Source organism: Bufo bufo, chromosome 1 (assembly GCF_905171765.1).
Source record: "Bufo bufo chromosome 1, aBufBuf1.1, whole genome shotgun sequence".
Taxonomy (NCBI): domain Eukaryota; kingdom Metazoa; phylum Chordata; class Amphibia; order Anura; family Bufonidae; genus Bufo; species Bufo bufo.
The window spans coordinates 764,124,003-764,228,048 of NC_053389.1; the positions used below are offsets into that span (position 1 = coordinate 764,124,003).

General features: G+C 44.8%; 2 protein-coding genes across 9 annotated transcripts; both read left to right on the forward strand.

Moving 5' to 3' along the window:
- The first annotated feature begins 17,210 nt into the window (after nucleotides 1-17,210).
- Nucleotides 17,211-22,686, forward strand: LOC120986232 (volume-regulated anion channel subunit LRRC8D-like). 3 transcript variants are annotated; one of them, XM_040414684.1, is made up of 2 exons: nucleotides 17,211-17,461; nucleotides 19,935-22,686. In XM_040414684.1, exon 2 carries the CDS (start codon nucleotides 19,937-19,939, stop codon nucleotides 22,283-22,285), a length of 2,349 nt encoding a protein of 782 aa, XP_040270618.1. In that variant the 5' UTR covers nucleotides 17,211-17,461; nucleotides 19,935-19,936; the 3' UTR covers nucleotides 22,286-22,686. The 3 variants fall into 3 exon arrangements, with proteins under 3 accessions (XP_040270618.1, XP_040270616.1, XP_040270617.1); XM_040414682.1 differs by having other exon boundaries at nucleotides 17,211-17,427; XM_040414683.1 differs by lacking the exon at nucleotides 17,211-17,461 and adding an exon at nucleotides 17,483-17,567.
- Nucleotides 22,687-36,072: 13,386 nt separating this feature from the next.
- Nucleotides 36,073-99,537, forward strand: MAP2K7 (mitogen-activated protein kinase kinase 7). Of its 6 annotated transcripts, none has more exons than XM_040414685.1 (19): nucleotides 36,073-36,254; nucleotides 42,720-42,767; nucleotides 43,298-43,436; nucleotides 46,041-46,107; nucleotides 47,694-47,807; nucleotides 49,606-49,725; nucleotides 50,982-51,089; nucleotides 51,180-51,359; nucleotides 53,237-53,317; nucleotides 53,411-53,553; nucleotides 53,703-53,748; nucleotides 80,613-80,694; nucleotides 87,318-87,457; nucleotides 92,300-92,425; nucleotides 95,844-96,149; nucleotides 98,434-98,572; nucleotides 98,639-98,671; nucleotides 99,228-99,338; nucleotides 99,427-99,537. In XM_040414685.1, the coding sequence occupies exons 1-19, from the start codon at nucleotides 36,137-36,139 to the stop codon at nucleotides 99,456-99,458; spliced, it is 2,133 nt and encodes a 710-aa protein (XP_040270619.1). In that variant the 5' UTR covers nucleotides 36,073-36,136; the 3' UTR covers nucleotides 99,459-99,537. The 6 variants fall into 6 exon arrangements, with proteins under 6 accessions (XP_040270619.1, XP_040270620.1, XP_040270622.1 ...); XM_040414687.1 differs by lacking the exon at nucleotides 42,720-42,767 and adding an exon at nucleotides 42,934-43,101 and having other exon boundaries at nucleotides 36,127-36,254; XM_040414686.1 differs by lacking the exon at nucleotides 42,720-42,767.
- Nucleotides 99,538-104,046: the final 4,509 nt, after the last annotated feature.

Genomic DNA, 104,046 nt, shown 5'->3' on the forward strand with positions numbered 1-104,046 from the left:
ATTTTACATATACCCATGCTGGGTGAGAGAAATATCTCGGCAAAAGACTACTTTTCCCATTTTTATTTTTTTTATACAAAGTTGGCATTTGACCAAGATATTTATCTCACCCAGCATGAGTATATGTAAAATGACACCCCAAAACACATTGCCCAACTTCTCCTGAGTACGGCGATACCAGATGTGTGACACTTTTTTGCAGCCTAGATGCGCAAAGGGGCCCAAATTCCTTTTAGAAGGGCATTTTTTGACATTTGGATCCCAGACTTCTTCTCACGCTTTAGGGCCCCTAAAATTCCAGGGCAGTATAAATACCCCACATGTGACCCCATTTTGGAAAGAAGACACCCCAAGATATTCAATGAGGGGCATGGCGAGTTCATAGAATTATTTTTTTTTTTGGCACAAGTTAGCGGAAATTGATTTATTATTATTATTTTTTTTTTTCTCACAAAGTCTCCCTTTCCGCTAACTTGGGACAAAAATGTAAATCTTTCATGGACTCGATATGCCCCTCACGGAATACCTTGGGGTGTCTTCTTTCCGAAATGGGGTCACATGTGGGGTATTTATACTGCCCTGGCATTTTAGGGGCCCTAAAGCGTGAGAAGAAGTCTGGAATATAAATGTCTAAAAAATTTTACGCATTTGGATTCCGTGAGGGGTATGGTGAGTTCATGTGAGATTTTATTTTTTGACACAAGTTAGTGGAATATGAGACTTTGTAAGAAAAAAAAAAAATAATTTCCGCTAACTTGGGCCAAAATTTTTTCTGAATGAAGCCTGACGGGGGTGATCAGGGAGTGTATATGGGGTGATCACCCCCCTGTTACTGATCACCCCTCTGTCATTGATCACCCCCCTGAAAGGCTCCATTCAGACGTCCATATGTTTTTTACGGATCCACAGATACATGGATCGGATCCGCAAAACACATACGGACGTCTGAATGGAGCCTTACAGGGGGGTGATCAATGACAGGCGGGTGATCAGGGAGTCTATATGGGATGATCAGGGGTTAATAAGGGGTTAATAAGTGACGGGGGGGGGGGGGGGGGGTGTAGTGTAGTGGTGTTTGGTGCTACTTATTACTGAGCTGCCTGTGTCCTCTGGTGGTCGATCCAAGCAAAAGGGACCACCAGAGGACCAGGTAGCAGGTATATTAGACGCTGTTATCAAAACAGCGTCTAATATACCTGTTAGGGGTTAAAAAAAATCGCATCTCCAGCCTGCCAGCGAACAATCGCCGCTGGCAGGCTGAAGATCCACTCGCTTACCTTCCGATCCTGTGAACGCGCGCGCCTGTGTGCGCGCGTTCACAGGAAATCTCGGCTCACGTGAGATGACGCCAATCGGCGTTAGTGTGTCTTGGGAGCGCCGCAGCAATGACGCCTTTCGGCGTTAGCGTGGCGGCAGGTGGTTAAGGGGTGTAGTTTCCAAAATGTGGTCACTTTTTGAGGGTTTTCACTGCAGGGGTACGTCAGGGTCTCTCAAAATGGTGCCTAAAAACCATTCTAGCAAAATCTGCCTCCAAAATCCATATGGCGCTCCTTTCCTTCTGACCACTGCCACGTGCCCATAGGGCGGTTTCCGCCACATATGGGATATTTTTGTAAACTGCGTTGCAAGAAAAAATAGATTGACATAAAAAAATCTACAAAAAAAGTGAAATTTGGAAATTTCACCTCCATTTTTCTTTAATTCTTGTAGAACACCTTAAAGGTTAAAAAAGTTTGTAACATCAGTTTTGAATAATTTGATGGGTGTAGTTTATAAAATGGGGTCATTTATGGGGGGGTTCCATTAAGTTGAGGCTCATTTGTCCCTCAAAATCACTTTATAACTGAATTGGTGCTTAAAAACTGGTTTTGGAAATTTTGGCTTCTAAGCATTCTAACGTCCTAAAAAAAAATTAAATGACATTTACAAAATGATGCCAACATAAAGCAGACATATGGGGAATGTTGATTGATAACCATTTTATGAGGAATTACTATCTGTTTTAAAAGTAGAAAAATGTAGAAAATAATCGGCCATTATTGATTCCGCTACCACGGACCACAACGGAATTCGCAATCCATATCGGGATTCTCCGCTAACCGGAAGCCGAACTTTAGACGCCAAACTTAAAACAGAAGTTCGCTCAACACTAGCAACAAGCAAATGGATGAACGAACACAGACACAGGACGGAAATTCTAGATGAAGAAGTCTAAGGTCGCGTTCACTTCTACGGCAGCAGATCCAGCAGGCTGTTCAGGCAGAGAGCAGCCTACTGGATTTCGCCAGATCCAGCAATGTCAGATTCCCATTCACCGTAATGAGGTCCAGAAGTGATCCAGCTGCTTTACAGCATAAAATGCCAGGTTTCCGCTGGACAAAAACCACTGCATGCAACGGTTTTTGGTCCTGCTGACAGCCGGCATTGTGCCGAATCGTGCAGACGGATTAGCTTGCCGTAGATGTGGACCTAAGGCCTCATGCACACAAAGGTATTTTCTTTCCGTGTCCATTCCGTCTTTTCAATGGGTCCGCAAAAAAAACGGAAGTTACTGTGTTCATTCCTTTTCCGTATGTCCGTATTTCTGTTCCGCAAATGTCCGCATTACGGACAAGGGTAGTACTGTTCCATTAGGTTTAGCTGTTCCGTTCCGCAAAATACGGAATGCACACTGACGACGACATCAGTTTTTTTTTTTTTTTTTTCAGACTGCAAAATACATACGGTCGTGTGCATGAGGCCTAAGGCCTCATATACTTTGTGGCTCTGCACTATTGAGCTGCAGGGATAGCATCTCTGCCGTCATATGGTACTATGTATGTAATACCTCCATAATATGAAAAGCAATAGAGCTTGCCCCATTTTTGTGTCCTTTTGTATGACATTTGTTATACGTTGATGGCATATTGGCAGCATATGCCATCAATGTCGGATAGATGGGGGTCTCACCTCTGGGATCCGCTTCTATCTCTGGAACGACACCACTGAAGTGAAGGAGAGCGTACCACATGGCCCCCTCTCCATTTACTGCTATGGGACTCCCGAAAATAGCGACAGCGCTCCGCTATTACAGAGCTTCAATAGAGGTGAATGGAGGATGGCTGCTCTCTCTTCAATTTGGGGCCCGTACCTATCTGACATTGATGGCATATCCTAGAGAAGGCATGCTCAACCTGCGGCCCTCCAGCTGTTGCAAAACTACAACTCCCAGCATGCTCGAACAGCTTACAGCTGTCAGCCTACAGCAGGGCATGGTGGGAGTTGTAGTTTTACAACAGCTGGAGGGCCGCAGGTTGAGCATGCCTGTCAGACCTAGAGATATGCCATCAGTGTCTGAGATGGGAATACCCCTTTAAAAGGAAATGTGTCATCAGAAAATTAGCTATTGTTTAAATCGCGGTTTAATGTTTAACATATTTTAAAAGAATTTTTGATGTTATTTTTAATTTCCCATGTCAATATCTATATTTAAACAAACACCATAAAATCCTGTAGTTTTTGCACTGGCTGCTCCTAATAACAGATGCCACTTCTTGGTTTGTACAGATCACTTTACTGCAGTTACCTGCTTATCTGTCATTCTAATCCTGCCTGTAATTATATCGCCTCTGTGTACAGATAAGACAGGATCCACCATTCACAATAGGTGATATCACATCTTATCTATTCCTTCCTTGCACAATGACCTCTGCGCAGGTTACAGAGCATGCCTAGAAAACTCAGCCATAGAAGTCAATGAGCTTCCCTTTTGTCCCTCGTGTCTATGGCCCATGGGGCTGCCGTAAAGCAATTTTCCCAATGCTTAGTATATTATGTTAAGAACAGCTCGGGCAAGATGGCCGCCCCCATATTCATGTTCAGGAAATAGAATAAAGAAATCTACAATCAGATTAGAAAAAAAGGATGTGTCACTATCTGGTTTTAATTGGAAGATAACATTTTTGGTGACACATTTCCTTTTAAGATTTTGCTAAACTGTAACACTAGACTTTGGCCCAAGTCTAAGGTGTTTGGTTTAAAGGGGTTCTGCAGTTTCTTTAAACTGATGATCTATCCTGTGGATAGATCATCAGCATCTGATTGGCGGGGGTCTGACACCCGGGACCCGCGCCGATCAGCTGTTTGAGAAGGCAGCGGCGCGCCAGGAGCGCCGCAGCCTTCTCACTGTTTACCGCAGGCCCAGTGACGTCACGACTAGTATCAACTGGCCTGGGCGGGGCTAAGCTCTGTTCACTTGAATGGAGCTTAGCCCCGCCCACGCTAGTTGATACTAGTCGTGACATCACTGGGGCTGCGGTAAACAGTGAGAAGGCTGCGGCGCTCCTGGCGCGCCGCTGCCTTCTCAAACAGCTGATCGGCGGGGGTCCCGGGTGTCAGGACCCCCGCCGGTCAGAGGCTGATGATCTATCCAGAGGATAGATCATCAGTTTAAACAAAGGCTTCATGCACACAGTCGTGTCTGTATATTGGTCAGCAAAAAATGGATATGCAGTATATCTTCTGTGTGCCTTCTGTATTTTTCTCACTCCATCCATAGAAAGAACTATTCTCATCTGCAATACAGACAAGGACATGTTCTATATTTGTGGCCACATGGATCCGTAAAGTAGAAGAGAATCTCAAGTTCACGGTGCAGATATTTTCCGCACAGAAATCCAGATTTTGCAATTTGCTGCATGTCAATTGTTCGTTCAGAATTCAACCTTTGCGATGGAGATGCTGAGATCTGGGGCAAATTGCGTCAAAATCTGCAAGTAACAGGTGGGGATTTTGTGTGGTCGCTTGTACTATTGGTTTATGCAAAGTTGTGTGAAAAGTTAGTGACCATTTAAGAGGAGAATATAGGTGACATGTAGGGAATGACTGCGGGCAGGAGGAGAGCCTGATGCCTCCGGTCCATCATGGTGGAGGATGTGTTCTGATAAGGAGGAACGGTGACTCAGAAACTTGACCACTCTCTACTTCACAGTCATGTCCTCCCCCACCATACAGCAGGACAGCAATATGTATGGGCACTTTTACAATGGTTGATCTGGAGTGAACAATCCTCATTCCTAATCAGTGCCCCATGTTAACCAACCGCCTGTTTTTCAGGTGATCACGTCTTTTATGCAGCATTAAAAATTGTTTGTCGGCAGCACTTCGCCCTGTGTAGGCAGGAATGTGCCACCATCCAATGAAAACTCAATTTGGACTAGTGACTGTATTAGCAGTTGTTCTTCCTCATACGATGAATGCCACTTAACGAGCGCTGGTTGGAATTCTGTATTGTCCATCAGCAATCGTTAAAGAAGCAGTCCTACGAAAAAAAATCTTTTTTTTTTGACCTAATCGAAAAGGTGCATAATGGTGATTTTCTTACCAGTGACTGCATTTGTGAGTTATCCCCTGCCTTCTGATCCTCAGCTGTGTCATGTGACCAGCGCTCTGACTTTCCACATAGCACAGCATCTTATGTGTGGACAGGAGGCCAATTTCTCTATGTATTCCTATGGGAGCCTCAATGTCGGTCTCATAGGAATAAATAGAGAAGTAACTGACTTCCTGTCCTGTGTCAGTTGGAGATCAGAGTGTTGGTCGCACAACACAGCTGAGGATCAGAAGGGAGGTTATAACTCACAAACACGGGCATCGGTAACAAGATTACCTTCACTACAGTTTACATCATGTACCTTTCCAACAGGTCACAGAATAAAACATTTTGTTGAGTGCTTCTTTATCGGACAGAAATGTGAACATTTAAAGGGTTCCTGAGCTCATCAACAATTATTGGCCGGAGATACAGGCACATGGATGACTTATTGGCACGACCATCAAATCTCAATTTTACCGAGGCCTGGTGTAACTGGCTTCACTGTAAGCTCCAGGAAAATGTCCTACAAAGCTTTCACATATCATGGAAGTGCTGCTGTGCAGATACCTGGGTGGACATTTTACTTTGAAACACTGAACATAAAAGATTACAGTACATTTTTGCTGACACTTCAATGGCTCTTGTTCATCTGAATGGCGCTTGCAGTAAGCACTGGTTCACATACAGTATACATATTAGGGCGCTTGCTGTAAGCACTGGTTCACATACAGTATACATATTAAAAATCAAGTATTCTGGACACATTGACGTCTCTGCAAGGGGTCCCTTAAACTACATGTTTTTTGTGACGCCAGTTGCAGTGAAGCAACAAGGGCACTGGCCCCTTTTAGTGATGTAGTAGATGGTACCCTGGTGTAGGAATGCCAGAGTCCCTTCATGTTGGTGCACGTGTCACGCTGCTCCTACATGGTTATGCTGGACTCCAGGCATTGCCTTCCGAAAGCAAAAAAAGGGTAGTTGAATTAGGGGATGAAGAATACATTTGAGTCCAGACCTTGTATATAGTTGAACAGCAGCTTTACTTGAATAAACGTTCTCCAAAACGCTTTACAGGCTTTTTCTTGGTGTCAGCATGAACTGTGGCAGGCAAACTCCTCTCTGCTACGTCTGTTGCTCTCTGGCTCTGCTGTGCTGACAGGATAGCTGTATGACTTAACTTTAGCTGTGTGCTGCAACTTCTCTCTGTAGTCTGACTCTAGATTTGTCCAGGGAAAACTTCTCCTGGCTTCAGAGGCTCCAAGCTGTGGCCTCCACATCTAGCAGAGCTGAAGGTGCTCTAGCTGGCCTAAACAAGGCACATCCAACAGGGACGTGCACCTGCTGCACTCCTAACCCCTCGTAGGGGGTAAGCTGAACTGACTCCTAACTAGAACTCCACCCTCCCTGCAGCAAGTGGGACATGCCCACCACGCCACAGAGGGGGGGTGTTAGAATGGAAGGAAAAGCTCCATTCTCTGTGAGATAGCTCTGCCGTGTTTGCTTCCACATGCTGGTGAACCAGGCATATTACAATTGAACAGTTATATAACAAGATTATGAATGCACATTGTACAGGACCTGTGAATAAATACATAAATGACATGACACTAGCCCATTAGAGATAGTAGCAGAGTGCAGAAGTGGTAATGCACCTCTGGGGGTCATTAGCATACGGGAGACACAGGAAGATGAGAACAGCACTACACTGGCTTTCCTTACCTTCCCTGGTCTTCCGGCCTCACTCTGTGTCCTGACACGTACAGTGTCAGGACGCAGTGCACGTAAACGCGTGACGCTGTGCGCTGTGCGCTGTCAGGTCACAGTACAGCGCGGCAAAAAGAAGACCAGGGAGGGTAAGTGAATCTGCCGAGTGGTAGCACCATCCGGAGCTGGAGAGGTAAGTTTATTTATACGTCTGATTGGATGCTGGAGGGTCTGATAGTGGCTGATTTGAGGCTGGCGGGTCTATTGGTCTGATCTGAGGCTGGGGAGGGTCTGATGTGGGTCTGATCTGAGGCTGGGGGTCTGATGGAGATCTGATCTGAAGCTGGGGTATGATGGGGGTCTGATATGAGGCTGGGGAGTCTGGTGAGGGTCTGATCTGATGCTGGGGAGGGTCTAATGAGGGTCTGATCTGAGGCTGGGGAGGGTATGATCTGAGGCTGGGGGGTCTGATGGAGGCTGGGAGGTCTGATAGGAGGTTGATTTAAGGCTGATGGAGGTGCAGATCTGAGGCTGAGAAAGGGACAAAGGTAGGGACAATTGCGAAGGAAGACGAACGGACAGTGGCAGGGAGAGTGAAAGCTGGGTGAACCCCTCTCTGGGCCCCTCTGGGTGAAGCTTGGCGGACATTAATACCAAATAAAGAACTAAATACATAACATTCTGAACTTTAAATATTAGCCAGCTATGTGTGGTCAAAATGGCGCCGGGACTATATGTAATATATAGCGCAGGCACCATTTCGTGCTGTAAAAATACTGCGCTCTAGATTTATTTTTATTTTTTATTTTTTTTGAACCGTAATTTCTGTAACTTACTAAGTCAATTGTTAGACCAAATATAGCAGTCAAATTTTTACGTTGAGAATTTTGTATGGCCTGCAAACGATGTTACAAATATGTAAATGGACCTCGGCAGCAAAAAGGTTCCCCACCCCTGATGTAGGACATCTACCTGGTGACTGCTGGAGACCATTCTCTTCTTTCATAGTCTCCAGGTCCGTACTCGGTGAGAAGAGGACCAAAGTAGTGCATGCCCTGAGTTTATCCAAGGGTCCATGGAGGAAAAACGGAGGCACCATTGACTTCTAACATACAGATGTTAGCTCTAATCCATGTGCTTCCCCCCAAAACAACCCCATTTAGATGAATAGAACTGATCTGCAGTCGCAAAAATCTCTGCAGCAAATCTGCGGCATGTGAATTTACCCCAAGGCCGATACCTGGCGTTATAACTTCGGTATCATGGTCTTGTGGTTCTACTGGATCCATGACTGCTATAGGCAGCCCTATAGGAGTTACTATGCATTTAACTGCCACCAATAGTGACTCTGTGGTTTATATAAATTAAAGGGATCTGCAGAGCACCAAAGGTCTTGTGTGTATGTGTGGCAGGGATATTAGGGAGGGCACAGACACGCCTCTGTAATTGGGGAAAAGTGGCGTCTGTAATTACGGCCTTGGCTAAATGAGTCACGAATCAGTCACATTTACAATCTAAAAGGGAGAGGTCACAGACTGGTGACCGGCATGAGTAGAGTGACATCTAGTGGTGACAACTGTGAACTGCAGACATGAAAACAGGTTTGTGCATAATTAGTAGCAACCCATGCTGGGATTTTCTCAATCTATATAATTAACATGTTGCTATATTTTTCTGTTATCCTTGAGCATGTCGTTGGGCTGCTGTGCTCACTGATATGCCTGTTTGGACAGATTTCCATAACCCAAATCTCAGATTCAGAAGAGTACTGATTAAAATTGGAATTTCTCTTTAACAGTTTACATGTATATGGAATTTACCGATGTAGCAGGGCTGACTTTGTCAGTTAACGCTTTAGGCTTGCATCTGTTACAATAGTTCAGTATACAGTGCCTTGCAAATGTATTCAAACCCCCCTCCCCCTTCCCCCTTGACTTTTTTCGTGTTTTGTTACATTACAGCCTTAAGTTCAATGTTTTGTTAATATGAATTTTATGTGCTGGATCAGAACACAATAGTCTAAGTTGGTGAAGTGAAATGGGAAAAATATATAAATAAAACTATTGTTTAGAAAACAGAAAATTGGCATATAAAAAAACTCTGATGCAACCAATTACCTTCAGAAGTCATTAGTGAAATGATGTCCGCCTGTGTGCAATCTAAGTGTCACATGATCTGTCATTACATATACACACCTTTTTTGAAAGGCTCCAGAAGCTGCAACACCTAAGAAAGAGGCATCACTAACCAAACACTGCCATGAAGACCAAGGAACTCTCCAAACAAGCAAGGGACAATGTTGTTGAGAAGTACAAGTCAGGGTTAGTTTATAAAAAAAAATATCCAAATCTTAGATTTGATGGTGCTCCTGGGGATCATCAATCATAACCAAATGAAAAGAACATGGCACAACAGCAAACCTGCCAAGAGACTGGCACCCACCAAAACTCTCGGACCGGGCAAGGAGGGCATTAATCAGAGAGGCAGCACAGAGGCCTAAGGTAACCCTGGAGGAGCTGCAGAGTGCCACAGCAGAGACTGGAGTATCTGTACATAGGACGACAATAAGGGCTCTTTCACACCTGCGTTCTTGTCTTCCGGCATAGAGTTCCGTCGTCGGGGCTCTATGCCGGAAGAATCCTGATCAGGATTATCCTAATGCATTCTGAATGGAGAGTAATCCGTTCAGGATGCATCAGGATGTCTTCAGTTCCGGTACGGAACGTTTGTTGGCCGGAGAAAATACCGCAGCATGCTGCGCTTTTTGCTCCAGCCAAAAATCCGGAACACTTGCCGCAAGGCCGGATCCGGAATTAATGCCCATTGGAAGGCATTGATCCGGATCCGGCCTTAAGCTAAACGTCGTTTCGGCGCATTGCCGGAGCCGACATTTAGCTTTTTCAGAGTGGTTACCATGGCTGCCGGGACGCTAAAGTCCTGACAGCCATGGTAAGTGTAGTGGGGAGCGGGGGAGCAGTGTACTTACCGTCCGTGCGGCTCCCCGGGCGCTCCAGAGTGACGTCAGGGCGCCCCAAGCGCATGGATCACGTGATCCATGTGATCACGTCATCCATGCGCATGGGGCGCTCTGACGTCATTCTGGAGCGCCCCGGGAGCCGCACGGACTGTAAGTATACCGCTCCCCCGCTCCCCGCTCCTACTATGGCAACCAGGACCTTAATAGCGTCCTGGGTGCCATAGTAACACTGAAAGCATTTGGAAGACGGTTCCGTCTTCAAATGCTTTCAGTACACTTGCGTTTTTCCGGATCCGGCAGGCACCTCCGGCAACGGAAGTGCATGCCGGATCCCAACAACGCAAGTGTGAAAGAGGCCTAAGCCGTACGCTCCATAGAGTTAGGCTTTATGGCAGAGTGGCCGGAAGAAAGCCATTACTATCAGCTAAAAACAAAGTCACGTTGTGAGTTTTGCGAAAAGACGTGTGGGAGACTCCCAAAATGTAGGGAGGAAGGTGCTCTAATCTGATGAGACTAAAATTGAACTTTTCAGCCATCAAAGAAAACATTATGTCTGGCGCAAACCCAACACATCACCCAAAGAACACCATCCCCACAGTGAAACATGGTGGTGGCAGCATCATGCTGTGGGGATGGGACTGGGAGACTGGTCAGAGTTGAGGGAAAGATGGATGGTGCTAAATACAGGGATATTCTTGAGCAGAACTTGCACCACTCTGTGCGTGATTTGAGGCTAGGACGGAGGTTCACCTTCCAGCAGGACAATGACCCCAAACACACGGCTAAAGCAACACTTGGGTGGTTTAAGGGGAAACATGTAAATGTGTTGGAATGGCCTCGTCAAAGCCCAGATCTCAATCCAATAGAAAATCTGTGGTCAGACTTAAAGATTGCTGTTCACAAGAGCAAACCATCCAACTTGAAGGAGCTGGAGCAAATGGGCAAAAATCCCAGTGGTAAGATGTGGCAAGCTCATAGAGACTTATCCATAGCGACTTGGAGCTGTGATTGCCGCAAAAGGTGGCGCTACAAAGTATTGACTTTAGGGGGTGAATAGTTATGCACATTGACGTTTTCTGTTATTTTGTCCTATTTGTTGTTTGCTTCACAATAAAAAAAAATAAAAAAATTATTCAAAGCTGTGGGCATGTTCTGTACATTAAATGATGCAAATTCCAAACAATCCATGTTAATTCCAGGTTGTGAGGCACCAAAATACGGAAAAAGTCAAGGGGGGTGAATACTTTTACAAGGCACTGTATGTTCCTGCAGTCCTGTAGAAAGTCATAGCTGGTCCATGTGATACTATCAGGTGTTGAGCTAAATTACAAAAACAGCTTTCAATATTCAATTTCTTCCCGTGTCCCTCAGCATTTTTAGATGTCATCTCTCATTGCACAAATAATAAATAAAACTTGGTCAAATGAAGACATTGCAGATTTAATTGAATTCTACAGGTAGCTTACGATAAATATATGGACTGGGCATTTGTAATATGGGCCATGGGCACGGCCTTCTACATACAAAGATAAAATACAGTAAAGTAATACACTATGAGTCAACCATCATTTAATAGACAACCATCTTGGCTATCTCATACATAAATTGGACTTACAACCATTTAGCAGATGATTAGTTCTGCAGATTCTTGGCATGTAACTGCATTGTTACTGTTTTTCTCCTGGTGGAGGAACAATCTTTTTCTTCTTGTAGACTACAAATTACAACCTGTTCTCACATCCCCTAATAGCTCAGTGTGTTATTAGGGTACTTTCACACTTGCGGCAGAGGATTCAGGCAGGCAGTTCCGTCGCCGCAACTGCCTGCTGGATCCGGCAATCCGGACGCAATCGTATGGCATCTGGATCCGTCTGACAAATGCATTGAAATACCGGATCGGTCTCTCCGGTGTCATCCAGAAAAACGGATCTGGTATTTATTTATTTTCTTGCATTTTTAAAGGTCTGCGCATGCGCAGACCGGAAATCCGGATCCGTTTTGCCGGAACACTTGGGGCTGGATCCGGCATTAATGCATTTCAATGGAAATGAATGCCGGATCCAGCATTTCGGCAAGTGTTCAGGACTTTTGGCCGGAGAGAAAACTGCAGCATGCTGCGGTATTTTCTCCGGCCAAAAAACGTAAGAGGGACTGAACTGATGCATCCTGAACGGAATGCTCTCCATTCAGAATGCATTAGGATAAAAAATATAAATTTTTTTCCGGTATTGAGCCCCTGTGATGGAACTCAATGCCGGAAAAGAAAGACGCTAGTGTGAAAGTACCCTTAGGTTGATTCCCAAGAAGAAAGTCACTGGTTCAATTCAGCCATGAAGAAGATTTCCCAGGAAAAGAGAAACCGCATCATCCAGCTCATCGATAGCGGTATCTTGGCCAAGAAAATTGCCAAACTGCATCATGTGAGCGCCATGCTAGTTAGAAGAATACGAAATGAAGTCTGTCCATCTATTCCAAAGCCAAGAGGTGGACATCCAGGCAAAATGTCGGAGTCAACAAGTTGGCTCATCACAAGCTCTATCAGTTCTGGCGACAAACACGGCAGTGGAGGTGGCTAGTATGCTTCGTAATAGTGAGATCACAGACATCTATGCAAGTACCGTGCGACGCACATTACACAAGTCTGCAATGGTGGCCGGAAAAAAGGTGACGAAGCCTCGACTTCAATGTCATCGCATGAAGTACCTGCTCGAGTTTGCAAAAAAGTACGAACAGTAGACAGTAGAAGATTGGAAATCGGTGATTTGGAGCGATGAGGTGAAAGTCAACAGACTGGGCTCTGATGGGTGCAAATGGGTCTGGAAGAAACAAGGGAAAAGGGGGCTAACTGCTTGAGAAATTGAAGGAACTGTCACGTGTGGTGGAGGAAGCCTGATGATATGGGGTTGTTTCACAGCCAAAGGCGTTTGATACTTGACCAGGATAGATGGTGGTCCCAATGCTGAGCTATATGTGAGTATCCTACAAGATGAGTTACTTCGTACGCTCGAGCACTATGGGTATAAAAAGGCCGACATACTGTTCCAGCAGGACAATGACCCGAAGCATATGTCGAGATTGGAGAAGAAATTGTTCTATGACAATGAAGTAGAGGTGCTGGATTGGCCCCCATAGTCCACAGACCTCAACCCAATCGAACACTTGTGGGTAGAGTTGAAGAAAAAGCTGCATTCATATCCAAGTTAGTTGACCAGTATTCACCAGTATAACGTGTAGAAGAGACCTGGGAACAGGTTGCAGTTGAGACACGCTTGAATCTGATCGAGAGCATGCCCAGAAGGATTCAGGCAGTGTTAAAAGGCAAAAATGGTGTAGGAAGGCGCAAGGGACCATCGTGGATGGAAGGTATGTGTCACCAAGGTTCCTGGCCTCTGTGAAGTAAGAGCCGGTATTTTATGTGTCAGCAGCAGCTATTGCTAATTGATACCTTGAGAGTTAGCATGGCTGTCATAGCTGATCCCGGACTGTTCTTACTGGGAGTAGTCAAAGTGTTAGGTGGGTAACTACTCCCCATGTTCCAGGCCGCGTTTTGCCAGGCATAAAAACCAGCCAGCACTGCCAGGTGGGTGAATTTACCTCCCTCTGACAGTGGAGCTCAGGAATCTGTGTGTCTGGATGAAGGCTTGCTACCTGTTTGGCGTGAAAACAGGTTGGTGCTGCTATCAGCAAGGACTCTTTGAGGCAGAATTACTGCATGGTGTGAATTAACACCAACACCGCAAGGTGACTTTTTGTTTGAATATGACTGGTTGTTTTGTCACTTGCCTAAAGTGTGAATAAAACACTGAACTGTTTGATCCAAAAAACTTGTTGTTGCCTCTATACTGCGTCCGCTAATCCTGTCTACCAGAGCGAAATCCCACAGTGGATTTACAAAATACTAACAATGTAATAAAAATGTAAATTTTGAATTTTTGGGAGGAAAACCGTAACGATGCAGTTATATGACAAAAATCTGCATAACTAATCATATGCTAAATAGTTGCAAGTTCAATTAATGTATGAGATAGCCAAGATGATTGTCTAAAAAATTATGGTAGTCTCACGTTCGAAGCTGTAGTGGATGGTGAGATATGGAGCCTGAAAGTCAAAAGTTCAAAAAATTATTACCTTTTTGCTCATCAGTGTCAGTGTTCCCCTTATACCTAGAGGTAGGTGCAAGGTTGGTGCAAGTGTGATCTTGTTTATGCCTATATCTTTTGAAATAGGTCTAGGGTTTGCTTAACAGGGAGTAGCGAGTCGCGACACTTAAAAGTGATCTAATCTGCAAACTTTGCCTTCAACCCAGCCCATTTTTGAAAGTTGCATGGGGTGGTACAGGAGGCCGAAAGTTGCTAAAATTTGAGCAAAAAATCACATGTGCCAGCACTTGTACCATTTTAACACCAGAAAACAGGCGTACCACATTTCGTAAATGTCTCCCTATGTATCGTTTATGATACTTGTGTCTTCTTATTTCGCCTTTGAGCCACCTCATGCACCAAAGCCCGGATTAGATAGCACATCTGTCATCTGAGGGACCTTTTGTGAAATGTCTCCTTGCTTTCTACAGACAGGATTGGGTCCTGTTTTTGGTGCAGATGATCTGGCTCTGAAGGTGTCCATACACGTATCAGCTGAAACACCAGATGTATGAGAGTGTCTCCTGTCTCCCTACAGCTTAGGGGAAAGAATGATCGGGTATGCCTAATCGTTTTGTTCTTAGGGGAGGTATGCCACAATACACAAGTGTGTATGAAAACTCAAGAGAAGTCACATCTGTCTTGATACTACTGTCTATAAGTATTATCATTCATGTTCCACATACTGGAAATGGAATTCTGCCCACAAATTTCCTTTGTCTCAAGCACGTTTGTAAATCCAAAAACTGTGATGTTTTGGTCCATAATTAAGGACTTCGTCAGACACGATTGTTGCTGTAAAAGGTGGAATGTGGAGAAATGGCAACAACCATATGAAATGTGAATCCATTGTCTTTCTGCTGCCTTAGGGTCCATTCACACGTCCGTGGTGTATTGTGGATCCGCAATACACCCGGCCGACACCCCCATAGAACTGCCTATTCTTGTCCGCAATCCATTCCTGCCCCATTGAGAATGAATGGGTCCGCACCCATTCCGGATATTGCGGAACAGATGTGGACCCATTCCACGGACGTGTGAATGGACCCTTGTCTTTCCCTCCCTCCCAGTACTAACAGTGTGGCAGGGACACATGGACTCCAAGCTTACAAGCCCACAGCTTCAGGGTAATATTTAACTTGGCACATTCTTTAAACCTCACATTAACTATCTCCTGTCGCTTCTAACATAAAACATTTCCCATATCCACACCTTCCTTACCTACGATACAACCTGAATGCTTGTTGTTCACCCCATAGCCCTCCTTTAAAGCCTTCTATGAAGTAGTCCAGTGCTCCTTCAATTTATGCTCAGCTCTATAAGAAAGCATCGGAAATCCTTATATCAAGTTACTGAACTTTAAAGATACCACCTTAAATGCAACCTGTGTTCCTCACATGACTTTCGTCTGAACCTCTGGATCTTCCCCTGTGCTTCTCCTCTTCCCTTGAATTCCTTACCACTGATCCTTCAAAACTCATTTTTTTGAGATTTTCAAATATCATATAAAAACCTATTCTCATCAAGCAAGCATATACGAAACATTATTTTAGTACAACTTTCAGTATTTTATAAGGAACATGGATCTCAATGGCTTCATCTATAAGATATCTAAGACACTGGATCAGAAAAAATGGCATCTCTAAATGAGGCTGCTCAAGGACTCGACTGGATAGTTTCCAATTATAAGTGTAAATGGTAGCACAATGCACTTCAGATCCCTACAGTGTAAAAATGATGGCTTTGTTGAGCTGAGACGCGTTGTACATTAATTAAAAAATAATACATTTACTTCACTACTTATTCTTATTATTAGAAAATATCCAATGTCTTTGAGCAGCACAATACAGAGATGCCTTCACAGAGTGTCTGTGAAGGTTCTCATTCATCCAGGTTATGGTATATCAGTAGTAATAAGTCAGAGCATACGGACTTATATCATATATGTATGTTTTAGATTTTTTCTTAAAGACTGGCTTTCTTAAAAAGAATGACTTGTACAGAAAAAAATATCCAGCATTAAATACTGGTGACTTGTGCTTCAATCATGATGGTAAGATGTTGATTGCATTTGCATGACTACAGCTATTAGGTGCGATTAAACTGCCTTGGAAGAGGTGTTAGAACATTATTGTAAGTAGAAGACACCAACAGTTGCACACCTACACCTCTATTCAAGCTTAGTTTCTCCAATTCAACAGGACAGTATTTTAGATAAGACATCCTAGGAATCAAAGAGATGTATTCAGGTGTTGGCATCTACTTTGTTTAAAACGTGAAATAACTGTCCTTGGGATATATAACCACTACAAGGGCTTCACAGTGTTGATTGAATTTTCACAAATTTATTTGAAAAAAATAGGTCAGATCCAGAAAGAATCTTACCGAGTGCACCCCATCGGGATTTTTATCCTTTTTTTTTGTATCTCAGGTATCAACAATCAAAAAAAGAGTTTGACTGGGCAGAAGAATAAGAGACCTGGCAATAACCTTACGGTTAAATTTCCTCAGGTCACCCTTGTCAAATAAGTTGACAACCTCTAATAAATGGCAAACTGGTTAAACCCTTTTTTTTTGTCTGCTGAAATATTAAAATTTTCCAGCCCAATAATTATAGTCTTTCAAAATCTTTACGACATGTTCTGGAACTGATCCCTTAGATGGAGGTCAATTATAAGTCAACAAAATGTGAATGAATATGTGCAACTCTATAATAAAAGGAATCCCAGTACAAGCCCTTGAGTTGTTTTCTAGCTGTTTTTTTAGTATATCTCTATACCTGGGTCTGGGAACGCTCCTTGTTAGAGACTGTATTAGTAGCCATCTAGTTTATATTGTTTTTAAAGGAAGATGACCTTTGAATTTCTAAAGTTTGTCCACCATTTGTAGAGAATCTAAAACACTGATAAACTGTAAAGATAATAAATGCAAATCTTTTAAGAACTAGAAAGATGTGTACACAGGTTTTGAAAGCCAAGTTATGCATGACTGACTCATGTTTAAACCAATCAAACATTTGTGTGGGTGAGGCCGACGACTCTCAGATGTAGCTGCAGAGAGGAACGCGTGGAAAGTGGTTGCAGAGTGAAAGTTTCTCCCTGACAAAACTATTAGCCTTGGGAAAGAAGCTGGGGGACAAACTTTTGGATGTTCTAAGGATAAAGGACAGAGTTCACAAGACCTACGTTGAGGCTTGTCCTAGATTGAGAAAGATCTGCTACAGCTTCCTGGTTTAAAAATGCTCGCCCGCAGAGGTAAGGACTGTAATTTCAACAAGACTACAATCAGGTAAGAAAACCTGCAGAGCTGTGAGAGTTCAGCAGGATAAACCTGAAGGCCAATGCTAAACATAGCAGGGGAACCCAAGTGGAAGAAGCCAGGTAGCACTTGACAGGTAAAGGGCATCTTTATGTGGGGGCACAGAAATACATATAGGACTCATTTCTAATGATGCTAATTATTTCATTCTTTGATAAGTTTGGGGTGATACTGTTTCTTCTTGTGGAGACCACCAGTTGGCATAAGGACTCTTATAGGCCAGACAATGCTTCCTGGGAAAAGGGGTTTGTAAATTGGCTTTCATCCATGAAAAGAGATGCCTGTTTAGTACTACCTATTGGAGGCAGCTACTGAGAAACACCAGACCTATGTCCTCTTATTTAGCCAACCAGTACTCTGCTTTGCACTGATGAGGGGCAAGAAGCCCTCTGCAGGTGGCTGTTTCTTGCACTCATGCACACGAACGTATTTTCTGTCCGCGTCTGTTCTGTTTGGTTTTTTTTGCCACTCATTTAAATGTGGACACAAAGTCTGTATGTCCTATCCTTGCCCATCTTGTGGACAAGTACAGGCATTGTTACAATGGATCTACAAAAAAAACAAACGGATGTAACCCGAATTTTTTTTTTGCAGATCCGTGTTTTGCACTCCGCAAAATACATACGGTCATGTGTATGAGCCATGGAGAAGATTCTGATTTGACGTCGTCATTGGCAGGGTAGTTTTCTCCTATAGTTGGCACTAAAGAGTTCTCCTGGATCAGAGCTAATTTAGACAGTCTTTGATATTATAATCTATGACAAAACCATGGACCGAGTGTCTTTACCACATTGAAGTCCATTTAAGATTACTCAAGGATAGGATAGCCCGCCACCTTAATTTCTAATATGCAACCGACCAAAGTCTGCCACCTACATACTACATTGCTGAGAAAAATTGCACTTCCTTGAGAGGTTTTCATATTTTAATGTATATTTAATAAAAGGTATATTTTAAATTAAGGGAGATTAATATGATATTTGTTTGGTGTTTGTCACATTCCTGATGAGTACCTAATATGTGTTGTGGTAAACTACAAATCAATACACTATTGAAAAGATTGTAGCAGCACTTACGGAAGCAAAAGTCCAATTAGTGGTGGTGCCAGCAGTGTTGAGTTCCAGCCTGTAGAAACCCCATTGAATCCAGATAATAGAAGAAGACCGCAGCACTCTGACGTCCTCAATGCAACTGTAGTTTATTCACCAACTGAATGCAGCGTTTCGACTGACGTGGTCTTTCTCAAGCCTTGAGAAAGACCACATGTCAGTCGAAACGCCGCATTCAGTTGGTGAATAAACTACAGTTGCATTGAGGACGTCAGAGTGCTGCGGTCTTCTTCTATTATCTGCAGTGAATTACAAAGTCATCCTAAATGTCTAGACTTTCTGCCTGACATATGCTGTTCTAATGGTGGGCAGTATATTATTTAGGTGGAACGTGGAGAATGAGCATTTAAAGTTTTTGTTGTATAATGGTAATAACCATGGCAGCAGGGAATCACAATCCCTCGGAATTGATGCGGGTCACAGTGGTCAGACCCCCACCAATCAGTTGTCTGTCAGCAGATTTGTATCTATGACACTGGCTGACCTGTTACATGTGCGCTTGGCAGCTGAAGGCATCTGTGTTGGTCCCAATTTCATATGTGCCCGCATTACTGAGAAAAATTATGTTTTAATATATTAAGTTGATTCTCTAGGAGCAATGAGGCCGTTGCCATTACACCTAGAGGCTCTGCTCTCCTCTCCACTTTGACAGGGCCAGACGTGATGATGTTTTCTCTGCCTGGACCTGTCAATCAAAGTGCAGAGGGTGCAGCAGTTGCAGAGAGAGCTGAGCCTCTAAGTGTAACGGCAACGCCCCTGTTGCTCGTAGAGGCTCATTTGCATATATAAAAACATCATTTTTCTCCACATATGAACATGGGACCAACACAATCTGCTGGCAGATGCCCTTTAAGTGATTGTGTGGTAAACAAGTATGTTAAAAGTGGCTCCACAAACGGCATCCGAGCAAAAAACAGAACCGTGTATTGAGTAGCCGGCTGGAACTGACATTTAATGTTGCAGCCATGGTTTACAAATTACACCTGTCCCGCCAATAACAGTTAGTCGTAAAGAGGACCTTTCATGCGTCAAGATTGGACCGCGCTACAGCCAGGGAGAAGGAGACGCCCATTGAGAAACAGGGAAGTCTCCTCCTCCCTGTACCGATGCTATTAATTAGCATACCAGGTGGGAATAGTGAACCGGTGGCACAGCGGGCAAACGGAGTGGCGCCCAGACAAACTAGTAAGTGATATTACATCCCTGCACTATGCCCTACATAACCTGCTAGTTATTTCATAATGTCTGGACCCATGAAAGGTCCTCTTTAACACAAAAAAAAACAACTGACTTTTCATGTTTTTAATATTTTCCTGCTTTTTCCTCAATTTCAGGTATGCTCACAGTAAGCGAGGCTGCATCGCTGGCCGAGACCCAGGCCCATTTCAAGGCTATGAAACCTTGGTGGGATGTTCTCATGGATTATCTACTTATAATTATGCTTATGATATCTTTCTTCTCTGCAACACTCCTCATCACCATGGACAATGTTGTCTGTATGCCAAAGACTTCAAAGCTTAACAAGAACATGTCAAATGACGAAAGTGATGTCGGCATGACTACACAACCTACTCCAACTGTGCCAAGAGACATGGGTCACCTAACTAATTTAGATTACCAGCAATATAGGTATGTGAGTGTCGTTTGTTACCACAAAGTCGTACCTTGGCAGTCCAAATATTTTCCTTATTTGGCCCTTATTAACACTTTGATGCTACTGGTGAGCAGCAATTTCTGGTTCAAGTATCCTAAAACGTCTTCTAAGGTTGAACATTTCCTTTCCATTCTGCGCAAATGTTTTGAATCTCAGTGGACCACTAAAGCACTTGAAGAAACCAGTGACCAGCCACCTCCAGAACATAGCCGTCAAAAGTCCAGCAGCTCGCGCTCCATGGACATCTCCTCCAGGACACCACTGCTAAATGAAGTGCCATTTTCATTTGCACCACTTTCATTACCTGCAATCTTGGACAAAAAGGAGGAACAACAAGCTAAAGCTTTATTTGAAAAGATACGTCATTTCCGAGCTCTTGCTGAGGACTCAGATGTTGTATATAGAGTTTATGTTAGTCAGACCTTTTTTAAAGTGATTAAAGTCGCTATAACCCTTGGGTACTCACTCAGTTTGGTAGGTTCATTTAGCTTCCACCATATTTGTAGACCAGGTATAAAGAATCTCATGGGATATTCCATGTTTACGTGCACACATAACTTGGCCTTCATACTAGAAAAACTTCTGCTGACCTATATTGTGCTTGTTTGCATCTATGCTTTCCTGTCTGCTTATGCACTGTTTTGGTTATTTACTAGTTCACTCAAGGTGTACTCCTTTGACAAAAATAGTGAAGGACCTGGCTTTAGCGATATCCCTGATGTGAAAAATGATTTTGCCTTCATGTTACACATGGTAGACCACTATGACACGTTGTATTCAAGCAGATTTTCGGTGTTTCTCTCAGCTGTAAGCGAAGGGAGGCTCAGAGAGCTAGCACTTAATTCTGAGTGGCCATCAGAAAAGCTGAGACAGATGATCAACAAGGACACCAATGGACGCGTTGAGCTGCAACTGTCAATGATCCCTGTGATACCAAAAGATGTTTATGAATTGCGTGAGATTGAGGTTCTCAAGCTAGAGTTGATCTCATCAGCAAAGGTTGTAGGAGCAGTGTCTCAACTCAAGTCTCTCTCGGAGCTCCACATCAGTCACTGTTCAGTGAAAATGGACCCTGATGCATTCGCTTTCATTCAGGAACGATTACAAGTGCTTCACGTTAGATTCACAGACATGGAAGAACTTCCATCTTGGATGTACTATTTGAAGAATTTAAGTCAGCTGATTCTTTCTGGCAACCTCAATTGCTCCAACAACAAGTCAATTCGTCTACAGTCTCTACGAGGATTGTCTGGCCTTAGGTCACTTTCTCTGATGAGTAATTTTTCTCAATTACCTTCAGCAGTGCTGGATGTGGCCTGGCAGCTGTCAAAATTGAGTATACAGAATGGAGACACTGAGCTCAGGTCTCTGGGTCAGTTGAAACGCATGAACCACTTACTGGTGCTTCAACTTTGCCACTGCAAGCTCTCAAGGATTCCTGGTGCACTTCTTGACTTAACAAGTTTGCAATGTATTGATTTAACATCCAACCGCCTGCAATATGTTGATGAACTAGGAAACCTTCAGCGTCTTCGAAGCCTTAACATTTTAAGATTATCCCACAATGCAATCTGCCGCCTTCCACCATCTATTGAGCTTCTACGGAACTTGGAAGAGCTCTCCATTTCTTACAACAACCTGGAGAATTTGCCAGTTTCTCTTTTTAATCTTGTTAGGTTAAGACACTTAGATATAAGCTATAATCGCATTAGATTTATCCCCCATGAAGTTGGTCACTTAACACGTCTGGAAACACTGGCAATCATATCTAACCAAATTTCTTCTCTACCACGGCAGCTGTTCCGTTGCTCTAGACTCAGGTCCCTCCACGTTAGTTCTAACAAACTTTCCAGTCTGCCTTCTGAGATTGAAAAGCTACCCCTTCTGTCCAGCTTGGACCTTATGGGGAACAACTTGACTGAATTGCCACGGGAGATAGGAAATTGTTTACAGCTGAAGAAAGGAGGGCTTGATGTGGAAGAGCATGTCTTAGGAACACTACCTCCAGAAGTGAGGAAAAAATACTTGTAAATGGACAATACTTTATTTGATGAGACATTCCTCAAGGGTCTTAAAGAGTTTTTGTGGTAATTAAGATTTTAAGCAAGTAGGCGCACCCTGCCCCCAAACAGAATATTCATACTTTGTTCTATGCCGTTCCAGTCCTACGCTCTTTCTCCATCTTCTGGTCTCCACACTGTTTTCTTTTGGCAGTACATGGGCATTGTTACGTGGTGATATGGCCACAAGCAGCACATCACCACTGAAGTCAGTCATTGGAGCTGTTCACGTGACTAAACCCATGGCCAGCCAGATGTAAACAGTGCAGGGACTGAAAGATGGGGACAGTGTGGTGGACCTAGGTAGCATGGAACAGTTTTCTGTTTCAGGGTGCAGGCTGGGGGCACTTGATAAAAAATTATTATTGCTGGAAACCCTCTTTAAAGGGGTTGTCTGCTTTTTACTATTAATGACCTATCCTCAGGATAGGTCATCAATATCAGATCGGCAGGGGTCTGACTCCTGGAACCCCCGCCGATTAGCTGTTTGAAGAGAAGGTAGTGCTCATACGAGCACTGCCTTCTCTGCTGTGTTTACCTGCTCGCCGCAGCAAATACGGCGGTAGGCAGGTGTTATTACAAGTATGGCATCCCCATTTACTTCTATAGGACGACTCTGTCTGTTCAAGTATATAGGAAGGAGCCGTCCCATAGAAGTGAATTGGGATGCCGTACTTGTAAACACAGCAGAGAAGGCAGCGCTCGTATGAGCACTACCTTCTCTTCAAACAGCTGATCGCCGGGTGGGGGGTGGGCGGGAGTTGGATATTGCTGACCTACCCTGAGGATAGGCCATCAATAGTAAAAAGCAGATAGCCCCTTTTAAGCTGAACGTTCATATTGGATAAATGTTAGCCAAATCTGTGTGAGCCATTACTGTATAACCGTAGTTTCTAATTTTGTGCCATGCTCCAATGGATGCCATATTGCAGAGGTATTCTCCCTTATATACAGAGGTCCACATTTACTAATCCTAGAGGCATAACCTTAGACTGGCTGTCTAGACCTGCACCATATTCATCACAGGGGCTCCGGGTGGATGGTAAATGTGGTGCAGGGATAGACAATTTTACCTGACTCTATACCAACTCTCGGTTGGCTTACTCTGAAATGTGGCACAATTTTGGTGCAAAATGCTGCAACTCTGGACACAGTCCTTTCTCATGAAGCCTCTCCATATTTCTGCTAAGCAGGTCTCCTTTCTCGAGAATGAAAGTCAGAAAAAGAGAGTAAGAACCATAGATGAGCCAAATTCCACAACTTTTTTGTCACATTCTAGGCGCATCGACATTAGTAAATCTGCGCCATTGTTTCTAGGGGTGAATATCCCAGTATTATGGTACTGAAGAAAGCGCACAGAGGCCGCACAGCTAGTAAGTCCTACTAGGGAGTCGGAAACTGCCGTCCAGACTCATGAAAATGCGGCTTTGCCAAGTGTAGGGGATCGAACTGTAAAAAGTCTAAGTGACTGTTCAAATCGAGTTTTTGCAGGTAAAATTTGGTGCAAATTCTGGCAACCGAGAGGAAGCCATCTCCCATTGTTCTCAGTGTCCTTTTGTGACCAACTGTAGCCTCCCATTGCAAATAATGGGAAGTCGCTTTTGCATGGCCACCCAGTGGCTTTTTGGTGTGGAATTTGCACCAAATTCAGCCTGATTTTTATTTATTTTTGGTCTGCAACAAAGCTGTGGCGATTTTGCCCCTAAATCCACATGTGTTACACATGGATTTACCACACATTTCACCCCTATACAATGAAGCGGTGAGATTCATAGTCAAAATTCATGACACACATGATGTGATGGCGGATCTGAAAGTCTACAACATGCTCTGATTTCCATGCGCTTTTTTCTGCTACATGTGAAAGTTTTGTACTGTAATCCACAAATCTGCAGCGTTTGAACCCAGTCTGAGCATAGCGGCACCATAATGAAAAAAATTATTGTAGACTTTTCCCCACTTGTGGACCATGCTATATAAACAGGGGTGCACCTAGCCTTTCTGCTACCTGAGGCGCTTGCCCCCCCCCCCCTCTTCCCAATGCCAATTCCTTAAACCTAACCCCTTCCCTTCATGGCCCTTCCGCTGCCCCCCTCTTGCCCCTACCTGGTGCTGCCTGAGGCGATCGCCTCACCTGGCCACATTGGTGGTGCACCCCTGTATATAAAATAGCAATGACCTCTCCAAAGTGTTAGGGACACTTCTGGGTAATTATGCACTTAGGAAGATAACTATCGTATTTCAAATGTGCCATTAACACGGCATTCCTTTACTGCAGAAGCAGTCCTCGAACATTAGTCATCTTTGAAGACTCCTTGTGGACTGAGGCACTGATCTACAGGAAAGCCATGTAGAAACATGTTAGAGGCGTAAGTGGAAAATTGAGACTATAACAATTGAATGCTGACTGTCGCCTCAAACATCTGAGTGTACGTAAAAATTTTGTGGCATGATTTTCGATGTGTTTTTTACTGACCTCTCCTGAGGATAGGTCATCAGTAAAAAGATTCCAGAACCATCATTTTGTTTGACTTACTTATTTGTCATTTTACATTTTACTCTGTTAAATTGCTATTTTCCTAGATGTAAGGTGCTGCTGAATATGTTGGTGCTATATACACTGTACATACAGATTATTACAGTAGTGGAAAATGAAAATAAATAAATATGAAGACCTGGGAAACTTAATGTGATTGAGCGGAGATTGACAAAATGTAAACTGCTAGCGGTGCTTGGTCAATGATGACACAACCAAGGTGGTGCTCCCTTTATATTGGGTTCTGCAGCATGGTACACGTTGAGGCAGGATCACATTAATACTGTTGGTTCCAGGCTCGAACTGGCCCACTGGGGTACAGGTGAATTCCCTAGTGGGCCCCTGAGCAAGGTGGGCCCTTAGTCTCCCACCCCCTGCACAAGTGGCACATAACACAGCAGACTTACTGCACTACATACATATATTCAATGTACAGCACCTCAACCAGCCTATGTTCATAAAAAAAAACTTGATAGATTATTACCCCTTCATAACGCAGCCATTTTTCACCTTAAGGACCAGGCCATTTTTTGCAAATCTGACCAGTGTCACTTTATGTGATGATAACTTTAAAACGCTTTTACTTATCCAAGCCATTCTTATTTATAAAAAAAATAGCAAATTTACCAAAAATTTTGAAAAATTCGCAATTTTCAAAATTTATATTTCTCTGCTTTTAAAACAGATAGTGATACTTCCTAAAATAGTTATTACTTTACATTTCCCATATGTATACTTCATGTTTGGGTCATTTTGTAAATAACAGTTTCATTTTTTGGGATGTTAGAAGGCTTAGAAGTTTAGAAGCAAATTTTTAAATTTTTAAGAAAATTTCCAAAACCCAATTTTTAAGGACCAGTTCATGTCTGAAGTCACTTTGTGAGGCTTACATAATAGACAACACCCAAAAATGACCCCATTTTAGAAACTACACCCCTCAAGGTATTCAAAACTAATGATACAAACTTTGTTAACCCTTTAGGTGGTCCACAAGAATTAAAGGAAAATGGAGTTGAAATTTCAAAATTTCACTTTTTTGGCAGAGTTTGCATTTTAATCTATTTTTTCCTTAACACATCGAGGGTTAACAGCCAAACAAACCTCAATATATATTACCCTGATTCTGCGGTTTACATAAACACCCCATATGTGGTCATAAACTGATGTAGGGGCACACGGTAGGGTGCATTTTTGAAAAGAATAATGTTATTGTGTCTCCATTTTCTAAACGCCATATTTTTTTATTTTTCTGCCGATCGTCTTGTGCAGGGGCTCGTTTTTTGCAGGAAGAGTTGACGTTTTTATTGGTACCATTTTTGGGTACATAGGATTTTGTGATCATTCATTATTACACTTTATGGGGCAAGGTGACCCAAAAAATTGACTGTTTTAGCACAGTTTTTATTTATTTATTTTTACAGCGTTCACCTGATGTCATGTGACATTTTTATAGAGCAGGTCGTTACGGACGTGGCAATACCTAATATGTATACTTTTTCTTACTTATTTAAGTTCTACACAATAATAGCATTTTTGAAATAAAAAAATGATGGTTTAGTGTCTCCATAGTCTGAGAGCCATAGCTTATTTTTTGACCGATTGTCTTAGGTAGGGTCTCATTTTTTGTGGGATAAGGTGACAGTTTCATAGGTACTATTTTGGGGACATATGCCTTTTTGATCGCTTGGTGTTGCAATTTTTGTGATGTAAGGTGACAAAAAATGGCTTTTTTGGCACTTTTATTTATTTTATTTTTTACAGTGTTCACCTGAGGGGTTAGATCATGTGGTATTTTTATAGAGCAGGTTCTTGAAAATACCTAATATGTATACTTTTATTTATTCAAGTTTTACACAATAATAGCATTTTTGGAAAAAAAAACACATGTTTTAGTGTCTCCATAGTCTGAGAGCCATATTTTATTTTATTTTTGGGCGATTGTCTCATGTAGGGGCTCATTTTTTGTGGGATGAGGTGACTGTTTGACTGGTATCATTTTGGGGTACATAAGACTTTTTGGATCACTTTTAATACCTTTTTTTGGGAAGTGAGGTGGGCAAAGTTTCAATTCCATCATAGTTTTTTCTTTTTTCTTTTTTTTTTTATGGCGTTCACCATGCGGGGAAAGTAACATGACCCTTTCATGGATCAGGTCGTTACGGACGCGGTGATATCAAAACATGTGTAGTGCATTTATTTTATTTTTTATTTTTAATCACAGACCCACTTGGTTCTTGAAGATCCAGTGGGTCTGAAGCCTCTATAATACACTGCAGTACACTATATAGTGTACTGTAGTGTATTGTGACTTTACACTTAGCCTGATCAGGCTGCTGCCTTTAGCAGGAGGCTGATCAGGCTTAGCTATACCATGGCAAGCCGGAAGCCTGTGAAGGAGTCCGGTTGCCATGGTAACCATCAGACGCTGCCACAACAGAGCAGTGTCCGATGGGGGAGGGAGGGAGCCCGCTCCCTCTGTGAACCCGTAAAGTATCGGGTGTCTGCAACGGCACAGCAGCCCCCGATGGGAGAGGGAGGGAGCTCCCTCCCTGTTAACACTTTCCATACAGCGGTCCCTATGGAGCACTGTTGTCAGCTGTTTCAAGCAGTGTGTCAGCTGTGTGCTGACACTCTGCTAAACTGCTTGGCCATCCTGAAAATGGGGGAAGTAGGGGGGGGGGGCAGTTGATCGCGCACGGGGAATCGCGCTCCCGCCCGCTTGGCCATCCTGAGGGGGGCACAATAATGAAGGCTGGAGCCTACAGGTGGGGGAGGGGTGTTATTATTTATACATATATACATTTTAGAAGGTTCTGATCCTCAGTCATGGACTGTGGGGATCCGAACCTGTCAGCCGGCATTAGAATCCTCTGATTGGCTAGTCTGTACAGACTAGCCAATCAGAGCGATCGCTGGCCCGGGACCGCCCTCAATTGGTCCTGGGCTGGTTAGCTGAGATCCCTGGCTGTGTGTAACAGCCGGGGTCTCAGCGCTGTCACCATGTCTGCAGACATGGTGACAGTTTAATGCCATGACGTGTATACTTGTCATGGAGCGCCAAATAGCGGTGCTCTATGACGAGTATACACGTCAAATAGCACTAAGGGGTTAAAAAAACTCCCCAGTTTTTAATTATAGACACGATCAGAGCTGAGATGACTTCTAGGTATAGAGGAAAGCTATCAGTGTCCACTTCTCCCCAGGACCTACCTTCTCAAAGTTGCTGCAGGGACCCCCATATTCAATCATCTGGTAGCATCTTGCTTCTGTCTGAGCAGGTAATATTTGAATGTATCCATATGGAGGGCCCCCAAAATAAATTTTACTGGTGGGCCCTAGGCACCCCAGTCCGACACTGGTTTGTCCTGTGTGTCTCCGCACTATGCATGATGGCAGTAGGTGCCCACCAGCCCTCATGTGATCTCTGATACGGCCATCATTAGCACCGAACACTATCCTTTGCCATTGAGCTCTGCATCGAAATTCACAGGAGGGCTGGAGAGCACCTACTGCCACCATGCACCGTGTGGACACACTCAAAACCAACACCAGGTATCATGGTGTGGCTCTCCATTAGCTACCATGGCTGTTCCTGTCTGGTATTCACAAAGGAACATTGACCAGCCTTCGGTATGTCCAGAACATCGTGGAACCAGTCCTACTGCCTTTTTGTTTCAACAAGATAATGCTCGCCCGCACGCTGCCTGCGCTACACAACATGCTCTTCAGGTTCTCCAGAATCACCCCTGGCCAGATCTATTACCAGATCTCTCCCCCATCACGATGGATCTCCCATGCACAGCAGCCAAGAACTACCTTATCTGAACTAGTGGTCCAAGATGAAGGAGCTTGTAATGACCACAGGAGGATATTCAGCATTTGTATGACCATTACCATGCCAGAGTGCTTCTCTCTCCTCATTCTTGGATCTCAGCACTCATGCCCCCATCAATCATGACCTTTGATATGTCTCTATGACATAGCAAAGGCTTTGTGAAAGCTCAGTGACCCTTCAAACTTATCAGAGTAATATGTAGATCTCTGTCATGAGGCACCCTGACGGGACTTTATACTGCCTGCCTTGTTCAGGCAGCACGAACCTGATGACAGGTACCCTTTAAATGATGTATGGCTCTATGTAAATGTTTTTTGTACACACCTTAGAAGCACTTTTTTACTGTATTTTGTATGTGTTTATGTTATTTTATAAAAATCATAAATAACTGTTCTGTAACTCCTCCCTCCTGACTGAGTTTATGGTCATTAGTCCAAAGCTTACGAGAGATTAAATATGGTCTACTGTGTACATGACCCTAGGTGAATGAAACCAGAAGGAAATAAAGAAAGGGTCTATACGTAGGGCAGCACATCATGTCCATAGACACTCCATGTGCCACTGTATGACGTCTTTACAGCAGCAGATTACGGAGATATGTGGTAATGTGGGGTCCCGATTACAGAATCTGGACCCCACATTACCACCATTCTGGCGTACGCAAGGACATTTACAATTTTACCTCCTTATTTGATAACCTCTTAAGTGACTGACTCGTCCTATATAAGAACTTATGCTCGAAAACTTCCTGGAATGACACAGTTCCACTTTCAATCTAATCGAAGTTAATGAGAAGCTGAACACGTGGGACGCTGAAGGAACGGCGATCAAACGAAAAAGCCACATTCAGAGGTTGGAGGTAAGGGAATAAGACAGCTCGATAATAGGTGGGACGCCACCCAGAGCTAATAACTCCCGAATTTCTACGATTCGATAAAGCTTAAGAACTGTGACATAGGAAATAATATGACTCTTTCATATATTCGAATTAAGATTTCATAATTAAATCGAAAAGTCTATCATTGCGTTATAGTATCAAGAATCGACTATTTTACTAACCGAAGAATTGGTGACTATCGAAAATTTCAGAGAATTATCAACAAACTAATTATCGATAACTAATCTTTCTGTGGTGAACTAATCAGAAATTTAGAAAGCACTTATATGCTGTCTGACATATACATTTATACCTCAAGTGACTTTTATCCCATCGTCATTTGTGATGTTTTATCCTTTTGTTATTTAATTTTTGTACAATTTACGTATCTTGTATGACATTTTAAAAAATTTTAACATTTGAGAACTGCAGTAGAAATAATAAAGTAATTTCTTTTGAGCAGTCCTCCAGATATTGAGTGCCATATCTTGATTCATTACAATTTTATTAACTCTTTGGTGTTTTTGGAGTTAACACCTAGATAGTGAGCACCTTTCTATCCTACGGATTGGTAGAGCCACCCCATTTTGTGAAGATTACGGAGATAGTCTCATCTAGAAACAATTCCTCCAGGAAAAAAATACCCTTTACAATATGAAGTTTGATGGAACATTTGTTCTTGGTAAACCTGACAGAAAAAAGAGCTCCTTCTCCATTCAAAGTCTACAGGACTGGTTGAGACTTTAAATCAGTCATGTTGACCTTGAATGAAACAACAGAGCCCATGCATGACTGCCACACCATTCAAACACAGGGCATGGGACCCTCGCTCTCATGATCGGTGAGGTTACCTGAGAATGAACCAACCAGATGCCATTATTCCCCTGTGGCACCCTTTTCTCCCAAGCTTGGTTATGGTTGAGGTACTCTGGTGCCTCCTAGCTAGCCTGTTGGTAAGGTGAGCAGTCAGGGAACCAGACTAAAAGGGAATTGGGAGGGCTGATTGTTGCGAATAATGACCAAAAAAATTCTAGAACACGTACCAGGAGCTTGACATAGCGGAATAGCAGAGCTTGGTAAACAGTACAAGTCCAGAGCCATAAAGCTGTGTGGTCATTAACGCAACAGGTTTTGTGAGCAAAACTGTGGCATTGCCTGCAAAAAAGATCGCATTTGGTGTGTTTTTAAGCCACATGGACCCAACACTACAGGTGTCCTTAACTCTTACAGTGTTAGAACTTCCAAATGATCTTGTGTGATCTACATAAACCCAGTAGGACAATCTTCTGCTTGGTAAAGGCAAATCTTGAAAAATTATAGAAATCTTCCACAATGATAGAAATTTGGCATCTGTAGGACCTGTGGATTTTCAGGATTACCAAACTGGTATGCAACTTCATTGAGTGTTCCTCGGAAGTTCTCTCTTACCTTATCCATCCTCTGAATGCTCAAGGGCAGTATCCATCTCTTGAACCAATTAAATTTGGAAGGGGGTTGCAACTGATTTCTAGGAAAGTCCAAAAATATTTTTCAAACAGATTTTGGGGTACTTTTTTTTTAAAACTAGAAATTATGGCACAATCTAAAACAAACGAACCTTGTGCTCTTCCAGGACGCTGCTGAAAAACAGTAGGAAAGTAAAGAAATCTAGAACAATAGAGGCCTAGAGGCTCATTTGCATATCGTAAAACATAATTTTTTCTCAAGAATGTGGGCACATATGAACATGGGACCAACACAGATACCTTCAGCTGCCAAGCGCACATGTAACAGGTTAGCCAGCTTCATAGGTACAAATCTTCTGACAGATGCCCTTTAACAAACCTTGGAATATGACAAGAAATGACTTTAGGCCATGCAAAAATCGAGCAACCAGTTTTTGTCCAGCTGAAAACTGGCACTTATGCTGGAAAGTGGTAGATCCCCATTGGATCCCATTATAGTCTATGGAGTCCAGCAGTGAATGGCAGTATCCGGCTAGGCTGGATCTGGTGAATACTGGCAGGCTTTTCTCTGCCGGAACAGCCTGCTGGATCAGTTAAATGGAGGTGGGAGGTGTGAACCTACCGTAAGAATCAGTGCTAGAAGCAGCTTCTTCTCACCAGCACTGGTCACATTAGATGAGCATGAGATGGACATGGGATTATAAATCACATAGGGGAACCCAATAGATTAGAACAATAATAAATTAATAAAACACATGGACACAAAATATAAGTGGAATAAATTAGGCCACGGCAAACTTTATTAAAGAATACCTTAACATTTTGTATAATAACCATCAAAAAATTTTAAACCACAGATTAGACCAGCCATAAGCTCGGCCTAAATACCATATCATCTCGTCCACTCGCCATTTCTTGGCGACTGACTTTTCCCCTCCTTATAATAAAGTGACCATGACAAATTAATTAACAAGGGAGGGCGGGGGGGCACAGCTCCTTCAACACGGCTTGGCAGACAGCCCGAAGCCGCTCAACACCGGCTTAATAAACCCCTTGGGCATCACACCCCTGTAACGGACCATTCAGCACACAACTCCGTTCAGACGATATCCTCCTTTCAGATTGACAGGCAGTTACTGCAAGCACCAATTTCCCGAACTGCAAACTACACGAATCCTTCAACTCCCGAACAGGAAACACACGAACACTGGAAACCGCTGAACAGGAAAAGCATACAATCGGCTTACACTCCTGGCAATCAGCATACAATCCAATTCCCTCAATAACGACACTTTAATGGGTTATTTTTCAGCCTTTTATGCAGGTCTCCTAGCAAGGGACACTCCCCCTGGGGCCCTTGTAAAAGACTGTGACAGTTTATATTTTAGCCAATCACATGCATTTACAGTATTGAAACCTTCCCAGCAATTGTACACAAAATCCCCTTCCCTCTGTCTGTAACGCAATCAACAAAATACAATGAGCATTGTCTGAGACGCAATTAACTAACACACTGGCATTGTCTGAGACGCAATTAACTAACACACTGGAATTGTCTGAGACGCAATCAACAAAACACAATTACCAAACGTAATGGGCTAACTTAATCACTCACAGACAGAAAACACACATTTTTCCCCCAAACACAGAAAACACCCCAAAACCCCACATATCCCCATAATGTATACATCCATGGATAGCTCTGATCTGGGTGAACAACATATCCAGAAACCAGATCCGAGCAGGGGTTCCCGAATTCCATGGAAGTCACATTTGGCCAGCCGCAAGCATGGCTTTCCTGCCCAAAACAGTTCCACAGATTTAAGCTGTGCGGCCGGTCTGTCTTCTCCTTCAAAGTTAGTATGGGCCATAATCCTGGGGCAGGAGGCGGGCAAACAGCCCCCTCCAAAACACCGTGGCCACAACCCCATAACCCTGTATCCAATGCTCTAACTGTTGCTGGGTCCCATACACCTTTTAGCCCCAGCAACAATCCTACCATAGGACACTTTCCTGGACCAATCCCCTAATACCTGCCCTAGCCCAGCAACTCAATCTATTTTTAGCCAACCTGGCCACCAATTTTGGCGGGAAATTTCCAGAAAAAAACAGCCATACTCCCTCACTATAATGATTATAATCCCATGTGGATCCCTCCATATGGGATTTTCGGGATCCTAACATTCTGACGGGAATAAAAGAAGAGCAACATAACAAGTATGTAACAGCAGGGGGTGCCATAACAAGTATGTAACAGCAGGGGGTGCCATAACAAGTATGTAACAGCAGGGGGTGCCATAACAAGTATGTAACAGCAGGGGGTGTCATAACAAGTATGTAACAGCAGGGGGTGTCATAACAAGTATGTAACAGCAGGGGGTGCCATAACAAGTATGTAACAGCAGGGGGTGCCATAACAAGTATGTAACAGCAGGGGCTGTCATAACAAGTATGTAACAGCAGGGGGTGCCATAACAAGTATGTAACAGCAGGGGGTGCCATAACAAGTATGTAACAGCAGGGGCTGTCATAACAAGTATGTAACAGCAGGGGGTGCCATAACAAGTATGTAACAGCAGGGGGTGCCATAACAAGTATGTAACAGCAGGGGGTGCCATAACAAGTATGTAACAGCAGGGGGTGCCATAACAAGTATGTAACAGCAGGGGCTGTCATAACAAGTATGTAACAGCAGGGGGTGCCATAACAAGTATGTAACAGCAGGGGGCGTCATAACAAGCAATAATAACATATACATACAGGAGTACCTTTATTAAAGAATTGAAACTAAAAAAAAAATTATGTTAAAGGGGATATCCTGACCACGGCATCTGAATGCTGAAAACACTGAAGCACATGCTTCCGGGTGTGCTTCGGCTCCCCCTGGTGGGGATAACAGAAGCCCTGTCCTCCTGTGTGTGTCCTCCTGCTGCTTAGTAAATTCTGTCCTGTCCTCCAATCCTCAGGACGGTGATACAGTTGAATTATGAGGTGAAGACAGCAGTATTATGTGCTGCACTGTGCTATTTGGTACTACTGAGGCAGTATATTGTGCTGTACTGTGCTATTTGGTACTACTGAGGCAGTATATTGTGCTACACTGTGCTATTTGGTACTGCTGAGGTAGTATTTTGTGCTGCACTGTGCTATTTGGTACTGCTATGGCAGTATATTGTGCTGCACTGTGCTATTTGGTACTGTTGAGGCAGTATATTGTGCTATTTGGTACTGCTGAGGTAGTATTTTGTGCTGCATTGTGCTATTTGATAATGTTAAGGTAGTATTTTATGCTGCACTGTGCTATTTGGTTCTGCTGAGGTAGTATTTTATGCTGCACTGTGCTATTTGGTTCTGCTGAGGTAGTATTTTGTGCTGCACAGGGAAATTTCTTGGTGGGCCGATGCCCAGAGGCTGCCTGAGGTCTCCTCAAGGGCGCTGGCTGGGTACATTATGGTCTTATGCTCTAAGCATTAATGAATGCCCAACTGTCTGTATCCCCATCCTCAGGATGGTGATACAGTCAAATTAGGAGGTGAAGACGGCAGTATTTTTGCTGCACTGTGCTATTTAGTACTGCTAATGCAGTATACTGTGCTGCACTGTAGTATTTGGTACTACTGAGGTAGTATTTTGTGCTGCACTGTGGTATTTGGTTCTGTTGGGGTAGTATTTTGTGCCGTACTGTGCTATTTGGTACTGCAAGGCAGTATACTGTGCTGCACTGTGGTATTTAATACTGCTGAGGCAGTATACTGTGCTGCACTGTGGTATTTGGTTCTGTTGGGGCAGTATACTGTGCTGCACTGTGGTATCTGGTACTTCTAAGGCAGTATATTGAGCTGCACTGTGGCATTTACTAGTGCTAGGGCGGTATACTGTGCTTCCCTGTGGTATTTAGCACTCCTGGGGCAGTATACTGTGCTTCCCTGTGGTATTTAGCACTCCTGGGGCAGTATACTGTGCTTCCCTGTGGTATTTAGCACTCCTGGGGCAGTATACTGTGCTTCCCTGTGGTATTTAGCACTGCTGGGGCAGTATACTGTGCTTCCCTGTGGTATTTAGCACTCCTGGGGCAGTATACTGTGCTTCCCTGTGGTATTTAGCACTGCTGGGGCAGTATACTGTGCTTCCCTGTGGTATTTAGCACTGCTGGGGCAGTATACTGTGCTTCCCTGTGGTATTTAGCACTGCTGGGGCAGTATACTGTGCTTCCCTGTGGTATTTAGCACTGCTGGGGCAGTATACTGTGCTTCCCTGTGGTATTTAGCACTCCTGGGGCAGTATACTGTGCTCCCCTGTGGTATTTAGCACTCCTGGGGCAGTATACTGTGCTTCCCTGTGGTATTTAGCACTCCTGGGGCAGTATACTGTGCTTCCCTGTGGTATTTAGCACTGCTGGGGCAGTATACTGTGCTTCCCTGTGGTATTTAGCACTGCTGGGGCAGTATACTGTGCTTCCCTGTGGTATTTAGCACTGCTGGGGCAGTATACTGTGCTTCCCTGTGGTATTTAGCACTGCTGGGGCAGTATACTGTGCTTCCCTGTGGTATTTAGCACTGCTGGGGCAGTATACTGTGCTTCCCTGTAGTATTTAGCACTCCTGGGGCAGTATACTGTGCTTCCCTGTGGTATTTAGCACTCCTGGGGCAGTATACCCTGTGGTATTTAGCACTCCTGGGGCGGTATATTGTGCTGCACTGCCTATTTGGTACAAGCAGATCAGCAGCAGGCACAGAAATCCATGCCTCTAAACAGTAAAATGTGAAACAAAATTCACTTTCTTTTTTGTTTGTTTTGTTTCATTCATCCTCCAGGAAGAAGTTATTTTATATCCTAAAATACTCAAAGCAAAGCCCACAAGTTACGCATGCGCACCGCTGGCAGCTATTCCTGACAATCTGAGGACCTCGGAAACATGCGCATGCGTACTAGCTTCCTAGCGCGGCATCTCAGGCGCAAACGCGGTAAAAGCCAATTCTCAACGCATGCGCAGCGCCAGCTGTCAGTCATACCCCGGCGATGTCAAGTTGTCGCCTGTCAGTCCGGCCGCGCATGCCTAGTGGAATCTGTCAGTCTTTGCCGCGCATGCGCCTTGGGCTGTTTGTTTATTATTAGTGCGCGGAGGGAAGATGGCGGCGTCCTCCCTAGAACAGAAACTCTCTCGTCTGGAGGCGAAGCTCAAGCAGGAGAACAGAGAAGCGAGAAGGAGGATCGAGCTGGAGATCAGCCCGCAGCGTGCCCGGCCCAGTAAGAGACAAGGGGAGAGGTGGATGCGGAGAATGGAGGCTGGTGGGCCCGAGTGATGGGGGAGGGGTGCAGGGATCTGTCTGCTGATCAGAATGTAGTGGACGGTAGGTGGCTGTGAGGAGCTGGGGGTGGGTGCTCAGGGCTAGGAGGTGACGTTTATAGGGTGTCAGTGTCATGTGATTCTGCTAATCGGTTTTTACTTCGCGGTTGTCGCCGTTGCCATTAATTCTGATAGATGCTTATACCTTGTGTGCGCCGAGACACTGTGACGTATCCGCTGCGAGATTGTGAGTCACGCCAGCACTCGACGCGAAAATGTCATTGAGCACGTCGCCGCCATTAACGGTATAGGGTCTGGCCGTTTTGACGGCTGAGTTGGGCGACAACAAACGCCCCATGAGGTGGTCGGCGGTATTTAGAGGACTTGCTCTTCTAGCGTAGGCTACGGCGCTCGTGTTGGCGGTGTAGTTGACCCGCGGAGTCCCTGCGGTGCCGTTTCCTGCCCGGTGGCCTCCGTTTAGCCACGTGCAGCTTCTTCTAGTGGTCAGGGACTCCGCTTTGTCCTTTGCTGGCATACCGGGGGGGGGGGGGGGGGGGGAGCGAACAGCTCATCGTGGTGCCCACTGTGGGTGACGTACAGCTGGGTTAGATACTTAATGGATGTATCTGCTTGGGGTGTCCTCGGGGTATTGGGGTGAGGGTCTGGGATACGTTGACGGTATGAATGGCCATAGCTCGGACATTGGACTGAGAGATACTACCCGCTGGTTAGAGGCAGAGTTTGTATGGTAAGTATAGCGAAATGTTGTTTTTTGAATTTTTTTATAGTATTTTAAGACACTCCAAAAACTCTAGACGGCCCCTCCACTGTTTCTATTGTCTCGTCACTGGCTTCCCGATAGACAAGCAGCGTCCACATGGAGATCACCGCTTTTAGAAGAAATAGAGAGGAGCAGGTTATTCTGGTCATGATCTGGATCAGTGATGGCGAACCTCCGGCTGTGGTAAAACTACGACCCCCAAGAGGCACACTTGCTTGGCTGTTCTCAGAACTCCATAGAAATAAATGGAGCATGCTGGGAGTGGTAGTTTCACCACAGCTGGAGTGCCGGAGGTTAGCCATCACTGATCTAGAATATATAAAGATGAGGAAGACCTTGACCTGTGGCTGTAGGGCTTTGTTCCTGAAGGACCGCATGGACCGTGGCAGGGACCCATACGTGACGCCAAATGGCATAACGCTGGGGGTGGCATGGCTTCCTGTCCTCTTCAGGAAATTAGTGGAGCTCTCAAGACTATGACGATGAGGATCTGCTGTGTCTACTGAACAGATTTGATTTGGGGATACTCCTAAGGGTGTTATCTAAGTGGCCTCCCTGGTCTTCACCCTTTAACCCCTTATACAGGGATCTGGTCTCCGCTGCAGGGGAACCACCATGTTGCTGCCTCTTGAAATAGTCTCTGTTCAATGATAGTGGAGTAATAAGGGAACAGGCAAAACCATATTCAGGGCCAGGCCGAGATTAGGGCAGTTGAGTTTGTGCGATCTGAAAAAACAGTCCAAGGTCAGGGCAGGCAGCGAAGGGTGAGAATGGAGATAAGGCAGAGGGCAGGGCAGACAGTGAAGGGTGAGAATGGCAGAGGTCAGGGCAGGCAGCGAAGGGTGAGAATGGAGATCAGGCAGAGGTCGGGGCAGGCACCTCAGGGTGAGAATGGAGATCAGGCAGAGGTCAGGGCAGGCAGCGAAGGGTGAGAATGGAGATAAGGCAGAGGGCAGGGCAGACAGTGAAGGGTGAGAATGGCAGAGGTCAGGGCAGGCAGCGAAGGGTGAGAATGGAGATCAGGCAGAGGTCGGGGCAGGCACCTCAGGGTGAGAATGGAGATCAGGCAGAGGTCGGGGCAGGCACCTCAGGTTAAGAATGGAGATCAGGCAGAGGTCGGGGCAGGCAGCTCAGGGTGAGAATGGAGATCAGGCAGAGGTTGGGGCAGGCACCTCAGGGTGAGAATGGAGATCAGGCAGAGGTTGGGGCAGGCACCTCAGGGTGAGAATGGAGATCAGGCAGAGGTCGGGGCAGGCACCTCAGGTTAAGAATGGAGATCAGGCAGAGGTCGGGGCAGGCAGCTCAGGGTGAGAATGGAGATCAGGCAGAGGTTGGGGCAGGCACCTCAGGGTGAGAATGGAGATCAGGCAGAGGTTGGGGCAGGCACCTCAGGGTGAGAATGGAGATAAGGCAGAGGTCGGGGCAGGCACCTCAGGTTGAGAATGGAGATCAGGCAGAGGTCGGGGCAGGCACCTCAGGGTGAGAATGGAGATCAGGCAGAGGTTGGGGCAGGCACCTCAGGGTGAGAATGGAGATAAGGCAGAGGTCGGGGCAGGCACCTCAGGGTGAGAATGGAGATCAGGCAGAGGTTGGGGCAGGCACCTCAGGGTGAGAATGGAGATCAGGCAGAGGTCGGGGCAGGCAGCTCAGGGTGAGAATGGAGATAAGGCAGAGGTCGGGGCAGACAGTGAAGGGTGAGAATGGAGATCAGGCAGAGGTCGGGGCAGGCACCTCAGGGTGAGAATGGAGATCAGGCAGAGGTTGGGGCAGGCACCTCAGGGTGAGAATGGAGATCAGGCAGAGGTTGGGGCAGGCACCTCAGGGTGAGAATGGAGATAAGGCAGAGGTCGGGGCAGGCACCTCAGGTTGAGAATGGAGATCAGGCAGAGGTCGGGGCAGGCACCTCAGGGTGAGAATGGAGATCAGGCAGAGGTTGGGGCAGGCACCTCAGGGTGAGAATGGAGATAAGGCAGAGGTTGGGGCAGGCACCTCAGGGTGAGAATGGAGATCAGGCAGAGGTTGGGGCAGGCACCTCAGGGTGAGAATGGAGATAAGGCAGAGGTCGGGGCAGGCAGCTCAGGGTGAGAATGGAGATAAGGCAGAGGTCGGGGCAGGCACCTCAGGGTGAGAATGGAGATCAGGCAGAGGTTGGGGCAGGCACCTCAGGGTGAGAATGGAGATAAGGCAGAGGTTGGGGCAGGCACCTCAGGGTGAGAATGGAGATAAGGCAGAGGTCGGGGCAGGCACCTCAGGGTGAGAATGGAGATAAGGCAGAGGTCAGGGCAGACAGTGAAGGGTGAGAATGGAGATCAGGCAGAGGTCGGGGCAGGCACCTCAGGGTGAGAATGGAGATCAGGCAGAGGTCAGGGCAGGCAGCTCAGGGTGAGAAAGGCAGAGGTCAGGGCAGGCAGCGAAGGGTGAGAATGGAGATCAGGCAGAGGTCGGGGCAGGCACCTCAGGGTGAGAATGGAGATCAGGCAGAGGTCGGGGCAGGGAGCTCAGGGTGAGAATGGCAGAGGTCAGAGCAGGCAGCTCGGGGTCAAATCCAGGTCAGGTAGAAGTTGGTACACACGCAGACAAATGTGAAACGGCACACCTTTGCAGGACATTAGTGTGCTAGAACCTACTGCTCAGGTATGTTTCCACAAGGGAAGGTGCCATAAGTACCGCTGGGTGGCTAGCCAATGGCAGGGGAAGATTAGGTTGCGCATGCACTGGCTCTTTAAGAGCCGGAGGGAGCAGGCCTCGGCCTGTGTGGCGGTGACTGAGGAGCACTACTCCAGTGGCAGGGGCATGGACCACCACTGTAACAGATTGAATAACTTGGGCACTTCTTGGCGTGTGATGTATCTTCAGCCCTCAGTCTCAGGAGGCAGGTACACTTGGCACAGGGGAGCCTTCTGCTCTCCTCAGCGGTGTGCTCCATCCGACTCTGTATGTACCAGCGATACCTCTGTACATGTGGATTCTGGCAGAGGGTTTACAACTCTCTGCTAATGCAGTTGTAGCCTTTTGGTAAAAATTAGGAACATTAAATGGCTTTCTTGTCTCATAAAGTAGGGCTCCACCCTGTGCTCCTGAAAGGCGGTGTCTTCTTCACAGTCTCTTCGTCGCACAGCGGTGCGGGCACCATTGTCTGGAGAAAGTGTAGACGGGGACACAGTGCTGCACCAGCACTTTTTTTCCGCTTCATTCTCGGGGTCGTTGGGGGTCCCAGAGGTCAGCCCCTTCACTGATCACAAGATAGAGGTGCCATAGAGCATAGGAGCGATCATGGGATGAGTAAGGCAGGATGAGAGTTGTTGTTCTGCTGGCAGGGACCGGTTGAGCGTGTGATGTGGGCAGTGGACACACTTTATAATATCCCATTCTGGACAGTGGGACATCTGGTCGCTGAGGCCATACAAACCACAAGAATGTTTCCTGTGGTTTGTATGGCCCGGGAGAAAAGTTTCGACTATAAGCCCTAGGGTCTCATCATGTGGTACGTTTCCACCCTTAGGGTACATGCCATGTCTTCGGGGGGGTAGATGCTTTGTCCTTATAGACTGCTAAGCCACGGAGGCTGGCCGAGTAACACTGCAGTCGTCCGTACGTCTTCCCTTGTGTCTATACTTGTCTACAGTATTCTTACCTTCTTGGTCTCGGGTCTGGTGACCTCTACTGTGGGGCATTGATCTATGTTCTTCTATGGTGCTAACTTTATAGGCATAAAGGGGTTGTGCAAGAATAGAGGAGTTTCCCTGTTCTTTCTCCTCCAGGCACCCGATCTCCGCTGGTCTCCCTCAAACATCCAGTTTGATATTGCGGCGGTGACGGCTTCCCTTACGTCTTGATAAATGGTCACATGATGCAAGGGGATCTGGTCTTTGCCGCCGCCAGTGGTTGGTTGCAGCAATGGCAAACCGTATGTTGATATTGAGGAAGCTCAACAGAGCGTCGGAGGCCTGGAGGAGAAGGAGCGGAGAACGATCCTTCCTTTACAGGTCCAGCCAAATGGACCCCCCCCATATTCTTTCACAACCTCATTAAGGTAGCCGTACACCTTCAACAGCTATTCTTCTTGACCCCCACTTCCATACACGTGGATGTGTTCTGGATGGGTAGAGTATAGAAAGCCGCTGCCAGACACCCGGTGGTGGCTTATCTCCTGTGAGAACCAAGGGTCAGGCATGTTTAAATCTAACATTTCCGATCCTTCTTTCCTGCAGCGCTTGCTGTTGGAAGGAGCTTGGGCACCCTCATGTACTTTAGATGAGTTCTGCTGATGTTTGGCGTTAGGTCTCATGCCCACGAACGTATTTTCTTTCCGTGTTCGTTCAATTTTTGTTGCGGACCGAATGCGGAACCATTCATTTCAATGGGTCCGCAAAAAAAAAAAAAACGGAAGTTACTCCGTGTGCATTCCTTTTTCGTATGTCCGTTCCGCAAAAATATAGAACATGTTCCTAGTATTGTCCTCATTACGGACAAGGATAGTACTGTTCTATTAGGGGCCAACTGTTCCGTTCCGCAAAATACGGAATGCACACGGACGTCATCTGTATTTTTTGCGGACTTCAAACTACATACGGTCGTGTGCATGAGCCCTTGGTCTGCATTTTTAGCTGTAATTGCCCTGCACCACTGCTGTGTAGACTGCACGCAGGGAAACATTTAGGAGGCCAAAAAGCTCTCAAAAACGCTGCAGCACCTTCACATGGCTGGGCCACCACAGGTCTAATATTGATCACCTATCCTAAGGGTAAGCTATCAGTGTTCACAGGGACCCAAAAGTCACTAGGACAGGGATGGCCAACCTGAGGCTCTCCAGCTGTTGCAAAACTACAACTTCCAGCATCCCGAGACTGCCTACAGCAGGGCATGGTGGGAATTGTAGTTTTACAACAGCTGGAGAGCCACAGGTTGGCCAGCCCTGCACTAGGACCACTTCCTCTGGAGCCCAACACGTGGCCATCTGTGATATCATAGGTGTTATCTAACCAGGTGGATTGTGATAATGAGACCTGAGGATCATGCAGGTTGTGAGACCCCCCCCCCCAGTCACCTACCTTGAGCAAAACTAAATTTTGGGGACTTTCTGCTTCGTCCAGAGAATGATTTTGGTCATCCATCTGGTCGTCTGTCTGGTAGGACATTACTGGATCCAGCATTCAGTTTACTTATGACCAGAGGTAGTGTTCTGACGAAAGCATCCATGGAGAACCTCACAACATTTGTCTGTCACAGGTAGCATTTAGTGGAGTCGGAGGTGACTTGGCCAAGCTTTGCCTAGGTTTACTTGACGCGGTAGACGGGCATCTTGTGCCTTGGTAGGATATGGAGCAGGGTGATGCCTGTGGACAGCTGATGGCGCTCTTGGTCTGTGTGGCATTAGCGGGAGGCTATCCTTCTAGTTGTGTAGCCTGACGATGTGATATTTCATGTGTTCACCTCCTTCATGATCTGTGGGCATTTTCTCGTCATCCAGTCTGTATTCTTATGTTCTTCATTTTCATACGATGTGCCCCATGTATTCACCTCTGTCCATACACCGAACCTACTGTTCTCTGTCCCTTTTCCCCCATTGTCTCCTTTTATCTCCTAGGTTGCTCCGTAGTTTATGTTGATTTTTTATTTTTTTTTTCCCCTATTTTTCCCCCAGTTATTCTCATCACTCTAAGCCCCACGCCCGCTCCATCCCAGAGAGCAGGTACTGGATTGTCCTTCTTAGCTCTTCACTCGCTCCAGGCCCAGCTAACCTGCCCCTTCTCCATACATGTCACTTCTTAACATGCAACCACTGCTTTTATTTTTATTTTTTTTCTGCTTTTTTTTTAAAAACATTTTTTTCCTTGTTTCTCTCCTTGTTCTAACAGTTTTGTATACATTTTAGTCTGTCCCCCATCCCCTCCGCTGCTCAGGCTTGGCATTGCTCTACCACCTGTCTTTGTGCATGGAAGGGGGAATGTTGCATGCACTGTGGACACCGCATGTAGGCTTTGTACGGAGCATGAGCTCAGAAGAACCTAACGACCAGAGACGAGGTGGGGAAGGGTTAAACATAGAGCAAGCATTTAGATTTATACAGGGAACATTGCATGTGGTGTAACAGGACTAATGGGGTACACGGGGGGCCGCACAGAGGTGTAACGGGGACGTTTGCTGTTGCTCAATGCTTATCTCCGTTGGCCAGTCTTTTTCTCTCTTCTACATACCACCTTCTACCACTTTTTTGTGCAGCTTTACAACTTCCTCTAGCCAATGATGGACACACTCGTCCTGACAACCCCACACACCATCACACGTCCTTGCCAGTCCGACCACGGCATATGTTGAGCATACCGCAATCCAACTACCTGACACAGCGGAGCTTGGAGAGGTAAGCGTGTATCCTGATAAATGGTGGTGTAGAAATGTCTGACCCAATTATTACAAGCCTCTTCTTGTCCTAACCCACGTATGATCCATATGGTCTATGAATTAGACAAAACTGGTCGACATCAGGGCCTTGAGAGGGTGCATCCAGTGATTGGGCCGTGATTGCTGACTGGGTTATAAGCAGTGTATGGAAGCTTAGGAAATGTATCAGAATGCAAAGAGCCTTTGTAGAAGTGGTTTCAGCATTGTACAGCCTGACCTCAGTCTCCGGCCACTTTCTGCCATCACGTAGAAACATCTGGTAGGAGACATGGTCGGTAACATTATTTGCAGCACCCCCCACACCCTTTCTAGACAGGACACCAGGAACAGTGTGACTGTCTTTCAACAAACAATATATTAGGGCAGATTTACTAAGCCTGTCTAAGGCTACTTTCACACCTGCGTTCGGGTGTCCGCTCGTGAGCTCCGTTTGAAGGGGCTCACAAGCGGCCCCGAACGCAGCCATCCAGCCCTAATGCATTCTCAGTGGAGGCGGATCCGCTGAGAATGCATCAGTCTGCCAGCGTTCAGCCTCCGCTCAGCGAGCGGACACCTGAACGCTGCTTGCAGCGTTAGGGTGTCCGCCTGGCCGTGCGGAGGCAAGCGGATCCGTCCAGACTTACAATGTAAGTCAATGGGGACGGATCCGTTTGAAGATGACACAGTATGGCTCAATCTTCAAACGGATCCGCCCCCATTGACTTTCAATGTAAAGTCTGGACGGATCCGTTCAGGCTACTTTCACACTTAGAAATTTTTCTAAGTTATAATGCAGACGGATCCGTTCTGAACGGATGCAAACGTCTGCATTATAGGAGCGGATCCGTCTGATGAAACATCAGACGGACCCGCTCCGAACGCTAGTGTGAAAGTAGCCAAAAATGTAGGCTGTGTAAATATTGACTGGCAGTGTCCCTCTTCATTCTCTCCCTTTCTTTCATCTGTCCCCTCGCTTTCCTCTTCTCTCCTCCTATCCTCTTTCTTTTTCTCCCCTCTCTCACTTCTTTCCTCTTCTCTATTTCCTCTCCTCTCCTCTTTCATGTTCTCTCCTCTCTCTTCTCTCCTCGCCTCTGCTCTCCCTCTTCTCTCCTCGCCTCTGCTCTCCCTCTTCTCTCCTCGCCTCTGCTCTCCCTTTTCTCTCCTCGCCTCTGCTCTCCCTTTTCTCTCCTCGCCTCTGCTCTCCCTTTTCTCTCCTCGCCTCTGCTCTCCCTTTTCACTCCTCGCCTCTGCTCTCCCTTTTCTCTCCTCGCCTCTGCTCTCCCTTTTCTCTCCTCGCCTCTGCTCTCCCTTTTCTCTCCTCGCCTCTGCTCTCCCTTTTCTCTCCTCGCCTCTGCTCTCCCTTTTCTCTCCTCGCCTCTGCTCTCCCTTTTCTCTCCTCGCCTCTGCTCTCCCTTTTTCTCTCCTCGCCTCTGCTCTCCCTTTTCTCTCCTCGCCTCTGCTCTCCCTTTTTTCTCCTCGCCTCTGCTCTCCCTTTTCTCTCCTCGCCTCTGCTCTCCCTTTTCTCTCCTCGCCTCTGCTCTCCCTTTTCTCTCCTTGCCTCTGCTCTCCCTTTTCTCTCCTTGCCTCTGCTCTCCCTTTTCTCTCCTCGCCTCTGCTCTCCCTTTTCTCTCCTCGCCTCTGCTCTCCCTTTTCTCTCCTCGCCTCTGCTCTCCCTTTTCTCTCCTCGCCTCTGCTCTCCCTTTTCTCTCCTCGCCTCTGCTCTCCCTTTTCTCTCCTTGCCTCTGCTCTCCCTTTTCTCTCCTCGCCTCTGCTCTCCCTTTTCTCTCCTCGCCTCTGCTCTCCCTTTTCTCTCCTCGCCTCTGCTCTCCCTTTTCTCTCCTCGCCTCTGCTCTCCCTTTTCTCTCCTCGCCTCTGCTCTCCCTTTTCTCTCCTCGCCTCTGCTCTCCCTTTTCTCTCCTCGCCTCTGCTCTCCCTTTTCTCTCCTCGCCTCTGCTCTCCCTTTTCTCTCCTCGCCTCTGCTCTCCCTTTTCTCTCTTCGCCTCTGCTCTCCCTTTTCTCTCTTCGCCTCTGCTCTCCCTTTTCTCCCCTCGCCTCTGCTCTCCCTTTTCTCTCCTCGCCTCTTTCCCTTCATCAGCCTAGTTTAGCTCACTAAGATTGAATATAAACTCTCGGTAACAAGAAGCCTGCAGCGGAATTCAGCCTTTGGATGTTAGAAAGATTTCTACTGTCGGCAAGCAGAGATCTTGAAAATTTATACAGCAGTAATGTGAATGGCTTATCGGGGCATATGGACATGGAGGGCACTCTGGAGGATGGAAAGAGTTGGCATATCGCCACCTAGTGGCTCGTTGAAGAAAATGGGGTTTGATTACGTTTTACTTATAAGAGACATTGCGGGGAGCGTTCTAATTCCGTATGAGAAGCTGTGATCTCTTCACGCTGGTACATCAGTCACACATTCTTCCTTCGCTTATATACACCCACCAGTTCCCATCTGTTTTTTTTTTTTTTTTTGCTGCCGCTTGATTTTGATATATTTGGCTTTCTTAGAGATCAGTATTGTGGCCTTTCTAGCATTTTGTATGTGTCTTATTTTTTTTTTTCTGCCTTTTTTTTTTTCCAGCACTGAAATTGACCAGAAGCTGCAAGAAATTATTAAGCAGACTGGGTATCTTGTAATTGATGGGCAGGTGAGAGAGAGTACGAATGGTGGCCGGTTGGTGTATGTGTATTTTTGTAGATTCTGAGATATACAATAAGAAAGAGCAGTGCCGGACACTGCATGGCTGTGTATTACATGGGGCTCACAATATAATCTCAGACACAAAAACACAGTAGGTCCTACTCCATAGGAAGCAGGTGAACCTGTATGCTTTTGGAGTCCGGGAGGTAACCGGAGAAACAGACTCCGTGCAGATGGTGTCCTTGGCTGGATTTGAACCCAGGATCCCACTAAGCTACAATAAAAAAAATAGAAACCTTTCCATCCATCTGTTTAAAACTGATCATTTTAGTCCCATAGAGATGATTATTAACCCTTTCAGGACCCTGGGATTTTTGCGTTTCTGTTTTTCACTCCCCGCAGTCCCATAGTCCTAACTTTTTTATTTTTCCATTCACATAGCCTTATGAGGGCTTATTTTTTGCGGGACAGGTTGTACTTTCTAATGGTACCATTTACGGTTGCATACCATGTAGTAGGGAGCTGGAAAAAAAATCCAAATGGGGTAGAATTGGGGAAAAATAGCAATTCTGATAAAGGTTTTTATTTTATTTTAACACTGTACACTATCCGGTAAAATTGACCTGTTATTTTCATTCTCCAGGTCAGTACGGTTCCAACGATACCACACTTGTATAATTTTTTTTGCGTTTCAATACTGAATTTTTTTTTTAAACCTTTGTGTAATGGCTCATTTTTTGCGGGATGATCTGTTATTTTCAGTGATACCAATTTTAAGTGTGTGTGACTTTTTGATCACTTTTTATAAAAAAAAATTTATTGGGTAGTTAAAGTGACAAAAAATGGCAAATTGGCTGTTTTTATTTTTTTTTTCCCGCTACCCATTTGCCGTATGCCATTAATATTGCTATATTTTAATAGTATGGGCATTTTCGCACGCTGGTTAAGTATTTTTATTTTAAGGAAAAGGAGGGTGATTTTTTTTTTTTTACTTTTTTTTTTGTCACCTTGGGTGACAATAACTGGCAATCATTCGATTGCCCATAGTTTTCAGTGATGGCTAAATAGCCATCATTGAAGACTTCAATTGCACTATATCAATACAAGGCTGCCACCTAGTGGCCTGTATTGATATATACATCTAATTGACTCTAAAGCCGGCTTGGGGCTTCGGTCAATTAGATCGAGGTAACAGGTCCCCCGATCTCAGCTGGGGAACGCTGTTACCGGACCGGTCACATTTGACCACTGCATCTGAAAGGTAAGATGTATGCGATCAGCCTTATGGCTGATCGCATACATGTGCCATGGGTCTCTGCTATTTAAAATAGCAGAGACGCTGTTGCTAAGGCGCCTGCTGCACGCGCGAGCGGGCGCCATGTTTAGGGATCGGACCCATGACGTACAGCTACGTCATGGGTCCTTAAGGGGTTAAAGTGGATCTTATTTGTTTGCCTTGTCAGTCAGTGAGTAATGAGATGGGTAGAAGCAGGAGAACGCTCTCTCCTAGCCATATGTTTTGTGTTAGGTGATATTACTTAAGCGGCACAATGTTGGAGATGCCCACTAACTTGTGATTTTTCTTAAATCTAGAAATACCAGGCAGATATCAATGACTTGGAAAATTTGGGTGAAATCGGCAGTGGGACGTGTGGACAAGTCTGGAAGATGAGATTTAAGAAGACTGGACACGTCATTGCTGTGAAGGTAACTGATGATGTAATCTGTTACCAGAGCGGTCTCCATTAGTTTACGCTCATCAAACTGTTTATACAGGGGTCTGGTTATATAAAGGGGTTATCCCACGAATAATGTAAAAAAATTAAAACCAGACGTCATACAGCACATGACAACCTCTTCCTAACAAAGCTAGAACCAGCCCTGTACCTCACATGGATCCAGAGATCTCCCCATTCATTTATTTCAAGGGGAGTGTCTTTTCTGCGGCTCAGGGGGCGTGTCTCAGCTCTGCATATCACAGCTCAGGGGGCGTGTCTCAGCTCTGCATATCACAGCTCAGGGGGCGTGTCTCAGCTCTCCCTATCACAGCTCAGGGGGCGTGTCTCAGCTCTCCCTATCACAGCTCAGGGGGCGTGTCTCAGCTCTCCCCATCACAGCTCAGGGGGCGTGTCTCAGCTCTCCCCATCACAGCTCAGGGGGCGTGTCCATGCTCTCCCCATCACAGCTCAGGGGGCGTGTCTCAGCTCTCCCTATCACAGCTCAGGGGGCGTGTCTCAGCTCTCCCTATCACAGCTCAGGGGGCGTGTCTCAGCTCTCCCTATCACAGCTCAGGGGGCGTGTCTCAGCTCTCCCTATCACAGCTCAGGGGGCGTGTCTCAGCTCTCCCTATCACAGCTCAGGGGGCGTGTCCATGCTCTCCCTATCACAGCTCAGAAGGCAGTTGAAAGATGAAACTGAGCATGTGCGGCCATCTCAGAGAGCGGGTCAAAGAAATGAGAAATTAAGTGGCTCTATACAGATACATTTTATTGAATAACTCAGTAGCTATACAAAATTTCACACGTAATTACAAAAGTATTCAGATCCAGGTGCTGGTTTGCAAACTGTAGAATATTTTTTTTTAGTTGGACAACCCCTTTAAGGCCGGTTTATACAGCCCGATGGAGCAGGTGATTGTCAGGATGGAAACTGATCGCTAATGCCATTTCTTGTCCCTATACAGAATCATTGTTTCATGGTGCTGTTTAGATGGCACGATCTGCTGCTCAGGAACAACGATTAAGGTGAACGATTGTTTCACCCAATGAACGAGCCTTTCACTCATTCATTGGGTGATCAGCAGCACTTTTACACAGCGTTTGTCTCTGACAATCTGCCCGACCATTAGTATGGTATAAAAGAACCCCGATAATTTGCTTGTTTGCCGTCATCTTTTATACTAAATGTTGTCATTGGTCGGCAGCCCTCATGTCGGCAATAATCTTCTGCTTGCATGGGGGGGGGATTAACGAATATATGTACGAACGGAACGATCGGGAGGGAAGCGTTCCCTCTCACTAATTGACTGCTCACTTGCTGAGGAGACCGCTGCTATTACATGCAGCGATCTCCTCCCCAGCATGGGGAGGAGAGATTGTTATGCCATCGCTCATCCCCATGCACTACAGTGATGTGTCGGTGGCAGATCGTGATAAGAAAGCACGATCTGCCGCCGGCAAATCCTTGGCTTTCAGCATGCTGTAAGATCTGGATTGCCCAACAAACAAGAGTTTGCACGTTCATCGGGCAATTGGCAGCAGTATTACACTGCAAGATGATTGCTTACCTGTCGAATACACCCTTTAGTCATTGTGTCCTGATCTGTGACCGGTTCTGCTGGTGGGGGTGTCCCAGCCACAGGGGGGGAATCTGGAGGAAACCTGCCTCAGCTCTGTCTTGGCCCAAACAAAGGCGATAGCTGCTTTTCATCTCATCTGTAATAAGACTGGCCCCTGGTGTGTTATTACGTTACTGGTCTTATTAATAATCTCGTTTTGGTTTCCAGCAAATGCGTCGTTCTGGTAACAAGGAAGAGAATAAAAGGATCTTGATGGACCTGGATGTGGTGCTGAAGAGCCACGACTGCCCTTACATTGTCCAGTGTTACGGCACCTTCATTACAAATGTAAGCATTTATTATAGCCCTAAATGCTTTTGTGTCATTTGTCATCATGGTTCTCATAAAGTAGATTGCATTGTACCTGCGGGGTCAGCAACTGTAAGCGTGTGCTTATAAATGGCAGCTACACTGAGCACAGTGAGATGTAGTGTAGAGCATGGGGGATGGGAGTAGCCGCCTGAGCCACCGATGACAAAGCCGTGTGTTTTGCCAATTCTTTGAGGCTTATGCTGCCATGCAGGTAACCTGGACCCGCTTATTATAGCTGTGCTCTACAGGTGTCCATACACTTTTAGTAGCTGTCGGCTCTCTCCCATGCATGCTTGTGTTTTCAGTGAAGTGAGAGGAGAAAGCCGAGCTCCTGGTCCAAGCCGAAAGCATTCAGCTAATAATGCCCTGTAGTGTATGGAGGCTCTTAAAGGGGTTGTCCTATTATGACAACCTATGCACGGGATAGGGCAGGCATCCTCAAACTGCGTCCCCCCAGCTGTTGTAAAACTACAACTCCCACAATGCCCTGCTTTAGGCTGATACATGTAGGCTGTTCGGGCATGCTGGGATTTGTAGTTTTGCAACAGCTGGAGGGCCACAGTTTGAGGATGCCTGGGAATAAGCTTCTGAGCGCCGGGGGGGGGGGGAGTCGTCTAACAACTGGGCCTCTGCCATTCATGAGAACAGGGGCCCGTGCTCTCTTGTTTGAATGGAGCAGGCGTTGCACATATGAGGCTACCAGAGATGGTCAAGCCCCTGTACTTGGCAATTTCCAAAAGTCCTGTATAATTTAATGGAGCGTTAGACATGTATGCATATCTGCTGCTCCATTCAAGCAGGGACCATGGGATCTCGTTCTTGTGGGGGCCCCAGCGGTCGAACCCTCCCTGTTCTTGTGGGACAGCACCTTTTGAGGGTGGATTCTAAGATGGCCTACAGTTTGCATTGCAAAGGGTGACGTCCTCATGTGGCACATGCAGATTTTTTCTGTGTATTTGATCCACTATGCAGAAATCCGTGGCAGAAAATTACAAATGTAAATCCAACCCAGTGGAGCAGATATTAAAGTCAGAAGAGTGTAGATAGCAGCCGGGTCTTAGGTAGGGGGCACAATCTCCACAAAGAGCATGATGTCTGTTCATTGGTTGTATGGGCTGTTGCTTTATGAGCTGCAGTACAATATACAGCCCCTGGACAGTTGTGGCATTGGCAGCCATGTTTTTCTATCTTGTACAATCCCTTTTATTTTTTTGCTTGTGCTGACTTTCCAGACAGATGTGTTCATCGCGATGGAGCTGATGGGGACATGTGCAGAAAAGCTGAAGAAGAGGATTCAGGGGCCCATCCCAGAGAGCATCCTGGGAAAGATGACGGTAGCGGTGAGTGATGATGTGCCCTGTTATAGGTGCTGAATCCGATGGTGTATTGCCAGCAGGTGGATCTGACGAGTCTTCTCTGTATCTTTCCAGATTGTGAATGCTTTGTACTATCTGAAGGAAAAGCATGGCGTCATACACAGGGATGTCAAGCCTTCCAATATTTTGCTGGATGCCAGTGGACAGATTAAGCTTTGTGACTTCGGCATAAGCGGTCGCCTAGTGGACTCCAAGGCCAAAACCAGAAGTGCGGGTTGTGCTGCTTACATGGCGGTGAGAGAGGGGTGTGATTACGGTTATCGAGATTGGTGTATTCCATCATGCAGTAAGCTCCCTCTAGTGGTGGCTGCTGACATCCCGAGTATTAAAGGGGTTCTGCACTTTCATATAACTGATGATCTATCCTCTGGATAGATCATCAGCTTTTGATCGGCAGGGGTCCGACACCCGGGACCCCCGCCGATCAGCTGTTTCAGAAGGCAGCGCCGCGGCCTTCTCACTGTTTACCGCTGGCCCACTGACGTTACGACTAGTATCAACTAGCGTGGGCGCGGCTAAGCTCCATTCAAGTGAACAGAGCTTAGCCGCGCCCACGCAAGTTGATACTAGTCGTGACGTCAGTGGGCCGGCGGCCCAGCAGTAAACAGTGAAAAGGCCGCGGCGCTGCTGGAGCGCCGCTGCCTTCTCAGACAGCTGATCGGCGGGGGTCCCAGATGTCGGACCCCCGCCTATCAGACGCTGATGATCTATCCAGAGGATAGATCATAAGTTAAATGAAAGTGCAGAACCCCTTTTAAGTTTTAGGTCTGTACCTAAACAGGGGATTTGAAGTTTAGCATCAGGAAAAAAAGATCTGGCCATATTCGGCCTGCATTCTTAACCTTTTGAAGCGGAAAATATGGTATTCAAGGGTGGTTCTTCACTTTAAGACTTGCTTCATACAGCAAGTGTCTAACCTAATGTTTTTATAGTGCTTCCCTCCTATTTTGTTAATAGAGCTGAGTTTGCAGTTGACTTATGTTCCTCTGCCGTCCCATCTTTACCCTAAGGCAGTGCTTCTCAAATAGTGGGGCGCGCCCCCCAGGGGGGGCGCCAGGCTCCGTAGAGGGGGGCTCGTTCAGGGCCGGCCTTTGGGGTGTGCGAATTTCTTCTGTATAATGCCGGTAGGCAGGCCGGGCGGCAGGCGAGTCCCTCAGTGATGTCACGTGCCTGTGCCGCCTGCTTTATGAATGAAGCAGGCGGCGCAGACAAGTGACGTCACTGAGGGACGCGCCGGCCGCCCGGCCTGCCTACCGGCATTATACAGAAGAAATTCTGATATACGCTACTATTAGGAGTGAGGGGGGCATGTTTAATAACTTTAAACGGCGGCGGCGGGCACACGGAATCTGTGGATGGCACAGTTAAGGTGTGGGGGTCTGTGGATGGCACTGTTATGGGCTGGGGGGGAACTGTGGATGGCACTGTTATGGGGTGGGGGGTTTGTGGATGGCACATATATAACAGTGCCATCCACAGATCCCCCTGTATCAGTGCCAGCCACAGATCCCCCCCCCCCCATAAGTGTCCGTCATCCACAGATCCCCCCCATAAGTGTCCGTCATCCACAGATCCCCCCCCCCATAAGTGTCCGTCATCCACAGATCCCCCCCCCCATAAGTGTCCGTCATCCACAGATCCCCCCCCCCCATAAGTGTCCGTCATCCACAGATCCCCCCCCCCCATAAGTGTCCGTCATCCACAGACCCCCCCCCCCCATAAGTGTCCGTCATCCACAGATCCCCCCCCCCCATAAGTGTCCGTCATCCACAGATCCCCCCCCCCATAAGTGTCCGTCATCCACAGATCCCCCCCCCCATAAGTGTCCGTCATCCACAGATCCCCCCCATAAGTGTGTGTCCGATCCACATTTCTTTCTTTTTTTATTCTCTTATACGTTAATAAGGATAGTGTTATGCAGAGGTGTACTTCTAACAATTTTATAGACAAATGATACTATTTACAGTCGCGCGGGGGGCGCGAAATGTTTTCTTCTTCCTAGGGGGGGGCATGACAGAAAATAATTGAGAAGCACTGCCCTAAGGAAAGTAATTGATCAATACAAGTATCTTTATTACTTTATTAGTTTAACCTTTTTTTTTTTTCTTTAGCCTGAGAGAATTGATCCTCCGGATCCAACGAAACCAGACTATGACATCCGAGCAGATGTGTGGAGTCTTGGGATCTCATTGGTAAGATGAAAGTCCTGTCGTTCAACCACTGTTTGGTTTCTTTGTATTCATTCATATTCAAGTGTCTAAATCCATTTACTTATTCCTTTGTAGGTGGAGTTGGCAACAGGGCAGTTCCCCTACAAGAACTGCAAGACAGACTTTGAAGTTCTCACCAAAGTTCTTCAAGAAGAACCTCCAGTTCTCCCCCATAATATGGGCTTTTCACCTTTCTTTCAGTCTTTTGTCAAAGATTGGTATGTAAGACTATTCCCTTTTATCTGACTGTTGGCTGACTCAACAGCAGTTTTTTTTTTCATTTATACTGGAGTAGAGTGTGTTCAGATGGTAGATTTAGTGATTTTGTACTAATTTATAGTATTTTATTTTATTTTTCCCCCCTCAGTCTTACTAAAGATCACAGAAAGAGGCCAAAGTACAATAAGCTTCTGGTGAGTGTGGATCTAGTATTTTGTGCTTTACTTGTAAATGTGTTGTCTTTGGTGTCTTAAAAGCCCCCCGATTAGAATGAATTGACAAATCTCAGATTAGGTGGATTTTCATATTGTCCTATTGAAGTTGAGCTGGCAATGAACTGATTCCATTTGGAGTGTAAAACGCTCTGGTATAACCTCATAGTAACATAGTACATAAGGCCGAAAAAAGACATTTGTCCATCCAGTTCGGCCTGTTATCCTGCAAGTTGATCCAGAGGAAGGTAAAAAACCCTGTGAGGTAGAAGCCAATTTTCGCCACTTAAGGGGAAAAAAATTTCCTTCCCGACTCCAATTTGGCAATCAGAATAACTCCCTGGATCAACGACCCCTCTCTAGTTGCTATAGCCTGTAATATTATTACGCTCCAGAAATACATCCAGGCCCCTCTTGAATTCCTTTATTGTACTCACCATCACCACCTCCTCAGGCAGAGAGTTCCATAGTCTCACTGCTCTTACCGTAAAGAATCCTCTTCTATGTTTGTGTACAAACCTTCTTTCCTCCAGACGCAGAGGATGTCCCCTCGTCACAGTCACAGTCCTGGGGATAAATAGATGATGGGAGAGATCCCTGTACTGACCCCTGATATATTTATACATAGTTACTAGATCTCCAGTTGTCTTTTTTCTAAAGTGAATAACCCTCTTAATCTTTCAGGGTACTGTAGTCCCCCTATTCCAGTTATTACTTTAGTTGGCCTCCTCTGAACCCTCTCCAGCTCTGCTATGTCTGCCTTGTTCACAGGAGCCCAGAACTGTACACTACTCCATGTGTGGTCTGACCAGTGATCTGTAAAGTGGTAGGACTATGTTCTTATCACGGGCATCTATGCCCCTTTTGATGCAACCCATTATCTTACTGGCCTTGGTTTTTACAGCTTAGTTTGCTGTTAACTAAAATTCTTAGGTCCTTTTCCATGTCAGTGTTACCCAGTGTTTTACCATTTAGTATGTACGGGTGACTTGCATTATTCCTTCCCATGTGCATAACCTTACATTTGTCAGTGTTAAACCTCATCTGCCACTTCTCTGCCCAAGCCCTCCAATCTATCCAGATCCATCTGTAGCAGTATATTGTCCTCTTCCGTGTCAATTAATTTACACAGTTTAGTGTCATCTGCAAAAATTGATATTTTACTATGCAAGCCTTCTATAAGATAATTTATAAATATATTGAAGAGAATAGGGCCCAATACTGACCCCTGTGGTACCCCACTAGTGACAGTGAGACAATCTGAGTGTGTACCAATAATAACCACCCTCTGTTTTCTATCACTCAGTTACTTACCCACATACGGACATGTTCCCCTAGTCCAAGCATTCTCCTTTTATATACTAACCTTTTATGCTGTACAGTGTCAAATGCTTTGGAGAAGTCCAGATATACGACATCCATTGATTTGCTGCTGTCAAGTCTAGAACTTACCTCCTCATAGAAACTGATTAAAGTAGTTTGACATGACCGATCCCTCATGAAGCCATGCTGATATTTATTTTTCTTTATTTTATGCATTTATATAGCGCTACTATATTCCGCAGCGCTTGATGGCGTTATTTGCTTATTTTCATTGAGGTACTCCAAGATAGAATCTCTTAGAAAACCTTCAAATAGTTTACCCACGTCAGATGTTAAACGTACCGGCCTATAGTTTCTGGGCTCTGTTTTTTTTTACCCTTTTTTGAATAATGGCACCACATTTGCTATGCGCCAATCCTGTGGAACACTCTCTGTCAGTATAGAGTCTGTAAATATCCGAAATAAGCGTCTGGCTATGACATTAATTCTCTTAAAATATGGGGGTGTATGCCATCTGGTCCTGGCGATTTTGTCTATTTTAATCTTTTTAAGACGCCGCTGTACTTCTTCCTGGGTCAGACAGGGAACTTTTAATGGGGAATTAACTTTTACATTCTGCATTTCATCTGACAGTTTAATTTCTTCAGTGAATACAGTGGAGAAAAAAATATTTAATAGCTTTACTTTCTCCTCATCGCTCTCTGCAACTCCACCCTTATCACTCTGTAAAGGGCCAACACCTTCAGATTTACACTTTTTACCATTTATATAATTAAAAAACATTTTAGGGTTAGTTTTGCTCTCTTTGGAAATTAAAGGGAACCTGTCACCGGGATTTGATGTATAGAGCTGAGGACATGGGTTGCTAGATGGCCGCTAGCACATCTGCAATACCCAGTCCACATAGCTCTGTGTGCTTTTATTGTGTAAAAAGGATGCTTTTAAAAATATCCCATTTTGTGGCTGTATTTTTTTATTTTTGAGGACTTTGTCCCAGTTAGTTAGGCCTATGGCCTCTCTTAGTTGGCTAAATTTAGCTTTTTTGAAGTTTGGTATTTTTGTTCCTCCCTGAAGAAAAGCTCTTTTGAATGATAATTGGAAGGTTATTACTTTATGGTCACTATTTCCCAGGTGTCCCCCTAACCTACAGTCGTGGCCAAAAGTTTTGAGAATTACATAAATATTGGAAATTGGAAAAGTTGCTGCTTAAGTTTTTATAATAGCAATTTGCATATACTCCAGAATATTATGAAGAGTGATCAGATGAATTGCATAGTCCTTCTTTGCCGTGAAAATTAACTTAATCCCAAAAAAACCTTTCCACTGCATTTCGCTGCTGAGATCATTTCAGTAATCGTCTTGTTAACTCAGGTGAGAATGTTGACGAGCACAAGGCTGGAGATCATTATGTCAGGCTGATTGGGTTAAAATGGCAGGCTTGACATGTTAAAAGGAGGGTGATGCTTGAAATCATTGTTCTTCCATTGTTAACCATGGTGACCTGCAAAGAAACGCGTGCAGCCATCATTGCGTTGCATAAAAATGGCTTCACAGGCAAGGATATTGTGGCTACTAAGATTGCACCTCAATCAACAATTTATAGGATCATCAAGAACTTCAAGGAAAGAGGTTCAATTCTTGTTAAGAAGGCTTCAGGGCGTCCAAGAAAGTCCAGCAAGCGCCAGGATCGTCTCTTAAAGAGGATTCAGCTGCGGGATCGGAGTGCCACCAGTGCAGAGCTTGCTCAGGAATGGCAGCAGGCAGGTGTGAGCGCATCTGCACAGCGAAGACTTTTGGAAGATGGCCTGGTGTCAAGAAGGGCAGCAAAGAAGCCACTTCTCTCCAAAAAAAACATCAGGGACAGATTGATCTTCTGCAGAAAGTATGGTGAATGGACTGCTGAGGACTGGGGCAAAGTCATATTCTCCGATGAAGCCTCTTTCCGATGGTTTGGGGCATCTGGAAAAAGGCTTGTCCGGAGAAGAAAAGGTGAGCGCTACCATCAGTCCTGTGTCATGCCAACAGTAAAGCATCCTGAGACCATTCATGTGTGGGGTTACTTCTCATCCAAGGGAGTGGGCTCACTCACAATTTTGCCCAAAAACACAGCCATGAATAAAGAATGGTACCAAAACACCCTCCAACAGCAACTTCATCCAACAACAGTTTGGTGAAGAACAATGCATTTTCCAGCACGATGGAGCACCGTGCCATAAGGCAAAAGTGATAACTAAGTGGCTCGGGGACCAAAACGTTGACATTTTGGGTCCATGGCCTGGAAACTCCGCAGATCTTAATCCCATTGAGACCTTGTGGTCAATCCTCAAGAGGCGGGTGGACAAACAAAAACCCACTAATTCTGACAAACTCCAAGAAGTGATTATGAAAGAATGGGTTGCTATCAGTCAGGAATTGGCGCAGAAGTTGATTGAGAGCATGCCCAGTCGAATTGCAGAGGTCCTGAAAAAGAAGGGCCAACACTGCAAATACTGACTCTTTGCATAAATGTCATGTAATTGTCGATAAAAGCCTTTGAAACGTATGAAGTGCGTGTAATTATATTTCACTACATCACAGAAACAACTGAAACAAAGATCTAAAAGCAGTTTAGCAGCAAACTTTGTGAAAACTAATATTTGTGTCATTCTCAAAACTTTTGGCCACGACTGTACACATCTGTTGTTCTGTCAGGTCTATTGGTTAATACTGTCCAGTATGGCCGTCCCTCTAGTCGGGTCCTGAACCAGTTGGGAGAGGTAATTGTCTTTGGTTATTGCCAAGAATCTGTTTCCTTTATGAGATATACAAGTTTCAGTTTCCCAGTCTATATCTGGGTAGTTGAAGTCCCCCATAATAACCACCTCCATTATGATTTGCCGCCTCGTCTATCTTGTTTAGTAGAAGATTTTCTGTGGACTCTGGTATATTAGGTGGGTTTATTTATTTATTTTTTACCCCACCCCCTTTCTCGGATGCAGAGGAGAGACCAGCAAACAGAAAGAAAAGAGAAGAAAAAAAACAAAAAAAAACACAGGCACTCAGGCCCAATCCTTCCAAGTTGCTTCCCATAGCCTTTTCTGCCGAAGTCCTCGTACAGCGAGTCTCTCATTCTTTGACCTTGTTAATTAAATAAAAACCATTCTATTCTCTCAGGTTGCCTATTCGCCCCCCAGTTCCTAGCTATTATAACTCTGGCTAACATTAGGGCCTTCATCCATAATAGGTCCCCTTGAGTTTGAGGGTCTATGGATGGGGGAAGGAGACCCAACACCGCAGAGACCATGTTCAGGGTGGGATTGTATTATGATCTTCTCCTGAGTTCTACAAATATCTTACTCCAGAAGGACTGAATTACCGGACAGGACCAGCTCAGATGCAAGAAGTCCGCTTGCTTACTATCACATTTCTGACACCTATGCGTAAAGGTATAATAGTACTTGCATAACATAGTGGGGATATAGTACAGTCGGTGAAGTTTATTAAGGCTACTTTCACACTAGCGTTCGGGTGTCCGCTCGTGCGCTCCGTTTGAAGGGGCTCACGAGCGGCCCCGAACGCATCCGTCCAGTCCTAATGCATTCTCAATGGAGGCGGATCCACTGAGAATGCATCCGCCTGTCAGCGCTCAGCCTCCGCTCCGCTCAGTGAGCGGACACCTGAACGCTGCTTGCAGCGTTCGGGTGTCCGCCTGGCCGTGCGGAGGCGAGCGGATCCGTCCAGACTTACAATGTAAGTCAATTGGGACGGATCCGCTTGAAGATGACACCATATGGCTCAATCTTCAAGCGGATCTGTTCCCCATTGACTTACAATGTAAAGTCTGAACGGATCCGCTCAGGCTACTTTCATACTTAGAAAATTTTCTAAGTTTTAATGCAGACGGATCCGTTCTGAACGGATGCGAACGTCTGCATTATCGGAGCGGATCCGTCTGATGAAACATCAGACGGATCCGCTCCGAACGCTAGTGTGAAAGTAGCCTAAACTGAATTAACCTATGGAAACTAGACAGTGAGGATTTCTTAACATTTTTGTATACATTTCCTAATTGATAGTATTATTCGTCCTTATCTCTTGTTCCTATTTTACTTTGCTCTTAAGTTTAACAATCGTGCTTAAATTATTCCTAATTTTTCTATATATCTGTGCAATAGAAAACTTATTCTTATTAAACTTATAACAAAATTCTGTGAAATCGTGTGCTTTTACCAAAAAAAGTTTTTTTGTCTTAGTGCATAAAAAAGCGTGTTTAAGCTGACTATACCTAAACCTGGCAAGGGGGTCACCTATATTATTCCCTATTAAATCTTTTATCTTTTTAATGTGCCCCAAAGAAACCATGTGATCAACCAACGTGATACCAGTCTTTTCCCAAAACCTACTATCCTCCATTACTTGAAATGCCTTAAAATTTTTATTGTGCTATAGGGGAGTGAAGTTTAGAGTATGCGATATACCTAATATGGATTTGATCTTATTCCATACCAATTGCATTGTCTTGCTGATAAGGCAGTATTTTCCTCTCGTACCCATAAATCCAGTTTCTAAGATATAAAATATATTCTGTTTAGGACCTGGGTATTCCTGGGTAAGGTGTCCACAGATGTTCCCAAGACCACTCATATACCACTGGGTCTGGGTGGCCAAGTAGTAACCCTGGAGAAAAGTGAGGGATAAACCTTCATCCTCAGAGAGCCATAGATATTTTTGTTTAATCCTCACTCTCTTTCTGCCCTAGATAAAATTAAAAAGACGTTCCAATCGATTAAAAAAAAAGTCCTCGATCCAAATTGGGCAAGCGGTGATCCTGTATAGTGTCTGCGGTAAAAGGATAATTTTGATCAATGCTATTCTATCTACTTTACTAAGAGATAATTTTTGCCATATGCTGATTTGGGCTTTGAATTTCTCGATAGTAGGGAGAATATTCAATTTAATGTACTCTTGTATCACCGGACTAATTATAATTCCTAAATACTCCAGCGAGCCTGTTAATGGAGGTGGTTTATAATAAACTCCTATTAGTAATTTATTTTTGTTTTTGCCTCCATGTATTTCTACCCACAATGACTCCACATGTTCATGTCCCTCACTTATATCTTCACGGAGTGTGGACTTTAGACAGGACTTTACATAAAGGCAGACCCCTCCCCCTTCTCCGGTTTTGACGATCCTTTCTAAACAGACTGTAACCCTGTACATTAACTGCCCAGTCATAGCTATCATCCAGCCATGTCTGTCATTCCCACTATGTCATAGTCCTCCTCACACATCACTAATTCCAGTTTAGTCAGGCTTGTGGCATTAGTATACATACATTTGAGAGGTTTATGTATATTTTTTACCCTACACCTTTCCTTATGAACTGTTCTAGTCCCTCCTACCATTCCTCCCCCAGTCCCATTATCTCGCCCCCGGTCTCTATCTGCACTATCTTCCCATCCCATCCTATAACGTAATTACCCTCCCCAAAACCAAAGTGGAGGGTTTCTCCATTAAAATGGTATTTCCATCTTGAACATTTATGTCATATCTACTCATTCTGAGATTGGAGTACACCTTTGACAATGTCTATTGTTGTTTTTGTTTTTTAATCCTTCCCCATAATGATATCTCTATGTTGTCTTGCAGGAGCACCCATTTTTGCGTCAGTATGAGACACAGGAGGTAGATGTAGCTTCCTGGTTCCAGGACGTCATGGCTCAGACAGAGTCTCCAAGAAGCAGCACCGTCCTCAGTCCCCAAAATCTATCTTTTTTCAGCAGGTAGCATCTGGCATGGGAGGGGAGGACTGCCCCCTCCCCACCATCATCTCCAGATGTGGCTTTTAGACTCAAAAATGGATAATCATATATTATGTGGTGTATTGGGGATTTTTCTGAACTTTCTTCCCGCAAGGGGAGGTCCACTCCCTCACCATATTTTTCCCCCTTTTCAACCTACCCCAAACACTTTGCAACCTGGATTGAAGAATCCCCTTTATATTATGAGATGTCATCAATCACACATTACTGCCCTTCTTTCTTTAGGGACTCTGCATCAGAGTTGGAAGATTCTTGCAAGACCCCCACGTGTGGAAAGACGTACGTCTGAGCATACCACCGTTGGTTGTTTTATGAACTATATACTTTAGGCTTTCCTTCAGCAACTTTTAAGATCTAGAAGCCTATTCATCTGGTCCTTAATGAGGTTGTCACTTTCCATGATGGGGGTGCTCTATATATATTTATTTAATTATAAACGTTTGGCATGTCGTTGAGTCACACCACGACCACCAAGCCTTGGTTGCGATAAAAGAATGGACTCCGATATTCAGATATTTTATTTTCCTGCTTCTGTTCCGTTGCCTTCATAGCGCTACGTTAGTATCTACTTTCTTTAGTGAGATAAAACTATTGGAAGACCACGAGTAAGTCTTAGGAGACATTGCTTCTGACTATGACATTGAGACTTCAGTAGAAATTGAAGAGGCTCCACTATAGTCTCTACAATGGATGGCCATCTTGCTCTTGGTGTCCTTGCCTTTATTTATGAACTACTTGTTAAGCTCTTCTTATCCCTATCAGATATGGCTATGAAATACCAAGGGTTCTTCAGGTAGGCTTTTAATGGCCTCCAGCTTTAGCCTGAAAATTATCTAATATGTGAGCAAGAAATTCACAGCACAGCGGAAGCAGAGCAACCTTTAGAGACTTGCTGCAGGTAGATGTGGTGCACTGTAATATGCTGTGAAGACGTCTATTTATACGTGTATCTGCTTATGGTAACGGTAGTATTTGAGGGAGATAAAAAGATTCTTTGGTGCTTCCACCACAAAGACTAAAAATGGGGCAGAGGAGCGGTTCTTGCCGCTGCCCTCTGCTAGCTCAGGATGACGTGGATGAACCAACCATGACTTGTATATGGTATTCATGTTTGCCGCAAGGTGAGGGACAGGTGTAAGTTATTGAAATCTTGGGCATTTTTAAAAAAAAATCCCCCCCCCCCCCCCCCCCTCCCCAAAAAAAAGAAAAGAAAGATTGGAAATTTGCACGTGAAATTAGGGACAGGAACAGCATTGTTCTATGGCTGGTGCTACCACAGTTGATTGCATGTGAAGGTGGGAAAAGCGCAGAGGACGATTTTCTATGTGGAGGAAGTTTTTGCCATGCGTCGTCTTGGCTACAGAGTTGATGATCAAGGTTCTGCGTGTCTTCAGGACTGTTCATATAAATGGGTCTATAGATGCAGTTTTAATGCATTATCCGTTAAACGCCAGATCAATTTGTGACTGCCTCCTTCCTATGGGAGGGTGGAGCCAAGAGTTGTTGAATGGGTGGGGAGGGGCTTAATATGACTGTACCAAAGCTACATGGGGGGGATTCTATTGTGGATTTCCCACCGGTTTTAATGTCTGTAATTATATTACTGCAGCAGTGTAGCAGCATTGCCGTTGCACTGTCTTGTAGTGTGGGTGTGTGTATGTGTGTTTCCTCATTTATTTCTCTTCCCCCAGCCCCCTCTCTTCTTTTCTCTTCTCTTTCTTTCTATATATCCACTTTACTATTCCTGTTGCATGTGTCCAGCTGGCTTTTCTGCGGGAGGCCATGTTTGAAAAATAAACTCTGCTACAACACTCCATGCTGTCTCCAGTTTATGCATGTGGTGTAATTTTCTGTAAAATTGATAGCTGACTATACACATTACACAGCTGTTCTGCCAACAGCTATTGCTCCCAAGCTTCTATAGGTTGATCATACATTTATATAGGAAGAGGGGAATAAGCAGCTGTCAGACTCATCTGTTACTGAATTATTTCCTGCTAAGTACATGATCAGGCCTATTGTACTCCTCTGCTGGGAGAATAGACCATACACATCAAAGGAAACCTGTCATCTTGAAAATGTGTGGTTTAAAATGTTTTTATCATGAATTCAAAGAATGGGGAATAAATAGGCTTAACAGGCTTAGTGATAAAAATATTTACGAAGTGTGATTAAATATAAGGTAATGCAAAGAAAAAATAGAAAAGGAAGTAAACTGAAAGGATATTAGGGATAGGGGGAATTTGGGAAGGAGAGGGGGAAAGGGGAATATGAGGCGCCAAGGGATAACACCGGAAGGTGGTAATCAAAGATGGATGTGGTGGATATAGTAGGAACGTAGGCAGCTCCCCAAACCAAAAAAGGAATCTGTACACACCAGTGAACTGTTAAATAGATTAGTGTATAAAGACGGTTAGCGGTGCTTTTCAGGGGCGCCACAGAGCCAATGAAGATGAAAGGTACTGAGTAATTGAATAATGTAGCTATTGGTGAACAATAGTAATAGAGATTTGAGTATAAAAATGATGCATATGCAAACATGTACATGTATCTTTGTGTCCTGCTCATTCACGATTTGTGCTCGCTAATGGACATAATGCAATGATAAAGGACTTACTTTACAGGGGAGGTGGGTATAGGATAAACTCAAGACACCTATACCTCAGCTTCCCCCGCCGAGGTTGCTTTAAGATTGTAGATAAGGCTTCTTTGTCCCCAAAATGATGACTCTGGGATGAAGTATAAGTCTTTAATAGCTAAAATAAAGCTCAACGTGTTTTGGGATAGTTTCCCTTTTTCAAGAGCATAAAAACAAAGCAGATATGACCACCTTTATATAAGCGATAGGGGGGGGGGACCTTTTTAACTTCACTTCCTAGTAACTGATGTGTTAAATAAAATCCATACATTTTCATGATGATAAAAATATTTTGTGGATGTTGGGCGTATAAAAATATGTGAAAAACGTATTGGTGTAATTTTTTTTGTACTTTTGGAGGGAACAGGAAGAGGAAGTGCCTGCTTGCGTTTCATAGTGGAACGCATGGGGGAGAAAGTGATCTATGGTGGGAAGCTACGTCTGTGACCGGGCTGTGATTGTTTATTCATTCTTTATTCAGCCTGAGGTTTTCTTTAGATGTGAAAAAAATATATCGCTGGTGTGGACGGGGGTGATGGGGACCCGATGCGTTCCACTGTGGTTCGCATCGGGGAGGGAAGAGGGCAGGCTTAGGAGACCGGAAGCTGGGAGTTGGCTCATGCGTTCCAGAGTGGAGCGCACTGGGGTGTGGAGGGAAGTTTCGAGATACCTGATGCGTTCCGCTGTGGAACGCATCGGGGAAGGCAAAGGGCAGGCACTGAAAGCAGGAGACAGATAGTTGGGCGATGCGCTCCAGAGTAGAATGCATCGGTCCCTCCCCCTAATACACAGTATGCTAAACGGACGGATATGCAAGGTGGGGCGTATCAACTGTTGCCGCTACAAGGGGATGTATCCAATAGTAGAGAGAGGAAACATAAATGAAAAAGGTGATGAAAAAAAATAATGTTGTTCCCATTGCCCTTTTGGGGCCGAAGAGGGTTAGGGAAAATTTTGATTAATGAATAAATAGTATTAATGTGCACTTAAATGAATGGATGAATAAATAGCAAAGTAAAAAACTGATGGGTAGGATACAATCACCGTACATAAAATGCAATACAATAGAAAAACAATACTATAGAAAATAATAAAATACAATAAAGACCACATATGGAGAACAATAAAATTGTTAATTAGTAGTTGTGTTCCAGTGTCTCATTTAGACCAAAAGGGGCCAAGGAATAAAAAAATTGTAGGAAGGATTCAAGGACCCACTCAATCGGGATAAGTCGTAGAAGGGATGCATCACCTACATGTGTTTGCGCAAAATGTCTGGAGACACTATGTTTGGCGTAATTTTTTTATTGATGTTGGAACGGTGCGAGTTGAGCCGATCCCTAATGCTTTGGGTGGTCCGGCCCACATATTGTAGCCCATATGGGCACACAAGCATATACACCACATTTGTGGTGCTACAGTCAATGTAATTTAGTAGGGGAATCTTTTCACCGGAAGAATTGATGGTCACTTCTTTGATGCCATGAGTGGGCTTCGGGTGACCGGTGGGGTTTGCACTTAATTTGATGAGTTTCGGGCAGGAGGGTGCTAAGATTTGTTTCAATGTTTTGTGTCTCCAATACGTCTCTGTTTGGAGTTTGTTGTAGTAGGTATCGTCCAAAAGGATGTTTAAGGCTTCTTTATGATAGTTTTCCTTGTTGAGAATGACTATCCCCCCCCCCCCCCCCCCCTTGTCTGCATTTTTAATCCCTTCAGGACATGTCACTTTTATGTGGTGATAACTTTAAAATGCTTTTACTTATCCAGGCCATTCTGAGATGTTTTCTCGTCACATATTGTACTTCAAGACAGTGGTAAAAATGAGTAAAAAAAAAAATTCCAGTTTCAATATCTCTACTTTTTATAATAGATAGTAATACCTCCAAAAATAGTTATTACTTTACATTCCCCATATGTCTACATTTATGTTTGGATCATTTTGTGAAAGCCATTTTATTTTTTGGGGACGTTAGAAGGCTTAGAAGTTTAGAAGCAAATCTTAAAATTTTTCAGAAAATTTCTAAAACCCACTTTTACAGGACCAGTTCAGGTCTGAATTCACTTTGTGAGGCTTACATAATCGAAACCATCCAAAAATGACCCCATTTTACAAACTAAACCCTTTAGTTGTTCCACAAGAATTAATGGAAAATAGAGATAAAATTTCACTTTTTTGGCAGATTTTCCATTTGAATCTATTCTTTCCAGTTACAAAGCAAAACAAAACACAATATTAGTAGCCAAACAAAACACAATATTTTTGCCCCTGATTCTTTAGTTTACAGAAACACCCCATTTGTGGTTGTAAACTGCTGTACGGGCACACGGCAGGGCGCAGAAGGAATGGAACGCCATATGGTTTTTGGAAAGCAGATTTCACTGGGATAATTTTAAGCTGCTATGTCTCATTTGACGCACCCCTAGAGTACGGTTTTTGGAAGGCAGATTTTGCTGGACTGTTTTTTTTTTACACCATGTCCCTATTGAAGCCCCCCTGATGCACCCCTAGAGTAGAAACGACCAAATAGTTACCCCATTTTGGAAACTACGGGATAAGGTGGCAGTTTTGTTGGTAGTATTTTAGGGTACATATGATTTTTGGTTGCTCTATATTACACTTTTTTGGGCAACTGTCTTGTGTAGGGGCTCATTTTTTTTCGGGATGAGATGACTGGTACTATTATAGGGTGCATATGACTTTTTGATCTCTTGCTATTATACTTTGTGATGTAAGGTGACCAAAAATATATATATTTTTTTTTACGGTGTTCACCTGACGGATTAGGTCATGTGATATTTTTGTAGAGCAGGATCTTATGGACGCGGCAATAACTAATATGTATACTTTTTTTATTTTTTTTATTTATGTAAGTTTTACACAATGACAGCATTTTTAAAAGAAAAAAAACTATGGTTTAGTGTTCCCATATTCTGAGCCATAGTTTTATTTTTTGAGCGATTGTCTTAGGTAGGGGCTAATTTTTTTGCTGGATGAGGTGACTGTTACTATTTTGGTGGGCATATGCCTTTTTGATCGCTTGGTGTTGTACTTTTAGTGATGTAAGGTGACAAAAAAATGGTTTATAAAGCACAGATTTTATTTTTTTGACTGTTCATCTGAGGGGTTAGGTCATGTCATATGTTTATAGAGCTGGTTGATACGGACGCGGCGATACCTAATGTCTACTTTTCATTTTTTCCCTATTATTTTTTACTATTATTATATATTTATTTTATTTTTTGGGGGGGGGAAAATGACTTTTTTTTTTTTTCTTGAAACTCCTGAAAAGCACCACTGACTGTCTTTATACCCTAAATATAAGGTAAAACAGACAAATCAGTCAGTCATAGTAAAAAGGAAATAATAATAATCACTGGCATACACATACAAAAAAAGGGATGGGGGCTCAGTCTGCCCTATAGTAGAACATGGCTGACACCCCATGGTGATACAACAGATAATGGTGCCAATTAATTGTCTGTGAAAACCAGGTTTATGCCTGGGTTGGGCATGTTATCTATAATTACACAGAATATAGAAAGTAATATAAAAGGGAACAGTTTTATGGGAAAATATTCAATAACACTTGTATTTCATTCATTTCAATGCCCAGAATGACAGGTCCTATCAGTGATTGACAGCTCTCTCTGTATACACAGTCATAGAAGGAAGGCTGTCAATCACTGATAGTACCTCCTCCTTGAAAGCATAGAAAGAACGGAGATCTAAATGTACAAATTACAAGTTATGCTGAATCTTTGTCCTCAAAACGAATTATCAATCTGTTCAGCTTTCTCCTGCTCTATAACATACTGTGTGCAGCTCAGACACCATGTTCAATCTGACAGGTCCCTTTTTAAATAATAGGGCAAACCCACAAAATGGATATGGCCAGGTCATTGCTGTCCAAAACTCCTACAGTTAATCAATTGGATCCTGATTTAATATATATTTATAATAATGCTCAATTTTTCCTGATACAGGGCTCCAAGTAGCCTACATTTACAAGGGTTTAGGAGACAGCCTATTGGTAGGGATGAGCAAACTTCAAGTTTTGAAGTTCAGGTATATGGTGAATTGCGATATGGATTCCGTTACCACGGATCATAACGCAAATCCATGAGGCTATGCCTTTAGAGGCATTCCGTCATAATAGAAGTCTGTGGCCAGCATAACGGATCCGTCAGTTTTCCATTATGCTGGCCATAGACTTCTATAATTTATGACTGACTCAAGGTATTCAGTCATGGAATTGCGTTAGTCTGTGGTAACTAAATCCATAACACAATTTAGCGTAAAATCGAACTTCAAAATCTGAAGTTCGTTTATCCCTTCATATGGGCTAAGTCACCAATTTAGGGAGCTAAGTGGGCTGCATACGGTCTTATTGGTGGCAGGTATTGCAGAAGGCTCTGACAGTGTGGAGTCCTATGGGTTAATCTCCATGGATAGGGTGATGGTAAACTATTAGGGTTCATGCACACGTTCAGGATTCATGTGCGGAGAATCCGCAGGTGTTCGCAGGCAAATCTGTGCGGTCAATCCGCATCAATTGGTGCAGATTTTACTAAGTGAATGAAGAAAATCCGGTCAGGAAAAATAAAATAGACATGCTGCGGATTTTAAAATCTGCACGGAAAAAATCTGCATCGTGTGCATTGAGAATTTCAAATTCTTATAGAATACAATGCAAAGACTAAACTTTTTTTTTAACATACCTCTGCAGAGTAGCTGTACCTATGGTGGATACAGCTACTCTGAAGAGGTCTGTACCCATGGTGGGGGTCCATACTTACCTGGTCACCGCCAACTACATCATTCCATGGCCACCTTGGCAGTTCTCTGGGAATCGACATCCTGTTGACGGGCATCACTTGACCGCTGCAGCCAATCACTGGCCATAGCGATGACACTTCACTCATGCCATACATGAGTAGGTCAAGTGTCGCTGGGGCAGAGTCCTGGGACCTGCCAAGGCTGCCGTGGAGTGATGCAGATGGAATCCAGAAGCAGGATTAGTCTTGGATAAGCCCTTTAATTGGAGTTTGTTACAAACTACCTAATCTAGTTGCACAGTCCGAGGATGAAATGATGCATCAAACAGGAAGGGCAGCAAGCAATAATGGGGTCTTTATTATTATTTAAGGGGGTTCTGCAGTTCTTTTAAACTGATGATCTATCCTCTAGATAGATCATCAGCATCTGATCGGCGGGGGTCCGACACCCGGGACCCCTGCCGATCAGCTGTTTGATAAGGAGGCGCGCCGCGGCCTTCTCTCGGTTTCCCTCAGGTCCAGTGACGTCACGACTAGTATCACTGGCCTCGGCGTGGCTAAGCTCCATTCAAGTGAACAGAGCTTAGCCCCGTCCAGGCCAGTGATACTAGTCGAGACGTCACTGGGCCTGAGGGAAACAGAGAGAAGGCCGCGGCGCTCCTGGTGCGCCTCCTTTTCAAACAACTGATTGGCAGGGGTCCCAGGTGTTGGACTCCTGCCGATCAGATCCTGATGATCTATCCAGAGGATAGATCATAAGTTTGAAAGAACTGCAGAACCCTTTTAACTATCCTAACAGGAATTTGGGAAATTGAGAACGTTGCTTTTCTAAACACTGTGGGGCACATTTATTAAGACCGGCATTTTAGGTGGATCGCTGATGTTATGTAGAGGTGCCAGCCTCTTCATTACTTTGGCGGATCCACCGCCGCTTCTAAATGGAAGATAACTTCCGAGTATGTTGACACACCACCAACTGTGGAGACCTATTTTGTCTATTCTGGGTATTCTCTGTTGAACCTAGACTTTGAAGCTAGGGAGTGCGTTTTCTTAATAGATTTGGCGTAGATATTAATGGGTAATCCTTGCGTATTTGTTTTGCGCATTCCCATATGAAAAGAAATCTTGATTTTTCAGACTTTTCAAAGAGTCTTTCCATGCAAATTATGAATGCAGATCTTTCCAGTGGTGTAAAAATCCAAACGTTGCACAATTTTCCCATTAGAAGACGCACTTTTCCCCCCAAAATTTGATATAGTGGCTTGATCTGAGGTTTGATATGAGTGTCTGATCTGAAGTCTGATAAAGATTTAGGGTCTATGAAGATTAGGGGTTTGTTATGAGGTCTGATGAAAAATACTTTCTTATTTTGCTCCTCTAAAAAAAAATAGGTGTGTCTTATCAGATGTGTCTTATAAATGTAAGTCCAAAAAGTCAGAAAGCCCTATTTTCTTTCATCCTCCATGACGGCATACCATGAGAGATGACCCGCCTCCATTCAGGTAGGGACAGGAAGAATAAATTTGACCCTCCTCCGGCTCCTCCTCAGTGTCTTCCTGTCTCTCCAGATGGGAGACAGATTATCCTCATGGCACTTTCTGCGAGTCTGCTTTCTGTGTAGGCAGGCAGAGGCAAGAGAAGATTCGGAATGCATTTTCCACATGAGGGAAGCAGGCAGCACCCATGCCCTAGTTGGGTATTGAGGTGCTGGTGAGCCGACGGAAATCCCTGCTCCTTATCTTCTGCTCTGCGCGTCGGGCGCGGAGGTCCATGTGCGCACCGGACACTCAGTGAGTTCCTCCGGTCATGTAAGAAGCTCCTCCTCACAGCCCGATACTTTCGGTGCTTGCGATGAAGTCACCGGAAGTCGGATGCAGTCCACGTGCGTTCCAAGAGGTACTTCTGGTCTGTAAAGCATACGCTAAGGGGGCGGAGCTAAAATTGGCCCGTAGGATTAAGGCAGATGTCGCCCTCTGATCTGAGTTCTGCAGGTAAGTGTATTTAAAGGGGTCAGCGTTAATGTGGCCAAACATGTCTGAACCTGGTACAAGTCAAATGGAGACCCCCCCGGGGCCTACTATTGTAAGTTACTAAAAGTTTCCTGGGGGAATGCTGTATATTTTTACTTATGCTAACCCCCTTGTACCTCTGTCTCCCTCTCTTCCTGTATGCATGTAGAGTGATAAGGATGTAGCTCAGAGATCTAAGTCTAGTCCTAAGTTTAAGAAGTGTGTTTATATGTTCGGTAAAATTACCTGATACATATAGTAAAAAACTCAGCAAAAAATGTACTACTAATATGGTGAAGGATCTGGTTCCTTCTATGAGAGAGGAACTAAGGGATGTAATCAGGGAAGAGATGCAGACTGCCCTAGCTGAAAATCCTATGCTTATTCCTGGTACTTCTACCTCAAAACATAGGGAACCTAAAATTGGTTACTCCAGTTCCTCGTCCTCAGATTCAGAATAAGACTCAGATTCCTCTGGTTCTGATTCAGAATTTAAGTTTTCTCTTCTCCTCTGATGATACAGAGGATTTAATTACAGCTGTCAGGGCTACCATGGATCTCTCGGACGAAAAGGTCCAGAGGTCCGTCCAAGATGAGATGTTTAGTGGACTAGAACAAAAAAAAGAAGAGTTTTTCCAGTCCACAAAAATATGCAGGAATTAATAAAAAGGGAATGGAAGACTCTGGATAGGAAATTATTTATTCCAAAAACTATCAGATATCGCCTTCTCTTTAGTGAAGAGGATGAGGCCTTGTTAATGTCCTGCCCTAAAGTAGATGTATCGCTATCAAAGTTGGTCAAGGGGGCAAATGCTCTTCCCTTTGAGGACATGGGGTCCCTAAAAGACTATGGATAAGAAGACCGATTAAAGTCTGAAAAAGACCTGGGAGGCTATCGCTGCCTTATTCAAACCAAATCTAGCCGCTACATCTGTCTCTAGGTCCCTAAAAAGATGGTTATTACAGTTGGAATCTCTTCTGAAAGAAGGGGCTCCTGAAGACTCTCTAAAAGACTCCTTCCCTCTTCTAATCAAAGGGGTTGACTTCTTGTCGGATTCCACAACTGAATCGGTCAGAATGGCAGCAAGAACTACGGGACTAGCGGTAGTGGCCAGAAGGCCGCTTTGGTTAAAATATTGGACAGGTGACATCAGTTCCAAGAAGAAGCTATGTAGTTTGGCCAGGACCTAGAAAGTATTTTCGAGAAGGCTTGAGATTCTAAAAAATCCTTTCCTAGGGATACAAATAAAATAAAATTTCCCTTTTGGAGAGTTAAAAAAGGTAGTTCATTCCAGGCCATAAGATCTACTAGAGAAGTACAATGGTCCAGAGGAAAAAAAACAAAAGAGTGGAAACAGAGGCTTCTTGTTCAACTCCAAAAATACAGAATCTTCCAAACAATGACGCCAGGCTTCAGGTGGGAGGAAGATTAACGTTTTTCATAAAAGAATGGGAAGAGATTACCGTAAACCCTTGGGTTGTTTTCAAGGTAACTCCAATTCAAAAATCGACTGTTTCACAAGAAAAATTGGAAGAAGGTATTCGGAATCTGCTCAAAAAGCTATACCGGTGTCTCTTTTACAACAAAAAAGGCGCTATTTTTCAACAGTATTTTTAGTGAAAAAAACTGATGGGGGATTCTGTCTGATAATAAACTTGAAGAGCCTGAACAAACTCGTAAAATAAGACAAATTCAAAATGGAAATCATAAGATCCACCATAAATCTATTAAAAGAAGGAGATTTTTTTGCATCAATAGATTTAAAAGATGCGTATTACCATATTCCGGTATGCGAGAGAGCTCATAAATTTCTCCACATAGCAGTCTTTCTGGGGAAAGAGCTACATCATTTCCAGTTGCAAGTACTCCCCTTTGGGATCACCTCCGCTCCAAGGGTGTTTACCAAAGTTATGCTAGAAGTAGTGGCTCACTTAAGAAGGCAAAAGAATGGTAAACAGCACTACAAATCCCACCTTGGGACAATTCATACCAATACTCCAGGTACCCAGCGTATAAGTCCAGATGGTGGTGCATGCGGAAGGAGATCCGGGCTAAGGTCCCTTCAAGCAACAGAATAGTAAAAATATCCTCAGCACTCTTTACTTAAGAAGGCAAAACATCTCAACAATTCCCTACTTGGACGATCTGTTAATCGTAGGAAGCTCAAAACAAATCCTAGAAAACAATCTGTTCATAACCTGCCAGATGCTTTACCAGACAGGCTGGATAATAAACTTAAAAAAATCAAACCCCTGTCCATCCCAGAGTTTAACATTTTTAGAAGTCTGTCTAGACTCTACTCTTCAGAAAACCTTTCTTCCAACCCAGAAAGTGATAGGGATAAGCGAGAAAATCTCGAGATTCCAAAGTCAATCAGTGTGCACAGTCAGGGAGGCTATGAGGCTACTAGGCTCTTTTTAACTTCATGCAGTAAAAGGGGCATGGTTCCACACTCGGATCCTCAGGCAATGGTTATTAGGGTGTTGGAACAGAAGTCAGGACTCGTTAGAAGAGACAATTCAAATTCCCTTACGAGTAAGTCAGTCCCTGCAGTGGTGGAAAATCCAGACCATCTGATGAGAGGGGTTTCCTGGAATCCTAAACATCTGCAGGTTGTTACGACAGACGCGAGCCTTTGGGGATGGGGAGCGCATTGGTCTCATCTCTCTTTCCAGGGACAATGGTCCAAGGATCAGAAATCTCTCTCTTCAAATCAGAGGGAATTGTCCACAGTATGTGAAGCTATAATGGTGTTGTCCCATTACATAGAGGGAAAAGACATTCAAGTAAGGACCATCAAGGGGGAACAAGAAGTGTAGGGCTAAGTTTGATTACAGAGAAAATATTTTCCTGGGCAGAAGTTCACTTAAGATCCCTGTCGGCAGTACACCTAAAAGGATCCCTAAATACAAAGGCGGACTTCTTAAGCAGAACTTTACTGAGGTCAACATAATGGAGCCCTAGAAAAACAAGTTTTTCTCCAGATTACAGATTTATGGGGTACTCCCTTAGTGGATCTGTTTGCCTCAGCAGAAAACACAAAACTAAACATTTTTTTTTCCCCCTAAACCCCTTTGATGGGAACATAGGAGTAGACTCGCTGTCACAAAAGTGGGACTTTCAGCTGGCATATGCCTTTCCTCCTCTTCAGCTAGTTCCCAGGGTGCTAAAAATGATCCGTCTAGACAAGGCCCATGTGACTTTGATAGCCCCTCTGTGGCCGAAAAAGCCGTGGTTCTCTCTTCTGAAGCTCAGAGCCCATGGATTCTTCCCTGGAGACCAGATCTGTTGTTTCAAGGTCTAGTCTATCACCCCAAAGTGGAAAGGTTACATCTGGCGGCTTGGAATCTGAAAGGGTGACATTGAGGTCCAAGGGCTTATTAGACGCCATAATTAACAGGAAAGAGGTTACTTCCAAGATTTACTCTAAAGTCTGGAGAAGTTTCTGTAGTTGGTGTACTCAATCAGGGAACTCTTCTCCAGAAATTTTCCATTCAAGCAATTTTGGGATTCTTGCAAACAGGATTTAAGAATGGGTTGCGTCCAAATACCTTAAGAGTACATATATCAGCATTAAGTTTGGTGTTTGATGAAAAAATTGCGGACCACCCATGGGTTAAGACCTACAGTTCCTCCCTGGGATCTTAATTTAGTTCTATCAGGTTTGACAATTCCCCCCTTTAAACCCCTTTCAGATGCCTTGCTGAAGTATATTTCTCTAAAGACCCTATTTTTGGTAGCAATTACCTCAGCTCGTAGAGTAAGCGAGATCCAAGCTCTAAAAATAGTAGAACCATTCTGTATAGTTTTCCCGGACAGGATTTTTTTTAGATTGGATAATTCCTTTCTTCCTAAAGTCATATCCAATTTCCACAGACAGGAGGAAATTATTATTCCATCATTTTGTTTAGATCCAAAAACAGAAGGGGAAGAGAAGTTTCACAGACTAGACGTGCGTAGGGCTATCTTGTTCTATCTAGAAACCACAAAGCTTTTCAGAAAGTCAGATTACTTGTTTGTACAGTTCAGTGGGGCACATAAAGGACATCAGGCCACAAAGAATTCCTTGTCCAGATGGATAAAGATGGCCATATCTGAATCCCATAAGTCCTTAGGAGTATCTCCACCAAAATCTTTGACAGCCCACTCTACAAGATCTATCAAAACATCCTGGGCTGAAAGAGCAAGCGCTTCATTAGAGCAGATTTGTAGGGCAGCAACATGGTCAAGCCCTCATACGTTTACTAAACATTATAGGGTAGATACTAGGGCGAGTCAGGAGCTTTCCTCTGACTCGTGGTATGCCATCATATCTCATGGTATGCCATCATGGAGGATGAAAATGAAAAACCATATTACTTACCAGTAATTTCCTTTTCCTGAATCCTCTATGACAGCATGGTTCCCCACCCCCCAAAAAAAATAAATAAATAATACAAATAAATATATATATATATATATATATATATATATATATATATATATATATATATATAAAATCTATATCATCTATATATCTATATCTATAAAATTACATTTTTTTTTTTTTTTATTTACATTTCTCCTCTTAAAGCAAGCGTTGGACAGGCAGAGTTATTCATGATGTTGATAAGGGCTTTGTGTCTTCTCAGAGACACTGTGTTTTGCATGTTCTGATGGGAAAGAGAGCAGTAGCTGGACATTGAACAAATTTTACATTAGCTGTTAAAAATGACTACAATAATCTGAAATAAGGAATGGAATGGTCACCCAGATGCCACCTACATGACAAGTGGCAAATATAGAAACTTCTAGACTGGGACTTTGGTGTCGTATCCTCTGGTAATACCTGGCCTCCTATAAAGAGCAATGCCATAATGTCAATGTAAAGTGTTACGTCCTTTACGGTAAATGTCAGTTGAGGGTTGAATGAAAGCATCATGGGCATCTATCCTTCTACAGTAGTCATATTACTACCATGATTGTGTACCTCCCTCACCATTGAAGCCTAAGGAAATTACTGAAACTGCTGTGTAACTGCAAAATAAATCATGGAATGATGGTATGGCAAGTTACCTTCCACCACTAGATTCCAATTCCAAAAAGCCAAGTCCTGAGACTTGCTGTGTGTTTGTGTGTGTTTTGTAATTGTAGGATTTTATTATTGGTATTACTGGGGAAACCAAATTTTCATAAATAGTCAAAATGGAGCTACTAGTGGCAGCATGGTGGCTCATTGATTAACACTGATGCCTTGCAGCGCTGAGGTTCTATCATGGTTTTCCTCTGGGTATTCCGGTTTCCTCCCACACTCCAAAGACATACATCTAGGGAATTTAGAGCCCTATTGGGTACAGCTAGTGATGAAAATGTCTGTAAAGCACGGCAGAATATGTCAGTGCTATACAAGTGAGTGAAACATAAATTAATAAATACACAGTTGAGTCAAATTATTATGACCCCTTGCTACTTTCGTGTCAGCAGGGTATAGCTCATGAAGGAAGTCACGTGTGCTGAGCTGGCATGCTGGGTATATAAGGTGTGTGATAGGCTGTCTGCACACATCCCTCGTTACTGTCATGGGTAAAAGGAGCAATTTATCAGAGTTGCAAAAAGTGATTGTCTGCTTTCGGGCCAAGGGTGGCGGTATTTTTGAAACTGCGCAGTGTGAACTGTTCTTGTGCTGCTGTGGTGAAAATGTATCTTGAGTGAACAGATGTAACTACTGTGAATAAGCGAAATGGAAACTGCAGAGCACCATTTGCCATTGATGTGTGAGGTGAACATCAGCTAAGAAGGTGTGTGAGAAAGGACTGACACGCTGCAGTGGAGCAGCTCACCACCAAAGTGAACCAGTGGCTACCAGACATGTCTAAAACAACAGTTCAGTGAAGCAGACAGATGGTCACTGCACCTCTGCATTGGCAGAAAAGGCTTCAATTTTCAAGGTAGTACTGGAATTGGACTTCCGCTGATTGGCAAAGAGTTGTCTTCTCTGATGTGTCACATTTTCTACTTCTTCGAACAGATGGACGTTGGTGTCTCAGTCGAGATACATCAGAGAACAAACACCTAGCTACCACTGCTGGAAGAGCTGGAGATGGCAGCTCTATGGTCTGGGGAATGTTTTCGAGGTGTTCTCTTGGCCGCTCATCGATGTGGAAGGCACTCCCAACTTATTTGGGTATGAATCCATCTGTGCAGATCACGTACACCCATACATGCTGATTTGTTTTCCCTGTGGCGGATTGGATCTTCCAGCAACGCAATGTGACATGTCACACAGTTAGAAATGCCTGACATTGGGTGGAAAAGCATGACCAAGACTACGAAGTACTTGAAACCAATTGAGCATCTGTGAGACCACCTCAATTGTCTTGTTCGCTCTATGGATCCTTCCCCCCACATGCACCCTGCAGCAGCTGTGGGATGCACTTCAGTCAGCATGGCTCCAGATACCTGTGACAACCTACCAGGACCTTATCTAGTCAATGCCAGCCTGTCTAGCTGCTGTGCGCACTGCACACAGAAGTTGCTCTGGATATTAGTTGGTGGTCATAATAATGTGACTCAACTTTGTAGATGTAATACACCAGGACAATTAATTCTTTCACTCTAATCCTTCAAATGCAAGTTCCCAAGGTGCTGTACACTATAGGCTCTTAACACCAGAAGAGACCACTATTCATTATTGGGCAGACTAGATGGGCCAAATGGTTCTTATCTGCCGACACAGCCTATGTTTCATGCATGTTTTTATAACGTACATAAATTACTGAAGCTTCACTACTCCATGCAGTGGGTGGGAAAAAAAGAAGTCTGTAAGATGCAGCTAGCCAATACCTGCAGAGAAGGAAGTGATGTCAGAAGTGGGCATCCTTTTCACAACTTTTGTTGCATGGCTCAGTAACATACAGCCATAGTTTCACTATAATCCAGCTCTTCAATGATACAGTAGTTGAATGTTAGGTCTGATAACTGTTGGAAAGTGATGATTCTCCTTGCTGAGATCTAGTTGGTGCAAGGAGGCTTATAGGCTATGTCTCCTGGGAATAAGTATGCAAATTTCCTCTGGAAGCAAGGAAACTAACTAGCTCTCTAACTTCACCTGTTTCTGCTCCAGAAGACAGGCAAAGAGGCAGGAGAGGGCATAGACTGAAAGCTGTGATGAGCCAACCTGTTCTCGCATCTGTGATGGAGCAGAGAGGCAGGAGGTTGCTAGAATTAAAGGGGTTGTCTCATCTTAGACATTTGTGGCTTATTGCTAAGATATGCCACCAATGTTAGATAGGTGCAAGTCCCACCACTTGGGCTGACACCTGTCTCCAGAACAGGACCTCTGAAGTGAGCGGAGAGCAGCCGTGCATGCATAGCCACATTCCGTTTATTTCTATGGAACTGCAGAAAATAGTGAGCGCTCGCTCCAGTAGTCCCAGGGGCCCACTCTGGAGATAGGTGTTGGTCATGGAGGTGACACCCACACCTGTATGACATTGGTGGCATATCCTAGCAATATGCCACAGTCTCAGATTGGACAACCCCTTTAAGAGTTAATCAGTTATATCTGTGCTTTACTTAAATCCTGCTGTCCTTGTGCTCACGGTCTGTTATTATTCATTAATCTGCTTTGTCTCTCTGTACATATTGTGATCACACTAGTGATTATTGTCCCGGCTTGTTTTTACCCGGTTATCATTTTTGCCTTCTCCCTACCATTTTATCCTGACTATTCTTCTGCCTTTCTTTTACTATGCTGGTCTGTTTCTGTTTGATTGGGTTGTCTCTGTTGAGTATTCTGGTCACTAGAGATGAGCAAATTGATTTATGTTAATTGATTTGTTCATCAGACTTCTTGAACAATGAGGGGCTGTCCCCACTTCTCAAGAGGCTTCATCCCCTCCAGCTTGATTGACAGGGACAGACATCTCTCTCGGCCCTGTCAATCTTGCTGCGGGGACAGCCCCATACTGCTCAAGAACTCTGATGAGAGCATTGATTCTTAGCAAATCAATTCACTCCTCTGTTTAACAATTTGGCCCTTTGGTTCTGACCCCGGCTAGTATGACCACTCTATCTGTTCCCTCCACCTGCTAGCAGCTACCATGTGCTTGCAGCCTAGGATTCCATACCTCCACCTGGGACTGCTCAGAGTGAACTAGGTTCCTGAGTGTGATTGCCGTTATTGAGGTGGCTATTCCTCTTTAGGCACTTGTGATGGGGGTGCTTCAGTGTCCTTATAACCTAGTTCTTACTAAAATGAGTGGACAGCATCAAGTCTGGTAGTGGATGTGCATTTTGCTGGACAGGTTACCAGTAATGTGACAGTTTTTTTTTTTTTTTTACACTTGTGCTACTTCACAGGTACCTTCTATGTTATTGTTTACCCAATATAAAGCCTTGAAACATGACTAAGAATATCAGCCAAAACCCAGGATCACCATATGTAGACAGCACTGTTTCAGGGTTTTTGCTCTTCATCAGTAGAGTAGGGTTCTGGGTTCCTGGGTGAGATGCCTTCGAAGCAGCTTTTGGAAAGTGCTGAATCTCCTTGCAGAGATTCAGCAGGTACAGGGAGTCTTATAGGAAGTCATTCAAGAGCTGCCACACGGCCAACCAGAACTGTCCTCTGTACTGATGAGGATAGACAGCTCAGAAACAGTGCCGTCTACAGATGGGCGTCTCTCTCTTGGCTGATAGCCCTTGTCATGTTTCAGGGTTCTTTGATAGATTGCATTTTTGACTAAGGCTACTTTCACATTAGCGTTTTTCTTTTCCGGCATAGAGTTCCGTCTCAGGGGCTCTATACCGTAAAAGAACTGATCAGTTTTATCCCCATGCATTCTGAATGGAGAGTAATCCGTTCAGGATGCATCAGGATGTCTTCAGTTCAGTCATTTTGACTGATCAGGCAAAAGAGAAAACCGCAGCATGCTACGGTTTTATCTCCGGCGCAAAAAAACGGAAGACTTGCCTGAATGCCCGATCTGGCATTTTTTTCCATAGGAATGTATTAGTGCCGGATCCGGCATTCAAAATACCGGAATGCCGGATCCGTCCTTCCGGTCTGCGCATGCGCAGACCTTTAAAAATGAGAAAAAAATAAATACCGGATCCGTTTTGCCTGATGACACCGGAAAAACGGATCCGGTATTGCAATGCATTTTTCTGACTGATCAGGATCCTGATCAGTCTGAAAAATGCCTGATCAGTCAAAAAAAATGACATGCGTTTGCATACAGTTTGCCTGATCAGGCAGGCAGTTCAGGCAACGGAACTGCCTGCCGGAATCAAACAACGCAAGTGTGAAAGTACCCTTACAGGGTAGCTACCTATGGCTGGTATTCTATAGTTTTCAGTCTTTTGACGGACTAATTTACATGTTTGATAACAGGTTATTGGCTATATAGGTTGACACTCCTCTTTCCTTGAAACCATGGGGTGACTAAACATAATTTTTAAAGACTTAACAGAAGACGTCTCAGGGCGAATATTCTGCAGTTGTATCTACCATTTATTATATTCTGTTGATATAGTATTTTTACAAATGATGGAAGTTCGCCCTGTATATGAAGCAGAGCTGTGCTTGTACCTACAGCTGCCTGCTTACTATACATGTAGATTAACTACGTTTTGTCAGCGCCATCTGCTTAAATACTGGATCTAGGACAAGGCCACTTGACTAGTACATGGTTAGTAAGAGGAGAAGGGGATGAAGGACAGGCCGCTTGTAGCAAGTTGTAGGCGGGGGCTGTGTATAGACTTGAAAAGGACAGAATTAGGTTAGTCATTAGGCAGACACCTTTACAGTGAGAGACTATACACAGAGCAATCGACTGCACCTCCACTTGACCAGGTAAATAGCTGTACCATGGGATATCCTGCTGCCATTGTCTAATAGGGTTTAGTGTATAGCTCATGGCCACAGTAAAGGGTAATCCAGTTAAGATTAACTTTTGATATGTCATAGAAGCAGGTGAGAAGATCACACTGAAGTCTGTAATTTGGAACCACCACTGATTTCCAGAATGAAAGGTCTTTTTATAGAGTGATCAAGCATCTTTGGTCCTCCCCAGAGATTTCTGTTAGTGGACATTTGACACAACATTCTAAACAAAGGTCCATCCAGCACTGAACTCTCCGTGGAGACCTTTTATTCTGGAAATCAGTGATGGTCTGAAGTCATGTATCTGTGATACATCAGGTCATTTTAACTGGATGTCTCCTTTAACTGGAGACTTGCCAAGTTATAATGTCAAAAAGGAACTTAAAGGTTCACTAACTTCTACAAGATTGCCTTTTATGTTTTTCACTCCCAGGGACACTTTTTTTTTTTTTACCACAGAGGAGCAACACTGATGCATTTCCTGATCATGTTCTTGTGTGTCGGGCTAGTGAAAGGTATGTTCGTATGGAGTGTTCATTTTATTTAGCTAATTTATATATGTGTATACAGATAAAGAGCTGAGTTGGTGATAAAATTGACTGTCCATAAGACCTTTTTTCACAAAAATTGTGGCAGGCATATAAAGTCCTCTGCTGGGCCAGTCCATCTTTCTTGGAATGTTGTTAGACACTTCCTTCTAGAGGTTCTGGTTGTTCACATCAATATGTTTCATCAGACCGTCTAACAAATCGGTGAATCTTTAGAAGAGCAAGAGGCTAAATACACAAGCATGGTACAATAATATTTGAAGAGATATTATCAAGGAGCACTAGGGACTATGTAATGGCTTTTACTATCCCTTTTAACTTAGTAAATTGTTATTGTGCTCAAAATAAACAGTTAAGTAGCAAATTCAGCACTGCTTTATCTGTAAATAAATATGTTAACGTTTCCCTGTTGATCTTTGTAAATAATGTAAGTACTGATAATTTTGTATCCCTGTCTCTTCCTGTAAATCATATAGGCACAGATGGTACTGCATCCCTGTCTCTTCCTGCAATTCATGTAGATTCAGATAGTACTGCATCCCTGTCTCTTCCTGCAATTCATGTAGATTCAGATAGTACTGCATCCCTGTCTCTTCCTGTAAATCATATAGGCACAGATAGTACTGCATCCCTGTCTCTTCCTGTAAATCATATAGGCACAGATAGTACTGCATCCCTGTCTCTTCCTGTAAATCATATAGGCACAGATAGTACTGCATCCCTGTCTCTTCCTGTAAATCATATAGGCACAGATAGTACTGCATCCCTGTCTCTTCCTGTAAATCATATAGGCACAGATGGTACTGCATCCCTGTCTCTTCCTGTAAATCATATAGGCACAGATGGTACTGCATCCCTGTCTCTTCCTGTAAATCATATAGGCACAGATGGTACTGCATCCCTGTCTCTTCCTGTAAATCATATAGGCACAGATGGTACTGCATCCCTGTCTCTTCCTGTAAATCATATAGGCACAGATGGTACTGCATCCCTGTCTCTTCCTGTAAATCATATAGGCACAGATGGTACTGCATCCCTGTCTCTTCCTGTAAATCATATAGGCACAGATGGTACTGCATCCCTGTCTCTTCCTGTAAATCATATAGGCACAGATAGTACTGCATCCCTGTCTCTTCCTGTAAATCATATAGGCACAGATAGTACTGCATCCCTGTCTCTTCCTGTAAATCATATAGGCACAGATAGTACTGCATCCCTGTCTCTTCCTGTAAATCATATAGGCACAGATGGTACTGCATCCCTGTCTCTTCCTGTAAATCATATAGGCACAGATGGTACTGCATCCCTGTCTCTTCCTGTAAATCATATAGGCACAGATGGTACTGCATCCCTGTCTCTTCCTGTAAATCATATAGGCACAGATGGTACTGCATCCCTGTCTCTTCCTGTAAATCATATAGGCACAGATGGTACTGCATCCCTGTCTCTTCCTGTAAATCATATAGGCACAGATGGTACTGCATCCCTGTCTCTTCCTGTAAATCATATAGGCACAGATCGTACTGCATCCCTGTCTCTTCCTGTAAATCATATAGGCACAGATCGTAGTCTTTCTGCTGCCTGAGGCTAAAACTGAAACGGCGCCCCAACCCCCGATGCCAATTTCTTAAGCTAACCCCTTCCCTCCAGCCCTACTGTGAAATACATACTTGGAAAACATTACATACAGAACTACAGAACATACAGGGTAATACAGCGCCACATACTGTGCCTATTGTGGTTCCCAATACTATACTGCAGAATCAGATAATACCCCTTCCGCTGCCCCCCTCTTGCCCCTTGCTGGTGCTGCCTGAAGCAATCGCCTCACCTCACTGGTGGTGCACCCCTGACTGCACCATTTTCTCTCCTTGTAAATCATTTAGATATAGTAGTGCTTCCCTGTCTCTCTCTGTAAATCATGTACATACATATGTCCCTGTAAATGGTGTAGGCCCAGAACTACCTCCTGTCTATCCCTGTTATGATGTAGGCACAGATAGTACTGCCTTCCTATCTCTTCCTGTAAATGGGTAAGGCACTCCCTGTCTCTTTTTGTAAATAATTTAGGCATAGTACTGACTCTCCTTGTAAATGATAGACACAGATAGTACTGCTTCCCTGTCTCTTTCTGTAAATGATGTAAAAAGAGATGGTAATGCCATCCTTGTCTCTCCCTGCAAGTGCTGCAGGCACAGGTAGTGTTACCAACACACCTCTTAAATCAAGTAAGCACAGGTAGTACTGTGTATTCCTGTAAATGATTCAAGCACATAAATGACTACCTCCCCATCTCTCCCAGTAATTAATGCAGACACAGATAGCACTGCCTCTCCATCTTTCCCAGTAAATGATGCAGGCACAGATAGTACTGCCTCCCCATTTCTCCCTGTAAATGATGCAGGCACAGATAGTACTGTCTCTCCATCTCTCGCTGTATATGATGCAGGCACAGATAGTACAGCCTCTTCATCTCGCCCTATAAATGATGCGGGCATAGATAGTACTGCCTCTCCATCTCTCCCTGTAAATGATGCAGGCACAGACAGTTCTGCCTTCCTACCTCTTACTTCCTAAAAGAATAATACATATAAGTCTTAATAAACTTGGCTGAGGACTAGAGATGGCCTTGCGGTTCGCCCGGCGGTGGTTTCGCGGCAAACTTTGCATGTTCGTGATTCGCCGAACATATGGCGATGTCCGCTGACACCATATTCTTTTGCATTGCGCCGAACTTTGACCCATGACACATCCATCAGGTGGGACAGAACAGCCAATTGAGACGTTTCAGCACATGGACACACCCCCACTCTATCACAGAATCCGATCTGGCAGCCATTTTACATTCTGTGTTTTGCCAGTGTAGGGAGAGGTTGCTTTGTGGAGCAGGGACAGGCTGTTAGGGACACCAAATGCTAGCTAATAGGGCCACAAAAGTCCTTTTTAAGGACTGGTATAGGTGTGCTATTGAGGGGTGTGATATGCTTATAATATACTTTCTAACATAGAAAGTATATTATAGTGCATTTGTATTGTGCAGCAGTTGTGTGCGGTTCTGCTGAGATACCGCAGCTAGATAGAGGGACAAACGCTATGAGAACAACTAATTGCAACGGGTGTGATATACCTGTTGCCCCCCAAAAAAACTGACTGAGGGGTGTGATATACCTATAATATACTTTCTAACATAGAAAGTATATTATAGTGCATTTGTATTGTGCGGTTCTGCTGCAATACCGCAGCTATATAGAGGGACAAGCGCTATTGGAACAACTATTTGCAATGGGTGTGATATAACTGTTGCCCCCCAAAAAAACGATTGAAGGGAATTGATATACCTGCTTCCACAAAATCCTGATTGAGGGCTGCGATATGCCTGCTTCCACAAAATACTGATTAAGGAGATTGATATACCTGCTTCTACCAAATATTGATTGAGGCCTGCGAGATACCTGCTTCCACAAAATACTGATTAAGGTGTTTGATATACCTGTTTCCACCAAATATTGATTGAGGCCTGCGAGATACCTGCTTCCACAAAATACTGATTAAGGTGTTTGATATACCTGTTTCCACCAAATATTGATTGAGGCCTGCGATATACCTGCTTCCAGAAATGCTGCTCTTCTCTAGGGACTTAGGCACAGGGTAAATTCGAAAATGACAGGCAGAGGAAGAGGCAGGCTGTTCCGCAGGGGTGGTAGGGGACAGGCTGGTGCACCAGGCCAGAGCCTAAGTGGGAAGTTGGAGAAGGCGCATGCGATTACTTCAAAGGACGCACCTGAGTTGGTTGAGTGGCTCATTCAGCCTTCCGCTTCTGCACCCTCCTCATCCTCTGTATCTGCACCCTCCTCACTCTCTGCTGTGTGCACCCACAAAGAAACCACCACCATAGCCCCTCCACTCGAGTCAGTGGAATTATTTTCCCATCCGTTCCCAGACCTTACCGATGCGCAGCCATTCTTGACATCAGATGAGGAAGAGGAGGTAGCAATGGCCGCAACCCAGCTGTCTGACAGTACCCAGATCAGCCCAAGGAGGGAGGTCCCCGCTGTTGCGGCCTACTCCGAAATCTCAAATGTCAGTGGTGGTGAAGGTGACGATGATGACGTGTGGATGGACGTCACGTGGGTGCCCACCAGAGAGGAAGAGGAGGGGAGTTCAGAGGGAGAGACGGAGCAGCAGAGAGGGAGGAGAAGAAGGAGAAGCAGGCAGCGCTCGCAGGGCAGAGGAGGCAAAAAGCAGACTGCAAATGTATCTGGAGTGAGCCATCCACCATGCACGGTCACTTCTGGCGCTCCCAGGACGCTGGCACATGGCTCCCGCAGTGTGGGCTTTTTTTAATATGTCAGCTGCTGACAATAGTGTTGCCATCTGCAGCCTGTACTGTCAACGCATAAGTCGTGGTAAGCCCAACACTTCCCTAAGGACGACTGCCTTAAGAAGGCACTTTGCCTCCCATCACCGAGCCCACTGGGAGCAACACCGTCAGAACCCACAAAGCCACACTCCCGGCGCTCCACGTCCTGCCTCTTCTCCTTCTCCTCTCTCCTCCCATTTGTCCTCCACTCTACCTTCCACCGTGCCGCCGTCGCATTCATCTGGCAGAAGGCAAGCTTCCGTGGCCCAAAAGTTTGAGCGTAAAAAATTATGACGCCGCCGGATTACCCTCTTGCCCAACGGCTGACCGCTGACTTGTCGGAACTGCTAGCCCGCCAACTAATGCCATATAAACTGATGGACATGGAGGCCTTTAGAAAATTTGTGGCCTTTGGCACACCGCAATGGAAGGTCCCCGGAAGGAAATATTTCTCCCAGAAGGGCATCCCAGAGCTATATGGCCGTGTTCAGCGGCAACTCCGGCAAGTGAATATATCTCTGGCACACAGTGTGAGTGCCAAGATACATCTGACCACAGACACGTGGTCTAGAAAACATGGGCAGGGAAGGTACATAACTTTTACTACCCACTGGGTGAACCTTCTGATGGCCGTCAAGCATGTAATCCGTGTCTCCCGTGTAGATTTGGTGTTACCACGGATTAACACGGATTGTCATGCAGACCTGCCTCTTCTCCTCCTCCATCCTCCATCTCCTCCTCGGCTGACTCCTCCTTTTCTGGGGAGCTTGGTTACTTTTTACCGCGCCAGTGGCTGCTCATGCGCAACGCATGCAGACTTCTGCGGCCACTTGATGAGATCACCAAACAGGGCAGTCGCAGCCAGGGCGCCATCAGTGACATCGTACCTTACTCCTTCTTTCTGGAGCGTGCATTGTGTCGTATCATTGATCAAGCCGTCGAGGAGCAGGAAGATGAGGAATTCGCAATGCTGAATGAATTTCCAGGGGTGGCTACTCCATCTGAGCCAAGTCAGCAGGAGTCTGAAGAGGAGTCAGAGGTGGATGGTTGCTGGGGGGAGGAGGAGGAGCAAGAAGAGCAGGCTTTGAGGGGGACTTTAAACTTTTCGGGGATCCCTGGCATAATGCAGCATTTCCAGGCCTTGCTGCGAGAGATGCTGCATTCTTCTGTTGTGGGCGCTGGCAGAGGAATTTCCACCCACAGCGAAACAGGTGTGGGTACCAATCCTACTGCGCCTGCAAGAAGAGGGCGGTTTGAAGATGTTGGTCACTTCGGATATGAGATCATTCTTTCATACAACCCATTGACAGCCGTCCTCCGGATCCAGCTTCAGGGAATGCCTAGACCGACAGGTGTCCGACTACATCGGGTTAACAGCCGATGTGGACGCTTTGAGAAGCGAGGAATCTCTGGACTACTGGGTGTGCGGGCTTGACCTGTGGCCAGAGCTGGCACAATTTGCCATGGAACTCTTAGCTTGCCCCTCGTCGAGTGTCCTGTCCGAGAGGACGTTCAGTGCATCAGGGGGGATCGTGACCGATAAGCGCACTCGCCTAGCTCACAAGGAATGAGGAATGGATCTCTGAGGAATTCAACACCTGTGACAACCCCGTGTAATTGAATTTCCTCATGCCAGCCCACACATATCCGCCATCTCCCAGAACAAAGAATGGTCCTGGTCTTATGTATATACAGCGGCATAAAGGACCTTTTCTGTCAGGTGAATACCTAATTTTTGGGGCCTGTACTGGCCAACAGTAAAATTTGTATCCAGTGACCGCCTAATGTACCTCTAGCCGCATCATCACGAGTTCTTTTCTCTCCGGTGAATGCCTAATTTTTGGGGCCTGTACTCCCTCGGCCTAAAATAAAAAATTTCTAGGCTCCAGCAGGGCACATTTTTGAGAGTTTCCCTTTAAGACGCAAAAAAATGGCCACTGATTAAAATGCATATTTTTTGTGGGAATTTTTGCCAATGACCCCCCTCTGGTATGTCACTGTCCATGTTGTGGGACTATCTTTGTGCAATTCTAGTAAGTATTTGGTGGCTGCAAATGTGACCTGAAGGTTTTTCAGGTTCGCCTGCCATTAAAGTGAATTGGGCCTGCCGTGAACGCGCGATTCGCGAACATTTGATCGTCCCGGCTGATGTTCATCCATCACTACTGACGACATCTATGTATGATAACTGACTAGATACACGATTAACACTAGCCCTTTTCTTTTTTAGGTCTTCCACCGTGGCTGAATCCTGAAGTTTCCAGAGCTTTCCGTTTAAAGCATCTCACACAAACGCCATCTCCAGCTCCTAGTCCAGTCACCTGCCGCTATCCTAATGACAAAATGGACAGCATGATGAAAGAACATGAAGTAAGTGGCAAGGGGCTGCGGGCTGCATCACATCTTCTGTGGCTGATTTGTGTCATAGGAATGTGATCATTTTTATTCTGCATTTTCTCTTTAGGCTACTTTCACACTAGCGTTCGGGGCTCCGCTTGTGAGCTCCGTTTGAAGGGGCTCACAAGCGGCCCCCAGCGCATCCGTCCAGCTCTAATGCATTCTCAGTGGACGCGGATCCGCTGAGAATGCATTAGTCTGCCAGCGGTCAGCCTCCGCTCAGCAAGGGGACACCTGAACGCTGCTTGCAGCGTTCGGGTGTCCGCCTGGCCGTGCGGAGGCAAGCGGATCCGTCCAGACTTATAATGTAAGTCAATGGGGACGGATCCGTTTGAAGATGACACCATATGGCTCAATCTTCAAACGGATCCGTCCCCCATTGACTTTCAATGTAAAGTCTGGACGGATCCGTTCAGGCTACTTTCACACTTAGAAATTTTTTTCAACTATAATGCAGACGGATCCGTTCTGAACGGATCCAAACGTCTGCATTATAGGAGCGGATCCGTCTGAGCAGACATCAGACGGAACCGCTCTGAACGCTAGTGTGAAAGTAGCTTTAGGTGGTGGATTACCAAATATGCCAAACTATTGGAAGTAAAAAAAAAACACACATAAATATACTGCCTGTCTCAAAAAAAAGTCGCCACCCAAAAAAAAAAAGGTCACACACTCTAATATTTCGTTAGACCGCCTTTAGCTTTGATTACAGCACATATTCGCTGTGGCATTGTTTCGATAAGCTTCTGCAACGTCACAAGATTTATTTCCATCCAGTGTTGCATTAATTTTTCACCAAGATCTTGCATTGATGATGGCAGAGTCTGACTGCTGCGCAAAGCCTTCTCCAGCACATCCCAAAGATTCTCAATGGGGTTAAGGTCTGGACTCTGTGGTGGCCAATCCATGTGTGAAAATGATGTCTCATGCTCCCTGAACCACTCTTTCACAATTTGAGCCCGATGAATCCTGGCATTGTCATCTTGGAATATGCCCGTGCCATCGGGGAAGAAAAAATCCATTGATGGAATAACCTGGTCATTCAGTATGTTCAGGTAGTCAGCTGACCTCATTCTTGGAGCACATACTGTAGCTGAACCTAGACCTGACCAACTGCAGCAACCGCAGATCATAGCACTGCCCCCACAGGCTTGTACAGGAGGCACTAGGCATGATGGGTGCATCACTTCATCTGCCTCTCTTCTTACCCTGATGCGCCCATCACTCTGGAACAGGGTAAATCTGGACTCGTGAGACCACATGACCTTCTTCTATTGCTCCAGAGTCCAATCTTTATGCTCCCTAGCAAATTGAAGCCTTTTTTTCTGGTTTGCCTCACTGATTAGTGGTTTTCTTACGGCTACACAGCTGTTCAGTCCCAATCCCTTGAGTTCCCTTTGCATTGTGCGTGTGGAAATGCTCTTACTTTCACTATTAAACATAGCCCTGAGTTCTACTGTTATTTTTCTTCGATGTTTTCTCTGCTTGATGCATGCCAATGATTTGACCCTTCTCAGACAGACTAACATCTTTTCCACGACCATGAGATGTGTCTTTCGACATGGTTGTTTAAGAAATGAGAAGCAACTCATTGCACCAGTTGGGGTTAAATAACTCGTTGCCAGCTGAAAGATAATCACCCATGCAGTAATTATCCAGTAGAAGGCTCATAACTATTTGCTTAGTTAAATCCAGGTGGCGACTTTTTTTTTTTTTTGGACAGGCAGTGTATATTCTCACCAGGATTCAGTCAGACATTTCATAATAATAAAGAATAGGATGTACAGTCGTGGCCAAAAGTTTTGAGAATGACAAAAATATTAGTTTTCACAAAGTTTGCTGCTAAACTGCTTTTAGATCTTTGTTTCAGTTGTTTCTGTGATGTAGTGAAATATAATTACACGCACTTCATACGTTTCAAAGGCTTTTATCGACAATTACATGACATTTATGCAAAGAGTCAGTATTTGCAGTGTTGGCCCTTCTTTTTCAGGACCTCTGCAATTCGACTGGGCATGCTCTCAATCAACTTCTGGGCCAATTCCTGACAGCAACCCATTCTTTCATAATCACTTCTTGGAGTTTGTCAGAATTAGTGGGTTTTTGTTTGTCCACCCGCCTCTTGAGAATTGACCACAAGTTCTCAATGGGATTAAGATCTGGGGAGTTTCCAGGCCATGGACCCAAAATGTCAATGTTTTGGTCCCCGAGCCACTTAGTTATCACTTTTGCCTTATGGCACGGTGCTCCATCGTGCTGGAAAATGCATTGTTCTTCACCAAACTGTTGTTGGATTGTTGGAAGAAGTTCCTCTTGGAGGGTGTTTTGGTACCATTCTTTATTCATGGCTGTGTTTTTGGGCAAAATTGTGAGTGAGCCCACTCCCTTGGATGAGAAGCAACCCCACACATGAATGGTCTCAGGATGCTTTACTGTTGGCATGACACAGGACTGATGGTAGCGCTCACCTTTTCTTCTCCGGACAAGCCTTTTTCCAGATGCCCCAAACAATCGGAAAGAGGCTTCATCTGAGAATATGACTTTGCCCCAGTCCTCAGCAGTCCATTCACCATACTTTCTGCAGAAGATCAATCTGTCCCTGATGTTTTTTTTGGAGAGAAGTGGCTTCTTTGCTGCCCTTCTTGACACCAGGCCATCTTCCAAAAGTCTTCGCCTCACTGTGCGTGCAGATGCGCTCACACCTGCCTGCTGCCATTCCTGAGCAAGCTCTGCACTGGTGGCACTCCGATCCCGCAGCTGAATCCTCTTTAGGAGACTATCCTAGAGCTTGCTGGACTTTCTTGGACGCCCTGAAGCCTTCTTAACAAGAATTGAACCTCTTTCCTTGAAGTTCTTGATGATCCTATAAATTGTTGATTGAGGTGCAATCTTAGTAGCCACAATATCCTTGCCTGTGAACCATTTTTATGCAACGCAATGATGGCTGCACGCGTTTCTTTGCAGGTCAACATGGTTAACAATGGAAGAACAATGATTTCAAGCATCACCCTCCTTTTTAACATGTCAAGTCTGCCATTTTAACCCAATCAGCCTGACATAATGATCTCCAGCCTTGTGCTCGTCAACATCCTCACCTGAGTTAACAAGACGATTACTGAAATGATCTCAGCAGGTCCTTTAATGACAGCAATGAAATGCAGTGGGAAGTTTTTTTTTGGGGATTAAGTTAATTTTCATGGCAAAGAAGGACTATGCAATTCATCTGATCACTCTTCATAACATTCTGGAGTATATGCAAATTGCTATTATAAAAACTTAAGCAGCAACTTTTCCAATTTCCAATATTTATGTAATTCTCAAAACTTTTGGCCACGACTGTAGACCTAAATCTAATGAAACTATGCAGGTTCTGGCTCACATTAACTATTGCAGGCCTTCTATGGGGTGAGGAAACTTCTAAATTGGAACATCAGACCCACCACCACAATTTGCCAGACTATTAGGTCATTTTTCATGATAATGGATTTTTACAGTATTTTTATTGCAAGTGGTTTAAAGTGTAACTGTCTTTTTTTTATTTGTGTAATGTACAGGGGCAGTGATACTGACTCTTTTTGTAATATACGGTACTTTAATTATTGAAATCGTTCATTTCTGTTAGAAAAATAGCTCTGAAGTGGCCCATTTTGAGCCTTAGGAACGCTCCTCTGTCTTCTGTTTACATAACACGGTCAGTGTTGAGCAAGTCTTCGCTGTTATGTAAACAGAAGACAGAGGAGCGTTGCTAAGGCTCAAAATGGGCAACTTTACAGCTATTTTGCTAATAGAAATGTACAATTTCAATAAGTAATGTATATTACAAAAATGGTCAGTATCGCTGCCCCCACACATTACAAAAAAAAAGAAAAGAATGACAGTTACACTTTAAAGTATGCTGTTCACACAATGCAGTATACTTTAAGTGGTTTCCTGAATGGCTATCCAGTACCATCAGAGTGACACCATATACATTATTAGCAGATTACTTCACATAAACAGTGTCAGGATAGTGCTGGCCCTTTTTATTCTACTGTAAATAGGTTCAAAACTATTTGCACTTAAAGGGGTTGTCTCATCATAGACAATGGGGTTATATCGCTAGGATATGCCCCCATTGTCTTATAGGTGCGGGTCCCACCACTGGGACCTGCACCTATATCGGGAACGGAGCCCCGCAAGGTGGTGTCTGGAGGACTCCGGTCTGGCCAACACCAAGCCGGCTCCCCATAGAAGTGAATGGGAGCGCACCGCGCACGACCGCCACCGCTCCCATTCACTTCTATGGGCTCGGCGTAAATAGCCGTGCCAGCGCTCGGCTATTTTCGCTGGCCCCATAGAAAATGAATGGATGGCGGTTGCGCATGCGCAGTGCGCCCTCCTTCATTTTCGGGTATATGTTCTCTATATAGGTGTGGGTCCCAGCGGTGGGACCCACACCTATAAGACAATGTGGGCATACCCTAGCAATATGCCCCCATTGTCTATGATGAGACAACCCTTTTAAGTTTTTAAATTTTTTATGGTTGGACCGCCATGTTTTCTGTTACACGGCTCCAAATTCCCAGATTCTCTTAACACAGCATACACGATAAAATTCTGGTTGCCGTGTAGCCTGCACTAGGGGGGGGGGCTCACTGAATTTATACACTTATACAAGTTTCATTGAACTAGTTCCCCCTAGTGGCTACTGGCAGATTTTTTTTTTTTTCAGGAATAAAAGCAAAGAAATTAGGAATCTATGTCTCTTGTGCATTGGATATAGGTAAGGGCTATCCGTATGCACAGTGACAAGCTCTCTGTTGTCCACCCCTCTAGTTCCCGTGTGCATCAGATAACCTTTTGGACTCAGTTGTTGTTCAGTTGCTGGTTCGTGGTCCAGACAAGCAGTGCGAACATGGCAGCATGTGCAGTGTGAATGTAGGAAGCAAGCTACAAGTTGAGGTCAGGTCGCCCATATGTTCTCTTTTATTTGTCTTTTATGTTTTGTTTCCTTGAAAGAACATCTTCCACAATTGTGATGTAAAAGTCTCCTCAAGGCTCATGAAAAACGAGAGGAGTTTTTTCATTAGCACTGAGTGGCTTCCCATGTTATCAAGCAAGTATGATTAGGATTCATGACACTTTCCTATAGTAAGGCCGAACCTGCAGGGCAAGAAGAGTTGTCATGGGGGTAGAGAAGCCAATGTTCTGAAGCAATCAGTAAGTGTTACATACCATTTAGATGTAATCAAGATACTGCAAATATTGCAACCAGGGGCATAGCTATAGGCATGCCTCCCAAGTGTCCCTCTGTTGGACCCAAGTCCCTCTGTCCCTCTTTTTCACGTAGGGAATAAATGCATAAATTTGCATCAATACATTTACTAAATTGCTCCTTACTAAATCTGTATGGTTTCTACCTGTATATTAGGAGGTATGGCTATAGGGGTTGCAGAGGTAACAGTCCCTACCGGGCCCAGGAGCCTGAGGGGGACCAAAGACCCTTTTGCCATATAACAAGACACCAGTATTATAGAAAGTGCATGCTGGTCAGGTTACATCACTGGCTGGAGGAAAGGGGTAAGTCAAGAATTTGGCATGGAGGGGATATTGTTTCAATTTTTGCCTCAGGCAGCACGAAGCCTATGTGCTTCCCTGGCTGCAAAGCACTGAGGGAAGGGGGGCCCAAGCTAGACTCTTGGACCAGGGCCCATGGGCCTTTAGATACGCCCCTGGTTGCAACCTTGGTATATCCAAGGTTTAATTATCTTTCATTAATCCTACTATATCGGCTATTTTCGGAAGTCCCACAGAAATTAACGGAGAGTGCACCGCACATGTGCGGCCACCATTCCATTCACGTCTATGGGACTGCTAGAAATAGCTTGGCCACTTTCAGAACTTCCATAAAAATGAATGGAGGGCACGTTGCGCATGCGTGACTGCTTTCCGCTCATTTCAGGGGTCCCGTTCTGGAAATGGGTGCAGGTTCTAGAGGTATAATTCATTGCTGCATCTGTGATTGGAGGAGGCAGGGGGATTGTCACGACAGAGGGGAGGGATAAGTGCTGCCCTAAACTCTACCCCACCTCTGTCCCTGCCTACTTGCACGGCCCGTCCTAACCGACGGCGTACAACTTGGCGGCAGTCCCTCGGTTACATACGTGCAGGGGCCTAAGAAGATAAGAGGAATACCGTAACAGAGTCAGGCAAGCCAAAGTCAAAGCCAGGAGGTCACGCAGGTACACAGGGAGCAATACAGTAACGAGTTCAAAACACAATCCGGAGTTAGAAGCCAAGAGGTCTCGTCAAATCCAGGGAGGTCACAAGGTCGAGGTCATAAACAGACCCGAGGTCCAAGAACTCAGAAATGCACAATAGGAAACTGCTGGTGAGGGTAGCAAGACCAATCACAGGCAACCTGTGGCCAGCAGGTTACCTGTTAATATAGGTCCTCCTGATGGGTCATGTGACATGGCCATCGTCACATGACCCGTCCCCCGCAACTCAGAACAGCTGAGCGCCGACTCATCAATATCGGCGCTCAGTTCCCCACGTGCTCGTTGCCTAGGGGATGGAGGATGCCGGCCACCCCGAGGAAGCGTGTGCAGACGGGTCCTCCCAGCCTTCTGATTGCTATGGAGATGTGGACGACGTACGCGTACTCGCTCCTCTTCACTAGCGGGATGCCGGCAGCGCTGCAGAAGGGAAGCGTGTCGCCGGCTCCCCGTTACAGGGATGTCAATCATGATGGCAGGACTGTGTGACTCTTCAGGATGGTGGTGCCGCCCCCTTGACTCTTATTAGCAGACATGTGGCACATTATAAATTTATTTTCTTCATAATGCTAAAATGTACCATTTACACAGGGACATCTTTATAAGGGCGCATTCACACAACCGTGTTTTGCGGTCCGCAAATTGCAGATCCGCAAAACATGGATACCGGCTGTGTGCGTTCCGAATTTTGTGGACTGCACATGGCCGGCGCTATATAGAAATTGCCTATTCTTGTCCAAGAATAGGACATGCTCTATATTTTTTTTTTTTGCGGAGCCGCGCAATGGAACAACGGATGCAGACAGTACACAGTGTGCTGTCTGCATCTTTTGCGGCCCCATTGAAATTAATGGGTCTGTAACGCCCTGCAAGGGGGTATTACCACTCTTTTTATCCCTCCACTATCTTTAATGGTGCACCCGGTATCATCTTGTTTATTTATCCCTAGATCCTACACCATGTGTAATTGTATTTCTGATTTTATTACTGTTAAAATGTAATGTGCCTGGTTCGCCAGCAGGTGGAAGCAAATATGGCAGAGCTAGTTTTCCTGAAGTGGACCCTTCTATCAATTCCAACCCTCTAGAGAGGGAGGAGTTCAGTGTTAGTGAAGGTCAGTCTAACCTACCCCATCCTGGGGAGAGGTTGTGTCTAGCTTACCCCCTGCTTGGGCAAGCAGCAGTCCCTGTTAGACGAGCTTGCAGTAGTTAGTTAAGAGCAGCCCCTGCAAGGGGAAGGCTGTGTGCCAGCCAGCAGAGCACTGTCTGCTTTGCTAGGCCAAAGAAGAGAATCAAAAGCTTCAGAGCCAGGAAGAAGTTGCCCTGTGCCTTGCCATAAAGTCAGACTACAGAAAGCTTAGTTGCAGCAGACAGCAAAAGGAAAAAGTTCCTATTTAATCCTGTCAGCATAGCAGACTGAAAGAGTACAGATGTAGCAGAGCTGAATGTGTTTGCCTGCCAGAACTTCATGCCAAAATCTGCTGATATCCAAGATAGAGTTGGAAGATTGTTCCCTGATGCAAGTTTATATAAGTAAAGCTGTTAACTACTTCAATAAAAGTCTAGACTCCAATCATTTCTACAAAACCCTCAACTATTCACCCTTTCGTCACTGCTGCGGACGACCACTCTTGGAGTTCCCGTATATCCAGGTAGGAGCACCGTGACAAGTGCTAAGCCGGATATTATAGGCCACCCTCATACCACTCTGGTTTTCCTACCCCTGGGTTCCACCATCACCTCCTACATAGGGGGACTTAGTCCCTCGTTGCTGATATGCAACTGGCGTCACAACAAAAACTCTAAAAACTTACATAACCCCTGTCCGTTGCAGGTCCACACCTGTTCCGCAGAATTGCAGAATGGATGTGGACTGAAAAATATGGTTGTGTGAATGAGCCCTAAAGCTGTTCCCTGGTGGTATAACAGGATGCTGGTGGTTTAGGGGCCCTGAAATCAACTGACAGGTTCCTTTTGAGCGAAATAACACACCCATCTTTCATTTTGTCTTTACTTTTTATGACATGTTGAAATTCATTTCTCTTTGTAATTTCTTGCCCTAATATATTTCCTCCATTAATCTGAGCGATGGAAATCTCACAGGTGTCTCTCTCGGCTGCACTGCCGTCTCTTGGTCTGTCTTTGGCTCTGTGTTCTTTGTCCCCATCTTCAGATCCTTTCAATTATTCCCATACCTTGCTTGTTGTGAACGGCTGCCCAGCTGATGGGGGGGTGTCCTTAACAATGGTCCCACCCCTGCCCTGCACCAAGGCCTTGCTGACAAAGACCTTCAGCTTCCAACTTGCCCCTTTCTACAACAACTCTATACAGTTCCTGCACTGCAGAGTCCACTTGTGCTACAAGAAAAAATCATGTAGCGGTCGAGCTGGGTCCAAGAGCATTCCAGAGGTAAGTGCTTTTCTTTCATGTGACCCTTACTTAAAGGGAATGTCTGATTTAGCAAATCTTTCTGCGTTAATAAAGTGGATAACAATCTAATTCAGGATCTCAATCCATTAGCTGAAGAGATTGGGGATCATTTTTTATAACTCCCTATGCCAGTTTCCGGCTTAAAAAAGTCGCAGGGCCCCATTTTGCAACTTTTTAAATGTCCATGCCCCTAAATGTATGCGCATGCGCCACTTTTACACTGCCCTGGAGACCGGAGATTGGTGAGGGTGTGGTGGTACTATGAGCCCCGGCAAATTCACTAACATTTATGCCGAATGAAATCATCTGCAGTCAAGGGCTGGAGTAGATTTCAGTCTAGGCACAAAGACTGACGGACGATGTGCCTAATTTAAGAGGCACCACGAATTAGGGATGTCTGCTGACACCGAGGGGATATCAAAGAAAACCCTGGTCTTTGATAAATGACCCCCATTGTATCTCTGTCGCTCTGGAGGACCTGACACATCTGGGTGTTGCATAGACTGCTCATTTATTTTAACGACAACTGTGTAACTCTTCATTTCTCCTGTGGGGGCGCTGTAGGGAAGTAAAACACTTGATGCTGGGTTTCCTGTAGACTATAGCTGATTTATGGGGACCCACCAGAGAGACACCCGGTGATCAGCTTATTTTCAGTGACCCTTTTGACAAAAGGGGATTGTAAAAAGCGGAAAACCCCTTTAACAGGCCCAATGTGTATATACCTGCAGTGGTGTCCATCTTCATCCCAATTTGCTTTTTGACATTGTCTGCCCCTCTGTTAGAGAAGTGATGAAGGGTTATGTTAGAGAAAAAGTGGAGACATAAATTAAGGGGGTTCTCTGGCTTGTCATCTAATGACCTATTGCTGATCCTTGAGACTAGGGGGGCCGGGAAGAATGGTATGATGGGAGATCTGGGATACTTGATGCAGTCCGTATGGAATAAGGTCAAGCTCCTGAGGGGGGTTATCGGCAATACGGAATACACTCCACTGTGGGATAATCCCGTGCTGCCGGAATTCCTCTCCCTGTCTGAGTTTGGGGCATGGAAAAGGAAGGGTATTCGGAGGTTGGGCCATCTTTTGGAAGAAAAGAAGTTCATGTCATTTACCAGATTTCAGGAGAAGTATGAACTGCCTAGAACTCACTTTTATAAGTACCTTCAGGTGAGACACGCATACAACTCCACATTTAAAGGTACGACTGTGATGGCAGGGAGAGATGCTGCACTGCACCAGATTCTGTCCAGGGGGGCGAGGAGAGGTATGATTTCCTGTATATACAAGCTGCTGCTTGATAAGTTTCTAATGTCACATCCGCTTGCGGCTAAAGGTAAATGGGAGAAAGATGTTGGCGAGCTAACTGATGACCAATGGTCTGACATACTGGAGGCGATACCTCTCTCTTCCTTGAGTGAAGGACGTAAACTCGCAGCTGTTTATTGTCCATAGGGTCTACAAGACACCGTTTTTTTTGTTTCGCATAGGGTTTAGACCCACGGATGAATGTCCAAGGTGCTCTGTGGTTTCTGCAGATTTGTTGCATATGATGTGGACGTGCGAGAGGTTAGGGAGATACTGGGAGTTGGTATCTCAGACAATACAGGACGTTTACAAGGTACGGATACCCTCTGACCCTAAAGTATGTGTGTTGGGATATGTCTCTGAATTGGCCACCGGTCAGGTGCATAAAATAGCTATAGGTAGAGTGTTATATGTTGCTAGAAAATTAATCGCCCTACATTGGATACAGACAGCGCCGCCAACTCTAGGCGAATTCTTAAGTGCGGTTGACACGATGTTGAGTTATGAGCGGATGGTGTACCAGAAGCGTGGATGCCCAGCAAAATTTTAAAAATTATGGGAACCATGGCTGTCGTTTCGACGTCTGAATAGAAATGTCTATCAGTGTGCCTTTGTATTTTGCAGGGTGGGATGGGAGGGGTTGGGTTGAAATTTGATTATTACACATGGTTTGGTATCCTTTTTGTTATCAGCCTTATGGATAATATGTCTCTATGTCATCTTTGTACGTGATATGTTAAAACGTGTATTTACATTGTAAAATGTTCAATAAAAAATGATCTGATTTAAAAAAAAAAGGGGATTCTCTGGCCATTTCACCTAAGTGGCAATTTGCACTAACCTGCAAAAGGAAGATCTTTTAGATAGTACTTACCTGTCCCTCACTCCATGATGCCGGAAATTTCTCTCTGCACTGCAGCTCACTATTCTTTCCTCCCATTTTTTTTTTTTTCCAAGTGCCAAAATCCTGAGGACCTCTGTACCCGCTTTAGTGCTGCACCCTTGCTCCTGAAGCCTGAGCTCCAACGTACAGTGACCCAACCTCTGCTGGTCACCATTTCTGCTCCCAGCCGTGCCCCCGTCCAGCACAGCGCAGGTCCGTGATCCCCCATTATTATAAACCCCAGAAATGCTATGAACTGAATCCTTTATTCTATTGTAGGTGATAAGAAGCTCCCTGCTCCTAAAGATCAAGGTAAGAAAAGCTGACAAAACTGTACGGGGCCCGGTCAGAGAACGAACCTGGTCACAAAATGGGTGGGGCCTTGCCAATTCGCATAATAATAGGCATTGCTAGCTGTTTATGTAGGCGCGCCTTATTTTGCACCTGATTTAGTTGTAAAAACAGTCTAATATCTACCTCACAACTGGCGTACTTTTCTTTGTCCGTTTTGAGTGGTGAGTTGCGCCACAATTTTCCTACTTTCATGGAGACGCGCACCTAATTTCTGCTCACTTGCCCCTCATTTTCATGCGCATACTAATCAGACCAGTCTTAGTGATTATGAACCTGTCTTACAAGAAAATGACCACTAGGGGTCAGACTTAAACCAAAATAAGAAAAACCTGATTTATTAAATGGATAATAAATGAGGGGCAAATTAGAGACGAGTGTTTTTTTTTATTCCGAAAAGAAGTGAGCTTATTAAATGGGCCCCAATGTGTGAATTGGTATGGTGAGCTCCTCTCAGTGGTTGCTGCAGGCGGACAGAGTTTTATTAGCATATCTGAATTTAGCGTTTGTCTTCCAGAATCTCCTGTACACGGGGTAGGAATAGCGGGAGCGGTGGGCGTCACCCTCAGCTCTTTCTTCATTGGGGTGACATTGACAGCTGCACTGTGGTGTATTCACAGCAAGACAGGTGACTCCATGTTTTCTTGATGTACATGTCTGTCGGTTCATAGAGACGTATAACTTCCATGTCTGACCATCTCGTCTCTTCCCTACAGCCCCTATCGCTCAAGTGACACACACCTCGTGAGGACTTCATCACCAAGACAGTCATTTCTTCTCATCATGTCTCTGATCTGACAATATCATGAAATAAGCATCTGAACGCAGTGGCTGGTGTTCTCTGTGTACTGTGCACTTTCTGTCGTAGCTACTGTATAAATAAGGCTACATTCACATGACCGTATGGCCGCTGTGGGTCTGCAAAACACGGGCACCGGCTGTGTGAACTCTGCATTGCGGTGCAGACCCATGATCCGCAGGAAATGGCAAAAGACAGAACATGTCCTATCTCTTGCGGTGCCAAGGCATGGATGGGAATCCCTTCTGTGGGCTTCTGGGTCTGTGCCTCTGCAACGCAAAAGACAGAACATGTCCTATCTCTTGCGGTGCGGAGGCACGAGCCTGGAAGCCCTTCTATGTGTTTCCGATCCGTGCTTCTGCACCGCAAAAGATAGGACATGTTCTATATTTTGCCCTAGGTTGCGGATCACACACCCATTCAAGTCAATGGGTCTGCATCATAATGCGGAGATCACACAGCCGGTGCCCACAGTTTGCATTCCGCAACACGGCCACCGGCTACACCATTGTCGTGTGAATGTACCTTAACAATAAAGGGTGTTCAGGGAAGCGATTGTCTGTGCCACATCCCCAGCAAGCAGCTGATCGACGCGGGTGCCGAGGGTCAAACCCGTCAATCAGATACCGATGACCGATCCGGAGTATAGACCATCAATATCCTCAACCCGGAAAACCTCTTTAGGCCCCATTCACACGTCCGCAATTTCGTTCCGCATTTTGAGAAACGCACATTGCCACTGTCTGGGTTTTGCGGATCCGCAAAACATGATACGGACGTGTGAATGGACCCTTACAGTGTCCACTGATGAGCTGCAAAAATATCAATATTCTGTATCCCCTACAAGGCTTCAGCTCCATTACAGTACCGGTGTGATCACATTATTAACGCTCATTCCCGATAATTGGCCCATGGTAATGCTTGCTGGTCAGGAGTACATCTCCCCATGTAAACAGGGGCCGTGCTGCTGACATATGAGTATGGGGGACAAATGATCGTAGTAAAAATCATTCATCCCCATACACTTTCCATCAGCCTGTGTAAGAGGCCTTTTAAATGAGCGCCAATCACCTAGTCGATCGGAGGTCATTATGGCCCCATATCAGAACATTATAAAAGGACCCTGAGCTATAGGAGGTCTATAATGCATCTCTTTTCTCATCAGTACGTCTGTCCATAGTTTACCCTGCAGTTGTATTTATTACGCACACCACCTCACCTCCTAAACACTGCCAGCTGACTGCCCCCTATTTACAGTACTGCTAGCACAATTTCTTATATGAAAAGTGCCAGCAGAGTGCCCTTTCTTGTTGTGTCTCCATCAAAAAGCCCTGAAAGAAATTTATTTTAATAAAATTCCTGCTATCTTCAGCTGCCACAAGAGGGAGCTGACTGCATACAATGTTATACAGTTACAGTCCGCTGTAGTCCTGAGGGGTGCACCATCCCCACTGTCACAGTGATATATAGCAGCCCATATAATGGGCTGTGCCTCTGCAACGCAAAAGACAGAACATGTCCTATCTTTTGCGGAAGCGCTTCCATGTGTTTCCGATCCGTGCCTCTGCACCGCAAAAGATAGGACATGTTCTGTCTTTTGCCCTGAGTTCCTGCATAGGACCCTCTGTGTTCCTTTTCTCTGCTTCAGGGTAAGCGCCTGGGATTTCACATATTTTTCAGGTGAGGTTTTGTGATATCACGAGTGAGTACAAGTCAGGTAAACTGCTGTGTGATCACAAATGTTTCAGTCACGTAAGCTTTTGTGACATCACTAGTGAGTTTTAGTTAGGGAAGCTGCAGTGACATCACAGCTGTGTTTGTGAGAAGAGATGTTTCAGAGATACTGTGACATCACAAGTAGCTCTATGTTAGTGGGAGTTAAGCTGTTGTGACATCAGAAGCAGGGTTCAGACAGGTAACAGGCTGTGACATCACAACTAGTTGTAGCCAATGAGTGTTTCAGTCTTGTAAGGCTGCTGTGACATCACAAGTGCGTTTTAGCCGTTATGACATCATTACCAGTTCAGTCTTTTAAGGGCTCATGCACACGACTGTATGTATTTTGTGGTCCGCAAAAAATACGGATGATGTCCGTGTGCATTCCGTATTTTGTGGAACGGAACAGCGTAGCCCTAATAGAACAGTCCTATCCTTGTCCGTAATGCGGACCATAATAGGACATGTTTTATTGTTTTGCGGAACGGACATACGGAAACGGAATGCACACGGAGTAATTTCCGGGCCCATCGAAATGAACGGGTCCGCATACTGTCTGCCAAACAAAACGGAACGGACATGGAAAGACAATGCGTTAGTTTGCGTGAGCCCTAAGGCAGATGTGACATCATAAGCGTGTTTTAGGGCTCATGCACATGAACAAATTTTTTTTCAGTGTCCGTTCCAGTTTTTTTGGCGGACCATATTCGGAAATATTAATTTCAATGGGTCTTATAAAAAAAAAAGTAAGTTACTCTGTCTTTCCGCATGTCCGTTCCGCAAAAAAAAATAGAAAATGTTCTATTATTGTCCGCATTACGGACAAGGATAGGACTGTTCTATTAGGGGCCGGCCTTACCATTCTGCAAAATATGGAATTCACACGGACCCCATCCATATTTTTTTTTTACGGTCCGCAATATACATACGGTTGCGTGCATGAGCCCTTAGTCAGGTAAGCTACTATAACATCACCAGTTTCAGTTAGTTAAGCTCAGGGGCAGACTTACCATATGTACCATCAACGTAGCTGGAAATGGAGGAGCCCATGCAACTGCTGTTGGTGCTCAGCCATGTGTGACAGGGCTCTACATGTGCGCTCTCTCTACACAGAGCACAATTATGGAGGCATTCTCCCCTAGAAACAAAGTATGATGATGCCAAGCGGAGAGACCATACAGAGGCAGAAGTGGTGCCTATTTCTTCATAGTAAACTGGCTTAGTTGCCAGCAACCAATCAGATTCCACCTTTCATTTTTGACGCCTCCTTTGGACAATGAAAGGTGGAATCTGATTGGTTGCTAGGGGCAACTAAGCCAGTTCTACTTTACATCAGTTTGAGAAATGACCCCAATAGTGTGCATGTTCCCCTAATAAGCTCACAATATGGCCCCATTCACATGACCACGTGCCCGTGTTGCGGACCACAAAGCACGGACACCGGCCGTGTGAGCTCCTCATCATGGTATAGACCCATTGACTTGAATGGGTCCGTGATCCACAGGACAGTTACAGTGATGGCGACTCCCAGCATGCTCAATTCATTTCTACGGATTTCTGAGAACAGCCAAGCAAGTGTGCATCTTGGGAGTTGTAGTTTTACCTCAGCTGGAGCGCCGGAGGTCAGCCATCGCAGAGATAGGACATGTTCTGTCTTTTGCTTTGCGGAGGCAGAGACCCAGAAGCCCACGGAAGGGCTTCCGATCCGTGCCTCCGCTCCGCAAGAGATAGGACATGTTCTATCCTTTGTCGTATCCTGCGGATTGTGGACCCCTTCAAGCCAATGGGTCCACACCGCGATACTGCGTTCACACGGCCGGTGCCTGTGTTTTACGGACCCTGCAGCATGGTGGCCATACGGTCGTGTGAACGGGGCCCATCACTGATGTAGACTTGGTGCAGCAGGTAACCAACTTCATCAAAGTGGAGTAGGACATAAATGGGTCACTGCTGAAGGTTCTGGCCCATGTACGTGAATCCCCACAGGCAGTATGGAAGAGGCATAGAAGGACACAGAGAGGTCAATAGTATCAATGTGAATGTATTTATTGAATAAGGTGAAGCTGGGGCCCCGGGAGGCACTACAATAATCCCCAGCGAGACTGGTTGATTTTAACCAGAGTGACAGTGCAGGAGACGGGTGCGGTGTGTGGCACCTTTATAACACAACGGGTGGAGGTCGACGCAACTGCAGAGTTCATTCCATCAGTAATACAAAGCAGAACAAAAAAACGTGCAAAGTGTTAGATCACTGACAACCATCTGCAGGAGAGGACTCCGATCCTACAACCTTTTATGTGGCTGCAGAACATCACTTCTCACCAGTAAAACATGCCTGCAGAGTGTCGCCCTAATACCACAGTCACTCTGGTGCCTGAAGAGGATCACCCTATCTGCACAACCCTTCCAGGGCCTGAGGATCACTCTAGGTCACCGTGTTGAAACTCCATGAACCTGCCGAGCATCATGCCAATCTCTGCAGAACATCCTTCCGATCCCTCGCGACTCCGATACTGCTGTCCCCATGTACTGTAGGGTATCATGGTAAATCCTACAATCCCTCATGTATCCTATATCCCAAATCCTATACGTGTCTGCAGAACAGAAATCCAATTCCAACGTTTCCATGCACCTGGAGGGCATTAAGTCTGATCCCACAATCTCTCATGTTCTGGCAGAGCGTCATTCCGATACCTCATTCCTGCAGAGCATTCCTCCAATGCAGTCCCACTATTACCATGTATATTAAACCCTCCTTGGGATGACCACCCAACATTGCAGTGAAAAAAGTTTGTTTTTGTTTGTGTGGTCCCAATATACT

What these genes read in the sequence shown, in the direction of transcription:
- MAP2K7 (XM_040414685.1), top strand. Translation starts at nt 36,137, where the DNA reads ATGGCGGCGTCCTCCCTAGAACAGAAACTCTCTCGTCTGGAGGCGAAG. An exon ending in CGCTCCATCCCAGAGAGCAG is followed by an intron (nt 42,768 to 43,297) that starts GTACTGGATTGT and finishes TTTTTTGTGCAG; the next exon opens with CTTTACAACTTCCTCTAGCC. An exon ending in TGGGAAAGATGACGGTAGCG is followed by an intron (nt 51,090 to 51,179) that starts GTGAGTGATGAT and finishes GTATCTTTCCAG; the next exon opens with ATTGTGAATGCTTTGTACTA.